This window comes from Amaranthus tricolor, chromosome 8 (genome assembly GCF_026212465.1).
Source record: "Amaranthus tricolor cultivar Red isolate AtriRed21 chromosome 8, ASM2621246v1, whole genome shotgun sequence".
NCBI lineage: Eukaryota > Viridiplantae > Streptophyta > Magnoliopsida > Caryophyllales > Amaranthaceae > Amaranthus > Amaranthus tricolor.
In genome coordinates, this window is record NC_080054.1 from 25,770,175 (window position 1) to 25,899,856 (window position 129,682).

At 32.8% G+C, this 129,682-nt stretch overlaps 10 protein-coding genes and 1 long non-coding RNA gene across 28 annotated transcripts in view; 2 read left to right on the forward strand and 9 right to left on the reverse strand.

The window, feature by feature from the left end:
* The window catches only part of LOC130821088 (zinc finger protein BRUTUS-like), a 14,056-nt gene extending 12,798 nt beyond the window's left edge, over positions 1–1,258 (reverse strand). The window contains exon 1 of one of the 3 annotated variants that reach the window (XM_057686715.1): positions 663–1,213. In XM_057686715.1, coding sequence (XP_057542698.1) covers positions 663–953 — 291 coding nt within the window. In that variant the 5' untranslated portion in view covers positions 954–1,213. Of the gene's footprint in view, positions 1–662 lie in introns of all 3 variants that reach the window. The other 2 variants (XM_057686716.1, XM_057686714.1) reach the window with 2 other exon arrangements.
* A 2,117-nt stretch (positions 1,259–3,375) lies between these two features.
* On the forward strand, positions 3,376–22,313 carry LOC130821090 (uncharacterized). 6 transcript variants are annotated; one of them, XM_057686721.1, is made up of 13 exons: positions 3,385–3,760; positions 4,069–4,216; positions 4,846–4,997; positions 5,445–5,627; positions 6,550–6,625; positions 7,427–7,504; positions 8,696–8,781; positions 9,725–9,798; positions 11,749–11,794; positions 13,299–13,408; positions 13,817–13,991; positions 21,499–21,601; positions 22,031–22,236. In XM_057686721.1, exons 1-12 carry the CDS (start codon positions 3,524–3,526, stop codon positions 21,562–21,564), a joined length of 1,431 nt encoding a protein of 476 aa, XP_057542704.1. In that variant the 5' UTR covers positions 3,385–3,523; the 3' UTR covers positions 21,565–21,601; positions 22,031–22,236. The 6 variants fall into 6 exon arrangements, with proteins under 6 accessions (XP_057542703.1, XP_057542706.1, XP_057542700.1 ...); XM_057686722.1 differs by having other exon boundaries at positions 21,985–22,121; XM_057686720.1 differs by lacking the exon at positions 21,499–21,601 and having other exon boundaries at positions 3,376–3,760; positions 21,985–22,313.
* A 1,515-nt stretch (positions 22,314–23,828) lies between these two features.
* On the reverse strand, positions 23,829–27,644 carry LOC130821091 (LEAF RUST 10 DISEASE-RESISTANCE LOCUS RECEPTOR-LIKE PROTEIN KINASE-like 1.2). The gene is made up of 4 exons (XM_057686724.1): positions 26,558–27,644; positions 26,095–26,127; positions 25,748–25,987; positions 23,829–25,021 (listed from the first exon to the last, which is right to left on the reverse strand). Exons 1-4 carry the CDS (start codon positions 27,273–27,275, stop codon positions 24,102–24,104), a joined length of 1,911 nt encoding a protein of 636 aa, XP_057542707.1. The 5' UTR covers positions 27,276–27,644; the 3' UTR covers positions 23,829–24,101.
* A 5,790-nt stretch (positions 27,645–33,434) lies between these two features.
* On the reverse strand, positions 33,435–43,472 carry LOC130821092 (uncharacterized). 2 transcript variants are annotated; one of them, XM_057686725.1, is made up of 9 exons: positions 43,036–43,471; positions 42,869–42,946; positions 39,540–40,217; positions 39,198–39,300; positions 36,917–37,017; positions 36,650–36,824; positions 35,802–35,972; positions 34,980–35,080; positions 33,446–34,550 (listed from the first exon to the last, which is right to left on the reverse strand). In XM_057686725.1, exons 1-9 carry the CDS (start codon positions 43,297–43,299, stop codon positions 34,497–34,499), a joined length of 1,725 nt encoding a protein of 574 aa, XP_057542708.1. In that variant the 5' UTR covers positions 43,300–43,471; the 3' UTR covers positions 33,446–34,496. The 2 variants fall into 2 exon arrangements, with proteins under 2 accessions (XP_057542709.1, XP_057542708.1); XM_057686726.1 differs by lacking the exon at positions 34,980–35,080 and having other exon boundaries at positions 33,435–34,550; positions 43,036–43,472.
* A 3,492-nt stretch (positions 43,473–46,964) lies between these two features.
* LOC130821093 (reticulon-like protein B9) lies at positions 46,965–50,417 on the reverse strand. The gene is made up of 5 exons (XM_057686727.1): positions 50,258–50,417; positions 49,222–49,402; positions 48,456–48,585; positions 48,299–48,368; positions 46,965–47,446 (listed from the first exon to the last, which is right to left on the reverse strand). Exons 1-5 carry the CDS (start codon positions 50,361–50,363, stop codon positions 47,292–47,294), a joined length of 642 nt encoding a protein of 213 aa, XP_057542710.1. The 5' UTR covers positions 50,364–50,417; the 3' UTR covers positions 46,965–47,291.
* A 6,432-nt stretch (positions 50,418–56,849) lies between these two features.
* LOC130821094 (putative glutamine amidotransferase GAT1_2.1) lies at positions 56,850–61,663 on the forward strand. The gene is made up of 4 exons (XM_057686728.1): positions 56,850–57,310; positions 59,071–59,801; positions 60,776–60,988; positions 61,309–61,663. Exons 1-4 carry the CDS (start codon positions 57,202–57,204, stop codon positions 61,579–61,581), a joined length of 1,326 nt encoding a protein of 441 aa, XP_057542711.1. The 5' UTR covers positions 56,850–57,201; the 3' UTR covers positions 61,582–61,663.
* Positions 61,664–62,940: 1,277 nt separating this feature from the next.
* Positions 62,941–69,306, reverse strand: LOC130821096 (uncharacterized). Of its 2 annotated transcripts, XR_009045292.1 has the most exons (7): positions 68,395–69,306; positions 68,096–68,307; positions 66,219–66,513; positions 66,045–66,130; positions 65,875–65,966; positions 64,568–64,680; positions 64,219–64,359 (listed from the first exon to the last, which is right to left on the reverse strand). XR_009045292.1 is itself a non-coding variant. In XM_057686729.1 (6 exons), exons 1-6 carry the CDS (start codon positions 68,716–68,718, stop codon positions 64,124–64,126), a joined length of 1,245 nt encoding a protein of 414 aa, XP_057542712.1. In that variant the 5' UTR covers positions 68,719–69,306; the 3' UTR covers positions 62,941–64,123. The 2 variants fall into 2 exon arrangements, 1 of the variants encoding a protein (XP_057542712.1); XM_057686729.1 differs by lacking the exon at positions 64,568–64,680 and having other exon boundaries at positions 62,941–64,359.
* A 3,170-nt stretch (positions 69,307–72,476) lies between these two features.
* LOC130821097 (multicopper oxidase LPR2-like) lies at positions 72,477–82,285 on the reverse strand. Its single transcript, XM_057686730.1, has 5 exons — positions 81,799–82,285; positions 79,045–79,585; positions 77,860–78,195; positions 74,490–75,070; positions 72,477–73,043 (listed from the first exon to the last, which is right to left on the reverse strand). Exons 1-5 carry the CDS (start codon positions 82,000–82,002, stop codon positions 72,990–72,992), a joined length of 1,716 nt encoding a protein of 571 aa, XP_057542713.1. The 5' UTR covers positions 82,003–82,285; the 3' UTR covers positions 72,477–72,989.
* Positions 82,286–94,286: 12,001 nt separating this feature from the next.
* On the reverse strand, positions 94,287–97,646 carry LOC130821098 (uncharacterized). The gene is made up of 5 exons (XM_057686732.1): positions 97,378–97,646; positions 96,024–96,111; positions 95,850–95,920; positions 95,670–95,726; positions 94,287–94,818 (listed from the first exon to the last, which is right to left on the reverse strand). The coding sequence occupies exons 1-5, from the start codon at positions 97,468–97,470 to the stop codon at positions 94,606–94,608; spliced, it is 522 nt and encodes a 173-aa protein (XP_057542715.1). The 5' UTR covers positions 97,471–97,646; the 3' UTR covers positions 94,287–94,605.
* A 3,845-nt stretch (positions 97,647–101,491) lies between these two features.
* LOC130821099 (uncharacterized) lies at positions 101,492–102,307 on the reverse strand. The gene is made up of 3 exons (XR_009045293.1): positions 101,921–102,307; positions 101,758–101,827; positions 101,492–101,642 (listed from the first exon to the last, which is right to left on the reverse strand). It is a non-coding gene; the product is annotated as an uncharacterized LOC130821099 (long non-coding RNA).
* Positions 102,308–102,721: 414 nt separating this feature from the next.
* Positions 102,722–118,958, reverse strand: LOC130821100 (uncharacterized). 9 transcript variants are annotated; one of them, XM_057686737.1, is made up of 8 exons: positions 118,654–118,958; positions 118,367–118,421; positions 109,224–109,365; positions 105,869–105,950; positions 104,728–104,815; positions 104,565–104,632; positions 104,373–104,429; positions 102,722–103,567 (listed from the first exon to the last, which is right to left on the reverse strand). In XM_057686737.1, the coding sequence occupies exons 4-8, from the start codon at positions 105,887–105,889 to the stop codon at positions 103,403–103,405; spliced, it is 399 nt and encodes a 132-aa protein (XP_057542720.1). In that variant the 5' UTR covers positions 105,890–105,950; positions 109,224–109,365; positions 118,367–118,421; positions 118,654–118,958; the 3' UTR covers positions 102,722–103,402. The 9 variants fall into 9 exon arrangements, 8 of the variants coding, with proteins under 8 accessions (XP_057542720.1, XP_057542723.1, XP_057542718.1 ...); XM_057686740.1 differs by having other exon boundaries at positions 104,565–104,623; positions 118,350–118,421; XM_057686735.1 differs by having other exon boundaries at positions 118,350–118,421.
* Positions 118,959–129,682: the final 10,724 nt, after the last annotated feature.

Sequence of the window (129,682 nt, forward strand, 5' to 3'; positions counted from 1 at the left end):
TTAAGGATTGGTCCTGTCTGATTCTAAAGCGCCAAGATTCACCACCAAACTCCAAAATAAGCACAGTTTTGATCATTCTCCTACAGTGTAAATGCATAAAGTTTATGGACCACATATAAGTACGCATCTTACCTCGGAGATACAAAATTACCAAGACAAATAAGCACATACACTCATTCTTATCCAAAATTCATGTTCCAAAAAAGTTCATAACTAGAGAAGCTCATATTATATTGCTAAACAAAGAAACTAAACATCGCATATTGACATTCAAATTCATCAAAACCAGAAAACACTTTGTTGCAATAGTAGTCAACTTCCTAAATATATGATATCCGTCTAGTCCATGACAGTACATCAACAGCATTATAATCTAAATAATCGCAATTAGACAACAGCCAATTGCCAATTTCCTTTCTTTTCTTATTACTCCCTTGTCCCTAAGCATCTCATATCTCATTGTTAGATCCTTAATCAAATGAATACAGCATATAACCATTCCGACAATAAATATACAGAGTTAATTTAACTACGAACATGCGGCAGTGCCTAATTATATTCTTAACTAACAATAAAAGAAAATCACCCAATTCTAACAAAAATGAACAAAATAACTAAGAACGTACAGGAAAGCAATAATCATGGAATAGAAGAAATTCTACCTCATCCTCTGCATTACAGTGATGCCTGTAAATGGAGCGAAGAAAGTGATAACGGTCCAACAATGGCGTAATATCAGTTCCTTGATAGGTGGCAAAATGAATAGCAGCACGATGAAGAGCTTCAAGCTCGGCTTTAACTGCTTTATGAAAAAACAAAAAAATCAAAATGGGAGAATTTTTATTGAGAGATGAAGGTTTAGGAGGCGAAGGATCAACAGCATTAAGAGAAGCAGCCATAACTGCAACACCACCACCATTTCTATGTCCAAGCCCTGCCAATGGCGTCGCCATTGATGATAATTATCAAGGAAAAACCCTAGGAATAAACAAACAAGCTTTCTCTCTCTAAAATCTAAACAAGTAGTCCATTAATTTCTGCTGTTGGTAAATCTGGTAAGCTGAGGGGATTAGGGAAGAAAGGAAGGGTCAAGAACACGAGAGAGGAAAAAAGATGTGGGGCCACGTGGCAAGAGGCTGCTAAAGGGAGGATGATAAGAGGAGAAATTGCGGGACACACGTGTGAGTGTGTATTCACCACGCTCCTTTCTCAATTGTTCTTGTTTTCTTCGCTTTTTCCGTCGTTAATCATTACTAATTCATTATCTTAATTTTGCTTTTCTCCTTTTGTTGGGTGGATGGATTATTTAACTATTTTTAAAGAAAGTGCTTTCTTTACCCCTCCTAGAATGTATATTCTACTAATTGGATGAAATTTAGTAGAAATGTAAATTTGGTTGGAAAAAAAATTTTAATGAACATTAACCATTAGTAGTTAAGATATAGAAAAAAAATAATTTTGTAAATAAGATTAAAAAAGAGAGTGTGGTCAATGTAAAAAAAAAGTACAAAATGAGTTAGAAATAAAATGAAGAGGGATGTAAATTGAGAGAGAAAAAGAGGATAATAACGTGTTTAACAATTGGTTGTTGGCTTGTTTGACCACTAAAAATATTAGTTGGTTTTGTTGGTTTTAAGTTAGCTGAAAAAGAAACTATTTATGAAGATTTTTAGTAAATTTAAGTATTGGATGTTGACTGTCAATAGAGAAAAAGTGGGTTAACAAGTCATTAGCTAACTAGAGTAGTTTTTTTTATTTTGGCTTAAAAACCTTTTTCTCAGCTAGTTAGTCATTTATTAAATACTCTTTTTGACTATTTAACCAACTCATAAACCAAAAATTAAAAGCTAACTAAAAAAGCAATGAAAAAGTGCGTACTAAACAACCCCAGCCTCTGCCCATAAGAGATTACACCATCATATTATCTTTTACAAGTTTAAAAATACCACATATACTTTCTATAAGGCTAGCACTAATAAAGTTGAAATTTAAGGTAGTCATCAATAGAATGTTTTGACATATGAAACTCTATATAAATAAGAGATTAAACTAGCGATTAAAGAACAAACATCAAATCCCTATAATAATAATGGAGTTACTAGGATGGATGGATGAGGATCATAAGGGGCAACCGGGCAATAACACCAACAGGCAATTAAGCTAATAAAGAAAGATATAGAGAATGTTTGATAAATGACTGATAGTTGATTATAGTGGCTGATTTTATTAACTGGTTTGATCAGCTGATTCAGCTTGTTTAAAAACAGGTTATTCGTATCAATAAGTTATTTCAATCAGCTAATTCACCAAACACTAGCATTAGCTGGTTTGATCACCCAATCCTCTGTTTATATCAAAATAAGCTAAAATTGCTCAATTAACTAATTTGCCAAACACCCCCATAACTTGTGCAATTAGTCATCCTGGCCCGCAAAGAGGGTAGTAACTTACAACTCCTTTGATGACTTATACTCGATAAGTTTTCCTCATGTTATGCAATACATTTAAAATGTTATTATTTAATATCCAACAATCCTCCACAAAATAATTTTTTTGGCAAAGATAAGCAAGTTTTATCTAAGTGAGTAGAGGATTAGATACATAACGATGAGTGAAAGAGGTCTTAAATTCAATGTTTAGCACCACAATTGGTTAAGAGTGATACAAGTATTGAAAATTAACGGTCTAATTCAATTGAATGTGAGTTGTTTAATTTGAAGTTGAGCCTAAAGTTGAGAAATATACAATTTCGGTCAAAAATAGCGAACATAAGCCTTTTAAACCCCCACGCATTATGATGACTATTCATCACTAACTCTAACCTAATTTGAGCTCTTAGATTCCATCAATTATACTTAGATTCACCCTTACTCAACATTAGCAGTTTCTAAATCATTAAGTCTCATATCGTGTTAAAGTCCTAATTCCCCTAACTATAATTTTCTTTCCTTGTTCGTTTTGTCTTTGATTGTTCATCCTTACTCTTTATCGATATAGTTGCCCCCTCAAGCCCCTTTTCCTTACACCACTAGGAAATACACCATCTTATTAGAGATGATCGTTACCTACCACTAGTATTTATAGTTGTATTGATGTTTGATTTAGCGTTTTAAAAACTTCTACCACTTAAAAACCTCATATCATGTATTTTGCCTTACATAGGAATATAAAATTACAATTTTTTATTTACGTTTTATTCTTTTTAGCAATCAATATTTATCCATTTTATTTTTGCGAAATTACTTTATATATATATTTTTTTCTGATTCTCTAAAATAACATTTTAAGCTCTTTACCTATTATTTTATTTTCAATAAACCAAATGAGAATAAAATGCAAACCTATAAAAAGCACGTGAGGCCACAATCAGTTCATGCTCATGTTCTCTCCAAGTGTAGACAATAGAGTTGTCTTCCCAACCACTTTTTAACATCACAAATTAGCAATGATCAGACCAACCCCTTTGTATATAAGTATGAGCAGTTGTGAAATCCCTAGATTATTGTAAGCTACAAAACTTACAATGGCCACCTTCAAATTAGCGGTGATTCTTACAAATCCTTCAAACGAGGATGAATTCCTGCTAACGAAGCAAGCCAGGCCGAGCAAATTCGAAGTTGAAGAGTACGATTCGTACATTGATTCCGATCTATGGGACCTTCCTTCTGTTCAATTGAGTTTAGGTGAATCTGATATTCAAGTTCAGGGAGATAATAGCTTTGATTTGAGCAAATTTGACCTGCATTTGGCTTTAAATCAGGTAATTTTTTCATTGTCTTTGTCAATTGTGAACACTATCATTGTTCTTGCTACTTAGAATTACTTCCTCCGTCAGTGACTCTTTACGCAAACACAAACCGTGTGAAAACAAAGTAAAAGGAGAAAAATAGGTAAAAAAAGTTGATTTATAAGAGAGTGAGAGAAATAGGGAATCAGATGAAAATATAACTTAAATGTGTGTTGATTAAAAAAGAGGATTAAATTTATCAAACGAGAGGATCTAAATGGAAAATGCAGCATAAAGCCGAGGGAGTATAAGACTGTGATTTCTTAAAAATTATTTTTCAGATATCTGAGCAGGTAGGAATTGATTCACTGATTGAAAGACGGTGGAGATTCTGGAAGTATGTGGAAGAGCCTGAATTCGGACCTGGATCTCCAATCCATACCGTTTTCATCACTACCCACTACTCACTTGCTGAAAGGGGTTACAGCGGTTTGTTTTCGGTTTAAATGCGTTTTTACTTGAGAGAAACTCTTGTGTGGAGGTAGCAGGGCAGCAGTGCATATTAAATTAGTGGAATCATTAATTAAAAACAGACTTGAAGTTTATTTCATTTATAAAATCTAGCCGCACAGTTTGATATGTACGAGTTATAAGGCAAGCATTGTAATTATCTCACCGGATTCCGTCATCTTATATTAAAATGACATGTTAAACTCTTTTATGACCCGTTAAAGTCTTTGGCGATTGGCATCTAGTGAGATAGTTACGATGTACTATAGTAAAAGATTTACTCCTTTTAATCATGTGCACTTCTTATACATATGAAGTTGCAGACGATGTTTGATATTAAGAGTCAATCGAAAACAACCTCTTTATTATCACTACCAATTGTACAACTAGGTTAAGGTTGCGTATATATTCGACCCCCAAACTCCACCCTAGGTGTGAACCACTTAATAGCAACTAGGGCGATGAAATGTTGTTGATAGAAAGTATCTACAAAATATATGTGGTCGATAGGAGCTTGAATTGTGAAAATTTTATCATTGCATTTTTGTAATTTCTGAAGTTCTTTTAACCTTCTCTTGATTTGTTAAACTCTGTTAATTTACTTGCAGTTGCTTGCCTGTGGACGACTTCGACTCATTGCTCCAAATGGCTCACTGAAGTCACACAAGATAGTTACCGCATAGGTCCTTTGGTGGCTAACAGTTTTCTACATGACTCTGAATACTCTAAGTGGGAACATTCACATAGTTTGCATTATCAGGTTGAATTATTTCAAGTGTGTTATTTGTTAGTTACTACTTCTGCTTTTTTAGGTTCTTTTACATTTCTTATGGGGTGCTTTTTGTTATTTAACATTCTTTAATTGGTATCTTTTTTTATGAGTTACTCTTCTGTTATGCGTTGCGGAGAAGTTAGTCCAACACATCAATGGCATTGGGAGAATGAAATGTTAAAATCATTCCTTATTTAGTATCTTTTTTATGAGCTACTCTTCTGTTATGTCTTGTGGAAATTAGTCCAATACATTAACAGTCTACATAGGCTTTTTTCATTTGTTAAATATTTTAATATGCACAAAGTAACAGAGACGTATGTAGTTTGTCTTTTTGAACTCTATCATGTTTGGTCGCTAACACTTCTTTTGACATGGTTAATTTTGTCGATGTTGTAATACTGTACGTATAATTGCTTTGTGGCTCTTAAATAGGAATATCCATTGGGCATTATTCTTGTTCCAATGGGAAGTAGAACCAGTAAGCCTTTCTCCACTACCAACTTGGTTGTCATTGCTCCACAAACTATAGCCAGTGTTGAAAAAGATAAAGATTTTGTTGCTTATGGAGATGCATTAATGGTGGATCCAGGATGCAAATTGCAGTTCCATCAGCAGGTAGTCCTTTAACTAAATGTCAAAAGCTTGAGATGGACACATCATTCTGATTGCTGTCCTCATATATTTCAGTGTGAGATGGATGTTTTTCTTGTAACGTTTAAAGAATTTTTTTAAAGCAACTATCTTGTGTGCATAGACATTACCTGTGGTTTCTGGTTGGAATTAATCTTGGTAATACAGGGGCTTGTCAGGATATGTAAATTACATCAAGCTTCATGAATTAAATCCGTGATAGGAGAAATTTACATGAAAAAACTCAACAAAAAACATAAATCACTCTGGATGAGCGAATGTCTTGAATAGTTGTATATAAAGTATTATGTGCAGCATCTGATTTTGTTTAGGGTTTGTACAGTTGCTTTACATTGATAATCTTTTCTGTAATTCTATCTGCAACAAATGAAAATCATTTCCATTTCAGTTGCTGGATAAAAGGAGTTCTTCAAATCCCTTTACCTACTAGGAGTTTTTTAAACAATATATTTTTTCATGGTTTATTTGGTTATTGATTTTCTTTAAAATGGCATTGTTGTAGTTGAACATATAGTCAAGCAGTCAAAATTCTCATGTGGGTTGCAGAGCTTAGGAAAGTCAACATCTGTACTCTGTTTTCACTCTTCTGTTGCTTACGCAGGACAATCCCATAAATGAATGATCACACTCCGATCTCTTTTTTATTTTGCATGTAGCTTTACTTAAATGCATATGCTTTTGTTTCAAAAAAAAAAAGAAATACTCATGCTTTTGTTGCTTTGCAATGTATCAATCACTTCAAACTGTTTGCTGTGTGTTTGAAGATTGGTGGATCTTATTTATAATTGAAATTGGGTTTAATTGTTTTGTTGAAGCTGTCACAGAATAGATTTGGATAATTTCCTAATATTCTATGACACTCATGCACTACCTTTTGTATTATCAGCTTGCAGATATTGTTGCAGCTTTACCAAGAAAGTTGGTTGTGTTTGTTACACATCACCATCCTGATCATGTGGGTGGTAAGTTCTTTTGTCTTTTCCTTGACTTTCCCCCCAAATAGCCTAATTTTATCGGAGAAAAGAGCTATCAGTGCCGAGCATGGCCATCATTTTTGAAAATGGCATTGCCTTTAATCTGCATTTTGTTATTTGTTTATTGTTAATACAAAGATGTGCGTATTAAGATGGATAAGTAGACACACTATGACAAACAAAATGCGAAATGAAGACGTAAGAAAGGGCCTACAAAAAAGACGACTACAATCATCACTCAACCTGTAATACTTTGAGGGTGTTACATAACCTGCAATGCTGTATTATGTGTTTTAATAGCACTGCATTACAAGTTTTTAAGGGACATGTGGAATCGATTATTTGACATATGGGGAAAGCTTTGGATGAGGCCTTTGTAAATTGGAGATTTCCTTCAAGCTAGATTCTTTGGTTTCGAAGCAAAGGGTTTGGGGTCACTTAAAATTTCTATTGGATTGTTGCTTCTTTGCCATTCTTTGGATCGTTTGGATGGAAGAAATTAAAGAATTTTTATGGACAGAGCTCCTTCATTAGATGTAGTTTGGGGGAGAGAGAGCCAATTTATTGGTCATGTTCTCACTTGTATGGTGGTAGAAAAGTAGGTTATGAAATCTGCGCTGTTCGGAAGCATGTTTATCTTATGTATTTCTATCCTAATCATGCAACATTTCTGTTTCAAACATTTCTACATTCTACCTTCGCTTTTCTGTTTCAAACCTTGTTCATTACATCATGTATATTTGCACTCAATTTCATGTTTTTTTGACTTGTTTAATAGAATTGTTTCAGGTTTGTCAGTTATTCAAATATGCAATCCTGATGCTGTTCTGGTGGCCCACAAAAACACAATGAATCGTATTGGAAAAGGTGATCTTGATTTCCTTTATAATCACCGACTTTGTTAGTTTGTTACCCAGTGTACCTTTTTGTTACAGGAAGATTTTGGATGTAGCTGTAGTGACTAACGAGGTGTTTGAAGATGTTTCTCAATGTGTTAAGATGTCAAGTATACTGTTATGCTTGATTTTGAGAATACTTATGTTAGGATTGAGCTAGGGTTCTTCAATAAAGTCATGTGTAAATGGTTCATTTTGGCGGATGAAGGGATCCTGAATTTTCTTGTCAGCTTTTGGAAAGATTTTTGTGGATTATAATGGACTAGATTAAAATAACTCATTAAATAATGTGCTCTTATTATTTGTGTGAAGTTGCACCTGATGTTTTCTACCAAGGCCTATTGTAAGCGACCTTTTTGTTACTATCAACAAGTTTCAAGGGTAATGGCATTATGGTAATGGGTTGTTAATAATCTTGGATGTGATTTAGGGTGGTAAGGGGGTTGTACTGCAGTATGCAGTATTTCTGTGAACTTGCTAGTATTTTTGTGGGATGGTGGTGTATAGGGGAAAGTGTTTCAGTTTCTCATTCACATTTGCAATATAATGATCTGAAGCTAGCATATAATGATCTTACTGTTACTTGAATGAACTGACTTAGCTAGCATATAATGATCCGAAAAGGATGATATGATCTAGAAATGCTGTATTGAAAGATGGATTCTCGAGCTTTCAAAAGGCATGATTCACTCCCAAATGAGCTAAAAGCTCCACAAAACCCACTCAACAATTGTTTAATGATTTTCCTCCCTCTCCACTACCCTATCAATAAGTATTCTACCATAACAGCCCAAGACCGACCATAATTTGCTTTTTAAATTCACGATTTGCCAAATCATGTGACACTAACCAGTGTTGATGGATAAAGTTGTTTGTTCCGTGTTTACTATTTTGTAGTGTGGTACAAAAATGCAGTTTCGGTCGCAATTGTAGTAACGGTCACGGTGATGCTGTTGCCATACCTCCAAATATGACCGAGAAGTGAGAACATGAGATTTCTCTTAAGTCGACATAAAATTCTAGTTTTTACGCCTTTGCAATGCAGGCATTATCGGTTTGGTAGATCTAAAAACCTTTACAACCTGGCCAATACAAGTTGATGATCTTGTTTTTGCACTATGTTTTGTAGAGGTTTGATGTGTCATTTCAACTTTATATGCAGATGACTGGTCTCTTGGATATACATCAGTTTTTGGTGGGGAAGAAATCTGTATTGGGGGTCAGTGGCTTCAAGTCATTTTTGCTCCAGTATGTATCCAGCTAACTGCATATTCATCTAGTACTGGCTTTTCAATCCTAGATTATTTTTCGGATTATATATCTCTGACTGGATCCTTTGTGTGACTGATGGGTATCGACAAGACTCCTCGTTAAACTATCGTAATTTGAAACAAGTTATTCTTTAGTTCATTTTGGTTGATTTTATGTTAAATTTGGGCCATTTTGGATGAATGAAAAATTCACACAGCGTATTACCTAACACAGGTTTCAAGTCTGAAATCTCTACCTTTTAAAACTGTATTCATAGTGTGCGGCACTCCTTCCTCGCAGAGTGGTTTACAAAAAATTCAAAGAAAGGATGAAGTAAGTTGCTCTGGTGATTAGGGGGTGTCTCTTAGATGGTAGTCTGACTTGGGTACCCTTGTTGGATTTTAAAATGTGTAAAAGTGTCCAACTCGGCTATCTTGTAAAACCTTTCCATTATATGAGCCAAAAATGAAATAATAAAGTGTCGAAGTGTCATACATATGCCAGTAGGAGCTGACGTAGGTATTCGAGATAAGATGAGGAGTCTGCATAAGGATATATGGATACATTTAACGGGGTTTCCTTTTCACTTCAAGGGCACTGCTATCTTTGTTGTAATATCTTTGATCCCAAGGCAAGTTGCCTCTTTATGCCCTTTTCCTGGGGCCACAATCAATCTTGAACCATAGTAATACCTCTTTCAGATCTCTTTCCTAGCTTAACAAACTTTTTATACATTGTGGCAGAACTACTGTCTCTGTTTTGATTAATAATTTTACTAAGTATCTTCTACCATGCTTTTAAGATTTACGGCTAAACATAAATTGTTGATCTGCATATTTCTAAACATAAAAATATAGTAGGTTTATGAACTCGGTATGTTATTATATTTACGTGTATCATGTAATTATCACTTATATTATAATTTTTTTTTCAATATTAGGGCCACACTGATGGACATATGGGATTGCTCCATATCAGTACTCATACACTAATTGTTGGTGATCATTGTGTTGGGTAAGATCTTCTCAAAGAAGATACATATGACTTTTGTTTAAGTCTTCTTACTGATGGGAACAGAGCAGAATGAGCAAGTTATTCGTTGAATGTTGCTATAGGTTAAATGTCACCATCAATGATTCTTTTATACATATGTGGAACTGCTCTAATTTGGTTCTTGGTAGTCTCTTGTGCTTTGCTTTCCTTGTTTCCTTGCACATTTTCTCAGTATTTGATGAGATTTCTATCCACCTTAATTTTAAAATGCTCTAATAAGACCATTTAAAAATGGCTTTTCTTAGTCTGGGCTTCGTAGAAGGAGCACATTATTGTGCGCCTATTGTGCGTTTTTTTTGTTGGAAGAAAATGTTTTTTAAATAATTTATCATATGACAATCAGAAAGGAAAAAGTTATCTTCTTTGAAGAGAGAACAGGATTTAGAAATTCGAATTTACTTACAGTTTTATAGCTTTGTGGATTCTCACTCAAGGCCACAAATTTAGGTAGCTTCTTTGTTTTCTTTCTCTTTTTCTAATCCTTTTCTCGTGGATTCTTGATCTATTCTTTTATATTCTTCATCCTTTTTCTTCTCTTCAATGGATTCTTCGATTTTCAGTCTTCATTTATCTTCTAGCTTTTTTTTCTTTCAATTTTCTTTCTTTGATAATCTATCTGGTGCTTTTAGTTGTTTTTTTTTTTTTTTTATAATTTTCTTCACTTTTTTCCTCTTGATTTCCTTTTCTTTAATTTATCTCCATTCATTCTTTTAGAATTTTCATTTTTATATTTGTGTGGGTTGTTCATTTTTTCTTTTTTCGTAATAATAAGACAAATTATACCTTTGTCCCCATGAGAATGCCACTATCTATTTTGGTCAATTCCTTTTACTTTGCCACAATTTAATTTCAAGAAAATGTCCCCATCAGTTTTTTGGGCAATTTAAAATTTATTAACTACCCAAGAAAGACAACCAGTACAAAAGAGTACTCCCCTCATCATCAAACTGATAAAATCACAAAACTAACATCCCTCCTAGCTTAACTCCATTACTATGTTTCAAGCCCACCTTCTAGGAAGGGTTGCACGAGTACACTCTTCTGGTGCAAAGAAAAGATATCCAACTAGCTAGCTCAAGTCAACAATTTTGACTAGCTCACATCAATACAAAACAAAGGAAATCGGAATGAAGATCATAATTCTGATCACAAATATGTGCCAGATAGGAAGTGTTCAGTGAGGTTGTTAGAGCCAAGGGCAGCAGCTCTAAATTGGATATTCTGGCAGCTTGATCAATGGCTGAACGGTTCCCCTCATGAACTTTATCGCATCTTTTTTTCCAGACTTCATATACAGTTTCAAACCAAATTCTTGTATAAACCATAGCTCTAACAGATTTCTTGACTAACCACACAACTTTTTGAATTTCCTGCTAAGTGATTTAAGGATAGCTTCATGCCTGAAAATTATCATAACAATACTTCTCACATCTCACATGTAAAGGCATTGAACAAACAAGTGCTCATGTGTTACCATTTATAAGAATGGAATAGGACACCGTTGACACACTTGACATCATCCAATCAATGAACAATATCGAGAAGCCTGTTTCTTCTATGATGGACCTTAGGAAACTCCATTCCAGAGAGTCATATGCTTTCCTAAGGTCCAATTTGATCATGCACCTGGGACTCATATTGCTTCTGTTGTAACCTTTGATAATTTCCATTGAGAGGACATTAACCAACATTAATCTCCCAGGAATAAATCCTGAGCATTGTAGAGGACTGTACAACAAGCAATGGGTCTGAACTGTTGGATGCTTTTGGGGGTGGGAGTAACAAATTAGACATTTTATTTTCTGCAGCTATTCTTAGAAATTACAAGTTTTTAGAAACTTTTTGCTAGGGTTTTTCTCAATATTTACTCTTTCTAGCATATCATTGACAATATCTGTAATTGATGTGCAGTCAAGGTAGTGCAGTTTTGGATGCTTTTTCGGGTGGGAGTATGGCAGTAAGTTCACTGTGTTTTTGCCCGTTATTCCAATTTTTGTGGTAGTTCAGTTACTTACTCCTCTGTCCCTTTAGGATGGCAGCAAAGAGAACATCAGTATTTTTTAAGAAAAGGGTAGCTATTTGTTATAAATGAAGAGAGACAATGAATTTTGTGGATGAATTAAAAGAGAGTTAAAATGTATGGATGAGATCAAAAGAGACTAGTGGGCCACTGTCCAAAAAGTAGAAATGATGCAAAATGAGAGGGACAACTCAAAATGGAAAATAATGCTATATGAGAGGGACGGAGGAGTATATAGTTTTCCTTGTCACTTTGTTATTTGTGCTAAATTTTCTGGCTACTATTGTTGCCATATAGAACAATTGGAAACTTTTGTCTATTTTCTGTTGATTTGGCTCATTTTTACTTGCATTTAATGCAAGTTCATGAATTTCGCAAACGAGATGCCATAATAATCTGAATAAGTGAGATGTATAGGATTAATCAAATTAGCGAGGGATGAGGTTTATGAGTTGTACTTGGCACCAAGTGTTGGGGACAGTGCATGAACATAGATTAAAGATATGTACAAGCATTTTGTGGAGAAAATTTTGAGTTCATATCGAGTTGAACTACCACCAAAACCATTCTACAAGCCAAGGAATATAATGTGCAATGTGCAAATAATTTCATTCGCTTGGTGATAGCTTATAAGGGTGAGGACAAAGAAGAGTAGACCAGGTAAACATATAAATATGGTCAAGGTTTTGCAATGAACAATAATAGCACATTTTAGCACATTTTCTTATCATGATTGGCCTACATTAGGGATTCACATCAAGTCTTTCTCTTTGTAACACAATAATGAACTAACATGGTACACTTTTGATTATGGTGTATGCTATTTTTATAAAAGAAAACCAGTCATGACCTTTTCTGTTATTTTGTTACCTTTGATGTTTTTCAGTTGGGTTCAAAAGCTGGAAGGCATACAAGGATCTTTAATATGGAAATGCTGTTTTTTTTGTCTCCATATTACTTTAGTTTCTTTATAGGAGTTGAGGAAGTTCCAAGTATTTAATGATTATGTAACTATGGTTTGTATGTGATGTATAACCTCCTTCCAAGGTTTTTGTATTAACCATGGATCAACATAAGTATGTATGACTTCTGTTTTACCAAGACCTTGAACAGGCTGATAGCATTGACCACAACGACTTTGACCAAGTTGACTTTGACTTTGAGCATTCTTCATGAAAATTAAGTCAAGCAAGTCTTTCTTAGCCTTTTCCTTCAAACAAAAGGACTCTAAGACCTTGATCACAAAAAATTGAAAAGTTGACCATGGTGGAAATTACATCAGTATGTTATAAAGTTGTATGATGTTAACTACCTGACTAGCTGTCCTTCTAGATGGCTAAATGTTTCTCTTTCTCTGTTTTACCGTTAAGTTTGGAAGAGATGATCTACCTTAATACTACTTTTATCATTCTGATCACTCTTTGCATACTTTTCCTTGCAGGATTACTTTGATACGACATACAAGTTCTTAGGGCTTTTGCCTAATACTATTGTTCCTATGCATGGGAGAGTTAACTTGTGGCCAAATCACATGCTTTGTCAATATCTGAAGTATGAATTGCATTTTATCCTTTTCTTCATCCACACACACAACACTATCCTTTTCTTTGCTGCATGAACTACACTGATGATATCTGTAATTTTCTATAGCATGGCTACATATTAAAGAGTGAGGAAGAATTTCAAAACCCTAGCCTCTGTTTTCAATTGTGATTGTGTGTTGGGAGGGAATTTGACGAGGAATTGAGGGGAGCACCATAAATTTAACGTTTTCTTTTTGCGTAATTAAGGCTCAAATCTTATTAAAGGTCATAGACCACTTGTGCAAAATTTGGGGTTACCATTTAGATTTATAAAATAAGTTTGCCTACCATGTAATATCGTTAAAACCAGAGTTACCATGTAAAAAATTGGGACATGTACTCACTAAATTTCTTGCATTGGGGTTTGTGATTTCAGGAATCGCAGAGATAGAGAGTCTTCAGTCTTAAAGGCCATTGAAAATGGCGCGACCACATTATTTGAAATAGTTTCTACGATATATAAAGATGTTGATCGTCGCCTGTGGTTAGCTGCTTCATCAAATGTAAGGCTCCATGTCGAGCATCTAGCTCAACAACACAAATTACCTGAGGTAATGTCTTCAGTGATCTCTATTTATTATCCATTAACAATCCAACATCATTTTTGTCTATGCATTATTAGTTGTGGTCATAAGCTAGCTCTTGTTAATAGGTTTTAATAGTTAGCTTAAATGACTTGTCCCTGGTTGGAGTTTTAGCATTTGCTAAATATTATGAGATACTCCAGGGAGACTTTTTACGACAAAGTTTGATTTTATAGTTTTTAGTAATAGTTTGATCTCACTATTAAAGTGGACAAGTTGGATATGGACATGTTATAATCACATTGCATGTTGTTTCCATGCTACACATCCACTTCATGATTTATGTCATTTTTTTGTGTTGGTATTATGATCATTGAGGTCTAGTCACGACAAATGTAACAAAGGCTGCTTTGGTCTATGCTGATATGATTGATTAATGAGAATGATTTCTAATACATTACAGTTTTTGACAGTATGGCTGAGCTCAAATTTGGTTTTATAATGATGCAAGTTCATACAGTTTTTACATATAGCCGACGTGGGAGATTGTTGGACCAAAGTCCAACGTTGGGCTTATATGTAAATATTTATATGTCATAATTAATTAAAACTGTCTTTATGCCCTATTTAAAGTGATCTAATTAAAGTTAAAGGGTTTGAACTTAAATGTATCAACAGGTTGTGGGCCTTAAATGTGTAGAAACTCATTTTATGATTGTATTGGCTGAATACTAGTCACAAGTTATCATATATAGCTATTGTGGTCCCTAGGTTATACATATTCCTTTTCTCTCTGCCATCCCATTATGAGAGAGCATCAAAAGTGAGAATATTAAGTGTCGTCACTTTGGAAAATACGTATTAATTTAGAAAATCTAATCACTCAGGTAACCTTCGGTTTTGTCTTTTAATTCGTTCTTCTAATTCAACATAATAGATCCTGTTTGTTAGTAATGGTGAACTAACTAAACATGATCTATTATATTGAATTAGCAAAACAAATTAAAAGACAAAACTGAAAGTTATGATTCCACAGCACCTGGGAATTTGGAGAACGAGAGCAATTAGATTTTCTAGATTAATACGTATTCCGCAAAGTGACGGCCCTTAATGTTCTCACTTTTGATTCTCTCTTATAATGAGATGACAGGGAAAAAAGGAATATGTATAACCTAAGAACCATAACTGCTATATATAATAACTTGTAACTATTAGTTAAGCCCATCATATAATTCAGTCATAAAATGAGTCTCTACACATTTAAGGCCCACAACCTATTGATACATTTGAGCCCCAACCCGTTAACTTTAAATAAATCACTTTAAGTAGGGCACAAAGACAATTTTAATTAATTATAATGACATATAAATGTTTACACATAAGCCCAAAGTTGGACTTTGGTCCAATCCCACTTGGGCTATATGTAAATACTGTATAAACTTGTATCATTATAAACCAAATTTGATCTCAACCATATCGTCAAAAATTGTAATGTATCAGAAACCAATCTCGTCGATCAATCATATCAACATAGACCAAAGCAGCCTTTGACCTCAATGATCATAATACAACCACAAAAGAATGACATAGATCATGATGTGGATGTGTAGCATGAAAACAACATGTAATGTGATCTTAACATGTCCGTATCCATCTGGTCCACTTTAATAGTGAGATCAAAATATTACCAAAAACATAATCAAGGTATAAAACCAAACTTTATCATAACTTTATTTCTGCAGAAAACTTTTCAACTAAAATGTCAACACACGTTCAATAAAACAGAATTACAAACTCCCACCAAAAACTAAACATACTCCATAACAGAAACAACACCCATATGAGCCACAAGCTCAAGAAACCGCTTGGGTGGTAACACCTTGGTAAGCGGATCCGCAATCATAGAGTTTGTACCAATATGTGTAATTGACAATTCATTACCCTAAACTCTTTCCTTTACAGCCAAGAATTTGAGAGCCACAAACTTTTACTTCCTTAAACTCTTATTGTTGTCGGAAAATTTCACAATGGAGTCGTTGTCATTATATAACCTAAGTGGTCTTTGAATAGAATTAAATACACGCACTCTCGTGACAAAATTTCGCATCCATATCCTATGATTTGATGCCTCATAGCATGCAATGAATTCTGCTGCCATAGTGGAAGATGCCATAATGGATTGTTTAACATACTTCCATGAGACAGCACCTCCATTCAACATATAAATATAACCAGAAGTGTATTTCATTGCATCAATGCATCCAGCAAAATCGGAGTCGGCATACCCAATGATCTCAAGATTATCTGACCTCCTATATGTGAGCATATATTGCTTTGTCCTTTGTAAATACCGTAAGACCCTTTTGACTACGCTCCAGTATTTTAATCCTAGATTGCTTAAATAACGTCCCAACATCCCTGTTATGTGTGCTATATCTAGACGAGTGCAAACTTGAGCATACATTAAACTCCCTACTGTTGAAGCATAAGAAATATTTTCCATTTCCTTATCCTCAAATTCATTCTTGGGGCACTGAGCTTGTATCTCCTGGTTTGCAGCTTTGCATGTCATACCTTTCGATACAACTCTTTTGTGATAATCCAAGAATACCTCGAGAACGATCTTGATGTATTTTAATACTTAATACAAAAGAGGCGTCACCAAGATCTTTCATCTCAAAATTCTTTGATAAAAAATTCTTAATTTCACGCAACAAGCTTAATATTATTGCTGGCAAGCAACATGTCATCAACCTACAAAATCAGAAAAAATGTATTTTCTTCCATTAAACTTAAGGTAAATGCATTTATCAAGCAAATTCATCATGAAACCAAATGAGAGAATCACTTGATGAAACATCAAATACCACTAATGAGTCGCCTGCTTGAGTCCATAGATGGATTTCTTGAGTTTACAAACCATCTTCTTTGGGTTACCCACCGCAAAGTGTTCAGGTTGTTTTATATAAATTGTCTCATCAATAGTACCATTGAGAAACGCCGTCTTTACATCCATCTGATGTAACTCAAGATCAAAATGAGCTACCAATGCCATTATAATCCTCAGAGTCTTTCGAAGAACCCAGAGAGAAAGTCTCTTTATAATCGATGCCTTCCTTTTGTGTAAAACCTTGCACTACTAGACGAGCTTTAAATCTCTCCACATTGCCATTTGAATCCTTTTTGGTTTTAAATGTCCATTTATTACCAATGAGTTTTATACCTTCTGGCAATGTGACGAGATCGCAAACGTCATTGTCCTTCATGGATTGCATTTCCTCATTCATGGCTTCAAGTTATTGCCGAGAATTTACACTTTCCATAGCTTGATGAAAGTTGACTAAGTCATCTTCCATTACCATGTGTTCAACTTGTCTTTTCGACATCTATCCACTCTAGAGAGGTAGAATTTTCATATTCTTGAAGATATGCAATGTAATCATCTCACAGTGCACTTCTTCTCTCTCTAGTGGATCTTCTGAATGGCACAACTTCTTGAGGAGCGAGAGTTTGTTTTCTGGAAGGTTCTCCAATAACATTGTTTTGAACTGTGTCATAAGTAATGTTTGATATAGAAACCGATTCAATATCACTGACATCTGGAGGAATAATAATATTTTGTTCTTCAAAAACAATGTTCTTAAATGTATCTTTCTCCACAAAATCGACAACCTCAAGAAACCTAGCATTAATTGTCTCAAAAAATGATTTAGCTTTAGGACCATAAAACTTAAATCCCCTTGACTTTTCAGAGCATTCGACAAAATAAAAACTAACTGTTCTGGAATCCAATTTCTTTTCATTAGGCCTATAAGGCCTTGCCTCTGTTGGAAATTCCCAAATATGAAAATGATTTAGACAGCTTTTTGCCAGTCCACAGTTCATATGGGGTCTTATTATTAGTCACTTATGTTGGTACTCTGTTAAGAATATAAGCTGCAGTCTTAAGTGTTTCTCCCCAGACCGACTCTGGTGAAGTAGAATGATTAATCATGCTTCTTACCATTTACTTAAAAGTCCTATTTCGTCTCTCAGTAAAACCATTCATAGTTGGAGTACCAGGCATGGTCTACTGAGGACATTACCACATTGTTCCAGGAATTTAGCAAAAGGCTTTGGACGTTGTTCACTGAATCGTCATAATGACCATAAATTTCACCCCTGTGATCAAATGTGACGGTTTTAATCCTTTTGTTAAGTTGATTTTCAACTTCAGCCTTATAATTTTTGAACACGTCTAGTGATTGGGCCTTTTCATGAATGAGACATATATAGCCATATCTGGAATAATCGTCTATGAACTTGATAAAATATAGTTGTCCATTCCATGAAGGAATTGGAAATGGATCACAAATATCTGCGTGGATAAGTTCTAAGACATCTAAAGACCTTTTGACATCATATCCCCTTTAATTGGTTTGTTTTCCTTTAATACATTCAACACACACATTCTTGTCTGTGAAAATTAAAGGTCCTAAAATGATATTAGACACAAGCCTTTCCATTCTCCTTTTAGAAATATGGCCTGATATCTTGTGACATGATGATGCTGAATTTTCATTTATTGCCTTTTTTTTTATTCCTCGCGAAGATAATTGCAAGGATTCATTATATGAAGCAATAGAATCAATTGTATATAGGTTATCATTCAACAATAAAGAACCAGAACCAACCAACTTTGAATCATGAAACAAACTGAAAATCCTATTCCCAAATGAACAAGGAAAACCAAATTTGTCCAAAGTGGAAACTGAAAAAAATTCTGCCGAAATGACGATACAATAAATGTTTCATTAATATCCAAATAAACTTTCCGATTGCTTCCACTTCAATCGTCTTGCCGTCTCCCACGTAGATGTATCTTTCACCATCAGTTGGTTTTTGGCAACCAAGGCTACCTTGTAAAGACACACTGATGTGTGTGGTTGCATCAGAATCTATCCACCATGTTTAACCTCAGATAAATCAAACTAAGAAGCATACCTTTCTAAGCATGTCAAGCGTGAAAATTGTTGCATTTGCTTCTTTTTGTGATTAGGATTTCCACAAAAGAAACTCTTATTTTCAACATTGGTTGATTTATCCTTTTGATGTTTTTATGAGAATCCTTATCTGTAACTTCTATTTTCTGTGGCCTTTTCTTTTTAAATTTCAAGGTAAAGGCAAGATGAGCACTTTCAGTCTATTCTAGCTTCAACCTTTCCTCTTCATGTACATAGTTTGAGATGAGCTCATTCAGATACCAAGTCTCTTTCTAACAGTTATAGCTCACCTTAAACTGGTTAAAACTAGTAGGAAAAGATATCAAAACCAAGTATACTATTAAATCCTCAAAGATTCAAGGTTTAGTGTTTTTAGTTTTGAAGTTAAATGAGACATTTCCATTATGTACTCTCTGATATTACCATTGTCTTTATATCTCAATGAAATTAAGATTGTCAACATGGTACTAATTTCAGCCTTTTCATTTTTAACAAACCTTTTTTTCTCTTAATATCTGTAAGGAAAGCTTTAGCTGTAGTTATGTCATCAGACATTGTACCCCTAAATGCTTCAATTATGGCCCTTTTAATATATCATCATACACATGCAATTTTATCTCTCCCACCTTTCAAACTCCCTATTTTAATCAGAGGTACTCAAATCAATAATTGGAGCAGGAGAGTCGACCCTTAACGCAAGGTCGAGATCCATAATTCCAAGAACAATCGAAAGATTATCTTTTCATTCTTTAAAGTTCGAGCCATTCAATATAAGAATTAAATTAATGTTGCAAGTAATATTAGCAGGATTAGATATACTGGCAGAGAACAAGAAAATAAACTTAATAATCTCACAACTTTGATTCTTAAAAAAACCAATAATAATAAGTTTAATTTAGTAATATCTCATCACAAGATGTCGGTTTTCCGTTAATATTCCATCTTTAGATGAAAATACTAACTTCTTAGTGACAGTTTGTTGTAGTAAGCAAACATTGATAATAAATAACACGTCTATTATAAAATCTTTCTTTGGGCTGATTAAAAAATCACATGTAATCCTTATAATTATCACGTGTTTATCACCACCTAAAAAAATTCACACAAGTATATTATTAGGGATTTTCTTTTGAGCTGATCAATAATAATATAATTTATATTTATCATCCTTTTATACTGTTAATAATTTAATTTTAACAAAAGAGGTCACTTTAGGACTTATTAACAAAGACAACATTTACTAAAAGCCTCAGAGAGGCCCAGAAAAAAATAGGAATTTCCTAAATTGGTGGAAAAAAAAAAACTTATCAAAAAACTGTATTTTTCAAAACTTAAAAGAAACCGAGTTCTTAAAATATCTGACTAAACTATAAACCAAAAAAAAAACAGAAAATAATCTTAGTCTTAATCCACCTAATGAGATTTTAGAAAGTAAAAAAAAATAGAAATGTTGACCAAATAATAAAATTAATCGATTCTAAGACCTAAAAAAAACTGAATTCCCTAAAAAAAACTAAAGAAGGGAATTTGAATCGAAATGTAGATAACCTGAATTTTTATTCAAGGGGCGGCGGAAGAGGAAAGTAAATAGTAACTAATAATATACAACAAACATTTAGGTGCCTCCAAAACTAATTCACAACAATTAGCTTGAAACTGGAATATGAAATATGCGGCGGAAAGCAATTTCAGAATGCAGTAACTTTTTTTTTTTTTTAATTTGTTTTTCTTTATTTTCTTATAACCAAAAACTTATATAATTGTATCCAACATAAAGGGCAACTGATACCACTTGTTGGGACAAAAGATGGTGAAAACCATTACTGACAAACAAGATCTATTATGTTGAATTAGAGTAACAAATTAAAAGACAAAATCGAAGGTTACCTGATTCCATAACACCGGGGAAATTTGGAGAACGAGAGCGATTAAATCTTCCAGATTAATACGTATTCCCCAAAGTGACGACCTTTAATGTTCTCACTTTTTATTCTCTCTGATAATGGGATGGTAGGGAGAAAAGGAATATGTATAACCTAAGAACCATAACTGCTATATATAATAACTTGTGACAAGTATTCAGCTCATCACAGAATACAGTCATATAATGTGTCTATAAACTTAAAGCCCACAACCTGTTGATAAATTTGAGCCAAACCCTTTAACTTTAATGATTACTTTAAGTAAGACATAAAAGACAATTTTAATTAATCATAATGACATACTTCATCATCATGAAGTATAAATACTTACATATAAGCCTAACGTTGGACTTTGGTCCAACAGTTGAAGGTTGTTTTCAGCAGTTCACATGATTGTCTTGATATTTAAAAATTAGAAACTGGAAATTCATCCTCATAACAGAAACTGTTGTTTATAAATAAATATCATAGAAATTTGTTCTGATTTTTGCTCAGTATCAGTATTTGCAAAATCCACCTTCTAGCCAGATAGATGCATTGGCCAAATGTAATTCAATGCAAAGGCATTTGATATGCATTTCTTGATGATGAAGATTCACTCATTAGAAAACAATGTTTGAGAGACTGCAGGACTTCTCTTTAGAAACTTTCAACTCCAGTATAGCAGCATTTCATGACGAGATGAGCAAACTATGAAAAACAGGATGCCTTTCTAGAACCATTAACCTTTTAGGTTAGAAGCACTTTTCTTTCATCATTATTTTGTGAAGGCGTTAATATCAAATTGTGTCAAGGAACCAATTAAATCAAAAGCTTATGCTGATGGTTGAGGCCCTAGAATATGTTATATACTCTTAACATACCCTCCTCATACCCGGTGTTGAATAGCCCACTCTAAATAAAGAGTGGTTGAGATTCGAACGCATGACCTATTGTCACATTGACTCTGATACCATATTAAGGAACCAACTCAACCAAAAGCTTAAGCTGATGATTGGGGTTCCAGAATATGTTATATACTCTAAGAAATTGTTCTTATAATCACAATTCTTACTCAGGAAACATGTCTTATTTTATTATTGAAGTTTGTTACCCGTAAAAATATTGTTCTATCAGATATGGAGCGTGATACAATTGGTATGGACTCTCTTGTTCCTCGCAGGGAATGTCATTGTCAAGATTTCATAGGACTTGTGGATTACATTTCGTGCTTAATTGGTTATGGGTGTATACGGACAATTTGTTTTTATCAAATATTAGAAGGCCTAAACTCATTGTATCAATTGTTGTTGCTGGTGTTGCTGCATTCTATTGTGTAAGTAAGAACCATAATTATGTTTAGATTATAATTGATGGTCTACGTTGTAATGTTGGCAATGTTTTTATTTTTATTTATTATGAGACAAGATGACAAGGTTTAGCAATTGAAGTATTTCTTGCTCTAATGTTTGTAGTTAAATGTAGGTATTCTTTGCCAATTGCCATACCTCTATTTATATGTACAATAATTACTTTGGGTTGGCCGTCGTACAGAAATAAAATAGGGCTAAATAGAGTAGGGTTTTGGGCATTTGGCGGGAAAATTGGTTAAACTAGAGTTTGTTATTCTTGTCAAAATATTGGAGAATGTGCAGGCTAATTGGCATTCGGCTGGAATTAGTTGATGCACTTTCTATCTTTACACTATCTAATGTAATATTTTAACTTATATCTTTGATTGATTGTGTATGAATAAAAGTTATTAAAAGTTAGAATTATGAATTGTTTTGAAATGAATCAAATAAGATTTTACTTAGACATGAAATTCGTGTTGCATTGGGTTACGTGCTTAAAGGATCACGCCATGACGACCTATGTATAGTAACAAATTGTGTTGTGTTGTGTCGACCACCCTCAAACAAAGGCCCATCACATGCCCTAAGCATGCGAGCTGCAATATAAATTTCTTTACTTTTTTTATTTTCAGCGTAATTTAGTCATAAAATGGTGGAGTTGTCTTTATTTGCAGGCCATGTGTTATGGTGTGTCAATCTCATGAAAGATGATCGTGTGATTAATTGTCAGCCTTTTACATTTGAATCTATAAATACAACTATAGCAGATGCAGTAGAACTAGTAAGGGTTGGATGGCAAGGAAGCGTTAGAACTAATCTATATTTATTTCTAATGTATGCAGAATAGCAAGCTAAATTCAAAACAATATAAAGAGAATTGTTTTTCATGAAACTATATATCAATGATGATAAAATGGGCAAGCGGATATATCAACTAGTTCTTTAATAAAATACAGATTAATTGGTAAGACTGATAAACACAATAATTGCTAGTTGATAGAAAATTATATTTATTTTTTATCTAAGTTATTATTTTATTTATGGCATAAATAACTCGTACAGTTTATTAACAATATTAAGATTTCCGCTCAAGCTATATTTAATTACTATTACTCAATTGCTATAAACTCAAAAAATTCATTTAAATTCATTTTCCTAATCAATTATCTACTCCCGTAATATATTTTGGTTATAGTCTTAAAGCTAGAGTAGCGATTCATTAAATATGCACAAAAAAAATTATTATTAAACCCTAATATCAGATCGTTCATGTTTGTCAATATTATTAACTTGCATTCAACCATCATTATATGCAATTATATCAATCCAACCATAAAGATTTACATTTTAGTCAAAAACTTTTATCTAATATCCTACCTCAAAATACCTACTTACCATTCATGAAATTAATCAACAAAATAAAACCATTAAACCTAGTCATGATTCACGAACAATGTAACATAATTCACAAGTTAATTTGTCTTTTAAATTTGCAATTTGCTCAAAATAATTCTAAAACAACCCAAAATCAATCACAATTTGCTTTTTTATTTCCAGTACGCTATTAGATTAGTAAATCATGTGACAATGCGCACAAAGTATCTTTTAGTGTTAACTAAGCTGCAATCAAAAGAAGACTTATCTTTTCTATTTATCATTGATTACAAAAATACCTCCTAATATATGCACAATGGTTACAACTTATACATGATATGGATCATAAGTTAACATAAATACACCATTACATCAAAAAGATTACTGATGTGTTTCGAGCTGAGAGTTTCACTGGCCGTAACCTCCTTATCAAGCTTTTCTGAGCGGGATTTGATGATGACCATTAAATAGATTGAGGTCCTAAATAATCATTTGAAAGTATACAAAAAAAAAATATTGGAAGCATCACCTTTCCACTACAGAAATCAGGGAAGGTGGATGATCATCCTCTGCATGGGAAGCAGGTGGAACATTATTTTGTGTATTCATGTCATTTTCGGAACTTTTAGCCATATCTTCGTGCTGCAATACTTCATAATCATTGCTTTCAATCCGCTTCAGAGTTTCTAAAACAACATCCATGGAAGGTCTGAATTCCTTAGCATGTTGTAAGCATTGGAATGCAAGCTCAGCCACTAAAGTAGTCATCTTCTTAATCTTAAAATCTGAAGCAAAACCGAGTTGTGGATCCACCAACTCCTCGAATGCACAACATTGAATCCGGTTCCTTGCATAATTCGACAAGTTAATCTCGTGTTTTTGCCTGTTCATGTCGATAGGAGGCAGAGATGAGATGAGCTCGATGAGGACAACTCCGAAGCTATAAACATCACTCTTATCTGTTAGCTGATAGCATTGGTGATACTCGGGGTCTAGGTACCCCGGAGTGCCTTGAGGAGCAGTCGAGATATGAGTCATATCACTAGGAAAGTCTCTAGAAAGCCCGAAATCAGCTACCCTAACCCGGAAGTTGCTATCGAGCAGAATGTTGTTAGTTTTGACATCTCGATGAATGGTATCAGAAGCGTGTAGGTAAGATAGTGCACTGGCCGTCTCAACTGCGATTCTTAGACGAACAGGCCACACAAGTGATTCGAGTTTTGCCTTTTCACCATATAGATGATCCGCAACTGTGCCATTTTCCACATACTCGTATACAAGCAGCAATTCCCTCGAGTGCTGGGAAGTGCACCCATAAAGGGAGACGAGGTTTTGATGTCTCAAACGTGTGAGAATTTCGATTTCATTCATGAACTGCTCCATCCGTCTGAAGTTCTTTTCATACAAGCGTTTTACTGCTACTTCTCTTCCATCTTTTAGCTTTCCTATGGTTGAAAAGTTTGCTAATTGTTATATGTTGTTATTATGTCAGGGTACCAACTCAACTAAAACTTTAGCTGATGGTTGAAACCTTAAGATATGTATATATACTCTATCAAACACTCTCACACAAAAGTCTTTGGGCTAGAATTATAGATGCAACGCATGCTCTCCTCATATATGGCACAAAAAATTTCTTATAACAAGGGTTTCTAATACCATATTAAGAAACAAACTCAACCAAAAGCTTAAACATACAATTGAAGGTGAAGGCATAGTGTATGTTATAACTATGGTATCTAATGCTCAGGTTATGAGTTCAAATATCATTTTCCTACATTTTAAGTGGAAATATTTGTTGAAATTATTTATCCGACATCGACAAATTAAAGATGGTGACTTTATAAGCTATTGGAGACCTTCTTCCCGGTACCATATAGTTTTGGAATGGTACATATCTCCTTGGCTTATAAAGTGTGCAAACCTCGTGTTTCCCGTTAATATGTAGCATTCACAATATGTCTAGCCTAATTTAACAATATTCGCGTCAAGTATAAGGGAAACTTGTAATGCATTCACAATTCTATCCCAAAAGGCTTTTGTGTGAGAGGGCGTGACAGAGTATATAACATATATTGAAGCCTCAACCAATCAATCGTCAGCTTGAGCTTTCAGTTGAATTGATTCTTTGACATACGGAATTAGCGATGAAAAAAAAAATATAAGCTTACCGTAATAAACAGTTCCAAAACCTCCATCACCAACCTCTTTAGACTGGTTGAAATTGTCAGTAGCTTCTAGAAGTTCACTGTATGAAAAGAGTGACACACCGAAGTATAAGTTTCCCTTTTCCGGGTACAGTTCGTTTGGGTCCATTGAAGCACTCCGCGTCTTCAGGTTGCCAAAACTTAGCTTCTTCCTTTGCCAAACAGCTACCAGAGCCAAAAACAGAAACATACCTCCTCCAAGTCCTGGACTTCACATACATCAATTAATTTGTGGGATCAAAAGCTAAATTTAACTTAAACATACAAAAGTTTGCTTGATGAATTTGCTCAAAAGTGAAAATTATACTCACCTAATCCAAAAATTAGCCTCATGTTTGTATTCTCTACAAAAGAAACCAATAAATAATCAATTTCAATTTGCTTAAAAGAAACGTGGAAGATCAATGACAACAAGACCTCTCATATTGTTGGGACTAAGTTTTGTCATTAAAGTATTAAACTTTTAACAATGAATTTATATATTTCTCATAGAGTCATATCCTGGACCTGAACCCATCAGCTTAAGTGGGTTGAGGTTGTTAAGGCCCAGCATATGTTATATCACCCATATAATATATTCTGAAGCCTCAATTATTAAGTTATGCTTTTGATTGGATTAATTTTTTGACATGGTATTAGAGTCAACATGACAAGAAATCACGAGTTTGAATCTCAACCACCCGTGCTATGAAATCAAGAATACTCTACAATTCCAAGCACATAATTAGTTTTCATAATGGTAAAAAGAGGTAATAAGAGATAATATAGACTTACTAATATTAGTACTAGCAATACAATGAAGAGCGTGAGTTCTATCAGGGCAATAACAATTGAAATCTGTATTTTCCTCATCAAATCCACACTGCCCTCCAGAATTCACACAATCCAAGCAATCATAAGCATTCCAAATCAAAAAAAACCCCTTTCCCAAATCATCTTCAATCCTTCCATGACTCTCACCCCCATTATAAGGCACAAAAGTCACTTCCCCATTACACTCTTTCTCCAAATCCTTTACTTTTGAATCATTCTTATACACTGCAATTCCTCCATATTTTACCCTTTTCTCCTTATATTTCTCCAAAACCTTTTCTGGGCAATTAGGGTACACATATATATTACTCTGATCTTCTGCAAAATGCAACCTTTTTTGGGTTAAAGTCAAGTTTTTTGGCTTATATGAACAATTATGTTCAACTAAAGCAAAGTTTGTAACTTTAAATTTCTGCGTTTTATACCAAATATTGTGAATGAGATAAAAATCCCCAGATAAATTGATCATGGGTAATTTATTATCCTTGCAAATTACCTCAAAATCTTTCAACCCACAGTATTTTTGTTGCTGGTTGGGAATATAGAAAGGATAGGTTATATTTAGGTTTCCACATTTTTTGGTCTTGCATTTCCCATAATGATCTGTTCCTAAGGAGTAAGAATGATGTAATTGGATCAACAGGATAAGATTGAATAAGGTAAGCTTGTAAAACTGCATTATTTTTTCAATGATAATGTTAATTGATTGAAACTAAGGTAGTAGATGGAAAGACAAGAACAAGAAAAGTGAGAATATGATTTTTATATAAGCTCAGTGATTTACTAATAATATTTTTATTTTTCTCTCTTGTAAGATTAGTATGAGAGTTGACACAAGAATTAAGGAAAGTGCATAATTGGGTATATTAGATTAGATGAATATTGTAAATATGTTTATATATTTTGGTGGTTATTATCTTTATATTCAACTCAATGTATACCGCTCATAGCTCATAGAAGTCAGAACAAAAGGTATGATTAGGGTATATAAAGGACTAGAAGACGACATATGTTACTATTGATGTGACCAATGAGTCTCTCGGCTTGAGAGAACTTACAAGAACAAACATAAAGCATACAAAGGCAAGACAAGACAAAACAAGACACTTAGTATGGTGAAGCAATACAAGACTAAAATTTAGGCTAAAATCAAATCACAGAAACGAAGAAATATATAAAATCATAAATACATGTAGTTCATAGAAGGTATGATTAGGGTCTATGAAGGAATATAAGACGACATATATTACTATTGAAAGGAGGTTGCGACCAATGAGTCTCTCAACTCGAGAAAACGTGGAAGAACAAAGAAAAGCAATCAAAACAAGATAAGAAAATACAAAAGTTGGATAACTTAATTAAGAGCCAAATTAGGCTAAAATCAAAATCAAAGAAACTAAGAAATATAAAAATATAATCATAAATTCACAAACAAAGGCACTTATCAATAGTTTAAGTCACAAATACGAAGTCTTTTAACTGGTTAATGGGATAATCATAATTTATAAGTTTTAGTATAAAAAATAAGAATAAGACTTCAGTAAAATATTATATATAAAATCCTTACATGGAGAAGGGACGAGGATACTACCATATCTTAGACCGTTGAATTATATTTTTAGCTTTATTGGCCTCACTTATCATGTACAACTACCGCTACTTTTTATGAATAGTTTTAATAGATTATGACAAAAGATATTTTTCAAACAATGCAAGTTGTTCATAATCTAAAAACATAGCAATCCAAATTTTAATATGGTTGACTTTTTTGAATAATGCCCCGTGAGGTCATAACTCATGATTCTCAATTTATTGTTGCCTAAATTTTAATTTCACTCGGTTTGGATTTCAAGTTGATCAAATTTTATGAGTATATTATCTTTCTAATTATGAGATTAATTAGGAGATTTAAGTAACTCATATAGATAAAGAACAATGAATAAAAATTGATTATAATGAGTAGTGGACTAATAGCTCTTGCTCGAATGAGCTGTTTAAAATAATAAGAACACTCGAATAAGCAATCCTTTTACTAAAATGGTAACTTTAGTATGTAGCTCACTACGGTTCTAGGCTTGCTTGATGAGCAATCATGCGCTAAAAAAGTAGCTACTTGCATATTGATCAAAGTCTTCTCATTTATTAATTTTCATAATTTTTATTTAAATGATCAATTTAATATTGCTATAAAACAAACTAGACTTAATTATTCTAGAATTTGAAACCATAATATTATTTACTAAAACAAAAATTATCAGCACATTGTAAATCCCCTGAAAAACATTTCTTTGTTCTATCTTGCATGTGATGGCAAAATAGAAGAATAGATGTAATATCCTCTCCCTCGTACTCATACCCACCTAAATTTTTATACCCTGCACATAGCTATTGCTCCTTATCCATTGTGGGTAAAATTTTCATTCTCATATTTGTCTAGTGGCGTATATTTCCAAACGCATTACCACTTATGTTCGCGTTATATACACCATATATCATCCCCATTCCTTACAAATTATTTGTATATCTAACTTTATTAAAGCTGGACTATGTAATAAGATAAAATCATAACTTTATGATTAATAATTTATCATATTATTTATCTTTAAACTGGTATAAGCATTTAAAATTTGCGTTTCAAATAATATTCACGTTTCAAGTATATAGCTATAAAAAAACTAAAGAACTCTTGATTAGGAAAGTTTAGAAAAAACTAGTATCATTATATTTCTGTTATTAATTTATAATAAAATAAATAATTATAAATAGTATAAAATGGATATAAAGCTGCGAGTATAGGGTAGGGTGCGGTGAGGTGGGTAGAGTAGTCCAGTAGATATGGAAAAGGGCAGGTTAATATGGGTAGGAGAGACTAAGACCAATATTGTAGAAGAGAATAATCTTGCTTGCTTTCTTGCGTTGACCAAGCAAAGTGTATAAATGTGTTCATCCTAATCTTAAAAAATAAGGAAACAATAATCAATTACATCAATTATGTCTAATTACAAGATATTTACCCAAAGATTATATCCAATCAAATATTTCCAATATTCCCAAAATATATTTACCAAATATTCCCGTAATACCCCCCTCAAGTTGGAGTATGAGGATCATGAATGCCCAACTTGGAAAGTAAATTATCAAACTGCATTTTACCAAGTGCCTTAGTGAAAATGTCTGCCAATTGGGAAGATGTAGAAACATGAGATGGAGAAATTAAGCCCTCATTAATTGCATCCCGAACAAAATGACAGTTAACTTCTATGTGCTTCGTTCGTTCATGAAAAACAGGATTCTTCGCAATATACAAAGCGGATTGACTGTCGCAGAATAACTCAATTGCCTTAGGATGATTTACTCCCAAACTCAACAATAAACCTTTCAACCATTTTAACTCACAAGTAATGGCCGCCATAGACCTATATTCGGCCTCAGCGGAGGACCTAGAAACAGTATGTTGTTTCTTTGTCTTCCAAGACATAGGAGATTTTCCAAGAAACACGAGCCAACCTGTAAGAGAACGACGAGTAAGTGGACATGCTGCCCAATCTAAATCACACCACCCCTGTAGAGTTAAATCACAATCTGCACTCAAAAGGATGCCTTGACCTGGTGTCCCTTTTAAATATCGAACGACCCTCAAGGCCGTTTCCCAATGATCAGTTCTGGGTTCCTGCATGAACTGAGACAAAATATGAACAGAATATGCCAAATCTGGACAAGTAACTGCAAGATATATCAATCGACCAACAAGCCTGCGATACGATTCTGGATCTTCAAGTAAATCACCACTGGCTAAGCCAAGCTTATGATTTTGCTCTATGGGAAATCCGCTTGGCTTAGCTCCTAACACTCCTGCCTCAGAAATAATATCCAGAGTATATTTTCTTTGACACAAGAACAGACCTGCAGAACTTCTAGCAACCTCTATTCCCAGAAAATATTTCAAAGGACCCAAGTCCTTCATTTTGAAACAATCACTAAGATAAGACTTGAAAGTACACAAAGCAGCGGAATCATTCCCAGAAATAACAATATCATCAACATAGACCAAGACATTAATCTGTATACCTGTCTTAGTGTATGTAAATAAAGAGTAATCCGAATAAGATTGAAGAAAGCCATACTCTTTCAAAGTTGTGACTAACTTTGCAAACCAATATCTGGGAGCTGTTTCAAGCCATACAAAGACTTTCTCAATCTGCAAACCATATTAGGATCGGGACAATCAAATCCGGGAGGCAACTTCATGTAGACTTTTTCATCAAGATCACCGTGCAAGAAGGCATTGTGGTCATCCATTTGGTGAAGTTCCCAATTCTTAGATGCTGCAATTGCTAAAAATATACGAACAGTAGTCATTTTAGCAACTGGAGCGAATGTTTCAGTACAATCAATACCTGCCTGCTGATGATTTCCAAGTACAACCAATCGGGATTTCGGTCTTTCAATCTCACCGTTGGACAAGAACTTTGTCCTGTAAACCCACTGACTGCCAAGAGCTTTCTTACCAGGTGGAAGCAACTCCAAGGTCCAAGTGCCATTGTTTTCAAGTGCCCGTATTTCTTCCTTCATTGACTGTCTCCAACCCTCATATCTCATAGCCTCCTTAAATGATTTAGGATCATTGTTACCAACTATAGCTGCAACAAACTTACGGTAATTTACAGAAAAATTATCACAATGTATATAATGTGCAAGAGGATACGGAGTACCTGAAGGATGATCAAAAACTGAAGCCGGGTGAGATGGACTACTAGCAAAAATAGTGTGAGTGACATGGTCACGAAGCTTAACTGACGGATACTTAGTACGGAAACCTCGACCCATATTTTCAGTGGACTGTGGTAGGTCGGCAAGGGCCTCAATAGGCTGCTGTGCATTGCTGCATGAATCAAGCTGCGTGGCCATTTGCGTGGGCTGAAGCTGCTGAGCAAACGGCGCCGGGTGGTCAGAGAGCTGAGCGGCAGTGCTGGTGGGAATCGCAGCTCCCAATGGCTGACTGCTGGGAATGAGCTGCTGCGAATTCCTATGATTCCCATGCTCACGACTCGTTCCTTCCCCCCTTTGATCACAACTATGCAACTCCACACCACAATCTTCATCACACACACCCAAGTCCGCAAAATCTTCATGAATTTCACCCACAGAATCCGCATTGAACTCAATATTAACATTATCGAGAGAGCTAAACGGAAACACATCTTCTATAAATTTGACATCTCTAGAAACAAAAAATTCTTTTGCATCCAAATCATATACTCTCAACCTTTTTGCCCGAATGGATACCCCACAAACACACATTTTCTACTTTTACTAGCAAACTTGTCCCCTTTTGTTTTCTCATTATGAGCAAAGCAAAGACATCCAAAGGTGCGGATAGCGTCAAAATTGGGTAATTTATTAAAGAGAATTTCAAAGGGTGTTTTATTGTGTAGAATAGGAGTTGGAGTGCGGTTTATTAAATGGGCTGCTGCAAGGACACACTCTCCCCAAAAATAAATAGGCAAGTTGGCTTGAAAACGCAACGCTCTCCCCACACTCAAAATGTGTTTATGTTTCCTTTCTACCCTCCCATTTTGTTGAGGTGTACCCACACAAGAAGATTGGAAAATAACACCAATTGCTTGGAAAAAATCAAATAAGCAATTGAATTCAGTACCATTATCACTTTGTACGATTTTAATACTTTGACCAAATTGTCTATCAACCATTGCCACAAAAGTCATAAACATAGAAAAAACTTATGTTTTATTAACCATCAAATAAATCCATACAGCCCTTGAAAAATCATCAACAATTGTCAAAAAATAACGAGCACCACACGAGAACTCATGTCTATAAGGACCCCACAAATCACAATGAACTTTCTCAAATATTCTAGAACAATTGTTATTACTCAAAGGAAATTTGTCTCTGTGTTGCTTAGCACGAAAACATACTTCGCATCCTTTATTCAAACTATTCTTAGACCTACTAACAGGAGGTGGTAACTTAACTACTCTCTCAGAAGGATGTCTCATTCGCCTATGCCACAAGTTCACATCAGATGTAACTTCAACTGCAGACACAACCTCTGGTTTGCTGAAGTAGTATAGTCCATCCCGCCTAACTCCTGTTCCAATCAGAGCCTTCATTTGGTCCTGTATCAAACACACATCAGAATTAAATGTGACAATTGATTGCAAATTATCATTAAGTTGCGACACCGAAAGTAAATTACAGCTTAAGTTAGGAACATAAAGAACATGATTTAGAGTGATCATATCTGACAAATAAACTGATCCCTCCATTGATGCAATAACAGTGTCTCCATTTGGTAAACCAACAGGGCAATATAATTGTTTAATATCAATCAACCAAGATTTTTTTCCAGTTACATGATGAGTTGCTCCTGTATCAATGATCCAAGAAGTATTATCAAACTTACCACTCAGGCGATTTTCCAGTATATTAGAATTACCAAAAAATCCCACGATTGCTTTCCATTGTTCTTCTGAAAAAACTTGACCATGTGAAGGCGAAGGAGTAGTGGTCTTGGATGAATTAAATGGCGGAAGAGCTGAAGAGGAGCTGCTGCCAGCTGCGGCATTTGCACGCGCCACCCCAAGGCCCTGACTGGTCGTGGTGGGTCTGCTTCCTCGATCTCCCGGAGTATAACCTGCAGGATACCCATTAAGCTCATAACAGCGACTAACGTTGTGTCCTCGCTTCTTGCAATGAGTACATACGTGCAGAGCATAACAATCAGCAACAAGATGGCCTGGCTTCTTGCAATGGCTGCACATAGGCCTATCCGAGACCTGCTTAGCAATGGAACCACGGCCTCTACCTGCTGCCGCACGAACAGCGAATCCTACAGCAGATGAGGGTTCGGTTTGAACACGAGCAAGGCCACGAACAAGCTCCTCTTGAGACACTTGTTGGTAGGCTTTGTTCAATGATGGCAAAGGATCTTAAGCAAGTATATTAGATCTAATTTGCGCATAATACTCCGAATACAAGCCAAGCAAAAATTGTTGCAACATATCATCTTCACGTCGTTTTTCATGTTGCTTGCCCACATTACAAGTACATTTACCACAATTACAATTAATTAAAGGTTGTAAATTTGCAAATTCATCCCACAAAACCTTTAATTTTCCATAATAAAATGCAATAGACATGGTTTTAGTTTGCTCACATTTATTAATTACATCAATTATGCCTAATTACAAGATATTTACCCAAAGATTATATTCCAATCAAATATTCCCAATATTTCCAAAATATATTTACCAAATATTCTTGTAATAAATATATACCAACTATTGCCCATGATGTTTAAAATTTTTCATATACATATTCATCTAATAAACTAATACCCATCAAATTCATATCAATAATTGCCGCAACTATTTTCAAAATTCATATCTAATAAACTGAAGCTTGCGGTTGCGGTACATAACTGATAGTTTTACTCGCCGCTAATAAAAATCTCACCATATTGAAATCAAATTTTCCAAATCGAAGTAACAACATTTATATGTACGTTACAAGTGAAGTAACTATTTTCACATCATATGAACAAGGTAAAGAAAATAAGTTACAAGTGAAAATAAACAGAAACCATTTATTATATATATATATATGTACAGTTCTGAACTTCCGATCACAAAACGTGGGCGTTAAGTATGGTTAGCACTTAGCAGGCTAGATTCAGCCGGACAGCCTCTGTTAACATTCACGTCGTTGTAAGAGGGGTGGGTTACCTTGAACAGGAACTTCCTTTTCATTCTATGTACAACGAAAGAAATAAGCACAAACCAAGGTGACATACAACGGCTTCATCCTTGGGCGTAAATGTCATGTGAAAAACCGAAAAAGTTCCTTGTACTACAGCATCCTGGCTTTTATCCAGTTCCTAGTCATAAGAGCTCAAAAACTCAACTATACAAGGATATACTTCATCCACAGCCTGTATAAGAAAAAAATATGCATTTTTAATGAGCCAAAAATGAACATTGATAATTCAACGCCCCAAAACCACCTCCTATCCTACAATAGTCGCAAGTATAATAAAAATAGCGTACTATTGTATCTAGATTCTAGAGTAACATGATTCGCCTTTTTAATTCACATTTCATGAGGAGATTAGTAAATCATAAGACAAGATTGCATCAACAACATTCTATGATCCCAATGTCATTATGTGACTCTTATTTAGGCGGGTTAGGGGGGAACATACGTATAAGTGATAACAATGAAGTTGTTTACGATTAACGCTTCGTAGCAAACATCGTCTACAACTTCACACAGACATGATTCAATGATCCATTAAGTGGCTTTCTATGATATCAACTCAGTAAATTACTAACGTAATTAAAGCAACAAATATCATACTAACCAATCTTCCTCCAACTAAATCATAGTGTGCATAATGTGGACCTCCAGGTTGTCCAAAAACTTTATACTTCACCAAGTGATCAGGAATAAGTTTGGCAGTTTCTGATCCACGAGAAGAGTCAAAGACCCAAAATTAGAACTCTTAATAATTAACTATTACTAACAATATTATGTTTTACTAAATACGTCAGTTCAAATTTTTTTTGATGATGAAAAAGTTATTAATAAATGAAGAGCAACATACAACGATGTGAATAAGGCATCCAATAAAGGAACAAACACTAAGGTAGCCTTACCTTACAAACAAATCTAAACTAAAAGGTCTTCCTAAATTATATCTTTTGGGATCAAATCTTTCAGTACATTTCAGTCCAATCTTTTGGGATTAAGGCTTTAGCATTGTTGTTTTAAATCAAAAAATATTAAGGTCAATCCCCACAAAAAAGGAACTATTTCAATTTCTTACTTGACAAAGTACCCTACATTGTAGTAGTGGAAAGTTGGTTAACGCCAGTGTAGCCTCAAAGGCACACTATAATTTTAAATAATAGTAATAACAAAGTTTTAGGAATTAGGATTTACAGTCAGAATCAACTCTATTTCATCAACAGTGCAAAAGTACAATTTAAATAACTGTCAGCTTTCACGGTGATTATTGATGGTTTTATGGTTGTGTCGGCCAATATATTCATGGTTTAATGGGTGATAATTTTCACTAATATTTGATCTCAAAAGTAAAATCAGCAAAGGGAAAACAGCATAACTATCTGCACATAATCTTTGTAGAAAAACAATTAGTTATTGGAAAACAATGTGTACACACCATAAACAGCTTCAGGAGGGCAAATTAGATCATGGTCTCCTGCGAGAGCTAACACTGGAGTACTAATTTTGTGCAAATGATTCTTGTAGAAAAAGGTACAACTCCTATCACGTAATCCACCCTCTCGGAAAGCTGTTGTTAGCTGCAATAGAAGTTTAGCTGGTATAGCACCTGGAAGTAAAATTAATGAGAAAGAAGCAATTCAATAATAGAAAACAAATTGCACAGAAAATATATTTAAGGGAATTTCAGTCCTAGAATTTACAGTTCAAGGAATTCAGAATAGCATATGCTAGTAGTAGGCAGTTTGAACATCACTATAACTGGCTTCAAATTTAATAAGCTGCTTCAGTCTACTAAAGACCTGGAAAAACACCATATACTCATTTGTCCCACTCAATTTGCCCATTTTCCATTTTAGTACGTTCCAATAAATTTGTCACATTCCACCACTTTTATTTAGTATATTATGTCTTATTTCTAAATAATCCCACTACTTTAACCCATTATGCCCAACTCCTTAGGCAAAATGGTTGAGACGGAGTACATGGGATCTCCAAGAAACAATTGAAGAATTTGGTGCCACTAAAACCAAATCAAAACAGTAATGGGAACCATCAAACTTAAGTAAAGTATATAAAAGAGATCATAATTTTACACTAGACACAAACACAAATCACTATAATAACTTCTATTCTCCGGAACGATAAAATTTTGTCAAGCCACTACATTCCCAAGAGATTCCGTGTTGTGATCCAACGTGTCTAAAGTCTAAGATTCTCACCCACGTCAAAAGCTCTACTAGAATACAAAAATCAACATGAACAGAGAGAAACATTGTTGCTTACAGAAACTATTCAGAACAAGCTTCTTTAACAACTCTGGATCCATCATGTCCTCCGCTGATATCAAATTATTCAGCCAAGATAAAACATACGGAGGACTTGATGAGAGTGGGTAAGCAGCTGATAGCATGGCTCCTAGTGGAACAACAGGAACTTTTAGGACTTGTGCAGGATTCGCCTGATATACAAGTTGATAAGGTCATATCAATAACAAAAATGCTTGATTACAAAAGACGAAAGAACTATAAAAGTAACTAGCTAAACACTTACAAAAGGCAGGAGCATCTTCAGTGATGATTTGGAAGTGGTGTAGTCAAGTGAAGATGCCAAGGTTACAATAGCTGCTAATCCAGGGTCTCTACCTTCATATCCTGATTAAAACAATAGAGTAGACACACAGATGATCTGAGCTATCTTCCACACAACACAAAATATATACAATAAACTTGTAAACCTATGCCAACATGTTTCAGTAGAACTAAAAAGAAGTACAAAACAACCATATGATTTACAAGCCACCAGAAGTTATTTCTTCAAAAGTTCACTACAAAGTTCAATTTTCTAAACAAAAACAATAAAAATTTCAGATGAAATTGGGCACACATCAACGCTACAGCCCTGCACTTATGCAGGCCAACAATCAGCAAGGAGAAAAACCTAATTGCTATTTTACTAATTACTAGTGAAATTCCACATCATAACAATGTTGGACCCAATAATAAGAGGACGGGACCTATGAATGTTTCACATGATTCCTTGTCAATACAAATATTCCTTTTGAAAAGAAAATAATGAAAAACATACGTTCAAGATTCCCACATTCTCACTGAAACAGACAAAGTGATCACACAGGCCATATCGCGTAGTTCAAGCGACACATACTGAAAAATTGATGCATTAGCACCACCACCAAGCTCAAATACACAAGTCTCAGAATTCCTCCCAGATTGATTGGAGGATTTAAAGGTTCAAAGGAAACCTGAGGTAAATTTTGAGTTCATGTGACAGCTTTCAACTCTTCACAATTTACATGCATGAGTGAAAAGGGTGAAACAAAAAAAAAAAAAAAAAGGAAAGTGCAGCCTGAGGCCAGAAAAAGCACAGTTCAACCAGGCTTCAAAGGAACGGTTGTATGTTCTGCAGGGCAGTAATAGTTTGTACAGTACAGCACATCATTGAAATTACAGCAAGCATGACTAATATTAATAGAATACATATAGTGGTTGATTTTGCGTACAGGAATCTTCCCAGACTTGGCCCTTTAAAAACATAAGATACAAGAAAACAAGTTGCTTAGTCGATAAAAGGCTAGGAAAAATTACCATCAACACAACCTTTTAACTTTTTCCCTACAATAATACTAACTTTTGATTGATCATGACTAATACGAACTAAGGAGTGTTACCCTCTAGCATCCAAATTTACCTAAATCACACAAAGTAGTTAGAAAAATGGCGGCAAAAGATGCAAATGGACAAATATATACTTAATAGTCGTCACTCATTGTTACTTCTCTTTTGAGTCTCCCAATAAGTTCCTCTCTCTTCCTAGAGAAAGCCTTCCAAGATTTCACTAATGTCTTCCTCAATCCCCTTTCTCATTCACTATCATTAACTTTGATACCACAATTTCCTCCAGGGTGAAAACTCTAACCCTCAAAATAATGTTTTTAAAATCAAAGAAAAACAAATTCAAAAATCTCAAACAGTCAACTTAAGAAGTTCAAAAAAGAATTCTTCAAATTATGTGAATTACATCACGCAATTTGGGATCTTCTGTTTTCACTCAACCCTTGCTCATGTAAAGCAAAAAATTCTCGAAGTAATTCTGAATGAAATCTTATACAACCTAAACTATTTACATCAAGGACCAAGACAAAATCCTAGATCATTATTAAGCCAATTACACTACATAACCATAAAATTTGAAACTAATTGCCAAAAATCATCCCACAACTACTTCCCTAAAATCTTTCCATAGTGTCCTAAAATTAAATATGTGCTCACCCATAAGATCACCCAAGCACCTTAAGAAAACAAACTAATTTGATAATAAGGAAATAAAGACATGAACAAGTTCTCCAAAAGACGCTCGAATTGGACAACATGTGTAGTCAAGGCTACTATAAAGATTTCGAATGTTTTTTACGTATTTGGATCATGGAAAGAATTTGTAGGATCCATAAATTCACTTAAAAAAATTGATTTAGAATTACAATCTTTGGACAAATAGTCACTTGATATGGAACTTAATTTTCCACCACTTTGCGCTTGTTCTCCTACATGTGGACCCTTTTCTTTTCCTTTGAAAGCTAACACAAATCACCCAAAGAAAAAAAGGCATTTTTCATTTTTGAGAATTTAGTACAAAACTAAATAAAAGTTTAAAAGCTCCGAACACATCGGAATTCATGAAAGAACTATAACGACAATGTATTTTACTCTTAGAGAGGGCCAAAGATGAAAACAAATAAAGACATGAAATATAAAAGCAAATACTTCATTATCAGGTAGCAGGACAATATAACAGGTTACAGAAAAATGCTGCTTACCGCATCTGGATAGCATCCCATACAGCAATATGCCCCCCATTGAGTGTCCAATAGCAAGCAATTTATTGTCCTTAGACTTGCTTTCAGTCATTATATATTCCATCTGTATTCATTATAAAAGTGAAAGATCATATTATTAGGGAGCATGAGATTTTGTAGAGCATATATATTTGGCAAAATTATCACAACTGAAAACATTTTAGTTCACTGGAAAAAAAAGATTATCATCACTTTGATAACATGAAAGATGAAGAAGAAAGATCAGATATAAAACAAAACTAGGACCCTAAAAAAAATTAGAAAATGTTTTGAGCCATACAGTAAGATGAAATGTCACCTCACCACAGCTGGAATATCTTCCTCCAAGTAATGATCAATATCCCAATCATACTTCATCATCAAGTCAAGCTGTTTATGGAAGTCTTCTATTGTAGTGAAAAAACGGGACTGCAAATCAAAGAACTGGGGTGATACCGAGCGCTGCCCTTCTTCAAAGACGTTCACTAGCCTCTGGCTTAGATCTGTTAATGGACTAGCTGCAGAAGAGCTATCATTAGTTTCTAACAAACTCAAAAATTTTCCCTTAATCTCATTGAAGCAATCAAGTAGTTGAGAATCTTCCAAGAGCTTCTGAAGCTGATCAAATAATTTGGTAGATATAATTCTTGATTCACTTTCACCGAGAAATCCAGAGAGCCTCTGAGACAAACTCATAAAAGTTTCGGTCGATTTAGTAACAAGTTCTGATTCATTCCACACTGTTGGAACAGTAACTGGAGCTCCATTAATAGCAGGGACATCAGCATCAACTAATGCCCCATCCTCAACATCTGAAGACTTCCCTGAGTGAACGACATCATTTTTTGCCTTTTCAGCGGCAGACTCCATCCTACTAGATATATCATGAGCTGACTGCTCAATATCTTTTGAGTGTGTAGAGTGCATGCTCAATCCGGTCCCCCTAACTTCAAGAATCCATGTATCAAATCCTTGACCAGACATGTAACGAGCAAATGAAGACTGCATCAAACCAGAGATATCACAAAACAGCCCCCAGAAATTTTTTAAGATCAACAAAGTCAGGATGCCATGTTATCCATTTGCAACAAGTAAATCAACGCCAACAATAAAAACAATGTCAAATCCTTATTCTGAACAATTTCAACCTAGTGTTTGCCTCCTCTTCCTTATCTTAATATTGACCCATCTTTGGTTTCATACACTAATACAATGCCATCAATGAACAATTGTACCAGGGAACTTTTGTAATTATTATCTCATCTAAAACCGATGCAAACAAAAATTGGCTCAAAATAAAACCTTAAGGTTCTTGTGAATGGAAAATCTTCAGTCACTCCTCCACATGTCCTAATATTAGTATGTACTTCATTATACAAATTTTAGACTGCACTGATATATTTACGTGGAATCCCTTTTTTTCAGAAACTGCTATGCACACTCTTTAAAATACTTTGTCTCGAACCATCTAACTCCTACAAAATTTTCTTGAGTGCTTCTTAACACATTAAAAAATCAAATCAAATCAAATCTTTTTATATTAAGTGGGATTGAGATATGCAGTGCTAAAGATTTGTTGGATAAAAAGCGCAGAATTCCCACAGAAACAACACCATCCCTAAGAAAAACTCATAAAAGACTACTAGCCTTTCACCATCAAAAAAAAAAAAAAAATATATATATATATATATATATATATATATATATATATATATATATATATATAAAATTTGTTAGTATCTTTATCCGTATATATTCATGTATCAACTTGATTATTTCCTACTAACTTTGCGCATTAGGTCGGAAGCATAATGTTAAGTTCAAACTAATCATCCATATACTTTGTCGCTTCATTAGGTACACAATAGTCTGTACTTGAAAATTATCCCCAAAAGAGACTAAATAAAACAAACTTATCCATCAAGGCAAGATACAAGCATCATTCATAGTAAGGAACAAAAGCGGAAATAAAAAACAGATTATTGCTCCAAAATAATGTGGCAACAATGACAAAGACTCCTTACTACCCTAAAATGCTGCAAATCAATTACAATTATCTATAAATAATAGGTTAAATTCATTACCCATACCATTAAAAGCCCTAGGTTAGGCCATTTAAGTATTTCATAGAGAATTGGATCTTGTCTCCATGGAGACAGTACCGCATTTCCCAGGTAAGATTGTGCATTAAATCCTCACCTAGCCCTCCTCTCATTCAGCGTACCCTATGTTCCAAAAAAATAAATATAATCCAGATGTAGGCAAATATCACATGGGGGTTCCGCTCTCGTCCAAACGTCTTTCTGCAGTTGAGTGTGAACGTCTTGCTGCGAAAATGACTTCTAAGGTCAGATCTTGGCAAGCTAGGAATCTCTCTTATGCGGCTAGACTTCAACTTGTTTCTTCTGTTTTGATGAATATTACAAACTTTTGGTGCCAAATCTTTGTGTTGCCTAAGAAGGTGTTAAAGCAGGTGAATGCAATCTGTCGAGCATACCTCTGGCATGGGAAAGCTAACTCTGATGTTCCTGGAAATATGAATTGGGCTAGGGTTTATACTCCAAAGAAGGTGAGTGGTTTGGGTATTCGCAATCTAGAAGTTTGGAATTTGGCTGCTGTGGGTAAACTTGTGTGGCATATATCTTCTATGAGTGACTCCATGTGGGTCAGATGGGTGCATGGTGTTTACACAAAGGGTGGAAATTGGAGGGACTTTAATGCTCCAATAACTTCAAGTTGGGCTTTTAAGAAAATATGCAAGATTAAAGATAGGCTTGATCAATGGGTGCATAATGAATCTAATTCCATTAAAGAAGTTTATCATGGACTCTTAGGGGCTGGGCAACTAGTTGATTGGGCGAGTTTTGTATGAAATAGAAGTTCTATTCCTAAAGCTAGATTTATATTATGGCTAGCTGTGAATGAGAGATTGAAGTCTAGGGATAAGTTGTTTGCATTAGGGCTTATCTCAACTGACGTTTGTCCATTATGTGGTTTGATATCAGAATTAATACTCGTCTCTTCTTTGCTTGTATCTATAGCCTTCAATGTCTTCGAGACATTTTGACATGGTTGGGTATTAGGATGTTTAGTGATTCCTTGCAGATTTTGCATCTCGGAAGTGGAAGCGTGGTACAGCTAAAAGAAAGATTGCTACTATTGCACTATGCAGTCTTACGTATGAGGTCTGGAGTGCTCGGAATGATTCTATTTGGAATTTCAAAGTTCCTATGGTAAATAGGGTAACTTGCCAGGTGAAACTTGCAGTCAAGAGTAGAGTTTTGCATATTCCAATCAAAGGTGTCAATACACAACACCCTTGGATTAGGAATCTCTTGATTATGAGTAACTAGTTTTTTTCTGTATAGTTAATCACTTTTGTCATTCTTTGGAGTTCTGACTCCCCTCCCCTTATGCACATGAAGAGTGAAAGATGGGAAACCCTTCTTAGAAGGTGTGCCTACCTTTCATGCTGATGCAAATTAGGGAAACGGTTCTCTTGTTAGTGGTATTCTTAGTACTGTTTTGTTCTGGATTTTAATGAAATTTTTTTCTTTCTCCGAAAATATCACATGGTCAATTTAAAACCCTAAAATTCCAACACTTTGAAGAACTTGTCAATCGAACCCAGATGTAAGAATCAATTTGAGTACCTGAGGCGAAAGATCATAACCAATAGCATTGGTGCCAACACCTGACAACAACAGAAGCGGATGATTCCTAGTAGGAGCCTGTAAATCCATCAAAAACCATCAAAATTAAAACCCACCAATCATCAGACCAAAAATTGAATGAATTAAATTCTTTTTTTAAAAAAAACCTTAGGATTGGGATGATAACGCCAGAGAGCGAGACGCCAATCAGAGTCAGACACATGGACATAATGAAGCTCATCAGCGGTGCAAATTGAGGGTTTGTTGACGACCTTCTGAACGGCATCGTTTGAGAATGCTTTGACCATTAAGAGTAACGGAACATGGTGACGGTAATTTAAGGGAGACGACGAGATATGGCGGAAAATTGAGGAAAATTGCTGAGAAAAACGAAGCATGTCTGATTGAAATTGAGTTGTTGAAATCGCCATTTTTTAGGGTATTGGTATATATTCACATGAATCAATCTGATAACCACCGATGAAGCGATGCAGATGCTAAATGCTAATGTTGATGTGGTGGAGACAGGAGAGACACACTAAACCGCTTTGTGAAGAGCTCCATGCAGATTGTTGTAAAATTTTAGTTTTTTGTACTGTTGGACTAAGAATATAGTACTCCCTCGTCTTCGTTTTACTTTGTCTCATTGACTTTTCAACGCTAATTTATCAATTATTTTCATTACTTGATTTGTTCCGAATTTATAAGTTACAACATAGTCATCTGAAATCTTGTTTGATTCATCTCATTGTAAATTTTAATAATATTAACTTTTTATAATTTTTATTTAAGATTGAAAACGTACATAGAGAAATGTGTCAAAATCAAATAGGACAAGTAAAGAGCATAGAAGGAAGTAGAGTCACAAATTGATAAGAAGATATTTATTTGTGGGGGTAATTAAGTTTTATTTTGATAGTAGTGGTTTTACACCGGTGATTAGTTTTAAGTCCTTTCATATTTATTGGTAGTATAATATTTGACGTGTTGTCGAAATTTTTTCATATTTATTAGTATTATAATATTTGACGTGTTGTTAAAATTTATTCTTAAAAGCGTTCTCAAATATATGTTATTTGCTAATAATATTGCATCGCAGAGGATATTAATAAAGAAGTCAATGTCAGGCTAGAAAATTAGAGAACAACTTTAGAAGGAAAGTCGCTTTTAAATATTGATACTTATGATGCAAATTTTAGTGGGAAAGACTAAAGAACAAGTGATATGACCTTACATGACAAAGGAAAAAGATGTTGCGCAAACAATCAATTTTATATATTTAAGATCAATAATTTAGGGTAATAGTGGAGACCGAAGAATATGTAATATACCAAATTTAAGAGGAGTGACTTCGATGGAGAACAGACACTAGGGTATTGTGTGATAGGATCATTGGAGATTCCTCATTTCCTGATTATATTTAATGGTAAATTTTACCAAATTGCAATCGTACTTGTCTTGTTGTTGGGATAGAATATTGGCTAGCTATAGAAGTGATCAATTTAAAATTATAAGTGATTATTTTAAGGTATAAGTGATAGACAGTAAGTGTGTATTAAATCGGTCAATAAAAACTTTGTTATTGTGAAATTATTTAAAAATTTGTGTTTGACTAAAGCTTAGGTCCTTTGGATGAGATTGCCACGTTGACCTTCATGTGAAGATTAAGATTCACTATTATTTTTATCTTCCAAAATTCTTGGTGAAGTATAATAATAGTGCTCTCTCCAAAATTAGTTGATATATTACGTGTATATTTTTATATATTCTGAGGATTTTGGATAATATTAATTACGAGTTTTTAGTCAAATTAGTTGCTCTAGCTTGGATAATGAGAATTGAGATCTGTGCTAAACAGCAAGATTATATAACTTATAAGCTTCTATTTGTTGACTTAACCATATTGAATTTACTCCTTGGCTTTTTTCACATGTATAATTTTTTTGAAAATTAAAAAAACAGAAAAAGTAATAAAAAATACTTCTATGTTTTACCAAAAGTGTATGAGAAATGTTTGGTTGAGATATAAGATAACTTAAATATGTAGGTAGGAACTAAAGAAAAATGTAAGTAAATTAAAAAAAATATGACTAAAAATAAAAATGTACAAAACTTTATATAACAAATCAAATAACAATAATAAAATAACAACTGAGCTAGGAAAATACTTTCTTGCAACACCTAGTCACTTATTAATATTGGCCATTATTAATTATTAATTAATACTTTCTCCATTCCAAAATACTTGCAACATTTGCTTTGTTATGCAGTTTAACGAATTAATTTAATTCTTAATATCTCTAATTACGTATAACAAAAAATTATAAAAATTTGATATTAATAATCTTTACAACAAGACGAATCAAACAAGATCTCATTTGACTATGTTTTAACTTATATATTAAAAATTAATTACAAATTAAGAGTTGTGAATGAATAGCGTATATATATCATATCCTAATGTTGCAACTAAAATGGAACGGAGAAAGTAAGAAAATAGTAAAAACCATTAAATTACTTAGATATAGAGAATGTTTGACAAACGAATGATAACTAATAGTTGATTGTTGATTATAGTGGTTGATTTGACCAGTTGATTTTATTAAATGATTTGACCAGCTGATTTTCAAAGCGCTGTGATAAACAATTTGTTCAAAAACAACTTAATCATAGCAATAAGTTATTTTAGTCAGCTAATTAATTTACCAAACATTCGCATTGAATGACTTAACTACCCAACCCTCTATTCGTATCAAATCAAAATATGTTAAAATTGTCTAATAAATTATTTTGCGTTTTTACCAAACTCTAATAATCAAAAGAGAGAGAAAACAAAAAATAGTAAAAATAAATACTCCATTAAAGAAAATAACAAACACATAATCTAAAATAAAAATACTATAACATTATAAAGATGAACAAAATAAAAAACGAGCAAAATCATCGAGACAAACAGAGTAATAATACTTTTAATTTTTATTTCATGACATTCCAATCGTAAATCAGATAAGTTTGATAGACAAATTGGGAGTTGGTCAAATAGTAATTAAGATTACAAAGAAGCTAAGTATAATAAATTCCTACCGGCTCCGGCCACATGAATGAATAAAGTAAAGCTGAAGCATGCATAATATTCGATTTAGCCACCGCAACCAGCACCGCAAGCGGTGGCGCAACCAGCACCGTGATCCCCGTTACTGACGCTATCTTTCTCATCCGACGCTCCATCCACACAAGAAAATATGATGCTAAATATGACTGATATTGTTATCAAACCCAACCACCACCACTTCACTTCATACCCATTTTTCTCACTTCCTTCCATTAATTTTTTCATTTTCTTTTTTTTTGATTTGATTTTTCTCGTAGGCTCGGGAAAGGAGAAGGCTGGTGAGATTCAATTGCAGGATCTCTTCTAAAAAAACGATACTTATTTCAACTGAAATAAGATTTGATTTTGCGTTAGTATTCTGAAGGGTTAAAGCTTTCCTTATCATCATATCCCATTAATAGTGATTAGTGGTATTCTCGTTTTTCCCATTTGTTATTAATTAATACTCATTTTTTTTATGACTTTTTACAATTTTATCATTTTTATTTTAATCTGTTTTATAAAATTTAACTTGTAGTCTTTTTATTTATTGCTGTAATTTATTTATTTTTAAATTTTATCTACACATTCATTCCACAATAATTCATATTTTTTACCCTTTTTTCTTAATTTTCTTGATTTTCATAAAAAATATTTGTGATATAAATTACAAGACAGAAAGAGTATTAATTTTTGGCTCATCATCTTTGACTTTCTTTTAATGGTATCTTACTGGACAACTTTTTTTGGTCCTCTCCAGTATAAGTTCGCTCTAGAGTCATTTGAAAGGAATTTCTAGACCTTGTGAAAATAACGTGTAAAGAAAGAATTAATTTTTTTTAGCACGTTAAGAATTAATTTTCCTTACCTTGTACTTCAAAAAAGCTAGGGATTTTCTAATTTTACAACTAAAGTTTGATATAGTATCCATAAGATGATCGTATCACGGGCCTCAATCCCATCAAATATTTATATATTCAAAGTCTCTTGAAATAATTAATATTTCCTTTATTCATAAAAACATTAACGGTTGTTCAAATTCAATATAACATACGTAATTGTATTAATAGCCTATTTTTCTCATTCATTATAATCGTGTACAAGTACAACTTTTAGAAAATTCAAACTAAATATTCTCATGCTATACTCCCAACTACGTGCACTTACGGTAAGAATAAATTTGACTAATCATGTGTTAAAACACATTTTGTTCTTCCTTGAACAATAAAATGAAAGTATTTCTTGTATTTTATTTTTATTTTATGTACATATAAGATGTAAAAGATTATTCAATGACAATTGAAATAATTAATAGAGTTACATGTATTTCCTCTACTTGACAGGACCTCTAGGAATTTTACTCAGAAACTTATTGTCCACCTTCTTGTACAACCTCTTTATATCTCCTTTCCCTTGAGAGGCAAGGTATGTCACCTCCCTCTCATATCGTTCGTATAGAACTGGAATTGTAACCAGGCATAGAAAAACTGCACATAACATTGTAAATTATAACCTAGTAGTATATATAACATCTTCTTAGAGGTGTTCCGTCTATGCTTAGACATGGTGTAATTGACCCGATCTGATAACCCAATCAAACTCGATCTGACCGATTAATCCGTTTTTCTAATTTAGAGTCAATATCATGACTCCATGAGTAAGAAAGTTTTAAATTGTTATAATTACTATGCTAGGGTCAACATTTATGAGGTACATATGTTTATATTTGACTATGAATTGTTGAAAATAAATTCATTTATTGTTGATTTTTAAATAAAAGAGTCAATTGGAATAATTGCCAAGATTAAAATCAAATATTATTTGATCCTGATTAGTTAACTTAAAAAGAAGGTTTAAAGGTCGTTATAAATAGTGCATGTGTTTATATTCAACAATTATACTCAATAGATGGAATTTATCTAAAAATAACAATAAATTAGTTTATTTTGTAGAACGAGCAAAAATTAGTTAATTATTGACAATTCTGCCTTGGAAAACTCATTTTTACATTTTTAATAAAAAGTTATATATTTGACAAATTATATAACTTGTTTCAGGGCCAAATTAAAGTCATGTTAAAAATTCAACTCAACCAAAAGATCAAGCTAATGAGTAAGTATTTGCAACACCGGACCATCATATTTACATAATCTATCAACATTATTAAATAGCAATTTATAGGGATGAGAATAATAAACTGATAATAAATCTATGATCTGGTCAAATGATCAAATCCAACCAATTAACCAGATTAACAGCATTAAATGTGTAATGTTGTATCCACATTTTTAATGTGAAAACTTGTCGTATGATAGAGCGTGACATAGGGAGAAACTTACCGACATACAAGACATTGAGAGCGCTGGAGTAGCTTCCGAAGATGGATAACACCCAAAGAGACGCAAGGGTCTGAAAACAATGTAGAAAAGAGCATAATAAAATATGTGGTGTTAATTCTATGTGAAGTTTACTAGGATATAAACCATTATTGCATACCACAAAGAATCGTGTAAGTTCTTCTCCACATGAAATCTTGTACATTTTTATAAGGAGCTTGTTTATTCTTGATACCATGTGTTTGGCAGTTGAATCTGATATTTGAATGTCATGTATTGTTGGAGGTCTCCTGTAAATTATCGCAGTTGCATATTGCACGAAAATTAAAATTAAAAAGACCATTTGAATATGATATTTGGAGTATGTAACATGAAACTGAAATATAATATCAGGATTTGAGACGGTGGGACTTGGAGTAACATAGTTTAAGGTTTCAAATAACATCAGATTAAAAATTTAGTCGGAGTCAGCTCTATGAGGGGACAAGAAAGGCCTGCACCCTGGGCTCTCAAAGAACTAAAACAAGCCTTACCCAAATTCATATTTATCTAATTATGATTCTCTTACTCTTTCATTTCTATATAACAATTAGGGGTTTATTATTGTTATTTTGCCCTGGTCCTCTCAAAACTCTAGGTCAACCTTGTTTTTAGTTGCAATGATCATTTGACATGATATAGAGTCAATGATGAAAAATTACGAATTTGAATTTCATCCACCCTTTACTTAAAATGTCATATAATGCATCATGATGTATTAAAAAACTTATGATGAAACTACAGTTCTAGCCCAATAGAGTTTCAGAGTGTGCGTAATATAAAATATATAACACATCATGATTATCCAACCAACAGTTTAAGCTTTTGACATATTTTCGTTTTTTCGTGTCTATAGTTAAATCATTAGTGGTATGTAAGATTCGTACCATTTAAGGAAAGTGGATCCTTGAATAGATATAAAAAGGAAGAGCATGAAGGTCATGAGAAGGTAACAAGCAACAGTGATGAAATGAAGCTCAACCACCTCAAATAGAAACCATATGATTGTAAACCCTGATAGAATTGTTGCTGTTAAAGTCTTGTTCCTCCACAATAATACATCAGCAACTGCAATTATAATTCAACCAATAATAAACTAATTATTTGAATTTGAAAAATGAGTCTAGGCAATGTAAACAAGGAGAAAAAGACGTAATCTACATACAACTCCAAAGAAGGTTCACTACAAAAACCAATTGGTAGTAATAGTGACTCCTTAAGTTTATAAAGTAGCATAACTTGCATGTAAATAATAACGAAAACTTTAACATGGTAACCTGTGTCGTTCCTGATATTTTATTGGCCCTAGGAAAATTGAACGAAATAGGCCCTCTTAGAAAGTCAATAAATTTAACACGTGTTTGGCGAAATATCAAAGATAAATTATTGTATATATTAATTATCATCATAAATGTAGTTTAAGCTCGTCATTTACTTCTTAATCAATAAAAAACTAACCATAAATTGTAAATTTTTTGAAGTGTCTACTTCATTGACAAAAATTTTCAGATTTTAGGACCTTTCTAGTTTTGAGCTCTATGCAAAAGTCTACCTTTCTAGGGTCAGAAACGGCTCTGCGGGTAACAAATTCTATTGAGAATAAACATCCAATTTAACTTTGAAGCACCTACTATTGATAAGATTAAATGTCCAATCATAAAGGTTTAACAACAAATCGAGTTCTGATATCATGTTAGAATTTATAAAATGGACATGAGCAACTCAAACAATGCCATGTAAAAACTCAAAGGAGGTTCACTACTAAAACCAATTAATTATAGTAGGAGTTACTCCTCAAGTTTATAAAGTGACATATCTTCTTTTTTTTTCTCCGATGTGCAAAATCACTTTTCGGTAACAATGAGCACTTTAATTACATCAATAATAATGTTAACATAGCCTAAAGTTAATTCTTATATATACCTCTACGTCCACCTAAATAAGAATGCAATGGCCTGTTCCTGCCGAAGAATTTGGACGGCTGCGACGGGCCGGGAGCTCGATCATCGGAGTCGGAGTAAATAGGCATGGCTAGATTATTATTTGGTTTATAAATTTAGTGTTAAATCAATTTGTTTGTGGGAGCTAATACATGCACAGTGTACGGGGTTATATATACTAGTTATATGTATAATGCACGTTGAAGGTATTATTCATATTCTAAACTTGATATCAAAGAAAATGATTCGATCCTAAAAAGGGTTTAAGGAAGGAATGTCTTTGGCATGGTTTGGAAGGTTGCTTAACATGCCTTAATAGTTGATACCAATCACTTTTGTCTTATGTAACATTCATTTTTAGAATCGGGTCTTGTCTCATTTGATGAGTGTTAGAGTATAATATATATCCTGAGGCCTCAACCATCAACTTAAGCTATTTTTTTGGTCAAGGCCCTAAGACATGTTATATACTCTAACAATGAGCGTGTATTGCTTTTGTAAGTAATGCAAGGTCCTGAGTTTGATTTTCACTTAGTATTTTTCTTCACTCAGTCTACCTTGTAGCAACTATTAAACAGCAGCCAATACAATGCCGCCTTCATATTCACAGTTATCCATCTTTAAGGGATTATATAATCAGCTCATTTCTCTAATTGGTTACTTTTAGATTATAAATGATCTCTTCACATTAAGGTTATAATAAGTGATTACTTTTAAGGTTATAATAAATAATCACTCTAAGACTATAAAAAGTAATATCTTTAAAACTATAAATAGTCACTTTAAGATTATAAATGATCACTTTATTAAGGCTATAAAAGATCAATTTGACATTGTAAGTGTACATTATATTAACTCAATAGAGATCATCTTACCAGTAAGACCGTCTTATTTAAAAACTTATGAAAAGACTTACTCCTAAATTATTTTGTTGTAATTCCATTACCTCTTGCATATATTGCATATTATGAGTGCATCTATTGAATTTTCACCCAAATTGAAATCGACCATAAAGCAAATAAAAAATTGTAGATTATAATTTAATAATTTTAATCTATAAATCAAATACAACCTAAAAAAGAATACGTTCAACACGATCTTATCTTAAATTCGGCCATTTCGACCTAGTTTTTCGGTTTTTGCCAATTTTTTAACTTGAATGTTATCAGTTTTTTGTTAGGACCCACGACATTTCTAATTAAATTTTGTGTATTTTGAGTAAAGATTTCTAAGTTGAGGCCTGAACGGATATAATGGTCTTTTTTAATAGAAAATATTTTCAATAAAAACAAATAAAATTTTATTTTTTGTAAAATTTTTGATGATTAAGAAAAAAAAAATAAGAATCGTGATTGAGTCCCTGTCGCATTGAGTTACTTAAGCAATTTTTGGTAGAATTGATTTCTTATCAAACACAATATTTGTTGCCTAATACACCCTACAGTGGAATTACCCAGTTTGTAACCATAAAAAAGGAAATTATCAATGGTATTCTTGATTTTTGTCACTATATCTATGGTACTCCTAAGGTTTTTTTATTATCAATGGTACCTTTGTATTATTAAGCGTTTTACAACCATAACCTTTTTTTAACTTTTTTCATCCAAAATTGTTCAAAACCGTTAACTTTCTTTTATGTTTTGAATTGAAAAATATAAGAAAAAGAAAAAAAGTTAACGGTTTTGGACGATTTTTGACGGAAAAAGTTTAAAAAGGTTACGGTTGTAAAATACTCAATAGTACGAGGATACCATTGATAATAAAAAAAACCTTAGGGGTACCATTGATAAAGTGCTAAAACTCAGGGGTACTATTGATAAACGGTTACCCTCCTGTGCGACGGCCTTATCCATGCAACTGGCCCAGGCCAGACCCAATAATTTTATAAAATATTCCGACACACTAATTTTAAGACTTAAAAGGACAATTCCAAAACTTAAAACGCAAATTTTAAGACTTAAAAGATCAATTTCAAAGTTTTTAATATTTACTTTGATGTTTGGATCATCCTATTTTAAAGTTGAAATGAGATTTTAATGTCCTGTAAGTGGTCTTTTAAGTCTAAAAATTGATTTTTTAAGTATTGAAATTGACATTTTAAGTCTTTAAACTGTTCTATGACTTAAATGTCAATTCTAAATTCTTGAAATTGGTCTTTTAAGTCTTTGAATTAGATCGGCCCAACATCTCACAAGTGAGACGGTCTCACCCAAGTTTTTGTGAAAAAAAAACACTTCACTCTCTTTTTTTTATTGCACTCAAACCAATTTTTACACTATTTGTCATTATATGGTATTTGACATATTGCGGCTATTATACGACAACAAAACATAATTAAATGAGATCTTCTTTTATTTGTCTCGTTGGATAATTTCCTAAATTAAATTTTTTATTTGAGTAAATTTCTAGATAGAAGAAAATCCAACAAATGTATATGACTGCTTAAAAAAGGTGTTTGGTTCCAAGTAAAAATAATGGAGGAAGTAAAATTATACAAGATTGTCTAATATACAGTAGCCGGTTAAAATGTGACAAGGGGTAATGAAAGCAAAAAATTTACAAAGATTGTATTATTTAGAAATAATCAATAAAAGAGATCATTTATAGCACATGAACAATATAAGAGATTATTCAGAACAATTTTTCTATATTATGAACCTCTAATATGTTCTCAACATAAAACTATTCGGTTGATATTCTTATTGAATTAGTTATCCAATTTATGATTTCCTATTTATTCACCTATTTGTATTTGAATTATCATTTAATTCAAATATACTACAAATTTTATATATCAAAATATTTTCCAATTTAAATTATTGTTATGAACAAGCCGCTCGTAAAAAGATAAGAATAGGCCGCAACAAACGTTTAGGATTAGGATTGAATAAATTAGAATGAGTTATATAAAGACGTTTATTCCAACAAACAATGAGCAAAACAAAAGGATTACAAGGACATGGTGTATGACGCCGATTGTTGTACGTACATGCATCATGCATGGCTAAGTAGTAGTTATTCGAAACTCTACCCATGTACGTTCATCTCTTTATAATCGAGATTTGTTTGTTTAATAGTTGGGTCAATTTTGTAGCATTAATAAATACACCGCCCAATTAGAATTAAATTATTATGTGTTAATTGTCCTTCTTCTTTACGGTTAATTTGCCCTATTTGCTTTTAGCATAAAGACTAAAAAATTAAAAACAATAAGTTAAATAGTGTTATATTAACAAATAAGAGATAAGAGATACAGACGGTTAAATAGATATTATTATACATTTTCATTGAGATGGTTACAAAATGAGACCAATTGAATGAGAAATAAAAATATTTTATAATTAGATCAGATAGGAATTATAATAATATCAATTAGTTTACATATTACATTATTGCATACATCCGTCCACATACATAATTATCATACAATGGGATTTGGTAGTAATGATTTTGGCTTAGAGCACCTTGATTTGGTGGCGAATCCACATAAGGGTTGGAAAGGTTTAGCCTCTGTAACCCGCTCTTACGATTTTCTATCGGCTGTCGTAACTTATATTTTTGATTCGGTTTTTCATTATTTTTGATGACGAATTATCAGTTTTATTAGAAGAGTTGTAGGGAGTTGGAGATTTAATAGTAACGGGAACTTTTTAGCTAAAATTTTTTTTATGTGTTGATTTTGACATAGTTACTAATATAAATCTAAGGGGGCAAAAGTTAAAATTTAAAGTTGGATGAAAATGAGAAAATGAAATTTTAAACTCTTGACCTCTTGAATGTAGAAATTTATGCATACTACTAAATCAAGCAACCTTATGACTTTTAAAAGTGTCATTGCATACATAATATATTCGGCAAAAAGTTTGGGGGAGGGACACCTTGACCTTGTTTCTCCGTCTCTAGAAGCATGTTCTATTATAATACTCTCACCTATTCTTCCTTATTGTCCATTTTTTTTTTTAGTATTTACTATTTACTCTGAATTTGTAATTAATTCTATTTTTTTAAATGTTTTATTTGGTTTTTCAACTCTATTCATCAATTAATTTTATTATGTATTTTGTTTTTATCTATAAGTTAAAACATTATCAAGTGGAATATTATTGATTTGTCTTATTGTAAATTAGATAGTGCCCGTGCGATGCATGGTTTTATTAAATTTTTCGACATATATTACATTAATTTATATAAAGTATTACGACTATTAATAACACAATTCAAAATCAAATTTAGCACAAAAATATATAAAATTATTTTATAAAAGTTTAAACGAAAAAATAGTTTTTGTCGTGAAAAATATAATTGACTTACATAAAAATAGTCACAAACTGAATCATATTAGAATTAAGTATTGCATTTAAGCGATCAAACCTATAAATAACAAAAAAATTCAAATAAAAGTAAGTTTTAAACCATCTCAAAATATCCAATACACTAAATAATACTCATTTAATAAATAAATTAAAAAGATTTTATAAATAATTGAGAAAAAAATATACTCGTTTTCTAATACATTAAATAATGTGAATAAATAAAGTCCAAGATAAAAAATAATCATAAAAACAATGACATCATCATTGAGTGTTGAAGGGAATATTTTTATTGATGTTGTAACACGTAAGCAATTTTAAATAGTGATGATGTCAGCAGTGATTTGTTTTAGTAATAGTTATAGAAGATAGGTTTATTAATATCAACTTTTTCTAATTTTTACTAGAGCGGAATAAAAGATATTTAAGACTGAAAATGTGTATTGGTCTATGTGGCAAAACCAAATTGGACATTTAAAGAGAATAAGACGGACTATTTTATTCTTGTTTCATTAATTTCAATGTAAGAATTATTAATATTAACTTTTTATAATATTTAATTATACATAATTAGAAATATTAAGGATTAAAATATTATTTCGAAACGAATTGAGTAAATAGTAGTATATAGAACTACTATTAAAGCATTGCATCCAAAAGTTGGCTGGAATACCGAATACGTGACTAAGTGTTGATTGGAGCATAATTTGTGGGAAATCTATAATAATTGTTAGATACTCTTTAACTCTTTAATTTGCCTTTTGTTTTCATATTAATCTGTCAAAATAAATATATATTATTTTTATTTTTATTTTTATTTAAATATAACCTTATCTCTTTCTTTCTTTATTTGCTCTCTTATGAGTTCTATAGCTATTTTAAGTCATTAAATCAAATTTTTTAATCCTAAAAAATAGGAACAAAATAAGGAATGGATAATATGTTCAGCAAGTCTTATATGAGACCGTTTTATTGTGAGATGGACTCATATAAAAGCACAAAATTAAACTTACATGACAGTTAACTAAATAAATACAGTTATTTTCATTAAAACTTTAAAAATTTAAAATTGAGTTGGTTTATATTAAGCTGTTTCAAAATGACATCCTCTCATTTAAGAATTTGTGTAATATGTTACAATTGACGTGAAAGTCAAAGTTCCATGTCACGAAATGAAGGATTACATCGACAAGGTGAAAGATCCACCTCAGCACCAATTCAACTTTGACTTGCCCACTTCACGTATTCACAAATTAGACAGATAATAATAAAGCTAGCCTGTTAAGAGTAATTGTTATAGTCCCTGTTTATTTTTGCAAAGTTTAATTTTAAATATTAATATCTCTAAATATTTATAATAAAAAATTATAAAAAATACTCTTTCCTTCTCGTTCTCTAATGTTCTTTTTATTTGGAATATTCTATGTTAAGGAGAGAAATTTAATTAATATTTTGACACATATCTAGAAGATAAAATATACCCTTGTGAGATCTTGTTAGACGTCCTAATGTATATTTTTTATTATGTATTTTTTATAATTTTATATTATGTGTATTTAGAGATATTAAGGTTTAAAATTTGTTTTGAAAACTGTACAAAAAGTAAATGGAAATAACAAAAAGAAACAAAAGGAATACATAATAAAAAAAATAAACATTAAGACGAATCTAAGAAGATCTCACATGAATATATTTTATCTTCTAAATATGTGTCAAAAATATTAATCAAAATTTTCTCTCATTAACATAAAATATTCAAAATAAGAAGAACATCTGAAAAAAAAAAGTAATATCCATCTATATTTAAACAAATCTATCGATAAAACAAGTATCAATAATAAAAATAGATTAATCCTCATGATGCCAATTTAATTTTTAATATTTCCTAAACATTTATGTTAAATATAGAAATGTTTCTCCCTATATCAACTTTAATTATTTTGATAGTATCAAAACTTATCCCCAAAATCACTATTTAAAATAAATACTTTCTTGTCTCAACCCCATCTAATTTGCACCGTTTATCCTATTAGGCTGTTACAATTATTTTTCATTATTTTATGTTTGAAAATAGATATACTATTTTCTTTTAATCTCATTTATACATTATAATTTTCTTTTAATTTCTCCAATATAATATAATTTTTTTCTTTTTATTTATTATCTAATATTTAAATTTTTATTAAAATAATATATTTACACATTAATACTAATTCAAAAGGACGGAGTCGTAATGTATGACAATATAAATACAAACAAATGTCAGTCTGACAAAATACACACCAAAGCATATAATAAAAAGAAGTGGCGCGTCGACGTCTCAACGTGATAGCATCCCAGATTTCATTTCTTAATTTCCTTTTTTTTCAATCTTTAATTTAATTTATTCAATTTTCTTCAAACCTTAAATCTTTCTTCTTATCTTTAATTTTTATCACAATTATAACCCAAATCTCTTTTTATTCATTTCTAAATCACAATTAATTATTTTCTGATTTCATTTTCACGATTTATTTCCATCTATACCCAATTATAATATATATTCTTACCATTTTTATTTATTCTGTAATAATATTATAAATATTAATATTAATATAAACAAAATTTATAGAGAAAAATGGGTTCTTCTGAAGAAGGTGTAAATTCAGATCTGTCCATGATTTTGCCGAGGGTTCTTATCGTTTCTCGCCGCACCGTCAGGAAGAACAAGTTTGTCGACTTTGTCGGTTCGTTTCTATCTATTCTTTTTTTTTATTTGTAGTTAATTAGTAGTTACTTGTATTTAAAGTATTTTAATTACTGAATATTTGTTGAATATACTAATACTAGTATATCATAATATTAATTAGTATTGGTAGTAGCATTTGATTTTTCGATTAATAATATCAAAAATAAAAATTGAAATTCAAGAGTTAAAAAATTTAGGGCGACAAAGAAAGAAAATGATATACAGGTAAGGTAAGAGTGGCAAATCATGTGAAAATTTTAGATTTAGAGATTGAAATGGTAGAATGTTGATCATGCGATTTGTAACACCCCTGAATTCCCGACCCCTTAACGAAACCAAAACCGTAAGGGACGGGAGGAAATTCGGGTGTTACAGGTGGTATCAGAGCCACTGGTCCCTATTTTCGTTCCGTAAAGAACGGGAGGAAATTCGGGTGTTACACGATCCCTACGATTAAAATTTTGAGGATGATTATTGGAACTGATATATCGAAAAGAATTAATATACAGTTTTTATTAGAAATTTAGAATGATGGTTTTGACTTTTGTTTGTTTTTTTAATGACTTGAACGTGCTAAAAATTGGCATTTGTCAAATGAACAAGCAAAAAGAGAATTCTTGTTGTCATCGTAGTCGTTAAAGTAAGATATTTGACTAATTTCATTGAGAATTTGATTTTGATTTGCTATCCATTTGAATTATCTGATTGATTTTGTGATAGACTAACATAAATTTTGTATTCATATTTATTTTTATATTATTGTAAATTTATTTTTAAAGTTAAGTGAAAATAAAATTTGATTATATACAAGAGTTGTATCTATTTTGAATGTCTTTATTACTATTAAAATTGAGTATGATAAGACATATAGGCTCTTAGAAAGTCAATTTTTAAAATTTAAAACGAAATTTAGATTTAAAAATCTTTTAAATCAGTTTTTATAAATATCTTATTTTAATTTATCCTATCTTTTTCTTTTAAAAGACTTTAGCATTTTTTTTCTTCTAAAATCTAAACGTTATAAGTCACAAAGTGTTGTAAAAGAGAAGTGGTATAAAGGTTGAATTTTTGTAAAAGATAAATTAAATGTGGAACTTAAGCTAATTATCTAATTTTTGGAATTTTTATAATAAGTTTTCCAATAAAATATACTTCCTCCGTTCTCAAATAGTTGCTACATAAGAAAATTGATACTATTCATCATTCAAGCTTATTTTATATATTACGGCTAATGTGTTAAAAAAATATAATCAAGTAAGATCTTGTTTGAATTGTCTAATCAAACACTTTCACAATATCAAATTTTTATAATTTTTAGTTAATCACAGCTTAAGATATAAATTACCAAAGTTACTCATTGGATTATGTAAAAAGTGAAAAGTAACAAGTATAATGAAACGGAGGAAGTGGATCTACGTATTATTAGTAATATTTTTATTTTAAAAATATTTTTTAAGAATATTAATATGTTTATTAAAGTTGTATTTCAGAATTTTTATTCAAAATTAGTAAAAGTTCAGTTTGGACTTTGTTCACAATAAAATAATATGCACCTTTTCATTTGAAATTACATTAAGTCATTTAAATAGAAGATAGAAAATGTTAAGGTCGATGCACACTATTTTAATGTAAGTTGTAAACTAACTCAATAACTCAATGGGACGCGTCCCATGTATGAGATCGTCCAATATAACAATTGGTGTTACCAAACAATTTGTACACCTTTCATTAAACATTTTATACATTGATTCTAAACAGGGGAGTATCATCTAGACCTAATAGTAAGCTATGGAGCAGTGCCTGTAATTGTACCAAGAGTAAGTGGTGTTTCCATGTTACTTGAAAGCTTTGAACCAATCCATGGAGTTCTCCTATGTGAAGGTGAAGACATAGACCCTTCCCTCTACGACTCCGAACTCTCAACCTTCACTCCCGAAGAACTTGAAGAGATAAGACGAGCACACACAAGCGACACAACCATCGATCGAGAAAAAGACTCAATCGAACTCGCCCTTGCAAAGCTTTGTCTAGAAAGAAACATACCCTACTTAGGAATATGTAGGGGATCCCAAGTCCTAAATGTAGCTTGTGGGGGTACCCTTTACCAAGATGTTGAAAAAGAACTTTCTAGAAAAATCCTAGAATCCCAAAGAGTAAAACATATAGATTATGATGATTATGATGGGCATAGACATGGGGTTAAGGTAGTGGAAAATACACCTTTACATGATTGGTTTAAGGAATCATTGGATGAGAATAGTATGGAGATTTTGGTTAATAGTTATCATCATCAAGGGGTTAAAAAATTGGCACAAAGATTTGTTCCTATGGCTTTTGCTCATGATGGTTTGATTGAAGGGTTTTATGATCCTGATGCTTATAACCCAGAAGAAGGGAAGTTTATTATGGGATTGCAATTTCATCCTGAGCGTATGAGACATCCTTCCACTGATGAATTTGATTACCCTGGTTGCCCTTTTGCTTACAAGGTAACAATAAGATACTTCCTCATTATTTACTTATTAATATATTTTTGTACGAGTCTAGTATAGACTTAGTCTAGGATAAAATTGATGAGCACAATGGAATACTGTCTTACAGGAGGGGTAACTTTAAATTACAATGGAGTCACCTTGAACATAGTGGAGAGAAGTGTCAGAATTCAAATAATTATACTTTGCGAGAAGGTTAACATTCATTTCTGAATAATTGGTAACTCAAAAGGTGAACTGTCCAACCTCTAGTGTTTATTCGTGTCATCGGGTTATTTTTGGGTTATTATGTGTATCGGGTTGGTTTAAAATCGAATTTTGTTTCTATATTAAATTTTACAAAATTTTTAAATTTATTTTGAAATTGGGTTTTGTTTCTATATTAAATTTTACATAATCTTAAATTTATTTTGAAATCGGGTTAAGTCGGGTTAAGTTATTAGGTCGGGTAAATATCGGGTCATCAGGTTTGCTTTGAACACCTCTACTCTAGATCCTAGGATAAAACATAAGGTGAATTGTCTTTTATTTTAATGGAGCCAAAAAATTTTAGTTATTTGATTTCGAATTATAATGGACAATAGTAAAATGAGTCATTAAATAATATACACTTCTTATTCATCTAAAGTTGCGTACAATCAATCCTAAATTCCATCTTAGGTAGGAGTCACTTGATGGCATTATGGTAATAAATAAAAATAATTAAGAAGTGAACATTAGTGATTGAACTAACAAGATTTCATACATTTAAGTTAGTATGTAACAACTCATATTAGAACTAGATGATGTTAATTATGTGTTTTTTCCTCATTCATCACAAGAGTAAATCCTATAAAAATCGGGTCTAGTCTTAGTTGGAGAGCTAGAACCACTTTTCAGGAAATATCGTAGATTTGATTTTCACCAAACTTTTTTCCTATCCTCGGGCTACTCAGTAATAATAATAAAAAAGGGTGGATGGTATTTTTCAGGAATTTGTGAAGGCAGTAATAGCATATCAGAAGAAGTTGAACAGTGAAGCAAACATAGCAAAAGGTCCAAAGCTAAACAAAGAACAGGAAAACAAGAGAAGAATGATTGTTCGAAGCTTTTCCATTGCAAAGGACATGTATATAGCTGGATCTGCACGCACCCAGGCTTCTGTTCAACAATCTGAACTTGAACCTGGTGCTGTTTTCCTGCAGGTATTCATCATTCATACTCCTATTTTTTTTAGTATATTATCCTTGTTCTTTTGGGAATTATGCATTTTTTATAAGTTGATTAATTAATTTTTATTTGAATATAACGATGATAACAATAATAATGCCAAAAGTGAATGAAAAGAGCTGATCAAACTAGCTTTTTTTACTTTGGTTTAAAAAATTAGTTTTAATTGATTTAAAATCACTAATTCTCTATAAATATAAGGGTTAAAAAAAAAAAGAAAAATATAGCAAAATAAAAAAATTATTATACTTTTATACATATGTAAGAAAGTTTATATATGAATGTAAAAAAACAGGAAAATACAGCTTACAGTGTACTGAGTATACAGCAAGAGAAGAGGCTGAAGCAGATGGGAGCAACAGTGAGAAATGGATATAATTATAAGAAGTTAAAATTAAAGGATGAAAGGGAGAAAGTAGGAAGATCAATTATTGGTAATATGTCAGTTGAACAATTGTCTGATATGATGTCTTTTTACCTGATGATGGCGCAATTCTGTTCTCAGCTTTTAGAGGATAAGCTACAAATCATAAATCTTGACTTTGCTACTGAAACTGATATGTCCTGACTTGTTACAGAATATGTTATTTTATGTTGTAATGGCTCTTACGATGTCTTTGCATAACTAAGTTATATATAAATTTATTTTTTTTTCGTTTCATAATAATTGCAATTATTATGTTTTTGGTTATTTTACGATATTTTTGCTTTTTCGTTTTGGCAAAAAATAACTATAATTCTTTATTTCTTTTCATTGTTTTATTTTCACTCATCAGATTAATAATTTTCACTTATCATTTAAAGAGGGTAAAATAGACAATATTGCATCAAAAGTGACTTTTAATTATTATACCACCATTTAAAGTATATTTGAATAAAATAAAATTATTTAACAACTTAATTCCAAAAATAAGCTCCGTGAAAACATATTTTCCAAAATAAGCGTCCGTACATCCAAGCCTAGCTTCGGTTTAAATCGCTGTTACTAACAACGAAAGTAAAAAATAAAAAATAAAAAATTAAAAGGCCAAAGTCGCTGTTACTAACAGCGACTTAAGAAGTTGACCAGTCAACTCCTTAAGTCGCTGTTAGTAACAGCAACTTTAAGGTTAACTAGTAACTCCTTCACGTCGTCAGCTGGAATAAGGAAGTAACTGAGAATTGAAAACTTAAAATGCATTAAGTCGCTGTTACTAACAGCGACTTAAAAAATAATAATAATAATAATTTTTTTTTATTATTATTTTTTTTAAGTAGCTGTTAGTAACAGCGACTTTGGGCTTTTAATTTATTTTTTTTCTCTTTCGTTGTTACTAACAGCGACTCTTGCCAAACCTAGGTTTGAATGTACGGACGCTTATTTTTGAAATTAAGTTTTCACGGAGATTATTTTGGAAAATAAGTTGTTTAATTGTTTTATTTTTTTCAAATTTTCCCTTTAAAATGTGCAATTGTTCAAGTAAATTCCAAAACGGAGGTAGTATTTTATTTTCCTTTTATTGAGCAAAAGATAGCAATGGATATTTCCTTAAATAATATTATCCAAGTAGGATCAGTCTTAGAGGTAATTACGAGGCTTAAAGATCTGCTTATTATAATGTTGGCGGATTTCCATGATAAGAAATTCCTGTTCAGTATTTTGTTTCAATAAAATAAAGAAATTAATTTTTCATTTGTAAAACCATTAAGAATACGCAAATTTATATTTAGCTGAATAAAAGAATTTCACATCAAAATTTATGATTTGAAAAATTATCAGTTACTTATAAAACTGGTTTTATTTATGTTAGATTGCTACTTACTTAATATTAAGTCTATTTTAATAATAAATTAATTTTGATTTTTTTAAAAAAGTGTTTGTGAATGCATGTTCTTGAATGTAGGTACAATTTGAGATTGAAGTATTGAACACCTCCAATTTAATAAAGGTGTAATTTAGGTGTAAAGTATATTTTCATATTTCATATAAAATTGGGGTATAATATAAGTGAATTTCATGTCAAATTTTTTGGATTAAAGCCAACTTAGATAAATGGAATTTTGGTTGATTTATCAAATCTAATCTGATCAATTTTAAATTACGAGTTAATATTTTTAGTTGCGACCCCACTAACATTTGGTCGATTTCAAGTTGATTTGAAATCAAAAAAGTGAGCGGGACAGTAAAATTGTGGAAAAAATAAAATTTAAAAAATAGGTTGAAATAAATTAAAAATACGTGAAGAAAAACAGAAAGTGTAAGCACCAACAATCCAATGAAGATGAGATCCCTCAAAATGAATGTAGCAATTGCAGTTGTACCATATACTTTCCTTTTTATCTCCCTCCCTTTCGATCCCCTCAGAATTAACAAGGTACCGAGGATGTAAAGGGAAAGCCTAAGATCAGCAGTAGATATACGACTGGTGAGTGGCGTGTCGTGATGTGTTGAGGGACGATTTTACGTGACTACGTCAACTTAAATGGCCTCGCAGGGGCGAGGTTCGGAGCCAAACAAGTTGCTCAGTCCCTTGAATAATGCCTTCTCTCCAGTTGTTTATATCCGCTAAAACCATAGACTCGACTAAGGCCAGGTGTTTCACCTATTTATATCCACAAAAACACCCGGAGGACGGATCAAGCACTCAAAATTCCATAATTGACAAGAAATGAGTAGAAAGCAACATTTTAACCTTTAATATATAACTACAGACTAATTTGTATAAAACAAGTATGGGAAAAAGCTCATAAACTTCGCTTACAAGTTATAACTTACAAGTTTATATCAGCTAAGTTCTGCTAGTAAATGAACATCAGGGCAGGGGTTTATTTCCCATTTGCTCACGTAACGCCTTCTATTTGCAAGCCTTGTCCGCTACAACTTCACTAAACTATTCTGTTTCTATCCCAATCCAGCCGGAACCCTTTTCTATTTTCTTTTTTTATATATTTATATAAAACAAAAAAATTCCCTCCGCTGATATACATACAATACAACTAGGACATGCGAGTCTTCTGGAAATTCTCAACTCATAAACCAACATCTAATGGAAACTCCTCGAGAAAAGGCCCACGATTCGACATTGCTACGCAATGGTAGGTGATGTACAGGAACAAACTATTTATAAATATCATATGTTACGACAGAAGAAAAGGTAGTCAGGGTGATTGACCTTGTGCTTTGTGAGCCAGTTATCAGCTGCCTGCAAGAGGTTATTCACCAACTGATGATCACTCCCGCTATTTGAGGTCCATAATGATCCTCTAAATTTATACGAGGCAAGACCAGAAACTGGAAGAGAGATCCTCGGTATTTCATCATTCTCACTGGGATAAATCACCACTTCAGATTGAGCAGGAGGAGCATCTGCACATAAGACACAACAGTGAGTTGCCGTGTACAGACAGCAAAGGGAAGAATCAACATATGGCAACGGAATTAGAAACACAAATGTAACACACAGCCTGTGTCACTTGGACTCGGAACCTGATGTTGGATACTGGTATGCGTCCAAGTGTCGGATACATCTAAATATTTAATTTTACGCATAAAATAAAGTGTCCAAGTGTCATACCAATGTTCGAAGATCAAGAATTGGACCCGGGTACGTGAAGGAAAATGAAGAGTCCAAGTAACATAGCACACAGCAGATGTTGAGCTACCATATATATATTCATAGAAGAAATGCTGGGGAGAAGTTTGAAAAAGATCAAGTCACTACCTAACACCACGAGAAAGCCAATTGCGGAATAAACGGCGAAACTCTATGGCAACAGTAATTTAAAAGGAATTTGTTATAATATTGCTTTTGGAAAAGCTACTTGCAAAAGGTAGTTTCTTAGATAAAGTGGAAAAACCAGTTTCAGGTCTAAAGAAGGTGCAATCAATTTATTATGCTTGCTTCTGCACAAAGGTTGTGCGGAGAATTTTGTAAGTGTTTTACTGTAAACGTCTAAATGAAGTGAAGCTTCTGCCTATAACATCTACTCTATACAAATGTCCCCACATAAACAACAGGATGAACACTTGAAATTTAACATTCTACACCAGAACTCTACCAGATTTATCCAATAGGAAACTAAATATTCTAATCTCCTTTTAAAATAATTACAGCCAATATAAATCTAAGTGTATTCCCACGTTGGATAATCAAAGGATTTTCCAATAAAACTTCATAATGCGATTTGCTCTAAATTCCCCATGAGAGTAATAGATGATATCAATCAATCCAAAATCGTAATATGTTTGATACATCATTGGTAATTTTCTACTAGTAAAAAAAGTTTTTTTTTTTTTTTCTTTTTGGTTAGTTACTTTGATCAGCATATTTTTTTCATCAATCCCTTTGCACATGAAGTACACTTGCTACTAATTTTCAGGTGCAGCTCAAATTAGGAGTATGTGCATTTCATTTGTCAGCACGTCAAAATTCTGGTGCCAATCCAAACCTTCAAAAGATTTCTGATTCTTGTAGTTAACCAGGTATTATTATGTATTAATCCAATCATACAAATAAAGTTCTGGGAAAGTAAGTCCAATTTATGCAATTTATGTAGTGATGTGGAGATGAAAATATCCAATGGAACTACTGAACTAGCAGGATGAAACTATTACATATCCACTGATAAAAAGTGGAGTGAGGAGAGGGTCAATGAATCATTTTTTTATCAGAAACTAAAGGCATATCTATCTTATAAATTAAGTAAAGATCCAATGTACAAATTTTGCTCAAGCACAAGTAGAAGGAGATTCAAACATTTCTGAATCATCACATAAAACCATCTGTAAATATAGCTTATATTTATATCAATAAATGGATCATAAAAACGAGCAAAAATATAGAAGGGATGGGGTAGGAAGAAATCAAGAAACAAGCATTACCTCCAACAGGTGTGTATAGAGAATGATAGGTCAAGAAACAAGCATCTAAATCTTTCAATGTTGGTCCCATAGGTATCCTATATATCGGGTACCTATCAAAATTCAACTCCATGGAATTCAGTACACATTTGAATCAACAAGAAGGATAAGGACATGAACTTGGTAAATACCATGCCACGGAAAGCCAACTTGAACCCAGCAAATCACAACTGCGAAGTGAGTTCAGCTCCGGGAAATGCAATGCGAGATCAAAAATCTACAAAAATCAAAAAACAGAGAAATAAGCAGAAGAGGAGATCAGATTTGTCCTCCGCTAAGTGCTACAAAAGTAAAAAGGAACAAACCTTATCAGCCAAAGGTTCACGGCCAAAGGGAGGATCATATTCAAGATACTCGAACAACAGGCTACCTTGTTGCGGCTCAGTTTCACCCTCATCACTGGAAAAACCCTCTTGCAGTACTGGCTGCTGATCTCTCAAGGATAATCTGTCCACTTCAAAGGACATATCACCAGAATGGCGAACGCAATGCCTTTGGCTCCTTGAGTAGGCCAAACCCCTATCATGCTCAGAATCACTGCTTCCGTCACTACTTGAGTCCCTACTAAAAAAGTCCCCATCACTGTCCTCACTTGAACGCCTGTCAAAATAAAGACCTTTTTAACATAGTCCAACACAACTATTTGAATAATCTGGCATCAAATCAGCCTATTTATAGATAATATGAAATTAATATTGTAGGTAAAACATGTATGACAATGTAAAGAATAAGCACCACAAAAATCCAATAAGAAAATTAAATCGATCTATGAAGAAAGGCGATGTATAGAACTTTTTCATACAAGAAAATCAAAGTATGACGCAAATTGGAAGGATAAATTATCGAAGAAATGGAATGCGCATGGAGTATAGGAAAAATAGTCATCGACCTAAACCCATGCAAAAATAATAAAATAAGCCTTTACTAAGCCAAGAACTTCCTTTCCAAATTACTGAATCAGCGGTTAACATTTTGTGTAAATTGCCATGTTAAATATAAACACAGTTCCCATGATAAGCGATTCTTACAAATTCCTACGTAGACATGCACAGAATGCTGACAAATTGTACCTTTAAGTTTCACTGCTCTACCCATATATAATCATTCCCGAAATTATAATCAGCAATGCTTCAACCTTCAATCATTAGATTAATCTCTAGGCTTAAGTCTAAGAATTTTTGACAATAACATCTATAAAAGGGAAAAACAATGTAACCCTGAGAAAAAGGAAATTTGCCCACCGAAAAAATCCCTCATATATAAATGATTTGTAAAATGCAGCACAACATCAAAAGAAAAAACTACATACAAACTCTTCATATTACTCGGTCAGTAAAAACCTAAACAAGCATAGTAGAAACATTTTAGACGTAAGATTATAGAGTTATGAGTATCATCAGAGTTATGAGTATCATAATCCAGCATTTTGAGAATTATCGGAACATTTTAGACGTAAGATTATAAAGTTATGAGTATCATAATCCAGCATTTTGAGAATTGTCGAAACATTTTAGACGAATGATTATAGAGTTATGACTTATGAGTATCATCAAAAACACGACAAGCTAATTATTTAACAGAACACATTAAAGTAGAAACAAAAGTACACATAAAGCATGCACATAACTTATTGTCCTACATATCTACTCCAAAGCATCAGTTGAAAATAATCATGTATGTGGATGTCATCGCCGCGGATGCGGCACCTCATGGTGTTACAACCCGTTATTGTAGACATCAAAATGTGAAGTTTAGCTCGAAATACCCATTTTATCGTAGTAATTCAAGCGTTTTAGAAAATACATCACAATTAAAGCTTAAAATTGACCTTTTAAGCCTAATACATATTCAAAACGATCATAATGGCTAATATGTTAGAATAACAGCTTATAATGGTTGTTATTGGTTGTTACACCGTGATTTTAAAACACGGGTGAAGTAACAGGGTTTCACAGAACGGTAGGTTCAAACTCCATTAAGAACCGGCCATTATTCAATGGAAAACATAACAATCCGAATCACCATGAATGATCAAAGACTTACACTCCATTACCTCAATACATCTTCAAGTTCTATGTAGCACAAATTTATCATCTAAACAAAACAAATGAAAGGCTAAACAGAAGCATCTTCCATTAATTCCAGAAAAATCATAAACAAAACAAAATAAAACACCCAATACCTTGACTTAACGGGTGATTTAGAAGGGTCGACATAAAGTTGAATGGCAGACAAGTAAGGCACATAATATTGAACAACAGAATCACTGCCATTCAATACCAAAGGAACTCCAGCCCCATAAGCACTCCATTCCTTAAATGACTCCCACAAGTCACTCAGATTGAAATAGGGTTGAAATTCTACATCACAAGTCCTTAATCCTCTCATTGTAGTCTGCAAACACCCAACATTTTTTATCATTACTCATTAGATTAAGCTCAACCTATGTATGGAAAAACAAAAGAAATTAGCATTTTTTACCTTTGAGAGATAATGCGCATTAACTGAAGGAGTAATTGCCTCAAGAAAACGTTCTACATTGCTCAAAGGCAACATCGCCTGCTCGAAATCCGGTGAGGCTTCCGGTTTTACTGCCTCTTCAGTCCGATTTTCGGATTCCCTGCTCCATGAAACAACAGGTTTATCTCTAATTCTCCCCCCTATTCCTCCATTAACAATATCACTTTGAGTTCTTTGAAGTTGAGGGATTTTCTGATTATGGTGATTGTTTTTTCGACCTTTTACCGGAATGTAGAACCGATCATCAGTACGACTCCGATTAAACTGTAATCCAGCACCTAACATTTTTCTTTCTTCTAAAGAATTTTCCCACTAAAACCCCCTTTCCAAATATCAGCAACAAAAATTCCCACAACAAAAACACACAAACCCTAAATTGAAATCCTACAGAACCCACGAAAGTCTCGCCCCTTTCCAGTAATCAAAATCAAAACCAAAACCAAATTTGACCCTTTGATTATCCTGCCGATCTACCCAAAAATCAATCGTTAAAAACAATCGAAACAATTATATGATCAAATTACATAACCCATCAAAATGTAGACACTCAATGAAAACAAAACCCTAAAAATGATTATTTTAAGCTAAGTCAGAAGGATAAAATTCTATAATTCTTTTGAGTATGATTAAAAAAAACCAAGAAGGTGGAATTCACCGACCACTAATTCAAATGAACAGGCAGGAGACAGAGGAGAGAGAAAGACAAGAACTTATTTTAATTTGTTTATCTGTCTGATGAGTGATGAAGGAGAATCGGAAATGTGAAGCAATGGAGGAATGACAATGAAAGGAGGAGAGAGAAGGAGGGAGAAATAGTGAGTGTCTGATGACATAAGAGGATGGGAATGAAGTAGAACAAAAAAACAAATAATTTAATGAATCTTTTGTCTTTTCTAGTCTTTTCTTTGATACTCCACTTTTATATAGGTCATGTTAAGAGTTCTTTGGTTGCACACTATACTCCATATGTTTGAATTTTTATTGCAATTTAATATGTTATTTTGATTATTAAATGTATATTGAACTATACACATAAAAAAATTATAAAAACTTAATATTATCAAAATATGCGTTTAGAAGATTCAAATAAGATCTTACATTACTATATTTTTTCTTATACATTAGTCAAAATATATAAGATAGGCTTGAACGATGAAGTGTCAAAAACCGTTATATAGCAAGTATTTCAGAACGAGAGAAGTATTTGGAATAAATATTTATAGGAAGAATAAAAGTCAAACTAAAACAATAATTATTATAGTAGAAAATTAAGAAAATATAATTATTGTCAATGATAAGAAATAGTTGAAAATTGAAAAATATGGTAAAAATCGTTGGACAAAAGGAGTATATAGTTCGATGTTAGGCAAAGATTGTTTGTTATTGGCTTTTGACAGTTTCAGTTAGATTGTTTAACTAGTTGAAAGTTTGTAATTATTGTGGTTAATTTTAAAATTAGCTACATAAGTCAATTGTTTATAGAGATGTATAGTAAAATTAAATAGGAAAAATTACTTAAAATAATCCAACTTTTTCATGATTTTTCTATAATAATTTCACCTATTGATTAACCATGAAAAATCATAACTTTATAGGGTATTTGCCTAGAGCAAATTCGGGTAACCAAATGACTTGCTTTAGCAAGTTTTATTTTTTTAAAAAAAATATAAATTAAAATAAAGTGTCAAAGAAATGTTAAAATTTTTTTAGAATTTTGTATGAAAATTTTCATAATTTTTCTCTAGCTTTATATTAATTTTCAGTTCTCTTTTTTTCTGTAAATTACCTACTATAGCAGGTTATCCAGTTACCGGAGTTTACTCTAGGCAAATACCCCTTAAAGTTGGGATTATTAATGGTTAATCAATAGGTGGGATTATTGTAAGAAAATCATAAAAAAGTTATATTATTCTAGATAATTTTTCCAATTAAATACTGATCATTGGTTATTAATAAAAGAACAATTGGGCAACAAGCCAAAAGTTAATCAAATTAACTTTTTTTTATTTTGGCTTAAAAGCTATTTAACAAATAACTTGTATTTTCTTTTTTGACAAACCAACAAGCTACAAGTCTAAGCCAAACAAAAAGCCAAGATAAAAAGTCATTTGACAAACACCCATAAAAGAATATAACACTTCTATATGATTAGTCTATTTTGAACAAGGTAGCTTTGTGTGTGTTAAATTGGTTGATCAAGGGAGTTTAAGATTAGGTCATTTAGGTCATTTTTGGTTCGTTTATTTTTTAGTTACGTCGAGTTCAGATCAGACTCGAAGTTACCCAACAGAAGTTACCCAACAGGTCATGGGTTTTCATAAATAATCTTATCGTTAAATTAATGTTTATTTTGTTTTTATAGAAAATATTTTCGTATAGAAGGGGTTATATATCCATTTAAAAGCTTCACAAAGAAATATGAAATCAAAATAAAAAAACAAGGATCAGAAATGTAGTCAATCCCAACTTAGCACAAGCACAAGCACAAGCACAAGCACAAGCACGTACCGACATGAACACCGCACGATGGGACGGGTACTTGAGTATCATGGTAATCATGCATATCATAACATTGTTCACGATACAACTTGACATAAGGCATGATAGGCACAAATAGTGCTGGCCACGGGCCAGGTTAATCGGAACCAAATCTGTCCCGAATCGCCAAAGAACCATCACGGAACCAGAACCGTCTGCGACAGGTTTCAAACTAGTCCAGACCACGAAAACTTCTCTGACTAACTCGTGGAACTGTTGGCAGAAACCGACTGGCAAAACTGCGAACCGCGTTAAAGTTCAAGTCTATTTTCTCCCGCTTTTTTTAATAATCATCTTTATTATTAATTTATCATTTTTTATTATTTTTAATTTTTTTCCTTCTTTTTAGCAAATGTTATAATAATGTTTGATAAATTTCAATAACAATCAACAATGGTCCACATTATTATAATACTTTATATGCTTATTTATATTTATATTTAAAGCAAAAAAAATTGAATTGATGGTCTGACCAGCCCAACTCGAGAGTTAAACCGTTAGGAACCGTCTGAAACTGGAATCAGAACCCAATAGTTTAAATCAAATTTCAATTTTTAGAATAAAAAACTAAAATCAAAATCGAAACCGAAACCGATTCAACCCAAATCTCACTAGGCACAAAACGTGATGCAATAGAAATTCCATGTCTACCTACAAGGGATAACGAGGGGAAAAAAAGTGAGGAAGAATAAAAGCTTAGTCCAGTACACAAGAGAAGACCTGGTCAGTAAAAGCCATTATTGGCAAGCCCAAAATTGATCAATCAATCCTCTCCAAATGCAGCCTGGAGAACTCAATTCGGCTTGAAGTACCATTTGCCAACGGAACTTTTGAAACAAGTGCCAATCTTGCAAAAAATTTTTTAACCCAAATTCTAAAATAAAATAAAACTATCTCTATTACATTTAGTATATTAAATTAATCTTTAAAGTGGGTAAATGGGAAGTGGGAATTTTCCTTTTTGTCCCACGTTAGTCTTACCATTTTAATTTCTCCTAATTTATTCGGCTATTCTTGTAAAAAATCGTCTCTTAAAAAGACGACTTTAAAATAAAAAGTTCATATTCTTAGTTTCTCTTTAATTTGTATTAATTGGATATTTAGCCTATATCTCTAATGTGTCTTTCATAGAGATCATCTATCACAACAATTTGTATACTTTGTTCTAGTTTCTTTCCTATATATGTTTGTAAAAGTTCTTTAATTGTGCAGTTGTGCTATTCAAAGATATTCCAATTTTCCTCAAAAGTAAATTAGAATTTGTAGAAAATCAACCCTTTCTTAAAGCGTAGAATTTGTTGACACTATTATGATATCGTATCGAGCTTGTTTAATGGACATTAACTAACATATAAATTTGAATTTTTAAAGAAATTTCAAAATGGATTATCTTTGATTAAAAATTAACATTGAAATTTAAAATTCCAACGGAAATTAATTAATTCTTACAACCTTTTTTTAAAAGGAATCCCTTCAACTTGTAGAAAAGTAATCACCATGTTGCCCCTTAAAAATTTACAAATTTTATATTAATTTAAAAATATTACAGCCAACCAACATTATTTAACTCCTAGAAATTTTCCGTATAATATAATTCTCAAGAAAATTTAATTTCAATGAGAATCAAACAAGTCTCACGCTTTTCATATATTATTAAACACAATACACCACATTTTCTTAGTTCATTGTGTCACACATACACATTAAAATACAAGTATGTATATTCAATTATTTGACACTACACAACGTAGCTAGGGTTAGTCTAAAGAAGACCTCGTGGTATATATTTGTATTTGATACTTAATTCCAAAGATTAACATTAACTAAAATGGTAAAAAATAAATAAAAACTTTATTCTTCAGTTTTGTCGGTTACAAAAAGCATTATTTTGTTTTACTTATTTTGCATTATTTTAATTAAAAAACTTTTATATTTTAATTTAAAATGATGCAAAATAAGTAAAATCAAAAAGTATTCTCGGCCTATACGACACTAGATATCTTGAGTGTTGTCATGTCCTAATTTACCAATTTCAACGGCCTCATCATAACGTTATCCTCATGATCCAGTATCTGCAATGTTCAATCATAGGGTCAATAACTCAAACAGCCAGTCTTATGATAGAGATCTCTCGGATTCAACTCATTAAAATTTAACAAAACTAAAATATGATTATGAACTGATTAAATTAGGGATGGTCTCTCAAAGAGGCAGTCTCTCACAAGAGTTTGTGTAACTCAAATTTGAACTCACCTAAAATGAATTAGCTTGCTGCTACTTTTATATAACACCGTACCCCTTTTGTTCTGTAGCATTTTTTATAAGGATAAATTTAAAAAAATTAAGAAAATAGATTAAAATCGTAAAAAAGTGTGATTTATGTGGAAGTAGAAAAATATGTGAATGAGATAAAAAAGAACTAAAAGTTTGAATGAAAATTAAATAAAAAGCGTGAGTTATAGCCAAAAAAAAGAAACATAGCAGATCTATCTAACGGACCAAAATGAAAAATTAACTACCAAAATAAATTGACTAGTGTCTTTAGTTATATAAGGAATTAACTTATACTTTCTCCATTTTTTTTTATACTCACAACTAATAGTGACATTTTACTGTACAATATGTTACTATTAGTTACAAGTACTTTAGAACAAAAAATTTCTAATTAATCACCGTGATTTAGAAATCAAACAAAAAGACAAAAAGAATAATAATAAAATCAAAAAAATCAAAAAAGATAAATTAAAATAACAAAACTCTCCTCCTATCAAATCCTACCACATAAGAGTGATTTGTTAACCTCACAAATAACCGTTATTTACTAAGACTTTCTCTTTTAGAACGGTAATATAAAAATTTATAATATAGTAGGACATTTGATTTAAGGCAACCTTTTGTTAATTTCCTTTTTTTTTTTCCTTATTTATTCAATCGTTTACCTATTCAAATTATTTATGAAAGTAAGAGAACTGAGAATATGAATTATTCTATTGGTAGTCAATTTTAATTTTTATCTTTTATCTTTCTAATAATATTTGATTTTCATCAATTATAGGAGATGTTAAATCTCTTTACCTCTTGTCTGCAGGGATTATCTAACTTAGCCTCAAGTAAAAAAAAATATATACGAGGCCTTGAGTATTTTTTACATTAGTATATTATTTTGTTTTATATTGATTATTTTCACCCAATCCTTTTCATTGCAAGAACATCTCTCGATCTTTTTGAGTCGAGAGATTCTTTGACCGTGTTTTTCTTTATGGGTATGAGTTGTCGTTTTTTTTCCTCCCCTATCATAGTTTTTAATGGGTGGAATATACTGGATATGATAATGACGACGACTTTCAATTTAGACCATATAATTTAAAAACTATAAAATAAACAGATTTTAAAATTTATTATATATTTTTACTCCGTATCTAAGTAATACTATCTAATGTAATTTAATTACCACAACTATTAATCATTATTAAAAAGAAAAAAAAAAAGTATAGAAAAGGAAGGAATATAGAACTTACATGGCAGTGATAAACATAACCAGGCTCCTTAGTGGCATCAAAAGGGTAGGATACATTTGAATGGATGTAAGAGAATTTCACCAAAATCTTAGTCACATAACCTGGCCACATTTTGAACACATTTTTCCACCCACTTTCGTGTTTTGGAACACGTAATTCATTTCCACGACCATATTTGTGTACATTACATTTACGTGCATCGTTCAATTTAACCATACAATCTTTAAACGTATCGAATTCTAATATCTTTTTTTGATCCAACACCACAAATAACCCTAAATGGACGTGAAGTGGATGATTATCCTCTGTTAAATTTATAACGTACCATATTTCACTAGACCCGGGTTTTGGTGTCTCGGTTACTGGATCATCGAATGATAACCCGTTTATATATAAATGGGTGGGTTCGTCTGATGGACTTGTGTACTCGTACATTGCAATGTATCGTGTTTGTGAAGCAGTTGATAAATTTGGTATCGGGTATTTCATTAATCTTGAAGGGATACGAGCCGGGTCGGTTACGTGGTGACCTTTGATGATGAATTTCATGACCTTGCTGCTTGATTTGTCCACCGGGTCCCCTGCATTAATCGAAACGTATATGAAAATATTTAACATACACTCTACGCTCTCTACCTATATGACATACATAACATGTCAATTATCAAGCGGTAAATAACACATTTTGCAGCCTTAATTATAAGCTTAATCCTTTGATCGATATATGTCGTATCTTGAAATAAGCCTTGAATATAAGATTAACTTTTTGTTTGATTTATTGACATGGTAACAGAGCAACTATTATGTTTTTGAAACTTAGCAATCCTCATAAACGTAACGTGATAAATCGTATAATACAAGTTGCAGCTCTAATTACAAGTTTAAACTTTTTTGAGTTAGTTATTTGACAAATTATGTTATGCTTATGTTAGTTAACTACACTTTATGTATGCTTTTATCAATAAAGTTGGGATAATAAGAGAAAATCTTAAGTCATTACCAAAATAAAAAATTGTCAAGGTAGTACTACTGTCACCTACAAGTAGAAAAATAAGACATGAAAAGGCAAGACATAAAACTTATACATAATTATTTTTAAATATTTACAAGTTCATATATATATATATATGATCATTTTAAATTCGTCTTGATATATAAAATTTATCATATACTTTTATATATATTAAAAATTATGGATTATCTTTTAATGGATGAGCACAAGTAATTAGTCTCTATTTGGCATTTAGCTAGAAGGCTAATGCTTTCCGATTAGTAACACATTTTTATGGACCCATTACTTCTTGTTTGATTCGTGCATGACACTAGACACCAAGTATATCCAGCCAAATTTTAATCCACTTTCATACTTTTTTGTTATATTGACAAACTATTATTATTGTATGGTCTTTTTATTTTTGCCACACTACTCAAAAGTCAATAAATAAGAAAAAGTAAAGAGTTTGATAAAGATTAAGGAAGTTGTAGAAAATACTAGATTGAACTCTATTAAATAATTTTGTTTAATGTTTCTTCCACTTTAATTAGGTTTGAATAATATTATTATTTCTTTTAAAAAATTAAATTTGATTTTCACTTAAAGTACTTTTTATTTTCCTCAATCTACACTGTAATAAATAAAAAAAATAAAAATGTCTCAAATGGAAAACAATTACATACTGCTCTCACCTAGCTCTCATTTTTCTTCCATCTACCCTTATATATAATAAAGCAATATTTAAAAGTATACTTTTGTATTAACTCTACCATTAAGATGACGGTTAAGGAAAGTCAATTAACACTACTGTGATCAGATTAAAACAAAATTTAAAGTAGGTAGAGATTTAGAGAACATTAATGAAATGTAGTTTACAAAAATATTGGAATTAAGGGAGAAGTGATTAATTTAAACGAATTTTCAAATGAGACTGATTTAGACAATTTTAATTAGGTTGTTGTAATGTATTTTTTCGGTCTTAAATTAATTATTTATAACTTCACTTCAATAAAACTGACTTTTTACGATATAAGATTTAGTAACATTAAAAATGTCACTCATTTATATTTTTAGTGTAATAATTGTTGGTTTTTATATTAAGTTCTACTATAAAATAATTTAGTAAAACTTTATTTGGTTTTTAGTGACATATGTAATTATTACCATAAATCTATAATCTATAGCGACATTTATGAGAAATGTCACTAAATCATATGGTACGAAAAACTTTAGTTTGATTTCTTATTATGCTATTAAAGGATTTAATAAATATTACTAAATCCACTATACACACCATTAGAAATTTAAACTTATATCCCACGTAAAATTTATTATGTTATAGTACTTAAAGCGATCAATTACAATCTTGAAATGACCAAAAACTAAAATAATAATATAAAAATATAGAGGATAAGGAGTACATGCAAGAACATGATCATTAAAAGCAGTACTAAGAGCAATTCAACACTATAAAACACCACGAAAAAAATTAATGGATTGGTAGGTAAAGTATGATTATATCAAGTTAATAATTATAAGAGCACTAAATAGAGTTTATAATAATTAATTTATCACTAATTGAGAACCAATCATTTTTACTAAATAAGGTTATTAATTTGATTCTCACTGTGGCTCTCTAATTTTTTTTTCACTCAATCTATCATTTCATTTATTTTGGATTGTTTCTTTTAATTTATTTTGCAACATTTTCATTTTTAATAATGTCCTTATATGTTTCTTTAATTCCAGCCACTTTTTAATCTTTATGTCATTTCGTATTGTATCATTCTCATGCGAACAAAGGCTAGAAGGATAATTTTTTTATTAATTAACTGAAAATCAAGTCTTATCTTAGTTGGAATATTTACCTCTTATTTTTTCTAGATAAGTTTTTATATGTTATTCTCAGAGTCCCTCTCTAACCCTTTCCTTCACTCAGCCTAACATTGCATTCTATTTTGGATCATTCCTTTTAATTTATCAACATTTTAATTTTTTTCAATAATATTCGTTTTCTTTAATTCTTATCCATACATGCATCTTCTCTTTTAACATTTCAATCCACACAATCTTAATATCCCGAGCACTTTCTTTATCTTTGTGTCATTTTGCATTCTATCAATCTGATGCGAACAAATCAAGCACAAGGATCTAATATAATAGGAGTAATAACAACAACAACAATAATAATAATAATAATAATAATAATAAAATAATATTTTTTTCGTTTCATTATACTGCAATTGATAGTGTCACTTTCAGATACTAAATGTCATATTTAGTTGCACATATTTCAGAACGGATATGTATTAATTAATAGAGCATGAAGTAAAAAAAAAAAAAAAAAAGGTAAAAGAAAGAATGATAATTACGTACCAGATGGAAAAGGATAAGGAGCGTCATTAGCAAGCACCGCAAAATTGGATTTAAAGTTGGAAAAATCAATAATAAGATCAGAGATTTCAGACGGAGCCAAAAGAGTGTGTTTAGAAGAAGTGGGCCCAGAAAGATAAGCAGAATCAGAACCAATATGAATAAAAGGAACACCATTTGTAAGGTAAAATCTATAAAAACGAGCATTGCTTGTGTTTATGATTCTAAATCGATATTTACGACGTTCTACTTTCATGTATGGCCATGCTTTCCCGTTTACTATTATTACTGTCCCGAAATACTCTGGCTGCCATTCTGGATGTATTTCTGGATTGTTTCCTGTACATATTATCAATAATAATTAAAAGACTAAAATAGAAAATTAAATAAAACATAAATACCATTTATAAGTTTATTATCATTAAAAAAATTAATCTTAAAATAATCAATTCAATAGATATAATGGCACGTAACCTAATGTCATTTGAGAATTTGTCTAACTTAGTTTTGCTTTCCACATAAATCAAGTAAAGAAGTGGAGAAAGAAAGCAACATTATAACAGCTATGTTTAAAGCAAGACAACTGACAACTATGCGTTATTTTGGGAATCTACATTCACTTCCTCTTTAATACAATTAATTTATTAGCTTAATATTATATTTTTTCTTTTCTACTTGTAATATAATAATATATTGTGAGTAATAATATCACTATTAATATCAATTTTAAAAAACTAATTATAATAATATAACATTTTAATATATATTAGAGTTTTAAGTCTTAATCATAAATTTTAATTTTTAATTGAATTGGTTCTTTAACATAATATCAGACTACATGTTAAAAGTTTAAATCTCACTATACATCCTTTTGAGCACAATCATTAACACCTTTTGAAACCCAAAGAGTAATTCATTCCAAGCTAAATTAAGATTTAAGACTAAAAACCTTTCGAATTCTAGAATAATTCAATGGAAAAAATTTATTAAAATTTCAAATTAATTATCAATATGATTTACCCTAGATAAAAGTGCACAATAGACTTTATGGGCGTGATAGAATATATAAATATAAATATAAATATATATATATATATATATATATATATTTATCTTAAATTTAAGCTTTTGCTTAAATTAATTTCTGCACATTATTAACAAAAAAAATTTATAGCTAGCATTGCTTACCAGTGGTGTTCATGTAGATGGATCCATTGATATAAAAATCCCTATCACAAACAACCAAAACCCGATCAAATTCATCACCACACGGAAGTCCAAGTGGATCCTCAACTTGGGGATGACGAACAATATAAGCACCACTAAGCCCAGCCAAAAGATTAACCCTAGTCAACCCCATTGCATGATCATGATACCAAGCATTACCAGGTTGTTGTTGGTTATGATAATGGTAAGTTTTCTTAGTCCAACCCGGCCCTGTTTCTTTAAACCCATTTGTAAACCAAGCATGACCATGCCCATCACTTTCGGGCTCGTCGATCCCACCGTGAAGGTGCACCACTGTTGGTACACCTTCTTGATTGGGTGGGATCGCGGTCGGGATGGTTCGATCCCATGGTAAGATGTGCTTGTTTGGGAGATTGTTTGTCCATGTTATGTATGTGTCTATTCCATGGAGGGATTCAATTGTGGGACCTGGTATTGTTGCTGCCTTTTTGGATGTTCCATAGGCAAATACTTGTGTTGGAGGAAGGTCTCTGTGAAATTTCTGTTTAATATCACGAAATCAACTACTATTTGTTAGCCATATATTTCCAATACAAAAAATTCTAACTCATAAGCTTAAATTTTTATAAATTAATTAAAAAATTATAGCTTTAAAGTTTAAGACTTTTGCACATTCAAGTTAAAATACAGAATTTTAATTAATTAATTTAAAATTTCAGATATTCACCTGTGCGGCGGTTTTTTACATGAGACTTGATTGCAAAGCCTAGCCCACTTATGATTTTGGTTTCAAACTTTATAAATGTTTAGTGTTACTATTTTAAAACTTAAAACACCTTTTTCAAATGTTTAAAAGTCCTATTTCAAGTATTACAATTTTAATTTCAGTATGTATGTACATTGCTTTTGCTTAATAGATGTTCAGTATGATTATTTTAAATATACATATTATATAATTTTTATTGTAAACAGTTCTTATGTAAAGTTTTGAGTTCTAATATTTTTTTTCAATCAAACGGATTACTTTATGTATAAAGAAGATGTTAACAAAACTTTATTAATGTTTAATATGACTACTTTAGAACCTAAAAAAGCCTTCTCAAAAACATAAAATCCCTATTCCAAATATTAGACTTTCAATTCCGAAACGTATATACATGGCTTTATAGATATTTAGTATGATTATGGAATTTCGTTTATAAAAAATTATACTATCAAATTTAAAAATTAAAACCAAATCGACTTAAGTCTTAAAATTGACTTTTTAAGTTTTAAATTGGCCTTTTACATCTTGAATTTGATCTTTTAAGTCTTAAATTTAGTATATAATTTGATCTTAAATTTGATCTTTTAAGTCTTAAATTTGATCTTTTACATTTATAGGCGGTTGCAACCGTTGCATACAAGCTTTTGTGTTAAAATTTTCACCATTAAAATGATTAAAATTTTATGATTTAGCCTGAACGTTGTAAACTTTAATACTTTGATAGTTGAAATTTATAAATAATAAACATTGAGACTATAACTCGTAGTGAGCAATTAAATTTTAAGGCTATATTTTGTAAATGATTAAATTTCTAATTGTTACCAAAATAAAAATTTTAAACAAAAATTTATTACCATGAAAATAACACGATATATTTTATAAAAATTCAGTTACATATTACTCTCAATACCACTTTTTTAACTAGAGGCAAATGGACTGTAAGTATTTTACTAGACCGATCACTTATAACAATAATATATTAGAAGTCAAAGGAATTAATTATTGAGTTTTTAGTAATAAAAATCATGGAATTTTGAACTTGAGAAAGAAGACCCTTTACAACTCATTTTGATTGAGCTTGTCCTTTTGATAATTTTTAAATACTTGTATATCTTGTTTCTAGTAAATTAAGGTGTAAACATGCTAAACAATTATATTAGATATTAGATTATATAATATATTCGAATGACTTTGGTTGAGTATATTTTTAACATAGTATAAGAAGCTAATGTAATAAAAGATTAAATATTTAAATTTCACGCAATCTTTAATTTTAAGAAAATTATTCATCATCAGGTATGAAAATATGTTAACTTAAAGAGTTATTGTCAATAACTTAAAGAGTGAACACAACATATGATTTTTGCTATAAACTTAAGTTTTTAGTTGAATTAATTCATAACAGATATAAACATAACTAAGTGACAATACAAATCGTTAGAAACAAGAAAATGGGTTTGTTTTGTTTCTAAATACTACAACACTACAATTACCCAAATTAAACAATTAGAAGAGGTAGCTTTCCCTTAAATATTAAGTTACCAATCAGAAAATTACTAATTATAATTGGCTTAAAGATGAATAAACACTGCTTAGTGGACATTTAACTGTAACTCACAAACAGAACATTAGATGCTCTCAACCATATGAATACTAATAATTGAAGCAAGTAAACAAACTAAAAACAACTGCGAAATAAGAGATTTTAAACATGTTCAACATATTTAAATATTATATAAAGGCATACAGCCTAAAAAATTAGTATTTTAGTATTAAATTACGTAATATATATTAATTATTTAAATATACAAAATTGTTAGAAAAATATATTTGAAAAATTTATCAATTTTTACTCCGCATGTGAATGAGTGAGTCAGGTTGGCACAGAACACAATAGACACGACAGATAGGCAGTTCAACACGAGCCGATTTACCTGGTTAATTCAAAACCCTTATTAAGAAAAGAAACAGAGGAAAAAAGAACTGACCCAAGTCTTTTGGAACATGCCAATAGTCAAGGAATTGGAAACTAATCTTCCATGAACATGTTTATAACCAAATAATTTAGGAATATGAGGAAGTTCATCCACAAACATCTTCAAACCATCCCCACTTACTAACTTCTGACTCTCAATTACTCTAAAATTGCTTCCCATAAATCCAAACATTAGAATCAAAATTATGATCATCATCTTTAAAAAACAAAAGATAGATGAACTTGTGAATGTAAAATTATTACTCAAATTATTGTGAAATAATTGGAGTGTGAAAGAATAAAAGGGGTGGTGGGAAATGAAAATAGGGAGTGTTGTAAGTTAGAATCAAAGACAAGGTTATGTTTATAAGTGGGGTAGGATATGTATGAGAATTGGGATGTGTTTGGAACAATTTTTTCAAGAAAATGCCAATATTCTTACTCTGATCTACTTGCTAAAGTAAGCTGCTGTGGATAGTGAACTAGCCATGCAATATCATGTGTTTCTACCCATTGGTCTTCTTGCCTTTTATAGATTTTTTGAGAAGTCTCCTTTATTTTTTTTAATCCTCCATTTCTTTTTTTATGTCTCATTTACTTTTGGGTTACTATTCATTAATTATTTTTAATTTGTATTTTATTCTTAGTCCATGCATTATACATAGTCAGATTAGATCTTGTTTGATTCATCTCAATATAAGGTTTATTAATATCTAATTTTTATAACTTTTACACATATATAATTATCGCTATTAAGTATTAAATTAGTGCATTGACAAACATGCAAAAACCAAATAGTGAGAATTGAAAATTAAACAAAGGGAGTGCTTTTTTTAAATAGAGGAAAACGAGTATGAGAAAGAAGTTTACACTTCTATTCTCATTAGACTATATTTGTTGAACTTAGTGGTTTTTATTAGGTTTATTGGTTTGATTTTGAACTAAATGTTTGATGTGGGTTTAAAATTTGATTTGTATATTTATGTTGGATTTTATGTAATTGAAAATTTATTTTTGAAGTTAGATTATCATCGTGTTCGATTACAAATTGCTATGTGTCAGGTCATAAAATTTTTGAATATCTCTGGTATAACTAGAGCTTGATAAACTATGGGGTTGTAAAAACTTAAGAAGATCATCTAAAAAATAGGAAATACTCACTAGAGATAGGATGGTAAGTTAATTTGAAAGGATGAGAGAAAAAGAATAGTGTAATGTTATTGGACAAATTAGTAGGAACTGCATATCCTATTGGATCTGTCTGCCGCCTCAATTTTTAGGGTCAGGATTTAATTTTTTAGACCCCGTGAATCTGAGTCCAAGTAAATAAATTGATCTGGATCTAAGTCTGAGTTTAAGGTCTTCAAACCCAAACCCTCTCTCCCAAACCCTCTCTTTAAACCCATTTAACATTCATATTTGTTTTAGACTCGCTCTACATCTAACCTATTATATGATTAAAAATTAACTTTAAGTTTACTCAAAACTAATTTCTATAATTTATTTGGACTCAATTCATACTTTTATACCACCCAATGACCCATTTTAGTACTAATGTAAAGTATAAAATATTTTAAGTATGAATAATTAAATCACGACCTATCTAAGACTCATTTAAAAACCTAAACCCATCAAACACAGCGGGTTTGAATCCAAATTTAAAATTTTCCAACCCTAAAGGCTTGAGTCCGGATCCAAATCCTAATATGGATGCACTAAAAATTAATGGGAATTCAAATTTCACCACTTTTACTCTTTAAATTTTTCTCTTATATCTAAATATCTTAATACTAATCTCCGTGCATTTAGCAATTCTAACTTGTTTTAAAACCTCAAATTTTAAAACAAGTAAAATAAAAATAAAAAAAAATTACTTTTACTTAATTATTGATTTTAAACTAATTAAAATTGGTAAGTGGAATGAATGACTAGCACTTGTTATGATGCCTCCTATTTTATTTTATCACTATTAGGAGTACTTATGTTATTTATTACTCTAATTAAGCAATAATATAATTATATGTGCAATGTTAGGTTGGGAATTGGAAGTTGGAACCCACCCAGAAGTATGTACCTCCAAGGCAACTTTTGACACTAACACCTTCATTTTACAATGGTCAAGCTTTTTCTTTTAACTGTGAAATGATAGTATTAAGAACCCATAAATGTCTGAAATCTCAATTAATTTATATATACAGCCTTATTATGTAGAGGGTTACACGATGCATTCGAATTAAATTAATTAATAAATTGAAATAATTAAAATGAAACAATTGTAACCACCAAACTTGTCAAGAGATCTTTATATCAATATTACACTAATTTTTTATTTCATTCCTACCATTTAATACCGATAATCACACAAGCATAAGATGATTGTAGCAAAGATACGAATGTTAGGATTTAGTTGTGCACTTATTTAGTAAATACTAATTGTTAGCAGAAGTTGTTGGCTAATCTGACCAATTGAAAATTCAATAGTTAAGAAGTTGATGAAAAAAATTATTTGTTGACTGTTTTTTTAAAAGTTAGATCAAAAAACCAAAGCTAATAAAACGCTACTATAAGTCGTTTTTCTATTTTGACATAACAATTGTTTACATTTTTTTAGTTGTCATACTAATACATCTTTTCTAGTTGTCATACCAATCAAAAGCCAAAAAAGCATAAAAGCTAACTTCAACTTAAAAGTTATTCACTACTTTCTAAATTGTTTGATAAATTAAAGAGTCAAAAGTCAATTACAAAAATCAAACACGACCGATTACTACAACTTATTAATAATTATGTACACAATGCAAACATATAATTCCGATAACAGTTTAGTGACAGTTGCTAAATAGATCACAAAACCAATACTAATAATTTCACATTCGGCACAGTTTATGTTTTGATGGCAATAAACTCTAAACTCAAAACGTTAAAAGCCTTTACGACCCCGTTGGAGATATAGAGATATAATAGTGCAGCCTTCTTTTTTTGCGCTATAATTATGTCCTCAAGATAAATAGAAACTAAAGAAGACATCATTACTATACAATCTAATTGAATGAGATGTAAAAATATATTATCTTGAGGATATTCAGATTTTGTTACTCCTTTTTAGCAAATTTATTAGGGCAAGTATATATTTCCTAGTTATATTATTTCCTTAGTTAACTCCTAATTTGTATATATAATGGAGCTGTAATGGTAATAAAAAGTAATACAAAACAGTATTCCTTAACCCTAAATTCCGCATTCTTAAATTCTTCATGGTATCAGAGCTAAAGGTGTTTTTCGGGACCGACAACATTGTTGGTTATCATCATTTACCTTAAAGAACCTCACCAGGAACAATGGCAGAAATTGACCCAAAACAACTCATTACCATGGAACAGATGGAACAAATGTTCAAACTGTTTCAACAGATGCACAAACCAAACACAACCCTCGAAACTATATCACCAGAACTGAAATTGGCCGAAAAACTAACTTTTCAAAATTACACAACTTGGTGTAAAATGATGCAGATCGCTTTAGAATGCAGCGGACGTCTCAGCCACATCATAAACGATCCTCCTAGCATCTCGGATCCAAATTACAGAGCATAGAAGCAAAAAGACTCTATAATTCTGTCCTGGATTATTTCAAACATGACACCGATCTCATAAATTAGTTCGTAGATTACACAATTGCAAGGGGCTTATGGAGAGGGATTGAAGTCCTATTGAGCAGTGGAAGGGACGAACTCCAGATCTTTGATCTGAGTTCTCAAGCCAACAGTCTAAAACATAATCAAGACCCTTTGGAGGTCTTCTATGGAAAACTAACCACAATCTGGTACGAAATGGACCGACGGCAACCGAATCCGATGATACATGCTGAAGATATCACAATCTTCAACACTTTCATTCAAAAGCAAGGATCATTCCAGTTTTTGGCCGGGATTCACGACACCTTTGACAAAGAAAAATTAAACTTGTTAAATCAAGACCCACTTCCAACAGTTGAAATGGCCTATGCTACATTTAGGCGTGAAATCTAAAGGCATGGGATTATAACCCACACTTCATCACCGGGAAAAATTCCCTCAGAAATAAGGAGTGTGTTGGCCGTTAAACGCCGGTCGGATGCCTGATTCTGGCGTGATAGGGAGGATAAAATTCACCTGAGATGTAGTCACTGTGGAGGTAGCCGTCACACAAAGGAAGGATGTTTCAAGTTAATCGGCTTCCCGGAGTGGTGGGAGGAACACCGGCAACGAAAAGCCGCCACCAAGGTTCAGTCAGATAGAACCGGTGGCAAGGCTCACTTGGCCACCGACGTTCCTTTCCTGCCAGCGAACCAACCCATTACAAAGAGACAAAGGAAGGCAATAATGGCGTCGAAGGTAAAACAGAACAGAGAGAAGGAGACAGACCAGAAGAGAGAGAAAGGGGAAAGGATCTAGAAGCAAAACATTCCAAATCTCACTTACTTATACCACAAAACTCCCACAACCCTAACTCCCACAACCCTAAGCCCACAAATAACGACCCATTTATAAATCCACCACCATGACCTCATGTGACACCCATGAACTTGGTCTCCTATGTAAACCTTGTTTTTCATCCTAATGGATATTTGATTGCGGGGCCACTGATACTATGATTTTTGACCCTCGTGATCTTTTATCCACTAATCCAAAAACCCGCACCTACATTCAAACGGCTAATGGAGAGTGTGTGAGTGTTGATCAATCTGGGCCCGTTACTATTTCTCCCTCTCTCAAAATTAATAATTGTCTTTTAATTTCTAGCTTATCTCATATGTTGTTGTCTATTAGCCAGTTGACTCGGGAATTAAATTGTACTGTGCTTATGTCTTGTTCTGGTTGTGTTGTGCAGGATGCTCAGGCAGAGAGGATTATTGGTCGTGGTACTGAACGAGATGGTTTGTACTATGTGGACGAGGCGATTCAAACGGGTCACACTTTGCTTGCCCATGGGTTCTCTGATCATCAGTTATAGACTTGGCATTGAGGTCTAGGACATCCATCATTAGGGTATCTGAAACGTATTTTTTCGTCAATAACTAAAAGTAATGTAGTCTTGATTGTGAAGCTTGTGTCCTTGCGAAAAGTCACAAACATTCTTAAGTAGTTCTAATCATAGCAGTGAACCTTTTATTTTGATACATTCTAACGTTTGGGGCCCTGCTCCTGAGTTTAGTAAACAAATTTATTCATATTTTGTTTCATTTATTGATGATTATACTAGAATGTGTTGGATATATTTCTTAAAACACAAATCTGAGGTTTTGGTTGTTTTTGTCAAGTTCTATAATATGATTGTCACGCAATTTAAAACTAAACCTCAAATAGCAAAAACGGCATAGCAAACTTCTTGTCCCCACACCCCACAACAAAACGGCATAACAAAAAGAAAGAATCGTACTCTCATTAAAATAGGTCGAGCCCTTATGTTTGAAGCCCATGTCCCATCTTATTTTTGGCCCGAAGCTATTGCCTCTGCCACCTACCTCAAAAACAGACTACCCTCCAAAACTCTTTAAGTTCAAAACCCTCCTCGATGGCCTTCGTACCCACACTACTGTTCCCTCTTTCCACTCCTTCCCCCTCGGATCTTTGGGTGTGTTGTGTATGTCCATTTATCCAAAATTGCTCGGAATAAACTGAAACCCCGTGCTGTTAAGTGTATCTTTGTGGACTATGGTACTAACCAAAAGGGATATCGCTGCTTTAATCCGACTCAGAATAAACTATATACCACAATGAATTGTGACTTCTTTGAGCACTCCTATTTTTACTCCCAGCTTCGTCTTCAGGGGGAGAATACATGTGATGACTTGATCTGGCTTACACACTCTGTAACTAATGATCTGAACCCCAAAGAGCAAGTAAGTAATCCCACAAACATGCTACGAAAAACTTAGTATTACTTACTCCTCAGGTCTCCCCTACCTTGTCTGAAGCATCTAATGATCAAAAAGTTGTCTGTGAGCCTCAAGAGGTATTAACTGAAGTTGAACCTCAAACTAATGATGATATATCTGGTATTGTTAATTCACCCTGCAGATATGAATTACAGAGATCTCCCCAAGAAGGTATGATCCAGAGTTTGAATCACAGAGATCTCGGTATCCTGTTAACCAAAGATGAGTAACTTGGCACAGACAGTTGTACCATTGCAAGCCAATTTATACTCAAGTTCCCTACCCCGCAGTACTGAAGAAGCTCTCCGAAACCCAAGGTGGAAAGAAGATATGGAAGATGAGATCTCGACTTCAAAGAAAAACAACACATGGGATAAGTGTATGCTACCTAACGGGAAAAAACCGGTAGGTTGCAAATAGGTTTTCACAATAAAGTATCATGCAGACGGAGCTATTGAGAGATACAAAGCTCGCCTTGTGGCAAAGGGGTATACACACTTACGGAATTGATTACTCCGAAACCTTCTCTCCGATTGCCATATGCATGCTAATAAGAATTGGCCTCTCTACCAGTTCGATGTAAAGAATGCATTCCTACATGACGAGATCGAAGAAGAGGTGTATATACATGCTCCACCCGGTTTTTCAGATGAATTTGCTCCAGGAGAAGGATGTAGACTGAAAAGGGCGTTGTATGGCTTGAAACAGTCTCCGAGAGCTTAGTTCGGTAGGTTTACCACAACAATGAAGAAATTTGGATATGAACAAAGCCATTCCGACCATATCCTGTTCCTGAAGAAAGGGGATGATCAGATCACATGTCTAATCATTTATGTAGATGATATGGTAATAACTGAAAATAATAAGAGGGAGATAAAGGAGCTTAAGAGGAAATTATTCATGGAGTTCGAGATGAAGAATTTGAAAAACTTGAAGTACTTCCTTGGTATAGAAGATTTCCGGTCCAAGAAGGAAATCTTTATCAATCAAAAGAAATAAGTCTTTAAATCTGTTAGCAGAGGTAGGTATAAATTGGAGAAAGAAATCATCAGCATCCCACACGTGAGATCAGAAGATCAGCTAGCTGACATCCTTACAAAAAGTTTCATCTTGTTGAAGATATTAGTACTTCATAATTTTAGTCCACCTCATGAGGATATAACAACTCCTCATTCATGTATTTATAGGAGGATATTTCTGTTTTTCATTTTTTAATTTTTCAGTCTTATTTTTTCTTTTCCTCTCTTCTTGGCTTTCGCTCTCCTTCCTCCCTTTTCTTTCTGTATTGTTTTGTCTGCCATGAGAGAAGGGATCACCTTCCCAAAGCTATTTTAATGGATTACTCCATTCACATGAATTCTGTTTTGTGATTAACTTTGCATGCACTGGAAATCTTCCTCCAAATTCTGTCATGGTATCAGATTGCTCAGGAACTCGATCCTCAAGTCTTCAAGAAACATCAAATCCTCATCTCTTTCTCCTGATTTCGCACTTTAGGGCAACACAGAAACCATCAACAATTCCTTTCTTTTCTATGCTTTCCGCTCAGGAATTTGAATTAATTGATTACATTTGCTAATTTTTTTTCTAACCTAGATTCCTCTTTTGTTCTCCAGTTTTCACCTTCTTCCTTTCTGCTTGATTTTTTTTTCCTTTTTCACATCACCTTCTCAATGACTAACGATTCTACTCACACATCTCATACTCTTAATACTCATATTCTAGAGTTCACTTCCGATCCTAGTACAGTGTTCTTTATTCATCCATCAGACAATACCGCACAATCTTTTGTCAGTGAGAAGTTTGAAGGAGAAAATTACATAACATGGAAGAGATCTATGATAATAAGCTTGGCTACAAAAAATAAAATGTGTTTTGTAGATGGCTCTCTTCCTAAACCAGCAGAAACCGATCCTACCTATAAGGCATGGGTTAGATGCAATGAGATGGTTATTGGCTGGCTTCTCAAGTCCTTGGGACCAGTTCAAGCTAAGAGTATTTTCTTTTTCAAGACTGCAAGTGAAATGTGGCAAGATTTAGAGGAAAAATATGGACATACTTCCTCTACTCAATTATTCGCTATACAAGAGGAAATAGCCAACATTCAACAGGAGGATGACAATGTGGCTGAGTTTCACTCAAAAATAAAGGTTCTGTGGGATGAACTCGATGATGTTTGTCCTTTGCCTATATGTGAGTGTAATAAGTGTGCTTGTAACCTTACTGCAAAATTTCTAAAGATTCTACAAGATCAAAGGCTTATTCAATTCCTCATGAAACTCAAAGATGAGTATAGACAAACAAGGAGCAGCATCATTATGATGCATCCTTTACCTCCAATTTCACAAGCATATAAAATTCTTCTTCAAGAGCAAAAACACAAACAAATCAGTGATGTCAAGAGCAATACCTCCGAAACTATGGCTTTCCTTGCAGATAGAAAAAGACTACATGATTCTCAATATTCAAGAAATAATCAAGATAGAAATAGTTACAATACTCTCAAAGGAGGCTTTACTCAAGGAAAAGGAGTTTTTAATTCTGAAAGAGGAAATTATAACAAGCATACTTTGCTTCATTGTGATCACTGTCATTATGTTGGTCAGACCATAGATAAGTGTTACAAACTTCACGGATATCCTAAGAATCACAAACACCCTCCTCAGAAGAAATTTGCTCACTGCACTCAATTAGGAGCCTACACCACACCAGATACTCAAGTTCCCACAGATGACATGGTTTATACCAGCTTCACCAAAGAACAGTACACATAAATCCTCAAACTTCTTGACAAGCCAAAAATGATTGAACCTGACACTCAAGCTCCTACAGAAAGCTCCTCTCATAATGCTTTCTTTGCAGGTAAACTTTGCTTATCTTCTCATTATGCTGGTAATTGGATTATTGACAGTGGCGCCACAGATCACTTTTGTTCCAACTTGAGTATGTTTTCCTCTTACAAATTATTGCCTACTAAAGACAATTTTATCACCATTCCTGATGGCAAAAGAATTTTAATTACACACGTTGGTCAAGTTAAACTCAATACTGATATTGTTCTACAAAATGTGCTGTATGTACCAGCGTTTCAATTTAATCTAATTTCTGTACACAAGATATGCCTTGACATGAATTGTGAAGCCCGGTTCAATTCTAACACTTGTTTTCTGCAGGGACCTACCTTGACCAAGATAATAGTTCTTGGTAAGCTGAGGTCAGGTCTATACTATGCCACTGCAGGTTCAATTAAAACTAAGCAGCACTTTGTTACATCAACTTCTTCAGCATATACAACTTCTACAAGTCTAAATAAACATCATGATCAAGCCAAGCTCTGGCATCTCAGGCTAGGACATCTCCCTTTTGCAAAGCTCTCTCAAGTTATTACTAGTCTACAATCCAAACAAGTTTGTTCAGATACTATTTGCCAAATTTGTCCCAAAGCCAAACAATGTAGGTTATCCTTTCCTATAAGTGACATCAAAAGTACTAAGCCTTTTCAACTCTTACATGTTGATGTATGGGGTCCCTATAAACATGTATCTTCCAAAGGCTGTACACTCTTCATCACTATAGTTGATGACTTCACCAGGTATACTTAGGTGCATTTGATGAAATATAAAACTGATTCTGTTCTCATTCTTCATAATTTTTTGCATTATGTTCACACTCAGTTTGGTACTACTGTCCATATTATAAGAACTGATAATGCTAAAGAGCTTTGTGATGGCCCAATCAAAGATTTGTACTATAAAAATGGTATCACACATCAAACAAGCTGTAGTGACACTCCTCAACAGAATGGAGTAGTAGAAAGGAAGCATAAGCATTTACTGGAAACAGCAAGAGCCCTCTTTTTTCAAGCTAATTTGCCTTCTTTGTACTGGGGTGAATGTATTCTTTGTGCCACCTACATTATCAATAGAATGCCTCTTTCAGTTCTAAAAAATAAATCTCCATATGAACTCTTGCATAACACTATTCCCAGAGTTGATCATCTTAGAGCTTTTGGATGCCTTTGCTTCGTTTCCACATCCAAGGTAAACAGGTCCAAATTTGATCCAAGGGCAGAGGCATGTGTCTTTCTTGGATACTCCCTCACCCAAAAAGGATATACCATTCTGAATATGAACACAAAAAGAATTTTTGTCAGCAGAGATGTCATATTTCATGAAAAACACTTCCCTTACCACCATAATCCCACTACCTCTTCTTCTTCACATAAACCTTTAAAGTTTTTCTTACCTGCTGATACTCAATCTCACCTTTTTTATGATCCTTTCTCAGACACATCACCAACTTCCATTCTTTCCTCTACATCTACCGCTTCTTCTACTTCTTCTAACACTATTGACTATAACTCATCTACTCTTGCACAGACTGATACTCTTGCTGTTGTCCCCCTTCGTGTTTCTAACAGGATCTCAAAACCTCCCTCATATTTGCAGGATTACATATGCTCTAATGTTAACAAAAGCCCTCCTACTACAATACACTGGTGTAACCTAGTTAGCTCTAATGCTTTTCATAATATACATACTGCATTAAATGATATTCATACACCTCTGGTTGAACCAACTTCATACAAACATGCTTCTACAGATCCTCAATGGATCTCTGCTATGGAAACTGAATTAGCTGCCCTAAAAGCTAATAACACTTGGTCTGTTGTTGATCTTCCTCCTGGGAAGAAACCAATAGGAAGCAAATGGGTATACAAAATCAAACTCAAAGCAAATGGTTATGTGGAAAGGTATAAAGCTCGTCTTGTTGCTAAAGGCTATACACAAACCCATGGAGTTGACTATGATGAGACCTTCTCCCCTGTTGTTAATATAACCACTATAAGAGCTCTTCTTGCTGTAGCAGCTCAAAAAAAATGGGAATTACACCAACTAGATGTCAATAATGCCTTTCTCCATGATGACCTCCATGAAGAAGTTTACATGACACTTCCTGATGGCATTCCTAATCCTGATAACAAAGTGTGTAAATTACAAAATCCCTCTATGAATTAAAACAAGCCTCTAGGCAGTGGTTTGCTAAGCTTCATACTGAATTGGTTATACATCGTTTCAAACAATCTAAAAATGATTATTCTGTTTTTGTCAAACATCAAGGCATCACTATCACCATAGCTGCTATATATGTTGATGATATTATACTCACAGGAAATGATTCTACGATAATCTCTCATTTGAAAACTCACTTGCATAATGTTTTTAGTATAAAGGATCTTGGCAGGTTACATTACTTTCTTGGATTGGAGGTATCCTATGTTCATGATGGCATCATTCTCAGTCAACAAAAGTTTACTAAAGAATTATTAGCAACTGCTGGCCTATCTTCATATAAGTCTGCTGTGACTCCCTTACCTCTCAATCTACAACTCAGTTCCACTGCAAGTATTCTTATTCCTGATGCCACATACTATAGAAGTATGGTAGGCAAACTAAATTTCCTCACCCACACTAGGCCTGATCTTGCCTACAGTGTTCAACACCTTAGTCAATTTATGCAACATCCTAGGGAACCACATCTACAGGCTCTCCACCATACTATTTCCTATGTTGCTCACACAGTAGGACAGAGTATTCTTCTCAAAGGCTCTGATAAACTTGTTCTACAAGCTTTTTCTGATTCAGACTGGGCATCCTGCATTGATTCAAGGAAATCAGTCTCAGGGTATATCATTCAACTTGGTCACTCCCCAATCTCCTGGAAATCCAAGAAGCAGCCCACAGTTTCAAGATCTTCCGCGGAAGCAGAATACAAAGCAATGGCAAATGCAGCTTCTGAAGTAACATGGCTGGTTAGGCTCTTAGCTGATTTTGGTGTCTCTTAATTACAACCGGTGACCCTCCATTGTGACAATCAATCTGCCATCTATATTGCTAAGAACCCTGTGTTTCATGAACGCACAAAGCACATTGCCATTGATTGTCATTTTACAAGAGAAAAAGTTTTAGAAGGCCTCATTCAACTCACATACCTTCCCACTTCTTCTCAACTTGCTGATGTTCTCACCAAGATCCTGCCTTCTCAACAGTTCAGACAACTACTATCCAATCTTGGCATGTCCCAGCCAACATTGTGGGGGGATGTTGAAGATATTAGTACTTCATAATTTTAGTCCACCTCATGAGGATATAACAACTCCTCATTCATGTATTTATAGGAGGATATTTCTGTTTTTTATTTTTTAATTTTTCAGTCTTATTTTTTCTTTTCCTCTCTTCTTGGCTTTCGCTCTCCTTCCTCCCTTTTTTTTCTGTATTGTTTTGTCTGCCATGAGAGAAGGGATCACCTTCCCAAAGCTATTTTAATGGATTACTCCATTCACATGAATTCTGTTTTGTGATTAACTTTGCATGCACTGGAAATCTTCCTCCAAATTCTGTCACATCTAAAGCCTTCAAAACTACGTTATCCAAGTTAGACATTAAAAACCCTATAACCTAACTTGAGAGAGAGAGTGAAAATATAATATCTTGAAGATATTCTGAATTTATTACTCCTTTTTAGCAAATTTATTAAGGCAAATATATATTTCCTAGTTATATTATTTCCTTAATTAACTCCTAATTTGTGTATATAATGAAGATGTAATGATAATTAAAAAGTAATACAAAACAATATTCCTTGACCCTAAATTCCGCATTCTTAAATTCTTCTATAAATTACAGCTTCCGGTGTACAAAGCATAATTTTAGAAGACTTCCACCCTATAAAACCATTCATCTCTCAATAATTGATGAAGGATGTACAACAGGACAAGAACAGGTCTGCAATCTAAAACAAGCATTTCACTTTGCAAAACAGAAGCTAGAAACATTTCTTGACAGTATCCATTTCTGTTTGGACCTATGTTCTCAAGGTTATGTCAATGGTTATTAACCTATGCTTATCTACAATAACTACTCATACCAAACACACCAAAACTTGACGTGCAGTTGGTGTTAGGATCATGTCGAATTGAATCAGTTTGTTGCTGTAATATCCCAGAACAGCTTTGGTTGCTGACTACGGTAGGACTTGGAAACCATTGAGGTGTTTGAAATCCTTGTACCATCTCTGCAAACATGTTTTGAAGATCTTCCACACTATTCGGTTTCTCCTGTGAGCATCAAAGATGTATTCATGTAAGCCCACGTAACTCAATCAGACAATTTGTAAGCCCACATAACTCAATCAGACAATCGAACAATCTCAGAAACAAAACAAAACCTAGACCAATTCGACGTCAATCCACATTCTCGTAGCCATATCTCATAGCTCAAATGAAGGCTGGATAGCTCAAATGAAGGCTGGCATTAAGATTACACTTGTGTTGGCAATCGTATCGGTTATGTTAACTTATCGAAGAAGGAATTTGAGTATAGTAAGTGAACTATGTGTCACCTTGTAGAGAAGAGGAGTTTTAATCAGTGGCAAATGTAGCTTTATTCAATGCCATCAACTCACAATATTTAATAAGTTATATCTCTAAACATTTAATAAGTTATATCTCTAAATATGTTAATAAGCGTACTTATTAAGTTGGTTAAAGTATTAGTATGTGACAACATTGTCCAAAGTTTGTTTTACTATCAATTTTTTTAAAAAGAATACTAAATATATTGACTTCATTTGATCCGCCCTATATCTGGTTCACTGCTTTTCTTCTGGCCTTCTACAATTTTCCTTTCCATACTAAATACAAAGTTACCTAACAAATTTGAACATTTTAGAACCATTGCACTATATTTAATAGTATTTTTGAAAGGATAAAAAATGTAAGATCTCTATGTTTTCATTTCAAATCTTTCAAATATGTGACAAATATTATTTTATTTAAAATTCAGACCCTGTTTCAAGCGGTATATCTATGTAAGCTCTTCTTATAGGGCTCATGGTAAACACTAAACACTGATAAGGAAACTAAAGTTACTAACGGGATCATACTACAAAACAATGCTTAATACTTGCCTCATCTCTGACTTGTGCCATAAGTGCCATCATCTCTTGCATAAAATCACAGAAACCCTGTATTCAAAGTTCAAATTTATTGTAGTTAGAAAAAAATAGACTAACAAAATCTATTGAAGGTGCTGACTACTGAATAGCAAAACAAAGTCGATATAAATACTAATAGTTGATAAATCATACCTCATCCACTTCTTCAAAGGGATCATACATGCCTGCATCATACAATGTTCTCTTCTTGGGATCCGACAACACTAAAACAAAGCAAACACTCGTTAAATAGCTTGTTTACCACTATAATGAATTCCACAACAAAATTATCTTACCCAAATAGTCAAATCTGTAGGGACAATTTACCTGAATAGGCTTCTTGAATTTTCTGAAATTTTCTTTTAGCCTCTCCAAGCATGACAGGGTTGTTGCTCCACTTATCAGGATGCCATTGCTGGAACCACATTGTTATAATCAAGACTCGGTATACAATCTTTTTAAATTAAGCAACAAAATATTTTCTTGTAATGAAATTAGAAGGAATGATTTTATAGAGCAGTTGTTCAATTTACTTTGTGATCTCAACCACAGTTGCCTAAAATGCTTTCTAATTGACTTTTGAAGTTGTTTGAATTAAACTTATTAGATCATCCAATAGCACGGACAGTATTTTTTGATAATTTTGACTAAACATTCATTTGGGTCACTAAAATATTAAGAGTATTTTAAGTCTTTAAAATCAAATCTTGCATCTACACTTATTTTTAAGTAATTTTAAATTTATTCAAGAATCGAGTCAAAATAAAATTCGATTTCAATAACAAAATCAAATAAATAGACTTAAAACCCTTATTTTAATTTGCATGCAACGAGTTAAATAGAGTTCTTTATTTGACCAACTAAAAAATCCCAAAAATCATCTTAAAAACCAACTTCACATTATTTGTTAAACATACCCTTAAAAAACTAAAATAAACCCCAGTCGAAGCTCAAAACCAGCCAATACCTTTCAAATTTGCAATTTAATGAAAGACTAGCTCATTAGCATATCAGGTAGGGGGAGCTATTAATGGTGAAGACCGACTATAATCCACATACCCTTAAAAAACTAAAATAAACCCCAGTCGAAGCTCAAAACCAGCCAATACCTTTCAAATTTGCAATTTAATGAAAGACTAGCTCATTAGCATATCAGGTAGGGGGAGCTATTAATGGTGAAGACCGACTATAATCCACCCTAAAAACCCTGTAGATTCAATATACACAAGTGATATTTGATCCGTAAGTTATTTTACATTATGTTTACCCTAACAAAATTGTTCAAACATCCAATTTTTTAAACCTATAAGAATGGCTTCGTCTCTTGCATAGACACTAGTCTCAAACGACTCTCAGTTGAAACCTTAATTTTCAATCAAAAAAATTAAATTGGACCTAGAGATTTAGCCTACTTCCCAGTTCCCTTTCCTTCTTGTTCCTCCCATCATAACCGTCTGAACACATTGTGAAGGAACATGCAGGATTATACCGTCAGGAATTTCATCTTTACATTTCCGATTAACATCCGATTAAAGACATTAAATGTCAAAACTCTTGATAAATTAATTGCACTAAAAATCATCGATAAAACAAAAAAACTAACATCGAATCAGATTTCAAGATTTATCAATACAATGTCCAAAATAAACATAAATTTAAGAGGAATTAAACAATAAATTACCATAGCTAATTTACGATAGGCGCGACGAATTTCATGAAACGATGAATCGCAATTCAAACCAAGAACAGTGTAGTATGATTCTTCAGCCTCCATTGTTTTAATTCTTCAACAATAACGCAATTCTAAGCAAGATTACGATTCTTTTCAAGGAATTATGGAGATGATATGTGAAATTAAGTATTAGGTATATATAGAAATCGAAAGAGAATCTAGAATATATAATTTTATTAATTGTCGGTTAAATGATGAGGACAGAAATGGCTGAAAATGAACAAAATATCTTGGCAAGAGAGAGCGACGATTTAAATAGAAGGTTCCGGAACTATTTAAATTGGACATGTAGAACTATAACGTGTCATTTTTCTCTCTCTTGTCAAGTTCCTCCTGTGCTAGATTTTTTCTTTTCTATATTAGATATTTCGGATTTCACATTATTATCGTGTTGGGCAGTTTTACTGTGTGATATTTTTTTATATGGATTAAATAGTTCAATTAACATAATTATTAATATGTGAGCTTTTTATTTTAAGGTTTTTTTTTTGAGAAACTATATTTTACAAAAATAGCTCTTATGATTTTTGGCCTTTTTTGCAATTTTTTTCCTCCTTTTTTATACTCCCTCATATTTATTAATTTAGGGACATTTTCCTTTTGCACCAAAAACTAGGAGGGGCGGGGAACCATATAAAAGTGGGTGAAAAACTCAATTTTTCTATAAAGGGCATTGATATTTATGTGTTTTCATGTGTGGTTGTGTTGTTATAAAAAGGGTAAAAGGGTAAAAAAATGACAAAAATAAAAATGAGACATAATCAATGAATTAACCCAATAAGAAAATGTTCCTAAATCAATGAATAGAAGGGAGTATTATTTTTCATTTTGTTTGTATATATTTATTATTTTGCATCATTTTTATTTTTGGAATACTCAAATTCTTACTTGGGTTAAATAGCCCAATAATCAAAACTTAGAATATTTCATGTGGTGACCTTGGGTTTTGTCTTTTACACTAATCTTTTTTAAATTACGTACTTATCTCGACTAGAATTCGAAATATTTGGTTAATAAGGATGATCACGACGTTTGTGTTTTTTGAAAAAAATGCTATTATATATTTATGTTGGGTGAAAATAACATAGAGTTACCAAAAAAAATTTCTTTTTTGTCTACCACGTGAAATAGTTTGAATGTCAAGGTCACCACGTGGATTAACAAAACACAAATTCTTGTGAGAGACCGATTCTAATTAGGTCAGCACATTATATATTTTTAAAATATTGTAAGTAGGCATTAAGAATCATGTAAGTAGACATTTAAGATATTGAAAGTAGGTATTAAGGATACGGTAAGTAAACATTAAGGATAATGTAAATAGGAGGCGTTAAAAATACGATAAATAGATAATAATCTTTAATAGGCTGGGCTTGAGATATGTCTCTCAAAGAGACGGTCTCTCAAGAGACTAGTTGTTAAAAAAATTGTTTGTCTAACACGTGGAAAAACAGAAAGTTCCGGGTTACCACATAAAATTTCCCAAAAAACTTTTAGCATCATGAACGTTTTATGTAGACTCATCTCACTGTGAGACAATCTCATACAAGAGGAGCTCTTTAGAATATCATTCATCACTTTTTTTGATATTATTTATACATTCTTTTTTTAAGAATATCATTTATACATTCTAATTCTTTATTAATTTCATGATTATAATTTATTTTCTCTCTATTTAATATCAAAAAAAAATTTAAAAATAACTTGGTTCTTTTTTGCTATTATCTTAAATTCATTTTTTATTTTAATCTCAATCTTATTGTGTTTTTGTTACTATAAACACAAGGGAATATCCTAAAGTCTTTTTGTTGATATAATAATATCTACGACCTTTGAGATTATAGAATAATAAAAGGTCGGTGAAAATTCATATTAAAAAAGTGATTTAAAAGAGGTAAGATGAAGTTTTTGGATAAAAATATTGTAATTGTAAAGAGTATTTGTTGATTATTTTTAAGGAAAAATCAACAAAAATCCGTAATCTTTTTTTTTCTTTAAGTTGTTTTTTAGTTTCATTTTTGTCAAAAACTACTTACTAAACTACATTTGTTCGTCAAAGCTACCATCTTACAGATTTTATACATTTTACTATAATTATGAAGGTAAAAAAATATATACAATAAATTTGCCTATCAAATTTCTATTTTTTCCCAAAATTTGATAGTTTTTTAAAATTTTGTTTGTCAAAATCATTTGTAAGCTGAAAGTTTTTAACAAACAAAAATATTTTACAAAAATATTTAAGTAGGAAGCTTTTGATAAAATATAAAATAAAATAGTTTTTAAATAAAAAGTTAAAAAATTGTAGATTTACACAGATTTTATACATTTTACTATAATATATATATATATATATATATATATATATATATATATATATATATATATATATATATATAATTTATTCTATTATTGAAAGAATCTCTAGTGTCATTTGATTGCACTTTAATTGTATAATTAAGAATTTCAAAGAGACAACTTACCCCTAAATAAACCTTACAAATGTAAAAATATAATGAATAAACAATTAAATTATGACTCATTTATGACCATTAAAGATATTAACAAAATATGAAAATTTTACTTACCGTAAAAGTACGATGTATATGTAGTTGTACGTGAAACACAATAAAACTAGTTTTATGATATTTGTTTCAATTTAAATGTATGTAACATAGTGAGAAATTAAATAATATGTGAATTTATAACCACAGAAAATTATAATCTAATCGAATATAAAAGTATATAATTAAAATGTCTTAAATATTGAAAATCATTTAATTCTCATGAACATCAAATCTTACTCTAAAATCTATAACTATGAATAAAAAACGTAGTTAAAGATGATCTATTTGAATAAACTTTCGTTATATCAATTAATTAATCAAATTAAGACTAATTAGTTTTTGTCACAAACTCTATCATATTGACTAAACTAATCAAATATGTCTTAAACACAAACTCCTATTATATTTAAGGTTAACAAAGATAGTTTAAATCAAGACTAATAATACCAATTTTAATCTCATAATTTATAACGAATTCCACAATAATTTTAGTTCATATTTAAAATGAAGATCAATCTTTCTAATCTAGAAGCTGAATCCTTAATAATCATGACGATAATGATGATAGACATTAAAATAACAATTACAACCCCAAAGATGCTTCAAAACATAAATTATGATAGAGAATGAATAAAATAAATAACATTTACTAAATGTTTTAACTAATTGAATATAAATAGCAATGCAGAACAAAATATGAATGGAGAAATAAAAAAAATCAATTAATTCTATTAAAGTAAATGACAAAATAAAATGTTAGTTAAGAGTAAATAACTTGCAGAAACATGAAGCCTCTAAATTAGGTTAAACTAAATCCTTATAAAGGAAAGGCTAACTTAACAAACAAGAAATCTGATTAATGATTAAAAGCGATTGATTGAATATTTTTTTAGTTGTTTAACAAACAAAAAATTAAAAACCAAAAAACTTAAAAAATAAATTTGTAGCTAACGTAAAAGCCACTCAAAACCTTTTTTTGGTTGATTAACTAATTAAAAAATCGATCAAAAAGTCATGTGTCAAATATTGCCGAAATACATCATTACAATACAACTGAATGAATGGTGATAGTCCTCATAAAAGCTAAAGGTAAAGACTTGCACCATATTAAGTCAATGAAAATTTGAAAAAAATGAGATTATTTATCTACTTAATTCCAAATATAAGATTGGGGAAAACTTATGTCCCAAAATAAGTTTCCATACATCCAATCCTAGCTTCGGGTAGAGTCGCTGTTAGTAACAGCGAAAGTGAAAAAAAAAAAATTAAAAGCCTAAAGTCGCTGTTACTAACAGCGACTTAAAAAAAATAAAAAATTAAAAGCCCAAAGTCTAACAGCAACTAAAAAAAAAAAAAAAAAAAAAAAAAAAAAAAAACTTTTTTTTTAAAAAAAAAAAATAAATTTAAGTCGCTTTAATAAAAGAAGAAACTAGTATGCATGAACTAGTATGCTCAAAATTTTAAGGCTAGAATTGTGAAATGGAACTAGTATGCATGAACTGCTTTAATAAAAGAAGAAACTAACTTAAAGATAACTCTTACAGTATTGCCTTCTTCATAAAAACACTCACCTAAAACCATTAGGAACATCAATCTGGCTCTGGTAATTATCATACAACACTGGAATTGATAGAGCAAGAAGCACTCCTAAACAAAACATCAAGTGAAGCTTCAAAATGAATTCACTAAACTCGTAAGCAATTAGCGACAGGACAAAAATAGTGAAAGCACGGTAGCATAAGACAAAACACTGTCAACTCACCAATGTAGACAAATGTGATGAAATTGCACAAGCTACCAATAGAGGAAATAAACCACAACAATGCAGCAACCTGCACAAAAAATTCATAACAAATATGACTTGATAGATCCTCAACAAACACCAAACAGAGCAATCAAGTGTAGAACACAAGAAATCACAATACCTGAAGAAGAATCCTCAGATTCCCACAAATGGCAATCTCATGAGCAAGTGCCAATGCATGATTAACCCATGCTCGAATCACATCAGCTGCCTGTTCAACAGACTTCTCTGATATCTCCAAATCAGGGACAAGGGGAAGAGGTCTAATTCATCAAAAAGAAATGTTCCACAACTTCAATTTTTGACCAGCAGAAAAAACTAACAAACTACTCAATCTGTGGATCTTGTTCTTTGAACTTACTTCACTAGTCATTACAAAACTTGAAACATATTTGAAAGAACAAGTATCAATGAATAAGAAATGACAAATTAGGTAAATAACTATCTTATAGAATTGGACTATATATTTAAAAGAGTTGGGACTGCAAAATGTAACAAAGCATAGAAATCTTGGTAGTACATAACAATCTATCTTATCTTAAGATGATAAGGTGACAGATTAATTATACTTCCTGGGAATACGATAGCATAAAAGGTGTGAAATATGTAATATTTTGACGTAAAAGCCAACCAAGAAAATCATTGTGTAATTTTGTGATTTCAATTGGTACTTAATTGAATTTAAGCTGAGTGGCTTACACTCAGGGAGGGTATTAAATTTAAAAAAAAAATAAATAAATAAATAAATAATAAAATTTTTTTTTTAGTCGCGGTTAGTAACAGCGACTTTGGGCTTTTAATTTTTTATTTTTTTTAAGTCGCTGTTACTAACAGCGACTCTAGGCTTTTAATTTTTTTTTTTTCACTTTCGCTGTTACTAACAGCGACTCTACCCGAAGCTAGGATTGGATGTACGGAAGCTTATTTTGGGACATAAGTTTTCCCCAATCTTATATTTGAAATTAAGTAGATAAATAATCTCATTTTTTTCAATCTTTCTTAAGTCAATCATCTTTCATTAATTGATGAAGAATACCCAACAAGACTAGAAATATGCAATGTACAACAAGCTTTTTACTTTACAACACTCCAGCTCCAAAACAACAAAGATGCTACAAATATTTCTTGACAGTCTCCACTTCTGTTTGGAACTAAAGTTTTCAAGATCATGTGAATGTTGATTGACCTATGCTCATTTACAATAAATACCAAACACTCCAAAATTGACGTGGAGTTGGTGGTAGGATCAGGGGCTGTTCAAAATCGAATATCAAATCTATTCAAATCTAAAAATCCTAATATCTTATTTTTCGAATACCGAAAATCATGATCCAATTATCGAAAATGTGTTATCTAGAATTTGAACATCCGGTATCCGGATTGAATACTATATATCCGGTTTTTAAATTTTTAAATTTATTTTAAGAAAATTGTGTTTTTACACACGTAAATATTTAAACTTATTTCGCTTTCTTTCTTTTATCAAGCTTATTTTCAAAACCCATTATCCGAAATTCTAACTATACATTTCCATGAATCGGATAAATTATCCGTTTTGTAACATATACCGGATATTCGGATCGAATATTTTGCACAACCCTGGCTATAAATTATGATCATGTTGAATTGAATCAGTTTGATGCTGTAATATCCCAGAACAGCTATGGTTACTGACTACTGTAGGACTTGAAAACATTTTAGGTGTTTGAAATCCTTGTACCATCTCTGCAAACATGTTTTGAAGATCTTCCACGCTGTTCGATTTCTCCTGTGAGCATCAAAGATGTATTTATGTAAGACCACGATCTCAGAAACAAAACGAAACAAATCCTCGACCATTTCGACATCAATCCACATTATTCAAGCCCAACCGCATACCTCAAACGAAGGCCAAGGCCGGATTTAAAATTACACTTATGCTAGCAATCATAGCGGTGATGTTAACTTACGGAGAAGGAATTTGCATGTCAAAAACCAGAACCTGATTTCTAAATAATAGAAGAACTGTCACATGATTCACTAATCTCCTTACTAATTGCAAATCAAAAACAGCAAATTATAGTCGGTTTTAGGCTACTTTAGGATCATTATAAACGAATCACAAATTTAAAAAGCGAATTAACTGATCATGTTACACGCAGAGAACTAAGGGTGATTTTGTATAAAAAAGGAATTCAAGTTCACTACTATTCTTCTGCCCTTCTACAATTTTCCTTTCTATACTGTCGGATCACAGGAATACAAAGTTACGTAACAGATTTAAACATTTTAAAACCATTGCACTATATTTGGATAAAATTTTTGAAAGGAAAGAAAATGTAAAAAGATCAGTGGTTTTTATTTCAAATCTTTCCGACGTAACAAAGATTTATTTTGTTTAAAATGTGAACTGAGTTCCTCATTTATTCTTCTCTGCATTTCTACTCCTATTGGTAATTTGGTGTACAAATGAAATATAAGCTCTTCTTAAAGGGCTCATGGTAAACACTGATAAGAAAGATAAAGTTGCTAATAAGAAACAAACAATGCCGTTTGATTTGGGATTATACTACAAAACAATGCTTAATACTTACCTCATATCGGACTTGTTCCATAAGTGACATCATCTCTTGCATAAAATCACAGAAGCCCTGTATTTCAAATTTGCTGTACTTAGAAAAATTTAATTGTACTTGTACGATTAGACTAACAAGAATCTGTTGAAGGTGCGACTGCTGAATAGAAAAACAAAGTCGATATAAATACTAATAGTTGATAAATCATACCTCATCTTCTTCAAAGGGATCATACATGCCTGCATCATACACTGTCCTCTTCTTGGGATCTGACAACACTAAAACAAAGCAATCACTCTGTAAATAACTTATTCATTACTATTAAAAATTCCATAACGAAATTAACATACTCAAATCTGCAAGGACATTTTACCTGAATAGGCTTCTTGAATTTTCTGAAATTTTCTTTTAGCCTCTCCAAGCATGACAGGGTTGTTGCTCCACTTATCAGGATGCCAATGCTGGAACCAGATTATTATAATCAAGACTCAGTTACTCGAACTATTTAAAGCAGCAAAATACTTTCTTGTAATGTAATGTGAAGGAATAATTTTATAGAAAAAAAGAGGATAAATTAATGAAACAGTAGAAAACGAATCACATAATTTCCAATACCAGGATAAATGGAGTAATGGAAATAACTGGAAATTTTGAAAATTTGATTTGCCAACATTCAATGGTGAAGACCCAGAAGGGTGGATGACGAAGACTGAAAAATACTTTTACCTTTAGTATGAAGATGAAAAAATGGAGGTGGCGATGGTCTGTTTGGAGGGTGAGGCATTACGTTGGTACCAATGGGAAAAACAAACTGCCCAACCTGCTTATACTTCCCGCATTCGGATGAAAAGATTTAAGCGGAATAGGTAGAACTGTAGAAGTAATAAATAGGGATGGCAACGGGTCGGATCCGGGTCGGGTCCAGGTGGACCCGGATCCGTTTTCAAGAAGAGGATCCGGATCCGGACCCAGATCTGCGGGTCTAATTTTACAAGACCCAGATCCGGATCCGTGGGTACTGCGGATCCTGTACCGGATCCGGGTCCAAAAACGGGTCCTATATTTATTTATTTATTTATTTTAAATGTATTTAGATTGTAAAGCGATATTTATGGACTAATGCTAATAATACATATAATTTCACAATGAATCACCCAAAAAAGTATTATACAACTTAAAATTCTCTTTAAAATATCCAACAAACACATTCAAAATTTATCAATAAAAGTAAATCCTTCATGTTCTTCATACAATCTAATGTTTCCAATTTGTCAAATTTCTTCAACACTAATATCGTCAATATCCTACAAACCAAAAAAAATTAATTATTAGATGCAATTTTTAAAAATTTAAATATATGAAAAAGCACACACATAATGAGGAGATGATGAAAAAGCTTTCGGATTGCTTCAATACACTGAATGAAAAACAATATTTTCCAGTTCATTACACATAACACTCATTCATAAATTAAGTTTGGCATTAATACATTAGTGAAAGGGAATAGAAAATACCAGTGGCAAAGAGCACAACATCTGCTTCAATTTCTTCACCGTGGTCAGTGAGAACTTTTACACCTCCATCAGTTTTTACCAGCTGTGGACAACCAAAAAATTCAAATTTTAGTAGAACTATTAAATATTCAAATCTGGCACGTAAATAACAAAGAGACAAATCTGGCAGTGAATAGTGATTAGTGATATAAAAAAAAAATTAAAAAAGAAACGGGTCCTTTAGATCCGCGGGTCCGGATCTGGGTATTTTTCCCAGATCCGGACCCGGACCCGTGAAATTAAACAGGATCCGGATCCGACCCGGATCCGACGGGTCTATATTTTTAGGACCCAGATCCGTGAAAACGGATACGGATCCACTGATCCGGGTCGGGTCCAGTACCCATTGCCATCCCTAGTAATAAAGGTTATTGGCTTTGAATACACTTTGTATTAAATGCAAATAAGTACATGGGCAATAATTTATACAAGATTAAGGATACTAAAAAGGAAATAAAAATACTATACACATTAAATATTATAAAAAATATTTCCTAAAATATCTTCCTTATTACATTCCTACAATCCCCTCAAGTTAGGTCTTCAGGTCACAGATACCTAACTTGAACAATATTTGCTCGAATGCCTCAGATGTGATTGCCTTTGTAAGAATGTATGCCAATTAATCTCTTGATTTTACAAAGGGAAGACTCGTAATTTTCTTCTGGAGTTTTTCCTTTATGAAGTGTCTGTCGATCTCAACGTGCTTGGCGCGGTCATGTTAAACTGGGTTTCCCGAGATTCTGATTGCAGTTTTATTATCACAGAGCAATTGGCAAGCTCTTCTTTGCGGGAAATCCAACTCACTGAGGAGCCTTTTTAACCATATGATCTCAGTTATTCCTTTGGCTATACCACGAAATTCTACCTCTGCACTTGATAGGGCGACAACTTTTTGTTTCTTGCTCTTCCATGTAACCAAATTTCCCCTTACAAAGGTAAAGTACCCAGAAGTTGACTTCCTATCATCTTAGTCTCCTACCCAGTCTGCATCTGTATAAGCTAGGAGGTCTAAGTGATCATTCTTCCTGAATAGAATGCCTCTACTGCTTGTACCTTTTAGGTACTTGAGGATTCTCATAACTGCTGTCATATGGTATATCTGTGGTTGATGCATGAACCTGCTCACTACTCCCACTGCGTAGGCAATATCTGGTCGTGTGTGAGATAAATAGATTAGTTTGCCAACCATCCTCTGGTATTGTCCCCTGTCTGCAAATTTTTCTCCCTTAATCATCCGAAGACCATGATTAGCTATGATGGGGGTCTCTGCGGGCTTACAATCAAGCATGCCTGTTGCTGCTAGTAAATCAAGGATGTATTTCCTCTGGCCAATAAAGATACCTCTTTTGACCTCAAAACTTCAATGCCGAGAAAATATCTTAATTGCCCTAGGTCTTTCATTTCAAATTCTCATGATAGTTGCTCCTTAAGAACACAAACTTCTTCCTTATCATCTTCGGTAATGATCATATCATCCACATAGATGATTAGGCACGTGATATAATCCTTTTGTTTCTTAAAGAACAAAGTATGGTCTGAGTTACTCTGTTTATAGCCAAACTTTGTCATTGCTGCAGTAAATCTTCCAAACCATACCCTTGAAAATTCTTCAGACCATATAAGGCTTTCTTCAACTTACATCCTTCCCCTGGATTGTAATCACTAGAGAAGCCAGGAGGAGCCCTCATGTACACTTCTTCTTCAATTTTTCCATGTAGAAAAGCATTCTTCGCATCAAACTGGTGTAGAGGCCAATCTTTGTTTGCAGCGATCGAGAATAGAACTCGGACAATATCAATTTTGGCTACTGGAGAGAAAGTCTCAGAGTAGTCTACTCCGTAAGTCTGAGTATATCCTTGTGCTACCAATCCGGCCTTGTATCATTCGACAGTACCATCAGCTAAGAATTTGATGGCATATACCCATCTGCATCCAACTATTTTCTTACCCTTTGGCAATTCACATTTTTACCATGTTTCATTTTTGTTAAGAGCAGAAATTTCTTCCTCCATCGCCTTTTTCCAGTTTGGATCTCGGAGAGCTTCTTCAACATTATTGGGCACAATACTGGAGTAAAGTGAGGTGTTGAATACCACAGCTATTTGTGACAGGGCCTCACTATTCCCCATATTTACTGGATATCTAGATCGTTGTGCCTCATATTAAGGATCATATCGCCTTGGAGGAATTTCCCTTGTACTCCTAGGGGGTAGCTCATACCTGCTTGTTACATCATTACTGGCAATATAATAAGAGATATTATTAGTAACTTGTTGGAGCTCAGGGAGTACCTCTTGTGATGTAGGATGCTCATCCCATAAAACTGGGGCAGTAAGAGGAGGAGATATTGTGCCTTCAGCGACAACATCGATGGTCTTGCCTACTTGCTCTTTTGGATCCTAATCAATCACAACTGGATATATTAACCAACTTAGGTCATCACTACATGTCTCCCCCTGAGGATTAGGCTGGGGGTAATAATAGGTTTGTTCAAAAAACTCACAATCCATAGTGGTATACATCTTATTCTGGTGGAGATCGGAACATATATACTACTTCTGATTCACCCCATAACCAAGAAAAATACATTTGACCGCCCGATGTTCAAGTTTAGTCCTACTGTGTTTAGGTAGATGAACATAAGCAAGACACCAAAAGACCCTAGGAGGTAAAGAATGGGATGAAGGTAGAGTGACAAAAGAACCCAAGGTTTCAAGAGGAGTTTTGTAATAAAGAGGATTAGAAGGAAGGCGATTGGTAAGATAAGTTGCGTATAAATGGCTTTAGGCCAGAAAGAGGCAGAAGCATGGGACTCGATTAAGAGGGCCCGGGTGATCTCAAGTAGGGTACTATTTTTTCACTTATCAACTCCATTTTGTTAGGGTGTGTCAGGACAAGAGGTTTGATGAAGCATGCATGATCAGACAAGAATTGTCTCATAGCCAAATTAATGTATTCTCCCCCATTATCATAATGCAAGATTTATGGTGTAGCATTAATCTGAGTGCGAAGCATATTATAAAAGGCAACAAAAATTGAATACATCTCAGATTTGTGTTTCAGAAAATATACCCAACTCATACGAGTACAATCATCCACAAACAAAACGTAATAAGACAATTAATGTGCACCAAAAATTGGAGCAGACCCCCATACATCAGAATGTATTAAAGAAAAAGGTTTTGCAGAATGAGTAACACTAGGCAAATACGAGTGTGAATTTTAGCTAAGACACAAGTTTCACAATTTAGAGACATTATACTGTGAGAGAGGGAAGGGAACAAAAATTTAAGATAAGCTAGAGAAGGATGACCCAAACGTCGATGCCACATCCAAAGTTGATGATCAACGGACCCGCGAGTAAGCATAGCTTAACGTTGTTGAGTCGTAGCATCCACATAGTATAACCCTCCTTGTTCAATACCACGCCCAATGATTTTCCCGGTCTGAGCATCCTGCACAAGACAACCGCAAGAGGTTAGGATAACGTGCAATCAAGATCTTTAGTCAATTGACTAACAGATAATAGCTTATGAGTAAGGCTGGGAATTAAAAGACAATTTTGGAAGTGAATGGGAGGAGAAATTTCAACAGGTCCTGTCTTAATAACAGCTACACAATCCCTATTAGCAGTTTGAATTTGAGCGCGGGTACTCGGGATGGCATGTGTGAGATTAGATGGATCATTGGTCATGGTGTTGGTTGCCCCACAGTCAAAGATCCAAGGGGACGATTGGGATAATTTAAACTTATGGGAAAAAATGACCCTTTTTAATAAAAGAGATATGAGAGTGGGAAGAAATTGGGTTAAAGGTACGAAGTGGACCGGCTGAGAGGGTTGATTTGGGCCGGATGAAATTGGGCCAAAGGTGGTAAAATGTTGTGGGTTGGGATGAGAGGATAAAGGGGAAATGGAGGGAGTGGTCCGGCTGGGGTAAACACGGGTGGGGTGGGGTTTTTTGGGTTAGTGGGTATATAAGTCAACTTTAATTTCCCCATTTTTCCTTTTTTTTTGCTTTTTTTCTGATTTCCCAAAAAATAAGGGCATTATTATTTGTCGCCACCCTTTTCATTTTATCGCCACCCTCCCTCCTAATGAAATTAAGAATTTGCCACTGATCTTTAAAAATTTTATCGCCACCCCTCCTAATAAGGTTATGTCTTGAATCCCACATTGGAAGATTGATGTTTGTCATTATCCCACATTGAAAGATTAATGTTTTTCATTATCCCATATTAGAAGATTAATGTTTATCATTATCCCACATCGAAAGAATAACAAAGGCTTGTTATTTTTCTCCTTATAAAAGGAGTCTTGAGCATTAGTTTTGCATCATCCCAAAAAAACTTGTTTTGGCTAAGGTTTTCTGTATTGGAGTAATTTATAAACTCCTAATTTCTATAATCTAACTAATATTTGTATTCTGGGTTTCCTCTAGTAATAAAATTTTACGCTTTCTTTCTTACATCAGTTATAACAATAATAATTAATACAAAAATAATAATTTAAGAATAATAATAATAACAACCACGATATTAATTATAATAATAATAATAAAATTAATAATAATAAAAAAAAATTTTTAAAAAATGCAAGTCGCACAAAACGTGCGACTATTTTGTGCGACTGTCAGTCGCACGTTTTGTGCGACTGGTTTGTGCGACTATCAGTCGCACGTTTTGTGCGACTGGTATTTTTTTTTTTTTTTTTTTATTATTATTATTACTATTATTAACCGTAATAATAATAACCGTTATAATAATAATAACCGTAATAATAATAACCGTTATAATAATAATAATAATAACCGTAATAATAATAACCGTTATAATAATAATAATAACCGTAATAATAATAATAATAATAAAAAAAAAATACCAGTCGCACAAAACGTGCGACTGCTTTGTGCGACTGTCAGTCGCACGTTTTGTGCGACTGGTATTTTTAAAAAAAATTTATTATTATTATTATTATTTTTATTATTAATTTTATTATTATTATTATTATTATTATTATTATTATTAGTATTATTATTATTATTATTATTATTATTAATAACCGTAATAATAATAACCGTTATAATAATAATAATAACCGTAATAATAATAATAATAATAATAATAATAACTATGATAATAATAATAACAAAAATAATATAAATAAAAATAATTAAAAAAATAAAAAAAAATAAAAATGAAAAGTTATTAACTCAATGGCAAATTTATAAATTTTTAAAGATCAGGGGCAAATTCGTAATTTCATTAGGAGGGGTGGCGATAAAATAAAAAGGGTGGCAACAAATAAGAATCGGGAAAAATAACCCCTCCTTCTACACGGCTGTCCCTCTTGTTGCCTACCCTTTTTTTTCTGAATTCTTTTCCCATAGATGTGGCCTTTCTCCCTCTCTCTCTCCTCAATAATTTTGACTTCCCCAAAGTATGTCATATGTGCTCTCCCTCTCTCCCTCCTCATTAATTTCAGTTTGTCCTCTTGTCCTTCTTTCTCCCCTTTTTTTTCTGATTTCACCTCCCCAAGACAAGACCTATCCTTTTCTCTCCCCTCTTCATTTTCGGTTGAACCAAGATTTTTAATGCAGATACTTCCTCCATTTCATTTTAGTCGTTACATTTGTATGAGCACGAAAATTAAGAAAAATAATTGACTATACACTGTAGCTAATTCTTTATTTTATAGAGTATAGTATTTTATTATTGTTACTTGAAAAAGAAAAAGGAAAAATAGATTGTTAGGTTAGTATAGTCTAGTATTTTATTATAGAGTATAGAGTAAGATAAAAATAGGGGCATGTAGAACTTTAAATGATTGTTTTATTACTAAAAACCGAAATGTAATAAATAATATGAAATTGGTAAAAATAAAAAATATATCGGATATTATAGAAAATGTAGCGGGTATTATAGAACGGAGGAAATATGTGATTTCCCTCTCTCATAACGTGATATACTGATATCCCCTTATCTCTCTCCTCTAATCTCTCTTCCTTATTTTCGGTTGTACTACCATTTTTCACTTAAATCACTTCCCTATTTTGTTTTTCTTTCTGGTGTCTCTACCACATAGTATGAGTTCCTTATAGGATGATTTTTTTCTGTACCATTTTTTGCTTCCCCTTTTTCAGCTTCGTCTTGTCTTATCTCACCACCATTGTTGTGTGCGTTGATAACTGGTAATGGCTCCTTACCATTGATGCTTGGCTCTTGCTGTATTGAGGATTGCCGGAAAGAGCAGTGATGAGGTTAGCCTCGCCGCCGGTACGAGAAGTTGTGGCCTAGGTGGCGGCTTTTCCGTTGCCTGAGCTCCTCCCACCACTCCGGGTACTCGATCAGTTTAAAGCATCCATCCTCGGTGTGACATGTGCCACCACAGTGACTGCACTTGAGATTACTCCGATCGTCTCGCCGGAATGAGGATTTTTCCGACCGAATGTGAACGGCCAACCCACTACCAATATCTGAGGGAGCTCGTCCCGATGATGAGTCGCCTCCCATGATTCCTCGGCGTGTGATTTCACGTCGTATAGTGGCATATGCGGCGTGAGGGTTGGGAGAGGGTATCATTAATACCGGCAAGAAACTAATATAAACGTTGCCTTTGTATAAATGAGTTGAACAAGGCGATATCAATCACCTTCTGCACACTTCATAGGGTTCGGCATCCTCCTATCGATCTCCTTCCATATTGTGTTTAATTTGCTAAAGTATATCTCAATAGTGTCTCTGCCTTGTTTCATACTTGTAGCTTTTGAACTCAAATCAAACATTTGAAGCATTAATTCCATTTGCTCCATGGAAATGAGTCGATTGGTAGGTTCATTGCTTGGCTCGGCCATTATAGTAATGGTAAGTGATGAGAACTAGAAAAAAAGATGACCCTAAATCTGAACCTTACGGCTCTGATACCATGAAAAGATTTAAGCGGAATTGGTAGAAGTATTAAAGGCTGTTAGGTTTGAATACACTTGTATTAAATGCAAATGAGTACATGGGCAATAATTTATACAAGATTAACGATACTAAAAAGGAAATATTTCCTAAAATATCTTCCTTACTACATTCCTACATTAGGAACCCCAAAGCCTTGTCGTGGATGAAAACCAAGGAGAGCTGATGAGGCGTCTAAATCGAAGGAAAAACATGAAAAACGGGAAAGAGGACTGTGCTTCCAATGTGATGGTAAGTGGTCTCAAGACCATAAATGTAGTAGGAAGGAATTGAGTGTTTTAATTGGGATAGAAGATGATGAAGAACAAGGGGAAGAGGAGGATAATGAGGCCCACGAAGAAGTGGTAAAGCTGGTGAACATCTAAATACAGTAATGGTATTTACCATCCCATAGCTTACTTTAGTAATGGTAATCTCATTCGAGCAAGGCGAGCTAGTGTTCCTTAAGCTACAACCATACAAACAACAATCCATAGCTACAAGGACTAATGAGAAGCTTGCTTGGCGTTATTATAGTCCGTATAAAGTAGCCAAAGGGGTAGGAAATATCGCCTATAGGCTGGAACAACTCGGCGCATGCTTGATTCAGCGATTTTCTTTTCTTGCCTCCCAACTCAAGAAGGCGCCAGGAGCTAACTCACCCTCTGCCATCTCACCACCCATCACCTCCCAGCACAATCATTATATTATTGGTTATTTACTAGCAAAAACATTTCAAAAAGTCAACTGTCGATGAAAAACTACTCTGAATATTTCTTTATAATTTTGACTAAAAGTGTTCATTTGAAGTATTAAGGTTATTTTGAGTAGATTTAAGTTCAAATTTTGCGCACAGATCGATTTTTTACGTAATTTTAAATTTATTTTAAAATCCAATTAAAGGTTAAAGTCGAATAAAATTACAAAATTATATCGAGACGTTAGATCTATTTTGAACAACCCTAATTTTAACTAGCATGCAATTAGAGTTAAAGGACTTCTTAAAGAGTATAATTACTCTCAGTTTAGGGTTTAAGGTTTGTGTTTTATTGCTTGAATAAATATGATTACAAAATACAGGGTTTATAAAGACCACTTGTCGCCATATTTACAATAATCACAATCTCTTAATTATCTCCTAATTCCTTATTTATAGAAGTATACAAGAATAACAATATTTTGTTTTATTCTTCGCTTCACTACCCCTCAAGTTGGGAAGTGGGATCTCAAACGCCCAACTTGCAAAGAGTGTTATGAAATTGTTCTAGCCTGACGGCCTTGGTTAGGATATCTGCAAGTTGCTCTTTAGACTTGATGAAAGGAATATGTATTATCTTATGCTTAAGCTTTTCTTTAATGAAGTGCTGATCAACTTCAAAAATTTTGTTCTGTCATGCTGGACTGGATTCTCTGATATACTTATTGCAGCTTTGTTATCGCAATTCAGTTCGCAACTGTTTTGTTTGAACCCAAGTTCCGTGAGCAATTTTCGAATCCATAAAACCTCAGTTATACCTTTGGCTATTCCCTAGAATTCGGCTTTTGCACTAGATAGAGCAGCCACTTTCTGTTTCTTACTTTTCCAAGTTACAAGGTTCCCTCTTACAAGAGTGAAGTATCCTGTTTCTCCCATCTCTGTCACCTGCCCAATCTGCTTCCGTATAAGCTTGCAAATCTAGGTGTTCATTCCTCTGAAAAACTATGCCCTTCTCAAGAGTGCCTTTGAGGTACCTTAGAATTCTATAAACAACTTCCATGTGTTGAATTTGAGGTCGATGCATAAACCTGCGCACAATCCAAACAACATAGGCAATGTCTGGACGAGTATCTGAGAGGTAAATTAACTTCCCTACCAATTTCTGATATTGTTCGCGATTAGCAGGTTCTGCTCCTTCTACCGTCTACAAACTGTGATTAACCACGATTGGAATTTCGGCTGGTTTGTAATCCAGCATCCCTGTTTCTGCTAGTAAATCCATGATATATACTTCTTCTGGCATAAAAAGATCCCCTTGTTTGATCTAAGAACCTCAATTCCCAGAAAATATTAAGTCTTCCTAGATCCTTCATTTCAAATTCCCTGAATAACTTCTCCTTCAATGTCTATATCTCAACTCTGTCATTGCCAGTGATAATTATGTCATCTACATATATTATGAGGCATGTTATCATCTCTCCCCTTTTCTTCAGAAAGAGTGTATGGTCGGAATTACTTTGATGATACCCAAACCTTTTCATTGCTAGAATAAATCTGCCAAACTAAGCTCGAGAGGTTTGTTTCAGACCGATAGAGCCTTTTTAACTTGCATCCTTCATGTTCAGTGAAGTTTCCCAAGTAACTTGGGGGAGCTTGCATGAACACTTCCTGTATTTCTCCATGTTACATCAAACTGGTGTAATGGTCAGTCTTTATTTGCTGCAATAGAGAAGGGTACTCTGATTTTATCAATTTTTGCTACCGGAGAGAACGTTTCAGAGTAGTCGATCCCATAGGTTTGTGTGTATCCTTTTGCAACCAGGCGACCTTTGTATCTCTCAATTGTCCCATCGCTCTTATATTTGATTGTGAACACCCATTTGCAGCCTACGACTTTCTTCCCTTTTGGAATTCTACATTTCTCCCAGGTTTTATTTTTCACTAGGGCTCTGATTTCCTCCTTCGTAGCCTTCTTTCAATGCGTGCTTTTTAGAGCCTCTTCCACCGTCTTAGGAACATTGTTTGACAGCCGATTCAGACATGTTCTCTTGTCTTTGCTCTCCTATTGGTATTTTGAACTTTTTGCTTCATACGGATCATACCGTTTCGAAGGAATCCCCCTCGTGCTTCTTGGAGGTAGTTTGTATACAATTGGCTCTTCTATTAGTTCCGGGCTTTCTTCCGGGTGATTATTACTTTCCTGCACATTCTCAGAAAAAAAGTTGTTGTTTTCAATGTAGCCAGTAGGAGAGAAGGAAGATTCAGTTACCTCCGGGAGATCATTGGACAGGGATGAGGTAGGTTATGGCTGAGGAGATGGTTGTAATGTCGGTTCAGATGCAGTCTCGGTGGCTTTGTCAACTTGTTCTTTGTAATCCATGTTAACAGACAACCAGCTTAGATTGTCTTTGGTCTTATTCTCCCCCTGACATCTGCGATGATGATAGTAGTATGAGTCTTCTGGGAAGTCACAATCCATTGTGACATACATATGATTGGTGGTGGGATCGAAACATCTATAACCCTTCTGATGAGTTCCATACCCAACAAAGATACATTTTACTGCCCTGGGTTCGAGTTTGTTGCGATGGTGTTTAGGAAGATGGACATAGACTATACATCCAAAGATTTTGGGAGGAAGAGAGTGAGTGGCGAGATGGTGTGTAGTTGAGGCTTTTTGTGAGATAGTTAGCTGTGGCAATAGCTTCAGGCCAGAAAAGTTTCGGAACAGATGATTCAATCATGAGAGATCGAGCTATATTAAGGAGAGTTCGGTTTTTCCGTGCTACTATGCCGTTTTGTTAAAGGGTATGAGGACATGATGTTTGGTGTATAAGTCCATGTGAAAAAAAGTTTTTCATCTGATGATTAATGTATTCTCCACCATTATCTGAGCGAAGGATCCGAATTTATTTTTGAAATTGGGTGAGAATCATTTTATAGAATTGTATGAAAATATCGCACACCTCAAATTTATGTTTGACAAAATACACCCAACGCATTCTAGTGCAATCATCAATAAAGAACACATAATAAGAAAAAATTAACCGCCCTCCATCAGGTGCGGGTCCCCAAACATCAGAATATATAAGCATAAAAAGTTTAGCAGAATGATTTAAACTAGGATAATAAGAATGTTTGTGGCTCTTTTTTTCGATCATCCGGTTTCTTGCTCAGATCTTTACCTTTTTTCCGGGCTTGGTGTTTTCCCCATCAATCTGGAAATTCGATCAACTTGAAACAACCATCTTTGGTGTGTCGATTTCCGCTACAGTAAGTGCAGTGGAGATGGGTTTTGTCATCTTCTTCTCGCCGGTTTGGTATTTTGTATGGTCTGGATTTTGAGTTAAACTCGGATCCTGAGAAGTGATTTTCGAATGAGCATTTTTGTTTTATGATTAATCCACTCCCGATCCCTAAGGAGTCGATCTCCGATGATGGTTTTCCGGTGAGGATTTCTCTTCTCGAGATTTCCCTCCGGATGATGGCATATGCTTCTTCAACCGTCGGTAAGAGTATTTTGTTGAGTATGTCCATTCGATCTTTATCAAAAGTTTCATTGATGCTAGATAAGAACTAGTACAATTTTAGTCTCTGTGTAATTTCATTAAAAATGGTAATGTCTTCGGGGTGTTTCATGGGATTAGGAACACGTCAGTCGATTTCTTTCCATATGGCTGTCATCCTCCCATGGAACGCCTCGATTGTTTTTGTGCCCTATCTCATTGTGTTGGCTTTGACCGTTAGATCAAACACCTGTAACTCGTCCTGCCCACTGCTATAAAAGGATTCTATTCCGTTCCACAAATCTCGAGCCGTTGGATAATCGAGAAATTGATTGACTAATTCGGTCTCAATATTCTCAATAATCCAAGAGATGGTGAAGAAGCAATGATGTGATTGAGCTTCCCTCGCCCACTTATGGCCAGGTACATTAATTTGAACCACTTTGTATCATTTTGATGGTTCAATTTCTCACTGAGGTTGATCGCTTGATTTGAGCCGGCCTCTAGATTGGTTCGATTTGTGTTGAGTTTGTTTAGGATTTCCAGTAAGTGGGTCATGGTGAATGGTTGTTTAGTCTTCTCTACCATGGCTTTTGATTCACTTGTTTAAAACGGTTTTGGTCCCTAGATCACCGTTGGCTCTGATACCATAAAGAGTATAATTACTCTCAGTTTAGGGTTTAAGGTTTGTGTTTTAATGCTTGAATAAATACGATTATAGAATACAGGGCTTACAAAGACTACTTATTACCATATTTACAATAATCACAATCTCCTAAATATCTCCTAATTATCTTCTAATTCCTGATTTATAGAAATATACAAAAATAACAATATTCTGTTTTATTCTTTCCTTCATTTCTTTCATTAACCAAATAAAAAATCAAAGACAATAATCCACTAAAAAGCCAACTAAAGTTATTTGCCAAAACATACCCTTAAAACTAAAAACAAACTCCATAAATTCAATCTCAAAACCAGCAATAGCACTTTGTTTTCTAATTAGCAATTTAATGAAAGATTAGTATCAGGTAGGGGGAGCAATTAATGGCGAAGACCGACTATAATTCACCCTAAAAACCCTTGAGATTTAATATACACAAGTGACATTTCATATTGGATCCATAAGTTATTTAAAACCTAAGTTTACCCTAACAGAATTGTTCAAATACCCGATTTTTTTCTACACTAACTTCTATTCTTGGCTTCACCTCTAGCATATACACTAGTCTCAAACGATTCTGATCAGTTGAAACCTTAATTTTCAAAAAAAATCAATAAAATTAAACTGGACCTAGAAATTGAGCCTACTTCTCAGTTCCCCTTTCTTCTTGTTCCTCCCATCCACTTGTTCCATCATAGCCATCTGAACACATTGTCAAGAAACATGAATAATTATACCGTCACGAATTTCATCATTCTATACTTGATTAACATCCGATTAAACATATTGAATGTCAAAACTCTTGATAAGTTAATTGCATTAAGGATTATCTATAAGAAATATAACCAAAAAACCTAAATCGAATCGGATTTCAAAATTTCAAATTATATCAATACAAATTCCAACAGAAAAGAGAAATTAAACAATGAATTACCATAGCTAATTTACGATAAGCACGACGAATATCATCAAACGATGAATCGCATTTCAAACCAAGAACAGTGTAGTATGATTCATCAGCCTCCATTGTTATAATTCTTCAACAATATCGCAATATGAGCAAGATTAAGTTTACTTTTGAGGAATTATGAAGATGATATGGTAAATTAATTAAGTATATAAAAATGAAAAATAATCTAAAATATGTAATATAATTTTTATTAATTATCGGTGTGGACAGAAATGGCTGAAGATAAACAAAATATCTTGGCAAAAGAGAGCGAACCATAAGGATAGAAGGTTCCGGAACTATCAGAATGGGCTTGTGGAACTATTACGTGGCATTTACTTTCTCTCCTTTAGTCTTTTCTGTGCTAGATTTTTCCTATTCTATCGTTTTCGGTTTTGTGCCTTTTGACTTGAGAATTGATTAATTATTTTTAAGGAAAGATATCAAAAATTAGGAAAATTCAATGTGGCGATTTTGAGTTTTTAAGTTTTTTATGTGACAGATTAAAATATTAAATTTTTTATTAAATTAAGTATTCATTCCGATTACACTATAAAATATGTGTCAAATTAGGATGATCATGATGTTTAGTTTTTGAATAAAAGTCTTATGTTAGAGAAATATAGCGTAAAGCTAAAAAAAAAACAAATTCCTTTTGACTACTATGTAGAAAATTTAGAAGCTTAAAGTCACCACGTGGATTAAAAAAATATTTGTCTACCACATGAAAAAGCCAATAATTCAGGATTACAACGTGAAATTTTTCCAAAAATTATCTAGTTTTCCTTTTTTTTTTAAAAAAAGTTATCTTTCAGTTGTATTTTTGTCAAAAACCACTTACTAATTACATTTGTTTGTTGAAAGCTATCAACTTACACATTTTAAAATCTGAAAGTAATCACTTATAATCATAAAGTGATCACTCATAATTCTTCAATACGATGTTTAATTCGTTATAAATAAATGAGTTTTAATCTAATTATTAATACATTCACAAATTCTCAATTGAGATAGTCGCGCATTTAAATTTTAATTTTCAAAAAACTAAAATAATTAAAAAAATTCTTACCCTTTTCATTTTATCGCCACCTCCTCCTAATAAAATTACGATTTTGCCCCCGAACTTAAAATTTCTTACATATACTCTAACCTCACTAGATTAAACCTTTATCACACTTAAAAAACAAAATTACAACATAAAATTTTTGGAGCAAAAGCTTAGGAATTCAATCCGCAAACAAATAATCGAGTTAATTTTTATTCGAATAGCATTATTTAAACAAAAAGCAAAAAAAGTGAGTCGCGGGTTTCTTGCGACTGACCCGCGGCCGAGTCGCGTGCGACTCACTTTTCTTTTTCTTTTTTTTTAAAATAATATACTTATAATAATAATAATAATAATAATAATTATTATTATTATTATTAATATTATTATTATTATTATTATTGTTATTATTTTTGATGTTATTATTATTATTGTTTTTAATTTATAATTGTGATTATTATTATTATTATTATTATTATTCTTTTTATTATTATTATTATTATTATTATTATTATTATTATTATTATTATTATTATTATTATTATTATTATGTTGATTGTTATTATTATTATTATTATTATTATTATTATTATTATTATTATTATTATTATTATTACTGTTATTATTATTATTATTATTAATTATTATTATTATTATTATTATTATTATTATTAACTTATGATTATTTTTTTTAATTTATGATTATTTTTATTTATTATTAATAGTTAATTAAATTATCAAAATTGTAGTAAATGGCTGATAGTCAAGGGAAAGGAAAGGGTTTTTTTTGACACTTGTTGAGCGAGAATAGTTCTAAGCCTACCCTACTCAGAGGGGACCCTCATGAGAGGGGGGTAACGGGTTCTGCTAGAAGGGCTAGGCAGGAAGAGGCTGCCAGACACACTGAGGCCCAACGGTCGGGTACGTTGCACCATGTGCGCACTCGGTTTGATGACCAGGCTAGTGTCCAGAGTAGTTGGGGGGATTCTAGTGATGATGATGTTGAGTACCAAGGCGCTGTTGGTCGCCCAATGGATTGGACTGTTGTCCGCGAGGTCGACGGTAAATTCACACGTGCCGCCTGTAGTTCTTCAGGCGCATCTGAGCATGCCGGACGTAGTCACGTTGATGATGAGCTGCCACAGGGGAGCATGCGTTCACAATCCGCTGGAACGGATTGGTTGGTCACATCGCCCCAGCCCGGGGGGCCCACAGATACGTGCCTGATACCCAGCTATGGCGGGCACATAGCTAAGGTTATTTTTAACGGCTCTAAGCGTACGCCTCCGGTTCAGGAATGCCGTAGTAGAAATAAGCCGTTGGAGGCGATCATCGGACTGCGAAATATGTTTGATGCGCTTTATGATGTTCTACCTACCACTCCCCTCGACCGGCTACCCTACATTATGCACCAACACATTGACTGTGCTTTGATATCGGCCTTCGTGGAGAGGTGGCAGCCGGATACGAACACCTTCCACATGCCATGGGGGGAGATGACGATTATGTTACACGACGTGCAACGCATATTAGGCATAGGTATTGAAGGTTCACTACCGACTGAACCTGCTGAGGGGGAGTGGAACGACGCTATTGCTGGTCTATTTGGGCAGCCCATGTCCGAGCTACGACGGAAAGGGATATTCACCAGCGGTGGCATCAACGTTGCTGAAGTTATGCAGTTGTGCCACTGGTCTCAGGCTATGGAGACCTAGTTGACAGCCTATTACATGGCTATTTTCGACTTTACACTGCTGGCGGATAAGACCAGAACCGGCATGCGACCTCACCCGATACTAACCGTCAACATCGAGCAGGATGAGAGCGCCTGGGGTTCGGTGACGCTGGCTTACATGTATCGGCAACTAGAAATGGCGTCTAGGGTTGGTTGCAAGACCATTGATGGTCGCCTGACATTGCTTTAGACATAGATTTACGAGTACTTTCCGTCCTTCCGCCCTCAACCTCGTTAAGCAGATGTGCCTAATAAGACTAAGGCGGAGATGTGGTCCACGCCCAAGCCAGGTCGTGAGATCAACAGCCTGAGGGACTGCAGAAGTATATTGGACTCCGTGACAGAAACTCAGGTATTGTACATCACATCACACTTTGTTATTCATGTTATTTTAATTTGTAGATTATTTGTATATGTTAATTTTTCTTGTATGTAGTTGGAATGGACTCCGTACATGACTTCTCTAAGGGAATTGCTAAATGAGCACCCACACACCACCTACATCAGGGGTATCACTTGCTTTGATATCATCGAAGTGTATTTGCCGGAGAGGACAGTGCGACAGGTCGGCTTTGTGCAGGCTATTCCCCCCCCCCCCCCCCCCCCCCTCCTATCAAACCAACTCAGGCTATACAACCGGCACACGGTACCTATTCCGTGACCTTTGCTTCTCCGCCTATTTACACCAGGTATGGAGTAGGTTCCCCTATTGTGGCCGCCTTGGTGATCAGGCACTTCGTCGGGCATCTGTTCCATCAGAGGCTGATCCTAGTTACGTTTATTGGTTCAGAGTTTCAGAATGTCCTCCCACCCATACGTCCTCCCTGGCGAAGGACCGAGTGCCGGTTTTGGTCCAGCTAAAAGCAGAGGGAAATACGTTAGTTTTTTTAATTTATTTGTTTTCTATTATGTGTTTGTGTTATTTAGATGCTGTTTAATATCTTATTCACACCCTTTTTTTTTTACAGTTTCTAAATGAATGGTCAAGTCGAGTCACTCCATTGGTGAGACTGTTTCCTGTTGCAGAAATGACCCCTCGGGAAAGACATGCTTTAGATGTATACGTTTCTGATATTAGAGATTTATTTGCCGAATGACAAGCTTTTAAGGGGCATTGCCCTTCATAGACTGTTGGTTTTTGTAATTGAAAACTAATTTACATCAATGCTAATATTTATTTACATCAATGTTTTTTACATTATAGTTAAATTAATTTACATCAATGCTTTTATTAATTTACATCAATTCTATACATTTTGAATTCCATCCACATATTGAATCCCATCTACATGTATAGTTAAACTAAATAATGATGTAAACAATAATATCACTATGGACTATCTACAAATTGAATCTCATCTACATGTGTAGTTAAACTAAATAATGATGTACACAATGTGTTACACTATAGATTATCTAAGTTTACAGCATCTTCAGCGGTGTTATTACGTTGTGGTGGTCATGGCCCGTATAGTCTATTCTAAAGCAAAATCCTGCAACTAAAATGTGTTTCTATATGTCGAGAAGAATTGTCAACTGCTTCTCTCCATGATTGCTGGATTGGCGGCAGTGGAGATGAATCGTCATTCATTAATAGTTAAAAAAAATGATTTCTATTCACCCAACATATATGTATAACTTTATTTACACTATGCACATCCGCTGCTTTCCTTAATGGAGGAACCAAGCAGTTGTACATCGGATTACCGTCAGCAGAACCATAATAAGCAATGCTAATGTTAAGAAATGTTGCTGCAGAGTACAACGCCATCGGTGCTTCCATCCAGTGAATATAAAGAGCAAGTCCATTGTTGTGTGAACCAATTCTGAATATAGCATTGTCTAACGCTTCCTCCGATAGATATACACTTACGTATTGGTCTTTGTGCATTTTCATGCACATTGCACGTCTTAAAAGAGGCTTTGCCTCCTCGCCTCTCAACTCTGTGACGGCAATAGCTCTAAAACCACAGTTACCATCACCTATAACATCAATCCAATCAAACAAGTAAGGAGGGAGAATGTACAGGATGTGATTGGGCCATGGAAACAGTGAAAAATCACGACCTACTGGATCATCTGCAATTATTGAAAATAAGGTTAGTAAGATTAAGCTGTAACAAATTAATTTAAATAACGTCAAGGAAAGTCATGTACCGGATAAGTTGAAACTAAACTTAATTCCAACTGAGGATTGTGTTTCCCGACCACTAGATCTACCACTGGATCTCCCGCGGGATGAAGATCTAGACCCTCGACCACGAGAAGATGATCTACTATATTCAAATGTGTTTTTATATCTTCTAAGGGTTTTGCTTGTGGTTGGTCTTCCCTTTCTCGATGGACTTGCGTAAGGCTCATGTATATCGGCTCCATCAGGGTGTAATTCATGTTCAAGTACCTTAGACAAGCGTCGTACAACAGCCGGATCAACTTTTAAGACATCATCGACCAACTATTGAAAGTACTCGTTGTCATCAGCGTTTGCATGCCATACTCCTTCCTTAGTGTCATCTCCTACCTCTGTGCACATCAAAGTACTCCAGAATGGATGAATGTCATCCAAATACAAAGCACCTTGTGAACCGATCGACAGATATAAATAACAAGCACACGACAATCCATGGGTGCGTTGAAGTACACAACCGCATTTGTTAAGTACATAATCACCCAAATCTAACATACGGTTATGCTCAAGCCGCAACTGCTCCAAGGCAAAAATAGATACATGGCGATATAAAGGTCTAAAAAAATGATGTCGTAACAACCTTGAAAAAGAATTAATGGATTCCTGTAACGCTTGTCGGATCCTGGCTTGCTGGTTTGTTATCTGTGCGTGTGGCCTTTTAAACAGGGTGTCAAATGAGCTATTACCACTACCAAGATAATACTTGAAAGACGAGTGTTGACTTTCAACTCTGCTGATAGTTTGGTTACTCATGTGTAAACAGTCGTTCGTCTATACACGCACAAATTTCTCTTTAAGTGGAATTCATGTTTCAGCCAAGTATCGAACGACCTTTCTGTTCTTAACCGACCAGGTAGTCACAATCGATTGTCATCTTTCTTCAAATTTGTCGAGTGTAGAACTTTCAACCAAGGGGTTCCATCTACTTTTCCTGAATACCTGCCCTTGTTGATTTCTTTTCCCGCCACACAACTTGTCCACCATGTTCTCAACGTCGTTGGCAATATGCCATATGCATAACAAATGCCGCACATCTACATTAAATACAACATTGAACGTAATTAAGACATATTCAATAAAGAGAACGATAATAATTAATCAACAAAACCTTTTTACATGGGAAGACGTCACGAATACCTGCAAATAAACCCTCATCTCGATCAGTGACAATGACGGTAGGAGTCTGAGCTATGCCAAAAATATCTCTCAATTCCTATAACACCCACGAATATGACACAACCGCCTCATCTCGCATCAAACAGAACGCAACCAAGAAGTTGTGATTTGTTGGCGTCATTCCAATTACTTCACACAGTGGCCACTTTTGTTTGTTTGTTTTGTATGTTGTATCTACCAACACAACATACGGCCACGTACGTATCATTTGGATTGAGGTAGGATTTGCAACTAATAATCTGCTCAAATCCCCTACTATCCAAGTCTGTCCAAACCACGTAATTATGCTCGGTGGCCATATAAAGACAGTGTTGAAGGGGAGTCCTACCCTCCATCTCTTCTCTTCTAATTGACTGTCTAACATTGTATATTTGATTCATACTAGTTAAAAACCAGGAAAAGTTTCTCTAATTGAAGTCATGATAAAGGCAGGTTGCATGCCAGTTGCACTAAGCTGTTGTATGTGCTGCCGAATATCTACATTTCAACCTATTTTCCCTTACATGACCATCTCTGTACACTAAAAATCGGTAGTTATGTCTACCTTTTTCCCCAGGACACACCCTCACCGTCCAAGGTCTTTCTTCTGGTTTACGACTACTTGCTACAATCATAAATTTACACCGACATGTTCTACTTTTAGAACCAGGTCGGGCAGCATTATCTAGGTTATGCAAATCATCCCTAATATTACCATAGCGGTGACATCGTAAATAAAAACTAACTCTAGAACGTCCTTCTTTCTGCTTACAAGAAGCACGTGTAAATTGAAAACCATTTGTTATTGCTATCTCATCGGCCCAACTACGTAATTCATCTACGGAATCAAATTTCCTATCCGTAACAAATCTACCAGAGTAATCTACGTTGTCTCCTAAGTTTTCAAAGTCCTGCAAATTTAAAATATGAAATAAACCATACATTAGGTTATTAAAAAATTATACATACAAACATTAATAATAAAAATATTCAATAATAAATAAAAATTATAATTTACTTTAATAATTAATATTAAAATAATAATAATACAAATTAATATTAAATAAAAAATATAATTTACTTTAATAATTAATATTAAAATAATAATAATACAAAATATAAAATAAAATAATTTATAATAATAATAAAAAAAATTAATATTAAATGGTAAGAAAATAATAATAATAATAATAATAATAATAATAATAATAATATATAATTATAAATTATTTAAATTAATAATAATAATAATAATAATAATAATAATAATAATAATAATAATAATAATAATAATAATAATAATAATAATAATAACAATACTAATAATAATAATAATAATAATAACAATAAAATAATAATAATAATAATAATAATAATAATAATAATAATAATAATAATAATAATAATAATAATAATAATAAGAAAATAATAATAAATTACAAAATAATAATAATATAAATAATTTACCACAACGTGTATTAAATAATAATAATATAAATTACTAAATAAATAAAAAACTATTTATATAATTTACATAATAATAATGTAAAATAATCAAAAAAAGGAGGAGTCGCACGTTTTGTGCGCCTCCTCCGTGGCCCAGTTGTACGTTTTGTGTGACTCTTTTTTTTTTTAAAAAAAAACACTCATTCAGATCGATTTAAATACATATCCGATCTGATTTATAGTCGCTTTCCTTAGCCATAGTAAATCAATTCCAACAATATTGTTTAAAATCAAAGAACGTTTTTAGAGAGATAGTACTGTGTTTAAATTCGTATATCATGCAATAAAAATGTTCGGGATTATGTTTAAACTTTAAATTTAATGTTTTTAAAGTGAGAATAGTATTATTAAGTGAGATTTACATTTGTTAAATAAATTTTAAATTCAGGGGCAAAATCATAATTTCATTAGAGATGACGATAAAATGAAAAGGGTCGGGCTATGAATTATACTCCCCTAATTAAACAATGAACTTCTGTTGCAGTTATTCCGGTCTTCTCTTCCCGGCACCCCAACTCTTTCATGTTTCCTCCGTTTTGATTTCTCATTCTCAGATCCCCCAATCCAGAATCCTGATTCCATTGCTCCGTTCTTGATTCTATCTGCCATTTTTATCGGAGCAAACTCTTAACAATGGCGTTGCATGTTTTTCTCAGGAATTCTCGTTCTAAGCTTTGGCCTCTCTTCTCTTCTGCTTCTCGTTTGCATTATATCGCTACTAGCTTCGGTAACTGGTCCCTCTGTCTCTTTCTCTCTTGCCCTAATATCTGACATTTGAATGCTAATTAACATTCCCTAACTTGTTTTGAACGATTGATTGTGCGTTATTGTCCTGTGCTCCTACTTCTAATTGTGAGCCTTTGCTGATGTAGTGTGCTTGTAGGCTAAAATTAATTACTTTTTGATGGGTATAATTTGAATTAAGTTGGTTGTATTGAAAGTCGGTAAGCGATTTTCGCTCTTACTCCGCCAATATTGCATATGGCGCGACGCCCTCATTCCATATTAGCTTCTTCTAGTAAACACACTTTGTATGACACATGTTAATGTTCATACTTATTCTAACCTGTGGTTGATTGGTACAGATACGATTACTATTCATTTTCCATCATTCCATCCATAGGAAAATTGGTTACAGGAGATAGAGACTCGTAGGTTGAAAGTATTTTTCGATTCCCTTCCCAAGTAATTTCTTCTTACCATGTTATATGTTTTGGCAATTTCATATTAGGAAGTAATAATGATTTGTTTATAACTTATAAGTCTGATCTTCTCGGTGTATATATTTTCTTACCATCTACCATTTGTCATTAAAGCTTTCTTATCTTGTTAAGTTTGAATAAGAAAGGGAGAAGCATGGAAGTTGATGTAAGATAGAGCCATTATACTCTTACAGAAATTGCAAGATTCAACATGCTTGGTGGGAGTTACATCTCTCACATTTGGATTAGAATTTGTGATAGATTTTTCATTAACGTGCTTGTTCAAGGAATCCAGTTGACCAATCTGTCTCTTTTTTTAAGCTTATTCAATGAAGATTGAAGCAAGCCATAAGATTTTCATCCTCGCCATCCCCTCACCCGTATTCTGATTCGTAACAAAAGCTCTAAGCTGTAAACTCCAAATGTCTATTCTGTTTATTCTTTGCACATTATTGTGCTTAAATAACATAATACAACCCTTGTTTAAAATCATACTATAACTCTAACCTATGATTAACACAGGACTTCAAATGAACACAATAACTTAAAGCGTCAAGAATAAATACTCACCATAACCACCATATTTCACCCGCTCTCCATCAAATTAAAGCGTCAAAAATAAATACTAAAAGGGAAAGATAATTCACAATTCATAGTAATAATATGCAACGCATGAAATTCCCCTTCATGAAACGTCCACATAATCATAAGATGTATGAGATGAGCTAAATTAATCCATCTGAGGTGCTTGGTGGGATCATCTCATACAACAATTTGTGAATACCCAATACCTATTACCCGTGTCTCTATTGGATGGTTAGACTGGATCGAGAAGTTTAGTTGAAGAACCCATGACGAGCTACGAAAAACGAAGTATCCTTATCGTAATGCGGAGTATAGCGGAAAGCCTGAGGGCTAACATGTTGAATTTGTCCAAAGTCTTGGTGGTATGCTTTCTAAAACTAAGACTTCATATTCATTCTTAGTTCTAAATTTCTGATGTGATATTGTCAAAATCTACTGCGTGAGGATGAGTTTGGAAAAAATGCGAAGAAAAAGAGCTAAAGAAACCGAAGTAGTCGTATTACGCCCATTTGATATTCCCTCTATCTCTTTAAAAAAAACTGATTTAAAAAGCTATTCAAATGAATTGGTGCTTTTCCGGTGGGACAAAAAGCCTAATTACTGCTTTCTTTGTTGTTCTAAATTACTTTTAACGTTAGGGTTTTTACGGTATTCATTCATTCCATTAATTTGTGTTTAATTTTTAATTTATAAATTAAATCATATTCAAGTAAAATTTTGTTGGATTGATTTATTAATATCTACCTTTTATATTTTTATTATATATAATTAAAGATATTAAGAGTGAGATTAATTTATTAGAGTAACTCAAAAGTCAATTATTAACTACTTTTGTTTCTTAAAAGTTTTCATTTGTCATTTTTGGTGTTTTATTTATTTTTCCATAAAGAATCTTTTTATTTATATCACAAATTTTAGACAAAAATAACATAGTTTATCGTTATTAATATTTTAATAATATTTATGGTTTTTATATTTCTTCTACTAACTTTATTTTAACATTTTAATACTATTTTTTATGATTGCTACATGTTTTTTATTAACTTTATAAAATTATTTTCTTAATAATCGTGGTTCTCATTTTTTTTTCTACTAACTTTCTATTAATATTTTTTCTAATGTTTATGTTTTCTATTTTTTCTCAATCAAATTTATTATTCAATAAAATTATATATCTACATTATCTAAAAAAATTCTATTTTCTTATTTTCTGTGAATATTTTCATAAAATTTGGATAAAAGGAAGTATTTTATGGATTAGAAGTTAGGAGAAGTTAGGAGACTAAAAAAACTGACATTGGAAATGACTCATGAATGATGCTGATGACGAAAAATTGTCCCTGGGCGGCCAACTTTTAGTACTCTTATAGTCTTATGTCTCTACTTATCAAAAAGGATGTTGCCATAAGCAAAATTGGAAATTTAAATGAATGTGATTTGTACTATACATTTTATTAATTTATGTGAAACTTAAATCCAATTTATTTGTATTATTTCCTTTATAATATAATAGATCTATATTTTAAAAAATATATAATGAATCTATAACTGCAAGTTAATTAAAAATAAAACTAATGGAATATTTTTATGGTAATGGA

Coding starts and splice junctions, on each gene's coding strand:
- LOC130821090 (XM_057686717.1), top strand. CDS start 3,524: ATGGCCACCTTCAAATTAGCGGTGATTCTTACAAATCCTTCAAACGAG. Junction 4,217..4,845: donor TGCTGAAAGGGGTTACAGCG/GTTTGTTTTCGG, acceptor ATTTACTTGCAG/TTGCTTGCCTGTGGACGACT. Junction 7,505..8,695: donor AATGAATCGTATTGGAAAAG/GTGATCTTGATT, acceptor CTTTATATGCAG/ATGACTGGTCTCTTGGATAT.
- LOC130821091 (XM_057686724.1), bottom strand. CDS start 27,275: ATGCAGTTTTACAAGCTTACCTTATTCAATCTTATCCTGTTGATCCAA. Junction 25,988..26,094: donor GAGGCTAATTTTTGGATTAG/GTGAGTATAATT, acceptor TGTGAAGTCCAG/GACTTGGAGGAGGTATGTTT. Junction 25,022..25,747: donor TTTTGGAACTGTTTATTACG/GTAAGCTTATAT, acceptor TTTCAACCATAG/GAAAGCTAAAAGATGGAAGA.
- LOC130821092 (XM_057686725.1), bottom strand. CDS start 43,299: ATGGCGATTTCAACAACTCAATTTCAATCAGACATGCTTCGTTTTTCT. Junction 40,218..42,868: donor GTTATGATCTTTCGCCTCAG/GTACTCAAATTG, acceptor GGTTTGATGCAG/TCTTCATTTGCTCGTTACAT. Junction 37,018..39,197: donor TGGGATGCTATCCAGATGCG/GTAAGCAGCATT, acceptor TGTTTTAATCAG/GATATGAAGGTAGAGACCCT.
- LOC130821093 (XM_057686727.1), bottom strand. CDS start 50,363: ATGCCTATTTACTCCGACTCCGATGATCGAGCTCCCGGCCCGTCGCAG. Junction 48,369..48,455: donor AACTTACACGATTCTTTGTG/GTATGCAATAAT, acceptor CATTGTTTTCAG/ACCCTTGCGTCTCTTTGGGT. Junction 47,447..48,298: donor TCTCAATGTCTTGTATGTCG/GTAAGTTTCTCC, acceptor TGTTATGTGCAG/TTTTTCTATGCCTGGTTACA.
- LOC130821094 (XM_057686728.1), top strand. CDS start 57,202: ATGGGTTCTTCTGAAGAAGGTGTAAATTCAGATCTGTCCATGATTTTG. Junction 59,802..60,775: donor GTTGCCCTTTTGCTTACAAG/GTAACAATAAGA, acceptor GGTATTTTTCAG/GAATTTGTGAAGGCAGTAAT. Junction 60,989..61,308: donor CTGGTGCTGTTTTCCTGCAG/GTATTCATCATT, acceptor GTAAAAAAACAG/GAAAATACAGCTTACAGTGT.
- LOC130821096 (XM_057686729.1), bottom strand. CDS start 68,718: ATGTTAGGTGCTGGATTACAGTTTAATCGGAGTCGTACTGATGATCGG. Junction 68,308..68,394: donor ATGCGCATTATCTCTCAAAG/GTAAAAAATGCT, acceptor GGGTGTTTGCAG/ACTACAATGAGAGGATTAAG. Junction 65,967..66,044: donor AGTTGGCTTTCCGTGGCATG/GTATTTACCAAG, acceptor GAATTTTGATAG/GTACCCGATATATAGGATAC.
- LOC130821097 (XM_057686730.1), bottom strand. CDS start 82,002: ATGATGATCATAATTTTGATTCTAATGTTTGGATTTATGGGAAGCAAT. Junction 79,586..81,798: donor GCATGTTCCAAAAGACTTGG/GTCAGTTCTTTT, acceptor GATATTAAACAG/AAATTTCACAGAGACCTTCC. Junction 73,044..74,489: donor GTTATGTTTATCACTGCCAT/GTAAGTTCTATA, acceptor TGAACATTGCAG/ATACTGGATCATGAGGATAA.
- LOC130821098 (XM_057686732.1), bottom strand. CDS start 97,470: ATGGAGGCTGAAGAATCATACTACACTGTTCTTGGTTTGAATTGCGAT. Junction 96,112..97,377: donor CCTATCGTAAATTAGCTATG/GTAATTTATTGT, acceptor ATGTGGTTCCAG/CAATGGCATCCTGATAAGTG. Junction 95,727..95,849: donor CCTTTGAAGAAGTGGATGAG/GTATGATTTATC, acceptor CTTTGAATACAG/GGTTTCTGTGATTTTATGCA.
- LOC130821100 (XM_057686733.1), bottom strand. CDS start 118,746: ATGGAGGCTGATGAATCATACTACACTGTTCTTGGTTTGAAATGCGAT. Junction 104,430..104,564: donor ATCCCTTTGAAGAAGATGAG/GTATGATTTATC, acceptor TTTGAAATACAG/GGCTTCTGTGATTTTATGCA. Junction 103,568..104,372: donor TGGAACAAGTCCGATATGAG/GTAAGTATTAAG, acceptor TGATGCTCACAG/GAGAAATCGAACAGCGTGGA.